Source organism: Carex rostrata, chromosome 17 (genome assembly GCF_964058835.1).
Source record: "Carex rostrata chromosome 17, lpCarRost1.2, whole genome shotgun sequence".
Taxonomy (NCBI): Eukaryota; Viridiplantae; Streptophyta; class Magnoliopsida; order Poales; family Cyperaceae; genus Carex; species Carex rostrata.
Window position 1 is genome coordinate 1,660,383 of NC_135934.1, and position 143,153 is coordinate 1,803,535.

General features: G+C 34.7%; 14 protein-coding genes and 1 long non-coding RNA gene across 18 annotated transcripts; 6 read left to right on the forward strand and 9 right to left on the reverse strand.

The window, feature by feature from the left end:
* Positions 1-8,513: 8,513 nt before the first annotated feature.
* On the forward strand, positions 8,514-11,949 carry LOC144568435 (histone-lysine N-methyltransferase ATX3-like). Its single transcript, XM_078318791.1, has 7 exons — positions 8,514-8,685; positions 10,407-10,462; positions 10,553-10,730; positions 10,866-10,964; positions 11,222-11,290; positions 11,529-11,591; positions 11,884-11,949. Exons 2-7 carry the CDS (start codon positions 10,431-10,433, stop codon positions 11,932-11,934), a joined length of 492 nt encoding a protein of 163 aa, XP_078174917.1. The 5' UTR covers positions 8,514-8,685; positions 10,407-10,430; the 3' UTR covers positions 11,935-11,949.
* Positions 11,950-12,849: 900 nt separating this feature from the next.
* On the reverse strand, positions 12,850-93,375 carry LOC144568651 (G2/mitotic-specific cyclin S13-7-like). The gene is made up of 6 exons (XM_078319023.1): positions 93,256-93,375; positions 92,870-92,944; positions 14,610-14,858; positions 14,004-14,162; positions 13,570-13,748; positions 12,850-13,090 (listed from the first exon to the last, which is right to left on the reverse strand). Exons 1-6 carry the CDS (start codon positions 93,373-93,375, stop codon positions 12,949-12,951), a joined length of 924 nt encoding a protein of 307 aa, XP_078175149.1. The 3' UTR covers positions 12,850-12,948.
* LOC144568389 (uncharacterized) lies at positions 16,975-20,914 on the forward strand. 3 transcript variants are annotated; one of them, XM_078318731.1, is made up of 5 exons: positions 16,975-17,196; positions 17,449-17,538; positions 18,595-18,789; positions 19,451-19,705; positions 20,550-20,914. In XM_078318731.1, exons 1-5 carry the CDS (start codon positions 17,141-17,143, stop codon positions 20,641-20,643), a joined length of 690 nt encoding a protein of 229 aa, XP_078174857.1. In that variant the 5' UTR covers positions 16,975-17,140; the 3' UTR covers positions 20,644-20,914. The 3 variants fall into 3 exon arrangements, with proteins under 3 accessions (XP_078174857.1, XP_078174858.1, XP_078174859.1); XM_078318732.1 differs by having other exon boundaries at positions 17,147-17,253; XM_078318733.1 differs by lacking the exon at positions 16,975-17,196 and adding an exon at positions 17,325-17,362.
* LOC144568776 (uncharacterized) lies at positions 23,211-26,936 on the forward strand. The gene is made up of 5 exons (XM_078319161.1): positions 23,211-24,305; positions 24,473-24,529; positions 25,516-25,552; positions 26,040-26,296; positions 26,457-26,936. Exons 1-5 carry the CDS (start codon positions 24,250-24,252, stop codon positions 26,530-26,532), a joined length of 483 nt encoding a protein of 160 aa, XP_078175287.1. The 5' UTR covers positions 23,211-24,249; the 3' UTR covers positions 26,533-26,936.
* Positions 29,720-34,085, reverse strand: LOC144568219 (uncharacterized). The gene is made up of 6 exons (XM_078318480.1): positions 34,072-34,085; positions 33,564-33,797; positions 33,222-33,311; positions 32,111-32,308; positions 31,186-31,440; positions 29,720-30,350 (listed from the first exon to the last, which is right to left on the reverse strand). The coding sequence occupies exons 1-6, from the start codon at positions 34,083-34,085 to the stop codon at positions 30,194-30,196; spliced, it is 948 nt and encodes a 315-aa protein (XP_078174606.1). The 3' UTR covers positions 29,720-30,193.
* On the forward strand, positions 34,545-37,521 carry LOC144568610 (G2/mitotic-specific cyclin S13-7-like). The gene is made up of 6 exons (XM_078318984.1): positions 34,545-34,664; positions 35,036-35,110; positions 35,505-35,753; positions 36,221-36,379; positions 36,556-36,734; positions 37,174-37,521. The coding sequence occupies exons 1-6, from the start codon at positions 34,545-34,547 to the stop codon at positions 37,313-37,315; spliced, it is 924 nt and encodes a 307-aa protein (XP_078175110.1). The 3' UTR covers positions 37,316-37,521.
* Positions 37,868-41,661, reverse strand: LOC144568054 (histone-lysine N-methyltransferase ATX4-like). The gene is made up of 8 exons (XM_078318285.1): positions 41,623-41,661; positions 39,166-39,252; positions 39,030-39,086; positions 38,850-38,939; positions 38,649-38,735; positions 38,481-38,555; positions 38,262-38,343; positions 37,868-38,163 (listed from the first exon to the last, which is right to left on the reverse strand). The coding sequence occupies exons 1-7, from the start codon at positions 41,644-41,646 to the stop codon at positions 38,263-38,265; spliced, it is 501 nt and encodes a 166-aa protein (XP_078174411.1). The 5' UTR covers positions 41,647-41,661; the 3' UTR covers positions 37,868-38,163; position 38,262.
* On the reverse strand, positions 46,647-55,334 carry LOC144568053 (histone-lysine N-methyltransferase ATX4-like). The gene is made up of 23 exons (XM_078318284.1): positions 54,467-55,334; positions 54,224-54,279; positions 53,956-54,133; positions 53,722-53,820; positions 53,396-53,464; positions 53,091-53,153; positions 52,755-52,849; positions 52,538-52,630; positions 52,022-52,157; positions 51,064-51,148; positions 50,803-50,902; positions 50,160-50,284; positions 49,862-50,007; positions 49,431-49,535; positions 49,141-49,205; positions 48,829-49,045; positions 47,983-48,069; positions 47,840-47,896; positions 47,661-47,750; positions 47,460-47,546; positions 47,292-47,366; positions 47,079-47,167; positions 46,647-46,979 (listed from the first exon to the last, which is right to left on the reverse strand). The coding sequence occupies exons 1-23, from the start codon at positions 55,058-55,060 to the stop codon at positions 46,889-46,891; spliced, it is 2,802 nt and encodes a 933-aa protein (XP_078174410.1). The 5' UTR covers positions 55,061-55,334; the 3' UTR covers positions 46,647-46,888.
* On the forward strand, positions 69,303-75,456 carry LOC144567954 (isocitrate dehydrogenase [NADP]-like). The gene is made up of 16 exons (XM_078318155.1): positions 69,303-69,458; positions 69,683-69,726; positions 69,880-69,989; positions 70,917-70,954; positions 71,399-71,476; positions 71,583-71,636; positions 71,845-71,946; positions 72,072-72,157; positions 72,738-72,841; positions 72,931-72,999; positions 73,426-73,541; positions 74,012-74,046; positions 74,210-74,352; positions 74,453-74,575; positions 75,054-75,192; positions 75,283-75,456. The coding sequence occupies exons 1-15, from the start codon at positions 69,410-69,412 to the stop codon at positions 75,145-75,147; spliced, it is 1,245 nt and encodes a 414-aa protein (XP_078174281.1). The 5' UTR covers positions 69,303-69,409; the 3' UTR covers positions 75,148-75,192; positions 75,283-75,456.
* LOC144568581 (uncharacterized) lies at positions 79,623-80,814 on the reverse strand. The gene is made up of 2 exons (XM_078318950.1): positions 80,419-80,814; positions 79,623-79,894 (listed from the first exon to the last, which is right to left on the reverse strand). Exons 1-2 carry the CDS (start codon positions 80,666-80,668, stop codon positions 79,623-79,625), a joined length of 522 nt encoding a protein of 173 aa, XP_078175076.1. The 5' UTR covers positions 80,669-80,814.
* Positions 93,376-96,139: 2,764 nt separating the features above from the next.
* On the forward strand, positions 96,140-96,996 carry LOC144568652 (uncharacterized). The gene is made up of 2 exons (XM_078319024.1): positions 96,140-96,268; positions 96,376-96,996. The coding sequence occupies exons 1-2, from the start codon at positions 96,140-96,142 to the stop codon at positions 96,994-96,996; spliced, it is 750 nt and encodes a 249-aa protein (XP_078175150.1).
* Positions 96,997-101,823: 4,827 nt separating this feature from the next.
* On the reverse strand, positions 101,824-102,979 carry LOC144567955 (uncharacterized). Its single transcript, XM_078318156.1, has 2 exons — positions 102,636-102,979; positions 101,824-102,098 (listed from the first exon to the last, which is right to left on the reverse strand). Exons 1-2 carry the CDS (start codon positions 102,883-102,885, stop codon positions 101,824-101,826), a joined length of 525 nt encoding a protein of 174 aa, XP_078174282.1. The 5' UTR covers positions 102,886-102,979.
* A 2,232-nt stretch (positions 102,980-105,211) lies between these two features.
* LOC144568653 (uncharacterized) lies at positions 105,212-109,291 on the reverse strand. Its single transcript, XM_078319026.1, has one exon. The coding sequence runs from the start codon at positions 109,289-109,291 to the stop codon at positions 105,212-105,214; it is 4,080 nt and encodes a 1,359-aa protein (XP_078175152.1).
* A 6,917-nt stretch (positions 109,292-116,208) lies between these two features.
* Positions 116,209-126,460, reverse strand: LOC144568538 (GDSL esterase/lipase At4g10955-like). 2 transcript variants are annotated; one of them, XM_078318901.1, is made up of 3 exons: positions 126,257-126,460; positions 117,798-117,919; positions 116,209-117,535 (listed from the first exon to the last, which is right to left on the reverse strand). In XM_078318901.1, the coding sequence occupies exons 2-3, from the start codon at positions 117,860-117,862 to the stop codon at positions 116,578-116,580; spliced, it is 1,023 nt and encodes a 340-aa protein (XP_078175027.1). In that variant the 5' UTR covers positions 117,863-117,919; positions 126,257-126,460; the 3' UTR covers positions 116,209-116,577. The 2 variants fall into 2 exon arrangements, with proteins under 2 accessions (XP_078175027.1, XP_078175026.1); XM_078318900.1 differs by having other exon boundaries at positions 117,798-118,788.
* Positions 126,461-141,258: 14,798 nt separating this feature from the next.
* LOC144568025 (uncharacterized) lies at positions 141,259-142,163 on the reverse strand. The gene is made up of 3 exons (XR_013515582.1): positions 142,026-142,163; positions 141,615-141,793; positions 141,259-141,303 (listed from the first exon to the last, which is right to left on the reverse strand). It is a non-coding gene; the product is annotated as an uncharacterized LOC144568025 (long non-coding RNA).
* Between the last annotated feature and the right edge of the window lie 990 nt (positions 142,164-143,153).

Sequence of the window (143,153 nt, forward strand, 5' to 3'; positions counted from 1 at the left end):
GGATCAGTGGTTTGGACTTTCAAAATAAAAATACGACGTGAAGTAGAAACGCGTTTTACTTCACAACTCACCGTAGCCCATGAGAGAGAGAGAGAGAGAGAGAGTAAGGTTACGGTGAGTTGCAAAGTAAAACACGTTTTTATTTCACGCAATATCTTCATTTTCAAAGTTCAAATAGCCGATCCAAACCGTTAGATGTTTAATCTATATTAAAATATGCTTGGAAACTAAATTTTATATTTGAAAATCTGAAAATATGGGTGAACAGTAAAAACTTATGGACCGCTGGATCGGCGATTTTCAAATTGGCTTAATAAATAGTAAACAAATTCCAAAAAAATGTAAAATTTGGTCTCCAAGCACATTTCAATATGGAGATCATGTTGAGCGGTTCGGATCGACATTTTGAACTTCAAAATCGTAAAATATGAGCGGGAAGTAAAATAGTCGCTTTACTTCGCAACTCACCGTAGCCCAACTCTATATATATATATATATATATAGAGTTAGGCTGGGGTGCTATGGATAGCATAGTGGCCTCTATGCTATGGCTCAATATTCGAGTTTTCAAAATCCAAACGGTCGATCCGAACCGTTCATCTTATTCTCCATATTAATATCTGCTTGGAGACCAAATTTTATAATTTTCTGAATTTTTTTACTATTTATTAAGCCACTTTGAAAATCGCTAATCCAACGGTTTTACTGTTTTGTGCAGCCACCGTTGGATCAACAATTTTGTAAAATACTTAATAAATAGTAAAAAAAATCAGAAAAATGTAAAATTTGGTCTCCAAGCAGATATTAATATGGAGAATAAGATGAACGGTTCGGATCGACCGTTTGGATTTTGAAAACTCGAATATTGAGCCGTAGCATAGAGGCCACTATGCTATCCATAGCACCCCAGCCTAACTCTATATATATATATATATATATAGAGGAGGGATCAAGTTACAACATTTTTTGAGTTACAACAAGTTACAACAAGCATTATTTACATTTTCAAAGTCCAAATCGTCGATCCAAACCGTTAGATGTGATCTCTACAATAAAATGTGCTTGGAGACCAAATTTTACATTTTTTGGAATTTTTTTACTATTTATTAAGATGGGTACAAAATTCAATGGTATGAATTTGACTAGTTTTTGTATCCACCTTAATAAATAGTAAAAAAATACCAAAAAATGTAAAATTTGGTCTCCAAGCACATTTTATTGTAGAGATCACATCTAACGGTTTGGATCGATGATTTAGAGTTTGAAAATGTAAACAATGCTTGTTGTAACTTGTTGTAACTCAAAAAATGTTGTAACTTGATCCCTCCTCATATATATATATATGAGGAGGGTTCCAATGCCTCATTTTTTTTATACCTCATATTTTATATCTTCATTTTCTTCATATTCAAAATCTAAATTGTCGATCCGAACCATTCAACATGATATCCATACTAAAATATGGTTAGCGATGAAATTTTATAATTTTTGAAATTTTTTTACTATTTTTTAAGATGGGTAGAAAATCACTGTTTTTGAACGGTTCAAAAACAGTGATTTTGCACCTATCTTAAAAAATAGCAAAAAAATTCCAAAAAATATAAAATTTCATCTCCATGCATATTTTAGTATAAATATTTTGTTGAACGGTTCGGATCGACAATTTGGACTATGAAAATGAAAATATAAAATATGAGGTATGATGAGGTATGAACAAAATGAGGCATTGGAACCCTCCTATATATATATATATATATGGACTTGGCTACGGTGCTATGGGTAGCTAAGAGGCCTCCCGTGCTATGGCTCAATATTCGACTTTTCAAAATCCTAACGGTCGATCCGAACCGTTCATCTTTTTCTCCATATTAATATGTGTTTGGAGACCAAATTTTAGATTTTTTGGAATTTTTTTACTATTTCTTTAGATTTATTGAAAATCCCTGTTTTCAGCAAATCTGGACCATAAAAAAACAGCGATTTTCAATAAATCTAAAGAAATAGTAAAAAAAATTCCAAAAAATCTAAAATTTGGTATGTTCGGATCGACAGTTAGGATTTTGAAAACTCGAAATCCGAGCCGTTGCACGGAGGGGCTCTATGCTATGCATAGCATGCTAGCATATTCCTATATATGAGCTAGGCTACGGTGAGTTGCGAAGTAAAGCAACTATTTTACTTCACGCTCATATTTTGTGATTTTAAAGTTCAAAATGTCGATCCGAACAGTTCATCTTGTTCTTCAGATTGAAATGTGCTTGGAGACCAAATTTTACATTTTTTTAGAATTTTTTTACTATTTATTAAGCAATTTTGAAAGTCGCTGATCTGATGGTCCAAAAAATTTTACTGTTTTTTACTGTTCACAGCAAAACAGCAATTTTAAAAAATGCTTAATAAATAGTAAAAAAATTCCAAAAAATGTAAAATTTGGTCTCCAAGCACATTTCAATATGGATTAAACATCTAACGGTGAGCTACGGTGAGTTGCGAAGTAAAACGCGTTTCTACTTCACGCCGTATTTTTATTTTGAAAGTCCAAACGACCGATCCGAACCGTTAGATGTTTAATCCATATTGAAATGTGCTTGGAGACCAAATTTTACATTTTTTGGAATTTTTTTACTATTTATTAAGCATTTTTTAAAATTGCTGTTTTGCTGTGAACAGTAAAAAACAGTAAAATTTTCTGGACAATCAGATCAGCGACTTTCAAAATTACTTAATAAATAGTAAAAAACTTCCAAAAAATGTAAAATTTGGTCTCTGATATCTCAATATTATATCTAAATTACAGCCCTGATTTACACTAAAACCTGTGTTTTAGAGCCTATAAAAGTGGACTTTGTACTTATATTTCGATGAAATGTGGTACTGCTATGCTTTGTTTGGTATTTTGCAGGAAAAAGGGCGAAAAACTAGATCTGATAATTTTTCATACGGCCCGTATGACATTCCCTACGGGCCGTACAAGATCTGCCCAACCACACAGAAGGTTTCCACAACAGAGGCACAAAGTCTCCAAGACAAAGCACAGGCATACGGCCCGTACGGATTCCCATACGGCCCGTAGGGCACTAATTCAGAAAATTCAGCTGGAATCTGAAATGAGCATAATTTAAGGAGGCCGAAAAGGAAGCCTCTTGAGGCGCGATCTGGGGCATTAAATAAGATATTTCCTCACCAAAAAAAGGGGATTCACCACTGGAACTTGGACAAGCTTGCTTGGAGCAAAAGACAAGAGGAGGAGAAGAGGAAGAGAAGTGAAAAACGCGAGTTTGCAACGGATCTTCGGATTTTCCACTGTTTTGTCATGAACTCTTTCATTTCTTGTTATTTGTGTTATCTTATGAACATGAGTAGCTAATTTACTTTGTTTCTAGGGTTAAGATGTAGTTTCTAGTTTGGTTTTGTTTGCATGCTACTTGGATTTTGTGTTGAATGCTTTGTTTTTACCTTGTTGAGTAGTATTTTGATTGTTTTATTTGTGTTTGCTTGAATTGATTAGTCATCCCGTTAGATGAATGCGCACATCTAAGTGTTAGGAGCCAAGTCTATGACATTTAATCCAACCGAATAAAGTATATGAAGTAGGGTGAAACCAAGGAGTACCCGAAAGGTGAAACTTTCCTTGAGGCGAAAGTCCTTGGATACTTTTAGTAAACCAACAAGTAACTTGGATAAATTAGGCCAAAATGCGAAAGTTGAGGTTTAACGCATCTAAGAGGGAAGTATTTGAGTCCGGTAATCGGGTACTAAGCCAAAATGCGAAAGTTGAGGTTAGGTATCTAGATCTGGTCGATAGAAACCCTAAACATTAGCATCAACGCAGAAAACAGTAGCTGCAGCATTAACTCGGGGTGCCCTACGGGCCGTATGCCTCGGGGCTGAACAGAAATGAAATCTGAACCCTGGAAACGCTTTTTTATCATTTGAAAACAACTTTAATTCTCTTTATTGTCTTTTAAACTTGTCATAAATCATTAGAATTGTTAGAACCGAACCAAACCAATTTCTATCACTTCTAGAATCTCAAGTAATTTTAAGACGAGTCCGGCCATTTTCTTCCGTCCCTGTGGATAGATACCTGAGCATACTCATCGATAGGATAGTACACTTGCTATCTGATTTGACAGAGTATAACAAAGGTTTAAAAGGTATAGCTTGCTATACTGAAACTTTGTAGCATATATTCTGTGCGAACAGTCTCCAAGCACATTTCAATATGGAGAACAAGATGAACGGTTCGGATCGACGTTTTGAACTTAAAAATCGCAAAATATGAGCGTGAAGTAAAATAGTCGCTTTACTTCGCAACTCACCGTAGCCCATCTATATATATATATTTACTTTTGTTTTGATTGGTATAAACTATAAAGAGTTCACAAAAATGATTGATCTAGATGTTGATTTTGACTTGTTGATTCATACATACATAAATAAAAAAGATAATTTTTATTCTTATGTAGTAAAAATTATTTAGATTAAATTAGCTAATTACGGTTTTTATTTGACATATAAATTTTTAGAATTTTCGCTGTTAGAAAATAAAAACTTAAAGGCACGCTGAAAAAAAAAAAATTTTAAACCTCTCTTCGACTATATTATTTTAATTGCTGTTGTGAATGAGCAATTAATTAATTTTAAAATTATTTTCAAATTGGATCTGAATTGACTATAACCTGGGATCTATTAAGCATCCCGGTATATAATTTTAAAATTATTTTCAATTTTTTTAAAATTATATATTTTCCTTTTTTACCTCTCTTTTTTTTCTTAAAGTATTTTGCCTTTTCTACCCCTTTTCTTTTGCCAAGGATACGAGAATAAAATAACGTATTCTTTAATCCGTGCCAGTAGGAATTTTAATGGTTTGCATAGCAAATTTAATAATAAAATAGAACATTAAAGAAATGGAACTGTAGTACAGTTAGTTAGAAAAAAAAATCTTTAAAATTGACTATTCAAAGATTGAGAGTAGGGCTGCTAACGAGCCGAGTTAGCTCGAGTTATGGACAACTCGAATTCAACTCGGAAGATAGTGAGTCGAGTTGACTCGAGTTGAGATTATTGAGCCGAGCTGGCTCGCTGACTCGAATTCAACTCGCGAGTAACTCGAGTTGGCTCGTGACTCGTGAGTCAACTCGTTTAAGGTGTTGAAATGTTGAACATTTGAACTTATGATTGTTGTTATGTAATAATATGAGAAGTAAATATTGAATTAACAAACAATTCACAACAAATGATTAAATGAAATGAATTGGGTCAACTTGAGTCAGTCACATCTAGTTGGGAAAATAAAATAAGTCAAAAATTACGAAGAAAATCATCAATCAAACGAGTCACGAGTTGTAACGAGCGAGTTCAGTCCAACTCAAACTCAACTCGTTTAACTCACGAGTTACTCAACTCGAGTCAGAATAACTCGAATTTTAAACGAACGAGTTGTTAGCGAGTTCGTTACCGAGCTGAGTTTGAGTAACTCACGAGTCGCGAGCTTTTTATACAGCCCTAATTGAGAGTCCGAGTCCCGCTCACGACTTCACAGCCTATGTGAAAATTTCCAAAAATAAAAGATAAGACATCCAATTAACAGCTGTCAAAGTTGGAATGCAGTGATTCTGTTATTTTCTTTCTTGGTGGTGGGAGATCACCATTTTAAGTTGTTGTTCCCCTTAATTCGTGGGAAATTCTTCATGTCACATCAAAGAAATTTGTACCTTTCTTTGGTCAGCAATTATATTTGTACGTGTTCTCATTTATCCTTAGAATAGCTTAATTGTTGCAACTTTTCCAACCTCGATCACTTCTCCGTTCTGCCAGATGGCAAAGACTGCCAACCTGTACACCCACTGGAATACCTAATTAGTGCCAGCTTGTCAACGGCTTTCTAGTTTCGGAAATAAAAGCTCATCAATGCCTGCAGTTAGAGTTTTGCTAATACCCTAAACGGGTTATCCGAACCCGGTCCGCCCGTACCCGTTACCCAAGGTATCCGTACTTGTGCCCGGTATAGGCGGGTACAGATTTGAGACGGACCGGACACCAATATTTGAGAAAAAAATCCGTCCAACCCGTACCCGCTTTACCCATACTCTAAACCTGCCTACCCGGATCCGTTGTATCCGTACCCGTACCCATTTACCCGAATACTTTACCCGTTCTACCCGCACCCTTTACCCGTTTATCCTTTACCCGTTTACTTTTAAAATTCAAATTTTGAAAAAATTTTGCCACCGGTTCACTATAAAAAAAAAAAAAAAGTAAAAAAAAATACCCGTACTCTACCCGAGGTACCCGTTACCCGAGACGGGCATGGGTATGAAACGGATAGAGTATAGTTTTTTAAAAAATTACCCCTACCTACCCGTACCCGTTCTACCCGACTACCCGTCCTACCCGTACCCGCCCTACTCGTTACCCGTACCCTACCCGAGAGCACAACACTACCTGCGGTGAGACCTTCAATTTTGACAGATGCTGGACTTCTATTTTTTCTTCTTTTTTTTTACCAAGTCTCCGAATGTTCGTATATTCGTATGGAAATATATTAGAAAATTTTATGGTATTACTTTTAATTTGTTGAATATAGTCAATATGAGCTTAAATTCCAAATTCAACATAGAGCAATTAATATTTAGTCTAAAGTTCACCGCATCTTTTCTTATTGAGATAATAGCGATAAATTAACAAAATATAATAAGCAAATTCTATCAAGGACATGAAAGATTTTGGACCGTACGTTCATCTCTGTTATTTTCTTAATATTTTAATGATCAAACGGTTCTGATATTTTTACAATTAAATTTGTCCGTTGAAAATGAACGGAATATTTTATCAGAAGGGTAAAATAGTCAATTCAATTAGTGAAAACGTCATGTTCTATTTCCTGCGTCTTTGAATCAGATCCTGATTGGAGAGGAGAGATAATTAATGTAACTAGTAATAATTATTGCTCTTGATAATTAAAGTTTGAAAATAATTAATGTAGGACCAAATGCGCGCATTACTTGAAATTTCTATCTTAATTTAGTTTTACGAAATTATATATGTTAAACTCGATAGTCTTTTCACATTGAGATAATAGAGGAAAAAATAAAATAAAATAAATCTAAAAATTTCATCTGAACTCCAGCAGTGTAAGGATTTGAAGAAACAATTGACAGTTCTCAGTTTACCAAGGTATATATAATGTCTCAAAATTACATTTAGATGGACTATGCAAGAAAGGTGAAATTGACAAGGCATTGGATTTTGTAAACAGACTCAACATTAGGTTTAGGCAAAGCATGCATGTACTCAAAAGAAAGCCCAAGTTCAAAGTTCCTCACAGCAAAATAAGAAAGCCCAAAATTAATGCCTGAAGAAAAATAAATAAACATAAGCCCAAATACCCAACTATCTCCTCGAATAATGTATACCTGAACAATACCAAAAGATTCATCTTTGGTACCGGGATGCCAGAAGGAATCTATCTCGTATTATCATTCGAGATCAAACAGTACTCAAAAGGACTACAGTGTAAATCATACATTTTATGTTTCCCAAATGAAGTGCAACAGTAACAAGGTCCAAGCAAGTTCTATGCACATGTACAAAAACTATAATATTTTAATATTATTTATGTAAATGGAGTAAAGCTAATATACTTATAAGTGTACCAAGTGTACCGTACACTTAACCTTAGGGCCATTAGATTTTTTTAAAAGTCGTACTACCATGACTTTTAAAGAAATCTGACGGTCATAAAGTTAAGTGTACGGTACACTTAAGTGTATATTAGCTTTACTTTATGTACATGACTACTTTTTACAATTTTAGTCACATTAGTTGCATAAATTTTTGGTTATCACATAACATCATCATCAAGTCCAGATGTATTAGTCACGTCATGTCACGTTATATTTTTCTTTCACTAATTAAATGGATAAAATAATAAATAATAATATAATAAAAAACTGTAAGCTTAATTAAATATAAAGGTTACAAATGCTAATCAAATGGATAAAATAATAAATGATAATATAATAAAAAAAATGTAAGCTTAATTAAATATAATGGTTACAAATGCGGAACACAGTGATATGATGATACTATATAGCACATATTAATCAATTTTATGGATTAATATTTTTATTTTGAAAGTTGATATAGTCGATCCGAACCATTCAACGTAATTTTTATATGAAAATATATTTATAGGTCAAATTTTATATTTTTAAATTTTTTTTTACTATTAGAAAATTGCTCGATCAATTGATATAAAGATTCTTTAGATTAATAATACAAATTTTTTATCTATCTAAAAGTCAGCAAAAAAATATAAATTTAGTTAATACTTAATACTGAATTGATAAATCTTGAAAACAAAAATATTAAAAATATTAATCCAATAGTACGAAGGAAGGTACGCTTGCTACTGTTCATCAGTTCATAGCCTTGTATTTCTTTCTAAATGCGAGAGAGCAAACAAAAGTTTCCGATAAAGCCTGCTACTTAATAAAATGGTGACGGAGATGCCATGGCCATGGTCATTGGCTCATTGCCTTTCTCCGACAAAAATCTCTACACTGCCACAGTGCCACCACTTCTGTCTCTTCAATATTTGTATCGCCATCTCCCATTAAACTGCAGTTCAACGAGCTGATTCAGATAGAGGGTGGAATTGAAGGGGAACTTTCTAAGGTTAATTCTCTTTTGATTTTGATACCTATACGCTATACCCACTAGTTTGGCATTACAAGTTAAAATGGTATGCTTTATCTTAAACCTATTTGCAAGATCTATGTTAATGCTCAAGGAAAATTTTATATGTTCCATGCTAAAATAGAAAAGGTGTAGGTTGGGATGCAGACAAGCTAAAGCAGGAAAACAATATTAGTATTTTTGGCACTCGTGTTTTAATTTTTAACTTGGAGATCGATGGATCCATTGCAAAATATGAGTCATTCTCTGTGGTCAAAGAAGGGAATAATGCAGATTTACTGCTTTCTAAGTAAGAACTTTCCCCAAATGTGAAAATTAATTTTTTATTGTGCAGTTACACATCCTTTTCCTTTAATTACCATTGGTATGTTTACTTTTGGAAATAAAATATTCGTAAGACGCTTAGATTAGGAAATAATTAATCCGAGCCATCCAAACTAGCTAGGGTTTTGCATAGGGTGTGTCCGCCAGTTGTTTAGAGTTGGCCATTGATTTGAGCCGTCGTCTCTTCTAGAATTTGAAAAAGGTACCTAAGTATTTGCTTGGAGCCGTTCTGATTATGCTTATTTGATCTGAACCGTCAAACTTAGGGTTTTAGATTACTCTCTTAGGCAGTCACATAAGTACTATATAAAACCCAAGGGAACCGGCGTCTTTTTGTTCATCCATTCCCAAATCAAACAAGTATGAAAAATATTAGAGAAGAGAAGGCTTCAAATTAAATCTCTCACTGCATTATATGAGTATTGCAAAAATAGATGTGGCCATTGCGGTACTGAAATCTGAGACTGAGGTAAGTTTTCGCCACTTTTATTTCTTTAAAAGGTAGTGGACTCGTTTGCGCAAAATTAAGTTGCGGTAAAATTGATCAAAGCAGTTGATTTTTGGTGCATGTTCAAAATTCCTATAATTTAACTTTTTATTTTGAATCTAATGCATTTTTTTGTGCAACATCCTGACTAGGGTTTTGGATAGGTTACCTATCTTAATTATTGGTGTGATATCTTGATCATGTTTTATTTGATATAAACCATCCGAGTTTGTGCATTGGGTTTGGTGCCTTATTGTTTTGTTTGGAGTGCTCCAGATTGGGGTATTCTCTTCATCTGAGCTTTATGGGTTGTAGGGTGTCTTTATGGGTTACAGGGTGCCTTTATGGGTTGTCCGGAGCCATCCACATAAGGAATTAGCCTGTTTGATTAGGCTAGATATTTTGAATCATCAAGATAGGGTTTCTGCTCAATGTTTTTAGCTACCACAAGCTTTAAAATGCTAACACATATAACAGAAGTATAATCATGCTAACAATTTGCTTAACTGAATAATAAATTTTGTTTAGCCGAGTAGGTGTCCAAGACGAAAGAAGTTTCACATTTGAGGGTTGGTTGAGCCTCAAAATTAGTTACTGGAAACTTAATTTTATGTTTCTTTAATTGAGGTTGATTGCATTTGGTATATATCCTTATGTACATTATCACTGATGATTGGTATCATATATAATATCAACTAAGCATATACTGATATACAGTCCAAATGATTATATCTGCAGTCTGCTTGACCTTAACTTTTAATTTGGATTGATTATTCTATGTCAGGGTCCTGTGCAGTTGCAGTAATGGTATAAAGCTAACCCCTATAACCCTGGTTTAATTATTTCTAGAGCTACACTTTTAAAGTTTTTGTATTTTATTTTTGCATAGGACTACGGATGGGTGGAAGCAGGAATGATATTTCCTTTTCTAGACAATGTAGACAGGTATGCAGCTAATTGTCACATCTTGTGGTAATATGTGTCAATTGATTATTCGAAGTAGAAAGTTTTCTATATTCCTGTTTCACTTTTCAGATTTCAAGGCCAGAGACCGGGTAAGCTCAGAGCCAGGTTTGTAGCTGCTATAGAGGAAGCATTTTTGGCTGAGCGTGGCTTTTTTGAGCTCGGATCTCGTTCTGCTCAGGGGCCAGCAGACAGTGATTCTGCTGATGTGGTCCCTGGATCAAGCCATGTCCAAGAAGGTTCTTCTAACGTAAGAAATACTTATGCTTCTGCTTTAATCTTTTAAATGGATGTGGAATTCATCTTTAATACTATAACTTATCTCAATGCATTTAATTTTGGGATGGGCTTTCTGAATTGGTAATTTTGTTTGTTCTGTCTTCAGGGTGGGAATGGAACATGCAAAGGCTGTGAAAGAACCATTTCTTTCACAAAGAATAAGAAGTCTGAGTCTGATCAGCAACTATGTATAGCATGTAGCAAGGTCTGTTGCACTTTTTACTGCTTTACCCTTAATGTGCTTCTAGAATAGAATCATCTTTATCATGAAGAAAAAAATATATTTGTCGAATTGACTCGAACATTTAAATGATACAAATTTGGCGCATGTAAAGTTGTAAACACAAACACAAGTTCATGCTCTATTTAGAACATGTATTTCTTTGACATACAAATATTGCATCGTCTTTTAACATAAGGTTTTTCTGTTTTGTTTATATATTTGGTTTGGTGGCTGTGCAGCTATACAAGGAAAGGCGCTATTGTGGTGTGTGTGAGAGAGTCTGGTACGATACAGATGGGGGGTCCTTTGTAAGTACCTTTAGCTTATAACAATTATTAGACAGGTTCACGGGTATGATCCTTGATTGGTACTCAATATATGTATGTGATCAGTACTTGACAAGAAAGTTGAACCTTGAAACATGTTCTCCATAAAACATGAAACAAACAAAACTTAAAACCCCAAAAGGACAAATTTATAATTCATTCTTAGCTTGTTTATGTTTTTTATTACTCATCTTTGTGGTTCTTGTGCAATTTTCATTAGACTCAATGTGACGGGTGTGAGATCTGGGTTCACACAGAGTGCATAAAAACATACACAGAAGAGGTTTGTCATTCTTATCTTCTTGCATTTATTATGTGAATTTTTAAGTATTTTGGGTACTTTCATTGAACCTGGTTGTGATAGGCATCAGTAGATGTGTGGACGTTAGAATTTGAGATGGGGTACTGTCTGAGTTAGTTGTGCCATCTAAATCATGATTTATATGATCAGACTGATGTCCATTGGACATGATGTATTTTTTTCATCTAATATGTGTTTGAACTTGATATCCAGTTCTCAATTATTTTAGTTATTGACACTGATAAAAACTTGTAATTATTGTTAATTTGTGCAGTGCCAGCCTAACTGCTATGCAAGGATTGTGACATTGCATGAGAAAAATTGAATTGTGTTCATAACCAAAGAGGACGTATGTATCACATGTGACGTAATTTTTTATTTTGCATAGCATCGAACTATTTCTCGATATTTTACTGACGTGCAAACCTTTTTTTGTGCTTGCAGATTTGATTACAATTTCACTGATGAAAGTGGAGTCAAGTGCCTCTGCCAAGCGCCGAACTGCCACGATACATGGTGTGACTCTTTTAACTACGTCCACAATATCTCTTCCTTTTGCTTAATGAGCTATTGTGGTTTCCTTGTTCCATTCTTTTTAAGCATTGAATCTATTCATGTGAATTCTAATTGAATAATAAATTGTATAGATGGCATAGAGTATAGACTTCATAGGTTGTTTGCTTAAGATTTCATCCTAATTGTTAGCACTTTGTCTGAAAAGTGAAAATTGATAGAACAAAAATATCATTCTTTCATTTCTTCTACTGTGTTGCAATATTACGTGTTGTGTGCTGAAGATGGAGGAACACAGATAATTCTGACTGAAATAGTACATCAGATCCAGATGTGTTTTAGCCTACTATCCTTGCTCCAGCAGAAGAACATTGATTTGATTATTAATTTACAATTGATGTGCACTAATCTGTCTCAGCAAAAATCCCTATTCAAATATATAAATATTAACTAAACAATTTTGCTACTGAAAATGTATAACATGATCTGACAAAACGGAAAGGACGACCCTGAGAGTTAGAATGGAAGGAAGAGCTTAACATAGTCTTACTTTACAAAAAAAAAATATTTCTAATCAGGTAATCATAATTTCTCAAAAGGAAAGATACAATTCATGTAAAAATAATCAAGTGAATAAGTTTATTACTCTCATACTTAATTATGTTCCTGAACACTAGTATATAATACAAGGAGTAACAATAAAGCAATTAACTACTTATCACACACTGACTTCCTTATCACATTTTGAGTTCGTAGTGTAATAGAGATGTAAAAGAAAAATAGAACAAGAAGTGAAGCGATGAACTTGTTTATCAAATTGGTAATATCAATTGTTCCAGGCTTCAACTTCTGCTGGAGCATACAACGCCACCTTTTGAAACCTTTCATGCGAGTACTTGTTATATACGGCATTCAATATGCTCTTGGGAGCCTGTGAATGTGCATACCTCAAAATCTGTGCGCATTCTCTGTTACAGTACCAGTACCAAATAGTATTAGATGATTTCATAGTCCAAGCAGTTAGAAACTTGTACCTATCATGTATGGGTCAGTTCTTAAAGGTACTGAAATTTTTGGAACGAAATTTATGTTGGTTCAACATAATTTGTTTTGTCAAAATTCTAAGAAATTATTTTCTATTTTTATGAAGATAAGAGTTCTTATGAATAATTTTATTGATGAAATTATAATATCCTTTAAATCACTTTTAGCAAACTACTAAAGACTAACTAAAAACAATTGCTAAAGGTTAAAAAAAATCATTGATTTGATATAATAAAATAAAACTTGTATATTCATTTTAGCCGGTCCAAACCTGCTTCTTTTCGGTTTCAACTAATCGCAACAGAAGAAGTAAAAATTACTACAGTAATTAACTAGAATTAAACTTTGATATAAAATAGATCTTGAACTACTAAATAATCAAAGGAAAGGAGAGAAGACGCACGTCAATTGTGGCTCAGAGTATCTGGTGCAGCGTTGGAGTTTCTTAGTCCAGAGGGGATTTTTCTTAAGGGTACATCTTGCTACATAAACAGAAGAAGCAGCAAGCAACGAAGGAAACATCTCAATGAGAAAGTGTTGTGTTAATGCCAACTCAGAGAAGAAGAATATCATGCATTCTGTCTACAAAATTACCAAGACAAAAAAAGAAAAATTAAATAGACTCTATATGAAAGACCACAGGAATAGCTCAACATATTATATTACCATACAAAAATGTTAATCTCTTCTCTAGCAATTTCTTCGAAAAAACGCTGGATAAAAATGAGCAAGAGAGGAGGCTAGGGAAAGAGTTCCCATGTCCAAAAAAGCTTTTAGAGTTACACTTGAAATCATTCAATAAACATAGAACTAAAATAAAAGAGAGAAAACATATACCTCTTTGTCCACCTTTTCGATGTTTATATATCTAACTAAAAACATATATGGGGTAGGCAAACTAAGACACCACTGAAGTCTATTCAAAATCCTTTTTTCCATTTTAAGGACATCACTTGTGTTATATCTCAGCATCCATATGTCGCTAAAATCTTCGAGCTATTAAATTATGAAAAAAAAATCACTTAGTTCTCTTTTGTACAATTTATCCAAAGTATGTTACCATTTTGCAAAAAGTGACCCTACATATTTCAGTATTTGCATTTTGCAACTAAACACAAATAAGTTGAGATGTAAATGAAGTGCAGCTCTTAAGTTGGTGTAATAAAAGAGATAAGATCAATTAATATATGGACCTGCAGTGAACCTCTGATATTCAGATTTAACTTGGAACTTCATCAGGCCAAGGTAGTCACCAATATGGATAAAGTGGTACAGAACAGTTTAGTTTGGTTGGCTGAAAAGGTCAAGCAATATATATATATATTTTTTTTTTCTGTAGTAATAACTGACTATGCTATTGGTGATCAGTATTTGCAAATGACCCAAAATAAAAGAAGAAAGGTTTCCAAATTAGAGAAATATGTGTTGTAACAAACGACGTACCAGCGGTTTATAAACCTCCTCGTATTTTGAAGCAATATGCATAGCGCACATGCCAACTAGCTTGGCCTCCACCCTCTCTACACTCTCTTGAGAGAGAAACCGATCAAATATGGAAACGGTGAGATAGAGGGTTTCAGGACTTAAATGAAGCTTCTGGTGCTCCTCTACAATCAAATTGACCAGAGAAGCTCGTACTCTTGGTGTGATTCTTGAATATGAACTAAAGTAATTGTGTGGTCGACTTTCTCCCTAAAAGTTGTATGACAGAAAAATTCAATTTTTAGATGAAATCATGTTAACCATTGTTAAAATTAGTACCTCTTCAGATAGAGCTAGGAATATGCTGTCAGATCGAGTATGCAACTTTTTTTTTTAATATAAATGCACTGGGTCAGACCCAACCTGACAACAGATCAAGAAATAAATATATGCTGACCTGATCATATCTGATCACCTGTTAACGTACCAGATGGGTTCTGGTAAACTATGAGTTTGTTGTTTTCAGACTGCACGGTTACATTCTGTTTTTTTTCTTAAATTTATGATACTTGTAAAATTATCCGGTGAAGGCTAAGCAATTAGCAACAATGTGCGATTATAGGGCTAATTAAGGCTTCAGTAAGAACACAACAAGAAGGAATCTTATCTACCTCAACTAGCTTGTGAAAACTATGTATATCTTCGGCGTATTCTTCAATTGGGTCCGTTTGCTTCTCAGGAGCAATCTTTTGGAAATATATAAAAAGAGGTACATAGTTAGTATAATGGAGTCTTAGATATGAATGAAAAATCATTAAGGAATAGAGATAGAGATAACATGTAAGTATAGTCCAGGTATGAGGCAGAGACAGATACTGCACAACAGAAGCATATACAATACCTTTGTGCTTTCAGTTTGCTTTAAATACAAACCAATGACTAATTGGTCCTTTTTGTTAAATAAAAAAAATGCAACTAATAAGAGAATATTTATGCCATGCGCTAGGACAGGTATATATAATATCTTGTTGCTATTTCAGGCCATGCCAGTAGATCATATTGGATTTAGTCAAGGAGGAGAAAAGAATGATTTAATTTACTCAGCTACAATTAATTAACCACAAGTCATCACAAAAGTGGGGAAGGAAAGAAACTTCACCTGCATTGCGAAAAGTTGATTGAATTTATATTTAGAACTGAAACTGAAGGTTAAGAAACTGAGAAGAGGGATGATGCTAAATCGCTTAAACCAGCGATGTAATAAATTGGATAAGACCTCCAGTAGCTGCCTCTTCTTTGACATTTTGTGTTTATTTCCTGTAGGAAATTTAATCAGTTACTCAAGGTTAGTCTTTAATTTGATAAAATATGCCTTGTTAGAAAAGCTATTATAAAGAAAGGTATTATTAACAAAGTTTATCTATTATATAAATTACTATAAAACTATGTGCTGTGTTGACTTATGAGGCATGTTAAACTCTTATCTTCTTAGCAAACATTCTGGTTCAAAATCCTAGTTTCAACATCCACCTTGTTCGTAGTTTAAATTGCATAATGGTTTGAATTTAAAGAATCAGAACAAGTACATGACATACCTCTCTCTCTCTCTCTCTGCTGCTGTTGTATCTGTTGCGCAACAAGAGGAGAGAATTAGAAGAAGAGGAGAGAAAGAGGAGATGAGAGAAAATGCCGTTTGTGTCTCGAGTCTCTCTGGTTGCTATTTAAAAGGAGTGGAGCGGATTTCCATTTTTAACATAATTAATAACCGTCATTAAAGTCCTATTTTGGCTAAAGAATTGAACAGACTAATTTTGTCTTCATGCTGTGCATTAATTATATTCAATGTCCTATTTTGATCTATAGTCTTTACGCTGTATGAAACCAAATCTGCTCTGTTAAAATATGTCCTATTTTGGCTAAAGAATCGAACAGAGTAATTTTGGCTTCATGCGACACATTAATTCTATTTAAAGTCCTATTTTGATCTATAGTATTTATGCTGTATGAAACCAAAACTGCTCTGTTAAAATCTTTACGCTGTGGCCCGTCATAGAAAATATATTAAGAAAATTTTGTCCCCAAGTAAATATGGAAACGGGAACTGCTCAGTTAAATTATGTTAAGATCAAATATGGAAATGGAAACGGAAACTTTGAGAAAATTCTGTTAAAATCAAATATGGAAAGTTGGAAACTACTCTGTTAAATTTTGTCCCCAAAAAAAATATAAAATTAGACATTTAGAAACGGAATTGAAGTACTTTTAGAGAGCAAATACATAATTTCCAAGTTTTCTATGGGTATATAAGAAATTTCCGGCCCATAGTTTCTTTATTCCCCCACCGCCTTTTCCATTCTCTTTGGCGCTCTTTCTTGATTTCTTCCGTAAAGAAATATTAAGCTACGGCCTGGCTTCTTTGCCAAACTCTTCAGCGCTCGCTTTCTCCTCCCTCTTCTCCAAACCCTCCTCCGTTTCTTTCCACCTCGCCTAATCAGAAGTAGCTCTTCTTTTCCTCTCCCTTCTCTCCTTGCAACACACCTTCGACAATTGAGATGGCCCGATCACCGGCGCAGTCACTTCAAGAAAAATCTGGTTCACCTATTGCAAGGTGCGCCATGGACCAGTTCCCCTCCAACATAGGTTGATCTAGTTTAGATCGGCCAAGGTACATGGTTTGGTTTGGTTGTTGTAGGAGGTTCGCTATAGAATTTAGATGGTACCAATTCATTTACCGGTTAGGTCCAGTATGGTACTGTACAAACAAGATGGCCGAGGTATTCTAATTTGTTCATTGTTCTTTTTATTGTTTGTTCTCTTTTGGAATTTTATAACCCTAGCTCTTAACCCTTGCTCTAATCAGGTCTGATCCAAAGCGTGGGGGCCATGAGTTGGCAAGTAATGAAATGGTTCTCAGCGACTGTTACACCAAGAAAGATCACGGACTTAAGAGGTAAAATACCTCACATGGCTATGTTTTAGCCAATGTGCTCTTTTTGTTTTCAACAACTATTTTTGGATTTTATGATATTATCTTTCTAGTTGCGAAAAGTTTGATTTTATGGATTTTATGATACTGGTACATCTAATAATTGGTTGGGGAAACTGGAAATTGATTTTTCATATGGTCAAAGGGCCTACATTTGAATAATGGCAATTTAGATGGTATTGTTAGGGATGAGGTTCAGTGTTTCTCACTTATCTTCATTGCTCTCTTCTGTACTGATACCTATGCTGCTGATATGTAGCAGCTTTTTCAGCTTTATAGATAAACTATTGTTTTTACCTTTAAATTTCCAACTATGTATGTTTTACCTTACCTTGCATTTGCAAGCTTATTGGAGATTAAATTACTTTAATTGTATTGGTGTTTGTTTATAGTGAAGTAGATAAAGTAGTGTTAAATAAAAAGGCTAAATTGTCCACATGCACTATGTAGAAAAAGTAATAAGGGTAAATGGTGTCAAAAGTTGAGCCTGTGGTGATTTAAGTTTAAAGAACCTGTTGAGCTGTTTTAACTAACTTTGATATAAAAGCATCTTAAAGCACTTCCTTTTGGCGCCATAAAGCACCTGAAAACTTGCCCAACACACTTTGTACTATCAGGGACGAGATTCAATGTCCATCATTTGTTGTCATTGCCTTTGTTTACCTATGATACCAGTCTGGTGCTCATATTTAGCATCTGTTCTGGCATTTTAGATTAACCTATAATCATATTTCTGACACTTTAAGTGAGCATTTCTTCCTTTAAAATTGTTTCAAGTCAACAGAAGGTCGTTGTCTGAACTTTTATCTTACCTTTTATGTATGGCCTGTATTTGGTGCTGGTAATTTCACTGATGTATCTTTCTCGTTCTTTTCTCTTAGACATTTATTTTACTTGTGTTCCCCTGACTCATGGTTAGCTATTTAGGTCCATGGCTTTAGTGGGCTCTCTGTGGATTGTGGTTGGAGTTGCATATTATTGACAAAACTAATTATTTGTTAACTACTTTTTCCTCCAAAGGGCAAGAGAAGACAATGAGCCGAGGGTATGGAAATATCGGCCTATGAGCCCGGATGACTGCCAGGAAGCCTACGACTATACTCCCACCGGCGCTGGTGCTACCACCCGGTACATTGCTAGGTATGGAGGTTTCGCCTTACGGACTTCTTTTCGATCTTTCACTGGGTGTCACTACCAAGAAAAAAAATTTAAGAGGTACATAGTCTCTGCCATCTCTTCTTTAGTACATTTTAAAAAACTGAACTTGTTAAGCTCTTTTTGGTGCCCTTTGAGCCTTGAGCTAAAAAATGGCAACTCTTTACCTTGCGTTTTGCAAGCTAAGTTGAGATTAAGTTACTTTAATGTATTGGTGTTTGGTTATAGTGAAGTAAATGAAGTAGTGGTAAATAACAATGCCAAATTGTCCGCATATACTATACAAGTCATATGGATAAATTGTGCCAAAAGTTGAGGTTGTGGTGATTTAAATTCAAAAAACCTGTTGGGCTGTATTTAACTTATTTTGCTTTAAGAACGCCTTAAAGCACTCCCTTTTGGCACCAAATGCAATTGGTACTATTAGGGATGAGATTCAATGTTCCTCATTTGTTGTCATTGCCCTCTGTTTACCTATGTGCAAGTCTGTTGCTTGTATGCTGCATCTATTCTGGTATTTTAGATAAACTTGTAATAATCATACTTCTAACACTTGAAGCTTGTATCTTTACCTTTAAACTTTTATAAGTCAACAGAAGGTCATTTTCTGAATCTTTATTGTACCTTTTATGTATGGCCTGGCGGAGTGAGGTCTCTGTGGGCTTGGAGTTGCATATTATTGACAAAACTAATTATTTGTTTACAACTTTTACTTTCAAAGGGCAAGACAGGACAGCCAGCAGAGGTTAGATGACAAAACAGTAGAGAATGAACTATATTCACCCTCTACGACCACTTGTACCGAGTACTGGCCCTACAGCTCAGAACTAAGCCCGTCGAGCCCCCTTTATGTTCCCAGCTGGTCCTACAGTCCCAGGAGCTCGGGTACCCCACCGTACGTTCCTGGGTGCTGGTCCTATAGTCCTACGAGCCCAAATCACTGCCAGGAGGCCCAGGGCACTGGTTCTACTATCAGGTATGATGTTACGGATGGAGGCTTTGCCTTAGGGACCTACCTTTAGGGCTTTCAATAGGTGTCAATACCAAGAAGAAAAGGAATTTAAGCAACAAATAGTCTCTGAAATCTCTTCTTTAGTATATTTTAAAAAAAGTTAAACTTGTTCAGCTCTTTCTTAGGCTGAACTATATATTGCAACTTTACCCTGTGTTTTGCAAACTAAATGGTGATTAAATTAACATAAATAATTGGTGTTTGGTTATAGTAAAGCAAATGAAGTAGTGTTACAAAAAAAAGGCCAAATTTGCTGCATATACTATGCAAGTAAATGTAATATGGGTAAAAATAGTCCCAGAAGTTAGAAGTTGTGGTTATTTAAGTTGAAAGCACCTGTTGATCTGCTTTAACTTACTTTGCTATAAAAGAACCTTAACCACTTCCTTTTGGCACACCTTGAAACACCTTAAAACTTGCCAAATGCAATTGGTACTAATTAGGTATAAGATTCAATGTCCCTCATTTGGTGTCATTGTCCTTGTATGATGCAATTCTGGTGCTCGTGTGAAGCATCTATGACAGCAATGTAGATAAACCTATGATCATTCTTCTAACACTTCAATTTTGTATCTTTTCCTTTAATAATGTTCCAAGTCATCAGAAGGTAATTGGCTGAACCTTTATCTTACCTTTTAAGTATGGCTTGGATTTTATGGTGGTAATTCCACTGATTTTTTTTTTTTTTTTTTTTCTTTTCTTGTGTGTTTCCCTCACTCATGACCGAGTGAGGTCACTTTGGTTTTAGTGGTTGGAGTTACATATTATTGACAAAACTAATTATTTGTGAACAACTTCTCTTTCAAAGGGACAGTGAGCAGACGATCGATGAAAAAGGAGCTGAGGGAGAACTAAAATCACCAGAGTACTCTCCTTCTTCATATGGGTTGCAGTCCCGGTAACTGGATGGAAAGCCCGATGACCCCACCGTACTTCCCAAATTGGTTGCCCAACTCTCCATGAATTGAGATTGAGATTGAGATTTATTTTTCAGATTATGTGTAATTAGACAGATTTTTATTACTTGGACTAATAATTATTCAGAAAGACCATGACAAATCAGGCGAGTGCATGTTCTTCATGCTGAATGTTTTATTATGCTTTTTGATATTAACAAATAAAGCAGCTGCAGCTGGACGTAATTAGTTATTTATCTACCAAACTAGGAGCAATTAATACTAATGTTAAATTGTTTCCTCTAACTATTCCTGGCTCTTCTACACTAATGAATAAACAGAAGCTCATGTAAAGTTCAATACCATTGGTGTTTTTAATATCTTTACCCCAATACGACAATTCTAAAAGACATGGAATGGTACATACCATTGGTCTGGAATTGGAATTGGAGTTAGTATGAAATTACTTAGCTTGCAGGAAATTTGTCTCGAATTTTCCGTTTCAACTGAAATTAGCTAGGTGACTTTGTTTTCTAAAACTTTTAGAAAATTATAATCCTTTCGTGTTTATAATGTGGATGATAATTCCTTGTTGAATCGAGTTTTTGCTGGTTCAATTGTGCTTCTCAGTAATTAACTTGTTTTGTGCTAGGAGAGAGGCGGGCTTAGATAGGCTACTGGCCTTTCTAATTTTATTAGCAGGCCTTTCAGGCAAATGAGCTGTAATAATTAGACTAAAATCTGAATACCGTTGGTAATCGGTACTGTAAATACTTTTTCTTATCAATATACCTTTTAGTGGTCGAACCACTAAACATAAAAAAAAAAACTTGTTTTGTGCTAGATATTAGGGGATAATGAGGGTTGTTTTTGTTTTGTTTTTTGTTCAAAATTGTTCCAGTATTCAAGTCTTACGAAACTACTTTGATCACAACATGTAGTCTTTTGTTTGGTTGAAAAGTACTTTTGTCACCATTCTTAATTAACTTGAAATTACATTTAGACAAACTATTAGTGCTCATCTAATGATATGAAAAGCATTGATAATAGAAACTCATTTTTTTCCTTTTATCAATGTGCTCTCGTACTGTTGCCAAGCTCTCTTTATTCAACTATCTTTGAATTACCCTCTATGCTATTTGCCATTTAGTATTCATGAAATGAAATTTTGAGTTGTAACAAATTCAAAGTGGGTTGTAAACATAGTTTGGGTTTTGCAAGTAGTGCATAAAACATAGTTTGGGTCTTCCGACTTCTGAGGTATGGTGTCCATTTTTTTTAGCAAAAATTCCTTGTTTGTTGTTCCTTCAATGTAACCATGTTTGCTTATTATCAAAATTCTTCAATGATATTTGGTTTGTGAAGTTCACTATAAAGTAATACTAACCAAGACCGAAATCTAGAGATTTTGAATTCTCCAATGGAGATTGGTAGTGATTGTTACGCCTCTTCAAGCTTTATGTTTATTTTTTTATTTTTTGTGGTGGCGAAATACCTCCCTTTTTATCTTCAATGCAACATTTTATAAGTTCCTAATAAAGATCAGCTAAATTCACAAATACATACTCATATCAAGGAAATAAGAATTAAGATAATAATATTACCGCACAAAAATAAAAGTGAAAGGTCAAAGGTGACAATTTTATTATAATTGAGGGAGTATTAATTTGACGTGTGGCTCAAAATAAGACAAAAATGTGACAATTTAATTAAAATAATAAGACGCAAGAAATCAAATTAAACAAAAAATAATAAATAATACAACATAACTAGAAAGAATTTGAAGTCTTCACATATTATATATCAATGGTCACAAAAAGAAACTACACAAAATCCGGCATATTAATGCGAACTGAACAAATTGAACTTTCGGATAAACCCTGCTGCTTCAATCAAAATGTATTTGAACGGTTGTGATTTTCCAAACCGTCACGCAAAATATGAGATATCTCAGAGGAAGCGAATTCGACGGTTGAGATATCTCAGAGATGAGAGATGTATGGCACCTTTAAAAATGAATTCAGTGCAATACCTGACCGTGTAGAATGAAATCTGAATTGTCTGTTTTTATCTGACACAAATCTCAAAGCACATTTGCGCAAATACGCACCAAATTACGTTTGCGCAAATCTGAATCGTCTGTTTTTATCTGACACAAATCTGAAAGCTGTGAGGGTTTCTCTTCACGAATCGGGGCTAAGTTAGGAAAAACTTTGGGGTTGGCCATCGCCATCGCTCTCCTCCGACAAAAATCTGGATACTTCCACCACCTCTTCTCTCTAGTCTCTTCAATTTTAGTATTGTCCATCTCCCATTGAACTCCAGTTCCCTAACTATACCAGAGGTCGCGCTAGAGATTGTATTATGGGTTTCATTTGGGAATTTGTGGAGTTGATTAAATGCATCTGGAAGTTCAATGGGCTGAGTCAGATAAAGTGGTTCAAGGATAATGTTTTAAGAAATTGATGTCTTTCTTGAGGTAAAAGTGGTGTTCGAGGGATTGAGTTTGGTGTTTGTGGAATTGAAGGAATGCTTACTAAGGTTAATTCTCTTTTAATTTTGATACCTATGCTACTAGCTTGGCATTACAATTAAAACGGTATTCTTTATCTTCAACCTTTTTGTACCCATAAAATGGAGGACATTTTAAGTTTGAAGGTTTGCTAGACTCACTACTTTTAGCAATCCTTTATTAGTTTTATTGTTCTATTAAATTTTTTTTACAACCAATTGTTTGCAAGGTTCATGAATTAGAGATATCTAGAAAATATATATTTGTGAATCTGATTTTGTATATGAAATTAACTCATTTACAGCAAAGAAGACACATTTGCACTTGTGCTTCTACTACTAATAATGTGGTGCTTGGGGAACCAAAAAAATTTGCGTTTTGTATCATTTAGCAAAAAAGACAGTTTACTGAAAGTTAAATAAATTCTTGAAGCTCAAGAAAACTAATTATTTTCTTCTTGAACTATTAGCAAGATCTACGTTCATGATTAAGGAAAATTTTATATGTTCATGGTAAAATAGGAAAGCTAAAGCTTGTAGGTTGGGATGCAGCCAAGCTAAAGCTGAAAAAAAGATAAATATTTTTGGTACTCTTAATTAATATTTACTTGGAGATTGATTGATCCATTTGAAAATATGAATTCTCTATGGTTAAAGAAGGGAATAATGCAGATTTAATACTTACCTAGTAAGAACTTTCCCCCAATGTGAAAATTAATTTGTTATTGTGACAGTTACACGTCCTTTTCCACAAATTACCATAAGTATGACACTTAAATTAGGGAATAATTAATCCGAGCCATCCAAACTACCTATGGTTTTGCATAGGTATGTCCGCCAGTTGTTTAGAATTGCCCATTGATTTGAGCCGCCCCTTCTAGAATTTTGAAAAGGTACCTAGGTTTTTGCTTGGAGCCGTTCTGATTTCATGCTTATTTGATCTGAACCGTCAAAATTAGGGTTTTAGATTTTAGGCAGTCATATAAGTACTATATAAGACCCATGGGAGCCGTCATCTTTTTGTTCATCCTTTCCCAAATCAAACAATTATGAAAAATATTATTGAAGGGAAGGCTTAAAATAAATCTCTCACCGCATTATATGAGTATTGTAAAAATAGATGTGGAGAGTGCAGTACTGAAATCTGAGACTATGAGGTAAGTTTTCTCCACTTTTATTTCTTTAGAAGGTAGTGTAATCGTTTGCGCAAAATTAAGTTGCGGTAAAATTGATCAAAATAGGTGATTTTTTGTGCATGTTCAAGATTCCTGTAATTTAAATTGTTTTGCTTTGAGTCTAATGTAATTTTTTTTTTGTTTCTCAGATGCCAAGGGGTAGTGCTTGTGCGAGATGCCGTGCTTGCCAAAAGACAAACAAAAAGGTACTCATTTGTTAATTTTTTGGCAGACTGCCTTGAGTTCTTTTCAAATGTTTGTGGTGAGCATGTGTTGTTTGACAATAAGTACTTACGAGCATTTTTGGAAGCCAAAAGTTGTTTCAGTTGACTGCAGATTATAAATGTTGGAAGCCAAAAAAATTTTCAATTTGAGTGGAGACGAGGATTTTGAGCAACATCCAGACTAGGGTTTTTGATTGGTTACCTATCTTAATTATTGGTGCAATACCCAGATCATGTTTAATTTGATCTGAACTATCCGGATTGGTGTTTGTGGTATGGTGCCTTATTGTTGTTGTTTGGAGTCCTCCAGATTGGAGTATTTTGTTCATCTGGAGTAGCCAAAATTAGGGTTGAACAGGCTGCCTTTGTGGTTTTTCCTGAGCCATCCATGTTAGGAGTTAGCCTATTAGATTACGGTAGATTGTTTGAATCATCAAAATAGAGTTTCTGCTCAAGTGATTTCAGCTACCACGAACTTTTGAAGCCCGATATTCTGGTAGAAGTTTGAAGCACAGCCAACTTATCCTTTTTACTGTCTTAAAGCAAATTAAATGAATTTAAAGATGACATCATGTTTAAATTAGTAACCTAGTTGCTTCAATAAACTAATCAATATTGGTAGAGAAATTTATACATATGCCCATCAGTACTTTATGATTTAGATATTTGTCCATCAAAACTGTTAAATTAGTTATTTCCACATCTTAACAATATTTTATTAATATTCCCATATCTTGATTTAATTAATAAAAAAATGCAGATAAATATTAATAAAAAAATAATGACAATTCTACCCTTACCTTCAAATAGTTATAAAACAATAAAGTCTTCATCGTCCTTAACTGCTTTCTTCCTCTTTCTCACCTTGCTAGCTTTAAACTGGACAATTTGTCACTGGCATGCAACTAGTGAAACATGATCAATCAGTTCTTGTCATCTCTTGTTTTTACCTTGGTACACTTTTGCAGGTACCCCACCTACCACGCTGATTATGCTTACCAACAGGTAATGGTCTCTTTCTTATCAAATAAAACTTTCCACAACTTTGTGCAGTGACTGTGAGGGGATAATTTTGTCTCGATGATAAGGTGGTAATTAGGCACCAGGTCGTAGCAGGCCAGCTCATGAAATATCGTGCCCCACTAGGTCACATGAACAGTAGATCCGTTATTTATAGGTATTTACTGGTGTAGGCCAGTTCAGGAAGTCAGACTAGATCCATTATTGCTAGGATATTTGTCATTGGCATTGGAAGTCTAATAATGATAAATTATATTTTAATCACCTATCAGGATTCAAAATCTTAATCTGTACCCATTGACAAACTGGAATGATCTGGTAAGAGAGAGTTATTACTTTCATTTCTTTTGCTCTGTATCAGTTTATTTGGTATTTATCCGGTTGAACTAGCACCGAAATTCAATCTTTGTCCAGCACCTCACATATTTTATGCTTTCTTGGATTTTAACTTGTGAACTTGTGCAAAAAGCAGGCTCTCTACAGTCAGATGAGTCCACAGTATTATCAGTATGGGCAAACCTCACCATCGCCTGGCTCAGCGCAGCCATACAATTACCCTCAGATTGGGTTCACAACAAATCCAAGAGCTGGTCGTCAAGCTCCACAATTGGGTGCGCTATCACCGTACATCCAACAGCCGACAGCTCTGATCGATTCATCTTTCATAACTCCTGTTCCTTCATCTTTGCATGCCTTCAGCTCCAACCACCCCCTAATCCAAGGGCACCAGTTAATTATTTAATCTTTTATTTAGTTATTTTAAAAATTAAGTTGACAAAGATGTCCTTTCATTTTAGATGGAGGTGTCCCCAGAAATACCCAAATCAGGCTCTGTTTCCTCTTTCATTACATCCTTGACTAGAAATTTAACTTTTCTCTTCCTTTGTAGGTGGTCCCCTTCTCTACCCTTATCCTCTTTTGACTGTCCCCTTGCTGTTTGCACCCACTCAGCCGACTCCTCTTAGGCACTGGAGATAATGCTGACCAGGTGCTGAAGCTTGTCATGGTTGATCAAGGTGGTGAGGAGGTAAGAGAACGTGCAAAGGCCATGAAAGGTGTTATGAAGATTGCATGGATGCGTTATTTACAAAGGCTATGTCGAGCAATTCTATTAATCTCCACAATACTTCAAATTGGCTTGGAGTTTTAGAGTTTAGGGTTTAGGGTTTGAGCAATTATTTAAAGAAAAGTAAAGTGTGGGGAATGATTTATGCAAATGCAAGAAGCTCAGGAATCTTGAGGTTGAATGTGGAATTATAATGATAATTTTATTTTGTATATTTAAAAATCTCATTTGTATAATGACTTGAGAGAATAGACAATACATGTTATTTGTGTTTAATCCTAATTGTATATACATTATATGAAAACTGATGGAATGAATTATTGTTTCGTTTCTTCACTTGAATTGCTGTTATATACTTTATTTATCTAATCTATCTCCCTCAAGGCCTTAAAAGAGTGGTAAGGTTTCGGTACGTCACTAAACATTCATTACGTTTGGAAATAAAATTTGAAGTTCCGGGTCGTGTCATATAGCCCGCGTAGCGAATATATGTTGGGCTTTTTATGGGCCTTCTATGCATTTTATGATTCTCTACCCAGATAATGGAGACCTCCGGTCGTTTTTACCGGGTCGGGTTGTATTCTAACAAAGAATTTGGTTAAAGCATTCTTTTATTACGTTATAACCCCGGAAAAAATAAGAAATGGTTGAAGACGACATCGCCCATCTCTTGATTTGAGTTAATAGTCCTGGAAAAACCTCATATTGCAAAATCTTGATCCTATTTCATTTTTTGGCAAAGGCTTCTATGGACATAAGGACCTATTTGTAAAATGAACATATTTTTATTTTCAAAGTTCAAACAGTCGATCCGAACCGTTCATCTTGTTCTCCATATTAATATGTGCTTGGAGACCAAAGTTTACATTTTTCTGAATTGTTTTACTATTTATTAAGATGGATACAAAATTCAATGGTCTGAATTTGATATTTTTTGTACCCATCTTAATAAATAGTAAAAAAATTCAGAAAAATGTAAACTTTGGTCTCCAAGCACATATTAATATGGAGAACAAGATGAACGGTTCGGATCGACTGTTTGAACTTTGAAAATAAAAATATGTTCATTTTACAAATAGGTCCTTATGTCCATAGAAGCATCACTCTCATTTTTTAATTATATTACTGTTTACTTTTACTATATCCAACCCTTCTATCACACTAAATGCACCTCAGTACTCTCTTTTTATTTTTCAAAAATTTATTATTCGATTAAAATTCATTATAAATAAAATCAATAGTGTAAGAGCAGACTGCAACACAAAATATTAAGAAAGAAAAAGATTCTTTTCCAAAATTTCAGTATAAACTAGTGACATTTTAAAACTTCAATTAGGAAATCTTACAAGCAGACCCAATACAACTATACAAGTGCTAGATACGGTGAACGGGTTGTCCTCAGTTGCGTGAATACAGACTTACAGTGAGCGTGTTCTCCTCATTCGTAATGAAGGGATAGTGTGCGAGATTGAGAGGGTGAGAGTTGTGTGCGAAATCGACAAAGAGTATGCGAGAGAGAGGAGAGAGCGGGAAGGAGGGTCGTGCGGGCACAACAAAGAAATTTTTTTTTTTTTCTGTCTTTTGCATAGGGAAGAGAGGGAGAACAGGAGACTTTAGTACTGGACAAACTTTTTTTTTGCGCTGAATTGTCAATTGTTCTTTTGACATGCACGGATTTTGATGGAAATCGAATGGTCCAAATTTCTAGAGCATTTGGGAGTAGGGATATTTGGGTGCAGTGGAACCCTCCTCATCATGATATAATCCCACGTTCAAACCTAACAAATGAATCAATTGTGCTTTTGATTTAACATTTAATGAAGGCAAGAAAGTAGGAGCAAATACGAATAACATTTTAATTGTACTTGACAAAGAAAAAAAAAACCTCAGCTGTACACACACCAAGACATTTCATCAATTCAGTCTACTTCATTTGCTGATTTCAAAATTAATGAAACAAATACCAACTCAAAGATATCTGAAAATACCTAATCTTACGCAAACATACGTAATAAACTTTCATACAAAAATGAAAGAACATTGGCCACATACATAATAAAAGAATGAATGAAAAAATACATTAGACAATGTGAGGAAGAGACGAACTGATGACCGAGCCTTAGTAATTTGTTTTCGAGCAGACTTGTCTGACCTGGCCTTGGTTTCCGGTAAGCACACCGAGCAAGCCCATCTTTACAATTGCCTTTCCAAAGAGGTCAAGGAAATAAGCATTGTTGTCAGCCAAGGCCTTAACATATGAAGCGGTAGCGGGGTCGAAAGCCAATGCATTATCAATTGGGAGGATGCCCTTGCCTTGGTGCAGCATCTGGTAATACGAGTTGTCAACTGTGTGTACACTGTTAGGTCTGTCTAAGAAGACAAACATGTTATCAGTCGAGGGATGCCTCAGGGAAGGGCATCTACCTTTAGGGCTTTGCAAATAATGTTGCTGAGGAAGAAAACATAGAAGGCATTCAAGCTCGGGTCAGGCTTTTTAGTGTCCTTAAAAAGTTGGAAGAAATAGTATCTTATCACCTGATGCTATGTATACGAAAATTTCTTCTTTGACTGATCTAGAAATTCACTGGAAGTGATAGGATATTAACCATTAACAAATTACAATCAAACAAGTAGGACTCAAGGACTGTAGGAGTAGCAGGTACCAACTAAAGGTAAAAATGGTGAAATTGTTAATCAAAATTCCTTTACCTACCTATGGTAAACATGGTATATAGCACAACTACAATACACACTTACGATTTAACATTTTAAAATCATAACATTCAGGTTAGATTTTTATACCAAATATGTACTGAACAAAAGACTACAAGTTTTGATCAAACTAGTTTCGTAAGACTTGAATACTGAAACAATTTTGAACAAAAAACAACCCTCATTATCCCCTAATATCTAGCAAAAAACCCTCTACTTATATAAGCACTTTAAGACACATTATAATGATATAACCAACAAACAAGTTAATTACTGAGAAGAACAATTGAACCAGCAAAAACTCGATTCAACAAGGAATTATCATCCACATTATAAACACGAAGGGGTTGTAATTTTCTGAAAGTTTTAGAAAACAAAGTCACCTGGCTAATTTCAGTTGAAAAGGAAAATTCGAGACAAATTTCCTGCAAGCCAAGTAATTTCATACTAACTCCAAATTCAATTCCAGACCAATGGTATGTGCCATTCCATGTCTTTTAGAATTGTAGTATTGGGGTAAAGACATTGCATGCATTCCCAACATCACAAAATTGCAAATAGCTTCTACATGAGGTTTACATGAGCTTCTGTTTACATTAGTGTAGCAGAGCCAGGTATGGTTGAGGAGACAATTTAACATTAGTATTGCTCCTAGTTTGGTAGATAAATAACTAATTACGTCCAGATGCAGCTGCCTTATTTGTTAATATCAAAAATCATAATAAAACATTCAGCATGAAGAACATGAAATCGCCTGATTTGTCATGGTCTTTCTGAATAATTATTAGTCCAAGTAATAAAGATCTGTCTAATTACACATAATCTGGAAAATAAATCTCAATCTCAATTCATGGAGAGTTGGGCAGCCAATTCGGGCAGAACGGTGGGGTCATTGGGCTTTCGGGCCAGTTCCCGGGACTCCACAGCCCATATGAAGTAGGAGAGTACTCTGGTGATTTTAGTTCTCCCTCATCTCCTTTTTCATCGATCGTCTGCTCACTGTCCCTTTGGAAGAGAAGTTGTTCACAAATAATTAGTTTTGTCAATAATATGTAACTCCAACCACTAAAACCAAAGTGACCTCACTCGGCCATGAGTGAGGGAAACACACAAGAAAAGAAAAAAAAAACATATCAGTGGAATTACCAGCATCAAATCCAAGCCATACTCAAAAGGTAAGATAAAGGTTCAGCCAATTACCTTCTGATGACTTGGAACATTTTTAAAGGAAAAGATACAAAATTGAAGTGTTAGAAGTATGATCATAGGTTTATCTACATTGCTGTCATAGATGCTTCACACGAGCACCAGAATTGCATCATATGAGGACAATGACACCAAATGAGGGACATTGAATCTTATCCCTAATTGGTACCAATTGCATTTGGCAAGTTTTAAGGTGTTTCAAGGTGTGCCAAAAGGAAGTGCTTAAGGTTCTTTATAGCAACGTAAGTTAAAGCAGATCAACAGGTGCTTTCAACTTAAATAACCACAACTTCTAACTTCTGGGACCATTTTTACCCATATTACTTTTACTTGCATAGTATATGCAGACAATTTGTTCTTTTTTTAAACACTACTTCATTTGCTTTACTATAACCAAACACCAATTATTTATGTTAATTTAATCACCACTTAGTTTGCAAAACACAGGGTAAAGTTGCAATATATAGTTCAGCCTAAGAAAGAGCTGAACAAGTTTAACTTTTTTTAAAATATACTAAAGAAGAGATTTCAGAGACTATTTGTTGCTTAAATTTCTTTTCTTCTTGGTATTGACACCTATTGAAAGCCCTAAAGGTAGGTCCCTAAGGCAAAGCCTCCATCCGTAACATCATACCTGATAGTAGAACCAGTGCCTTGGGCCTCCTGGCAGTGATTTGGGCTCGTAGGACTATAGGACCAGCACCCAGGAACGTACGGTGGGGTACCCAAGCTCCTGGGACTGTAGGACCAGCTGGGAACATAAGGGGGGCTCGACGGGCTTAGTTCTGAGCTGTAGGGCCAGTACTCGGTACAAGTGGTCGTAGAGGGTGAATATAGTTCATTCTCTACTGTTTTGTCATCTAACCTCTGCTGGCTGTCCTGTCTTGCCCTTTGAAAGTAAAAGTTGTAAACAAATAATTAGTTTTGTCAATAATATGCAACTCCAACCACTAAGCCCACAGAGACATCACTCCGCCAGGCCATACATAAAAGGTAAAATAAAGATTCAGAAAATGACCTTCTGTTGACTTATAAAAGTTTAAAGGTAAAGATACAAGCTTCAAGTGTTAGAAGTATGATTATTACAAGTTCATCTAAAATACCAGAATAGATGCAGCATACGAGCAACAGACTTGCACATAGGTAAATAGAGGGCAATGACAACAAATGAGGAACATTGAATCTCATCCCTAATAGTACCAATTGCATTTGGTGCCAAAAGGGAGTGTGCTTTAAGGCGTTCTTAAAGCAAAATAAGTTAAATACAGCCCAACAGGTTTTTTGAATTTAAATCACCAAAACCTCAACTTTTGGCACAATTTATCCATATGACTTGTATAGTATATGCGGACAATTTGGCATTGTTATTTACCACTACTTCATTTACTTCACTATAACCAAACACCAATACATTAAAGTAATTTAATCTCAACTTAGCTTGCAAAACGCAAGGTAAAGAGTTGCCATTTTTTGGCTCAAGGCTCAAAGGGCACCAAAAATAGCTTAACAATTTCAGTTTTTAAAAATGTACTAAAGTAGAGATGGCTGAGACTATGTACCTCTTAAATGTTTTTTCTTCTTGGTACTGACACCCAGTGAAAGATCTACAAGAAGTCCGTAAGGCGAAACCTTCATACCTAGCAACATACCGGGTGGTAGCACCAGTTCCCGTGGGAGTATAGTCGTGGGCCTCCTGGCAGTCATCAGGGCTCATAGGGTGATATTTCCATTCCCTCGGCTCACTGCCCTGTCTTGCCCTTTGGAGGAAAAAGTAGTTAGCAAATAATTAGTTTTGTCAATAATATGCAACTCCAACCACAATCCACAGAGAGCCCACTAAGGCCATGGACCTAAATTGCTAACCATGAGTCAGGGGAACACCCAAGTAAAAAAAAATGTCTAAAAGAAAAGAACAAAAAAGATAAATCAGTGAAATTACCAGCACCAAATACAGGCCATACATAAAAGGTACGATAAAAGTTCAGACAATGACCTTCTGTTGACTTCAAACAATTTTATAGGAAGAGATGCTCACTTAAAGTGTCAGAAATATGATTAAAGGTAAATCTAAAATGCCAGAACAGATGCTACATAGAAGCAGCAGACTTGCATCATAGTTAAACAAAGGCAATGACAATGAATCATGGAGATCTTGGCTACTTTAATAGTTTATATGGACACACTAGAAATTCTTCCTTTTATTTAACACTACTTCATCTACTTCACTATAACCAAACACCAATACTTTTAAAGTACTTTAATCTCCACTAAGCTTGCAAAAACACAAGGCAAGGTGACCCTTTGGTGATTAGGAACATTTTCAAAGAAAACATACATAGTTAGACAGTTGAAGGTAAGAATCATAATTTATCTAACATGCTGAAACAACTGCTACATAGGTATCAGTACAGAAAGAGAGCAATGAAGATAAGTTAGAAACACTCAACCCTATCAATACCATCTAAGTTGCAATTATACAAATGTAAGATCTTTGACCATATAAAAAATCAGTTACCAGTTTCCCCAACCAATTATTAGATGTACCAGTATCATAAAATCCATAAATTCAAACTTTCAGCAACTAGAAAGAGATTATCATAAAATCCAAAAATAGTTGTTGAAAACAAAAAGAGCACATTGGCTAAAACAGAGTTATGTGAGGTATTTTACCTCTTAAGTCCGTGATCTTTCTTGGTGTAATAGCCGCTGAGAACCATTTCATCACTCGCCAACTCAAGGTCCCCACGCTTTGGATCAGACCTGATTAGAGCAAGGGTTAAGAGTTAGGGTTATAAATTTCCAAAAGAGAACAAAAAATAAAAAGAACAATGAACAAATTAGAATACCTCACCCATCTTGTTTGTACAGTACCATACTGGACCTAACCGGTAAATGAATTGGTACCATCTAAATTCTATAGCGAACCTCCTACAACAACCCAACCCAACCATGTACCTTGGCCGATCTAAACTAGATCAGCCTATGCTGGAGGGGAACTGGTCCATGGCGCACCTTGCAATAGGTGAACCAGATTTTTCTTGAAGTGACTGCGCCGGTGATCGGGCCATCTCCAATTGTCGAAGGTGTGTTGCAAGGAGAGAAGGGAGAGGAAAAGAAGAGCTACTTCTGATTAGGCGAGGTGGAAAGAAACGGAGGAGGGTTTGGAGAAGAGGGAGGAGAAAGCGAGCGCTGAAGAGTTTGGCAAAGAAGCGCCAAAGAGAATTGTCAGGCCGTAGCTCAATCTTTCTTTACGGAAGAAATCAAGAAAGAGCGCCAAAGAGAATGGAAAAGGCGGTGGGAGAATAAAGAAAATAAGGGCCGGAAATTTCTTATATACCCATAGAAAACTTGGAAATTATCTATTTGCTCTCTAAATGTCTAATTTTATATTTTTTTTTGGGGGAACAAAATTTAACAGAGCAGTTTCCAACTTTCCATATTTGATTTTAACAGAATTTTCTCAAAGTTTCCGTTTTATTTATAAAACTTTCCATAATTAACTTCATTTATCTTTTATCACTTGATAACCGTCATTATTTCTGTTAAAAATAGAAATCCGCTCCGCTCCCTTTAAATAGCGACCAACGAGACTCTGAGACACAAACTGCTCTTTAGTCTTTCCTCCTCTTCCTCTTCTTCAAATTTCCAAAGAGACGAAAGTCTTGATCGAGATCGAGTGGCTAACTTGCTTCACGAGCTTTCTGAAATCCATTTGAAACTGGAAAAAGGAACAAGGTGAATTCACCGTACATTATTATATATATATATGTGCTTTTGTGCTAGGGTTTTGGACGAACAAGGGAGATATATAGATGTCTTTCTTATTCTTTTCATGTTTTACTACGAACAGGGTGGATGTAAAAACTAGGATTAAATTTGAACCAGAAAGTTTGCTAAGAATTGTCCATAACACATGCGGCACATAAACTTTTTATAAAATGAAAGACTAACTTTGAGTATCTGATTAAATTTGTTACAGGAAATAAAGATAAAATGTCAAAGAAGATACAACTAATGGAGGTCTTATGCAATTTACTATATCGCTTGTCAAAGCGACTGAGCTTTATCTTTCTCCACTGTTTTTTCGCCTTCACAAAATTGTTCACAAAGCAGGTGAACTTTCTTTCCTTCCCCACTTTTGTGATGACATGTGGTTAATTTATTGTAGCCAGTAAAAACATTATTTTCTCCTCCACCAAATCCAATAGATATATATATGTATACTTGTACTAGTGCATGCCTGCATTTTCTCTTACTTCTTTATTTTTTTTTTTTGTGTTAAAAAAAAAAAGGACCAATCAATCCCTGGTTTGTTTTTAAAGCAAATTGGAAGCATAAAAGTATTTTATATGCTTATGTTGTACAATTTCTGCCTCATATCTGTATTATACCTATTTATTATATCTATTCCTTGATGGTTTGGCATTCATATCTAAGAGACCATATACTAAAACATGTACTTCTTTATTTTTAATTTTCAAAAGGTTTCTTTTGAGAAGCGGACGGATCCATTTGAAGAGTATGCCGAAGATATACATAGTTTCTACAAGCTAGTTGAGGTAGGTATATATATAAGATTCCTTCTTGGTATGGTCTTTCTGAAGCCTTAATTAGTCCTATAATTGTCATATATCTTGCTGCTAATTACTAGCTGGCCTTTACTGAATAATTTCATTAGAATCAGATAAATAAAAAAAGAGCACTAAGGCAACCATCTATTCACATAATGACAAATTCATAGGTTCAAACAGACACTTGCTTCTACAGATCTTGATCTGTTGTCAGGTTGGGTATATGAACTGTGCATTTATATTGAAACAAAATTAAAAAATTGCCTTCTCGATATGACTGCATATTCCTAATTAACTCTATCTGAATATATAGGGATACATTTTAATAATGGTTAGCATGATTAGATATAAAAAGTTATTTTTTCTGTCATACAAATTTTAGGGAGAAAGTCGGACACACAATTACTTCGGTTCATATTCAAGAATCACACCGAGAGTACGAGCTTCTCTGATCAATTTGATTGTAGAGGTGCACCAAAAGCTTTGTTTAAGTCCCGAGACCCTCTATCTCACAGTTTTCATATTTGATCGGTTTCTCTCTCAAGAGTGTGTCGTAAGGGTGGAAGCCAAGCTAGTTGGCCTGTGTGCTATGCATATTGCTTCAAAGTATGAGGAGGTTTATAAACCGCTGGTACGTGACAACCCATTTTAATTTCTCTTATTTGGAAACTTTTTTTTCTTTTGCTTTCTTTGTAGTGTTTCAAATAATGTCTAATGTTTTGGGTTTATTTGCAAATTAATACTGATCACCAATAGCATGGTCAGTTATTAAGAAGGAAAAAATATATATTGCGTGACCTTTTCATCTGACCGAATTTAAGTACATGTTCTGTACCAGCTTATCCAAACCGCAGAATACCTGGACCTAATGAAGTTCCAAATTAAATCCGAACAAAAGGATCACCGTAGGTTCATATATTAACTGATCTTATCTCTTTTATCACACCAACTTAAGAGGACGTCTTCATCTACATCTCAACTTATTTGTGTTTAGTTGCAAATACTGAAATATGTTGGGCGCTTTTGTGAAATGGTAAAAATATTGTGGATAATTTGCACAAAAGAGAACTAATTGATTTTTTTTTCATAATTTAATAGCTCGAAGATTTTAGCGACATGTGGATGCTGAGATATGGCACAAGTGATGTCCTTAAAATGGAAAAAAGGATTTTGAATAGACTTGAGTGGTGTCTCAGTTTGCCAACCCCATACATGTTTTTAGTCAGATACATAAAGATTGAAAAGGTGGACAAAGAGGTACATATTTTCTCTCTTTTGTTTTAGTTCTATGTTTATTGAATGATTTCAGCTGTAACTCCTCTCCTCATTTATGTTTTCGAAGAAATTGTGAGGCGATGGGAGATGAATATTCTCTGGTATTCTTTCATAAAGAGTTTATTTAATTTTTCCTTTCTTGTCTTTGTAATTTGTAGACAGAATGCATGATATTCTTCTTTTCTGAGCTAGCGTTAATGCAGCACTTCCTAATTGAGTTGCGTCCTTCATTGCTTGCTGCTTCTTGTGTGTACGTAGCAAGGTGTACCCTTAAGAAAAATCCCCTCTGGACTAAGACACTCCAACACTGCACCAGATACTCTGAGCCTCAATTGATGTACGTCTTCTCTCCTTATTAAAGTTAAAAAAAATTTGAATTAATTACCAGAGTAATTTTTAATTTTTTTTTCTGTTGCCATTAGTGGAACCCAAAAGAAGTAGGTAGGGACTTAAAAAATGAATATCTGAATTTGATTTTTTTATATCAGATCAAAATTAAAAAGTTTTTTTAATTTGTTTTTAGTAGTTTGCTAAAAGTGATTTAAATGATAATATTATTTCACCATAAAAAATTCATAAAATATATTTATTAGGTTTTTGACAAAACAATTTATGTCGAACTAACATAAATTTCATCCAAAGGTTTGAGTGCCCTTAAGAACTGATCCATACCAAAGGAAACCTACTTGTCTGATAAGTCGATAACTCATAAATTAGGTACAAGTTTCCAACTCCATAGACTTTATTTCATCTAATATTATTTGGTACTGTAACAGAGAATGCGCACAGATCTTGAGGTATGCACATTCGCAGGCTCCCAAGAGCATAATGAATGCCGTATACAACAAGTACTCGCATGAAATGTTTCGTAAGGTGGCGTTGTATGCTCCAGCAGAAGTGGAGGCCTGGAACAATTGATATTACCAGTATGATAGACAAGTTGATCTCTTCACTTCTTGTTTTATTTTTGTTTTACAAATATATCACACTGCGATCTCAAAATGTGATAAAGAAGTCCGTGTTAGTGTGATTAGTTTCTGCTTGTTTCTTGAAGAGATGTGCATGTATGGATATCTTGTTAGTCTTTCTTGTATTATGTACTAGTGTTCAGGGACAGTATTAAGTGTGGGAGTAATTAAAATTTTCACTTGATTATTATTATGTGAATTGTATCTTTCCTAGAAATTATGGTTACGGTAAAGTAATATTGTAATAGACATGCAACCGATGCCATGTGAAAGTCATGTGATCATGTCATACATTTTCAGCTGTAAAATCTTTTACCTTATTATTTATTAAAGGATCAAACATACTTAATAACTGAGTTGGAACAAATTTTTACAGCCAATGTTTTGGAGATAGATTGTGTACATCAATTCTAATTTAATAATCAAATGGATGTTTGGTAGACCGAGGATACTAAATTAGTTCGTAATTATCTCTATTCTTCCATCTTCAGTACATAAAACATAACATAGCAAACCAGGAAGAAATAGAATTCCATTCTATTAGTTCCAGACAAAGTGCTTACAATTAGAATGAAACCTTACACAAAGAACCTATGAAGTCTATACTTCATGCCATCTATACAATTGATTATTCAATTAGAATTCACATGAATGGATTGAATGCTTAAAAAGAATGCAACAATGAAACCACAATGGCCCTTTAAACAAAAGAGAAGAAGATGAAGGGGATACTGCGCTTGGCAGAGGCACTTGACTCCACTTTCGTCAAATTCATCAGTGTTGAAATTGTAATCAAATCTGCATGCACAAAAAGGTTTACACATCAGTAAAATACCGAGATATAGTTTGATGATGTGCTAAAATAAATTATAGAATACGTCACAAGTGATACATACGTCAGGTTGACCGAATGTCCTCTTTGGCTACGAACACGATTTGATTCGTCTCCATAATCCTTGCATAGCAGTTAGGCTGACACTGTACCAAGTAACAATAATTACTAGTTTTTATCAGTGTCAAGAACTAAAATAATTAAGACCTGGATATCAAGTTCAAACGCATATTGTTCAAACGCATATTAGATTAAAAAAAAAAAAAAACGAGCATCAGTATACCGAGTGATTGAAAAGCTGCGCTATGTTTCCTTTCTGGGTAGCGTCCAGTACAAACTCCTCACTGATTCTAAAGAACTGCAGAAAAATTTAATAAAAATGCTATATCAACAAAACTTGGAGTTAAAAATAATAAAGAACCAAAAAAGAGCAAGAGAGTGCATAACTCACATAACAATCTTTCTTCTCCGCCCGATAACATGCCTCCCTAGCATCACTAACACTGCACCGAATTTGCTCACCGTGATACTCAATTATCTGCAATAAATAAACACAAAATGTTTATAAATTTTGGAACAAATGCACTTTCAGTGATCCATTTAGTATTAAATAGTGTTTGGTAAATACTTAAGCAAAAGAAGAGAAAATTACCATTTCTCCCCATTCAATGGGTCTGCGAGCAAAGAGTCCCCAGCCATGAATGCCTGATTGGCCCCAGCATACTCTGTGGTTTTCTTTTCTCTGTAATACATTATACCAACAGACCAGATCAAGAAAAAGAAACAGAACACATCAAAGAAGTGCAGAGAAATATTTTACTGGCAAAATAACCTTCAAGTGCTGCATACGCTCATCAAATGTGGCGAACTCAGTTGGGTCCAGCTCTTTCTGTCAATTTATAACAATTAAAGAGGTTAATGACAGTAGATAAATATGCGAAAGCAGACAGATATAATCAGATGATTACCGGAGGTACATTGAGGCTCTCAATTGCCTCCAGAGAGTGCTGGCGTGGCCCCATTGTGCGGTGAGGAACAGCCTCCTCTCTTTTCCTCTGAAAGGTGAAATATTACGGGTTACGTGAAAAACTAGGACTAGATTTTTTTCAGATTCCACTAGGAACTAAACTGTGGTCAACAACACCAAAATAAGAACTACACTAATAAATAAGGAAATACTAGCCTTCCAGTCTAAGATATCAGTGCAATACCAGAAAGTCTGGTAAAAGTATGTGACAATCCATTTCATGAAAATCAATATCACGAAGTTCATACAAGGTAAAAAGATTGTCGACTTGAACTTTCTGATGTTATTTATTTCCTTTCACATGTTAAGTTTATGGGAGAGAGAGAGGAAAGACTGCAGTAGATCAGACAGGAACCCAAATTTTGATAACTGCAAAAGGCCTATTCAAATTATAAAGGCACCCTATCCAACCCCCAATTTCAGCTAAGCTCAGATGAGAAAATCTGGTGGGCTCAAAGAAAATAAAATCTGGTCTGGTCCATTAGCATTGTAAATGATAAGCATGCCAAACATTACATCAGGAATCCAGGAGTTCGTGATGGACAATTAAAAGGTAATTTTAGCACTTTTGTGCACACTCAATATGCACTGAAAATAACCTATTTTCGTTGATTTCCTCGCTATCTATTTTTGCGGTAGTAACCCACATGCCACAATTTATTTTTACCCACAGATAATTCTGTTGGCTTTAAAGAAAGAAATATGTTCAGAACTCACCTCAGTCTAAGATTTCAATACCGCAAGACCAGATCTAGTTTGAGCATGTACAATTGCATCCATTTCCGGTGGTCATAGAACCCAGTAGGAAATTTTTATTCTTCTCTCAATTTGTTTCCAAACTTGTTTATATGGAGAGGAAGGGCCAAAAGACGGCTATAATTATGACCCTAATTTGAAACCCTAATTTTGGACGGCGGAAAGTAACATATCCTAAAAAATTGACAAAGCACCCTTAGAAGGACCTGAATGTATGCAAAACAGCTGGAGGATATACCCTATCCAAAACCCTAGTTTGGATGGTTCAGATTTAACTATTTCCAATATGTGGCTCAAAAAGAAAATGTATATTTCCAAAATAATAAAGACTTTCCATACTAATATTCAGAATCAGAGTATATAATTGTCCTGACAGAATGAACAACTCCTAAGTTGAAAATTCTTAGTTAGCAAGTGGTAATTTTTATCATCCCCCTTCTTTTGAGCACATTGAATTTGTAATTGCCAGCTAATTTGAAACAAATTTCCTATTAAGGATTGTAACAAGGCTCCAGAACATACTGATCTCTATTTCTTGCTTTGCTTTGGCAGCCTTCTTACACCTTTCATTTTCAATTTGCATGGACATGGAATTTGTTTCCATGCTCTCTTTGGTTTTTTGGGCTGGTCCATTCCAATTAATTCTACACTTTCACATAACCCAAACGATTTTTTAATGTTCAAACTATAAATTAAACTAAAAAAAAAAAAAAGAGGGCTCGCTTTACAATTATTTATTTTGACAATTTCTAAAAACAAAGATTAAATTTGAAATCCAACATTATGGCGTGATCTATATGATGCATATATTATGTCTAAATAAAATGATGAGATTTGGTGTATGATTTACTGTACATAAAGTGACTTAACATTTCACTGTTCGAAATTAACAGTCCATGAAACATCATCAAACGATACTCAAACTGCACGAAATTTTGTTGTTAGGCTATATATATGTCCAATAAAAGACCTATGAATTTGTTTTCTTAGTTTTAATTTGATTTCAATTTGAATGATCATTTTCAAGATTGTTAAGATAATCATTGTCAAGTGATCCCTCTCCATAAAAAAGAAAATATATTAAAGATGCAAAATAGGGGAAATATGGCTTTCTGGTGATTCATTGGCATCAAAAATTGACAAATTAGGAGGGTAAAATAGTCAAATAATTACAATAAGAATAAATGAGTTTTGTTTCACATAATTTTATTTAACTTGATAAGCTTTAGTTTACACTGAATGATACAAAAAGGAAAAAAAAAAAAAAATTACTCCAAGCATCTACTTTTAGTGAAGCACAAATTCACATGTATTCATTAGTTGTCTGACCAGATGCTGAAGTTCACTATATAAGTTAAATCTCATCAGCCAAATCAGAATTCAGAAACATCAAGCTGGGTACATATTTTCTAAATGCCTTGAGAATTTGCAATCTAGCTATCCACTTAAATCGATCATTTTGATTAAAAAGAAATCTAACCACAAAACGGTTGTCGTCATCAATGTTCCAAGTAATCTTCAAACTAATGCTATATACAAAATAGTTTCCAATGAGGTATAACCTTTGACTTATAATGCCAAGCCCTTTGGTGTAGATGTCCATATGAGTAGAGAAATAAATCCAAATGAGTGGAGAATTAACCTTAGTATGCTCCTCAAGTATCATTCTGACCTCCAGAAAGCATTATTTTCTAAAGACACCATCCCTAAATCCCTCCCTCCCATCTGGCGTTATCAGAACCATCCATGCCCAAATTGAAACCATACAACCTCTGAGGCATCAGTTCCAGTCTAATACCAATGTCACCTCTAGCGATTATAGGGGCTACAATTCTAACTGTTGGTACAATCAAAGATCACACCTGTATGTATCAGCAATGAAACCTCTAATTGGGTGTTGGGGGTGGAATATTGGAGCTATCGATAAGTAGAGATCAGTAGATAAGTTTGTTTCTTGTTATAAAGAGAGACAGGACAAGAGAGCGAGGAGGTGGCAGAGATTCCGAGATTTTCGTCGGAGAAAGGAAATGGCCATGGCTTCTCCGTTTCTCTCTCCGTGTGAATAAAAAGTCCAAAGCCAAATCCATAGATGAGACCGTAGGATTCGAAAAAGGAGGAAGCACCAACGGTTGGATTTGTTCTTCACGCCGTGATGTGTTTGAGATAATTATTTTCTCTGAGTTTGATGCGTTGGCGCCTGAAGGGGTGTTCATTGGTTCGGTTCCGTTGAAACCAAACTGAACTAGGCAAATGAACCGAACCGAATTGAAATTTTATTTCGGTTTGTTCGGTTCAAACCGAAATGTATTTTTTTTTTATTTAAAGCAATCGATTTATAATAAACCGAAGTATATTAAAAAATAAATCGGAATATTAAGAAATAAATTGAGATGTTAAAAATTAAACCGAAGTATTTACAACAATTGATTAAAAAATAAATTGGAGCAATCCGGATCAAATTCATAATATATAAAAGTTCAATCAGTTTGATTATATCAGTTTTGAAATTTTCCAAACCAAACCGAACCGAAGTTATATTGGTTTTAAAAAGTAAACCGAACCGAACCATAAAACCAAAAAAACCAAACCGTTTGATCTAGACTAATTCGGTTCGGTTCAAAACCAACTAAACTGAACCATGAACACTCCTAGCGCCTGTACAGTTGTATGATTAGTTTGGGCCTGTGGGCTGTGGGTTTAATTCTAAAGTCTGATTTATTAGTTCTTACCATCCTAATAAATCAGAATTAAATAAATATCACTCGTTTATTTTGAATTCAGATTTCACCGCAAACTCTGACTCAATCTGCAGACGAATCTCTAATCTGAACTCTGATTCAGTATGCGGACGGATCCGAACTCAGATTCAGTCTGCGCACTTTTATTTTTTCGTTTTTCAATTCGGATCCAGTCAAAGGCAAAAGGATGTGTACATCGTGTATCGTGCTTTGTGTCTATGGGATCAGATTCTTAGTCTCGTACTCTCGTTATTATAAACTTTTCTTTTGGAGAGACATTTTTAACTTTTCTTGTAGAAGATAAAGCTGTCAGACGGAGAGTTGGATTTTCTGTGACATGTCAGAACATATGTCACATTGGATGTATTGTTATATTCAGTGGGGGGAGCCACATTGAATCAGGCATTGATAATTGTGTATATCTAAATTTTTAAAACTAGAAATCGACTAATTCACCAGTTTCAATTCGTTAAGGAAATAACAAATCGACACAAGATATGGATTTAACCAGAAAAAAAATTCGGATCCGTCCGCCTACTGGGTCTGAGTTCGGATTCGTATGCGTATTGGGTCTGAGTTCAGATTGGGAATCCGTCCGCGGGTTGAGTCCGAGTTCGTGGTGAAATCTGAATTCGCAATAAACATACGATATTCATTTAATTATGATTTATTAAGGTGGTGAGAGAAAAAAATTCGGTTCTAAAGTAATATATTTCTATGCAGAAATACTTAAAGAATATGTGTTCTGTCTAATAGACAGGTAGTCTTAGTTTAATATATACGATCATTTGTAGCTAATTTAGTTAAGGGTTAAATTTAAAGCCTTGAGCAATAAAAATAAAATAAATGAGAAATGTATCCTTCGGAGATATATTAATTAGTAGAAATCAACATAATATGTATATATATAAATAAATAATATATTGATTTTACATATATAGTTCTTTTAAAATTGTTAGGTCAATATTAAACATCCAAGACCATTATTACTTTTGAAATCTAACAATATATACAGTTATTTGTTTTTTTTTTAAAACAATTATATTCAGAGGCGAATTTATGAAGAATGCGGTTAATTGATCTTCAATGTTTTCAAAAAAATTATATTTATGTATGATTTTTTTTATATAATTTAGAATAAAATATCACGATACTGTAAAATTAATCTCATTCTTTACAAGAAAATTTAATATAATTGATCTTTATAATTTAAAAGTTTGATTCTGCTCATGAATATACTCATCGCCTTTTCATGAATTATCTAACTACTACGAACGGAACGGGGCTAATGCATGAATAAAATATAATATTTTTTCAATTCACAATTGGTATAGAATTGTTAGCATTAAAAATAAAAAATCATAAATTGTAATATGAAAGATAACGAAAAAAATAAAAAAACACGAATAACTCGTTTCATTGCCATTCCAATCAATACAAAGAAATTGAAATACATCCTATATTTTCTTCTTTGAAATTTGCACATTTAATTTTTTTTTTTTTTTTTTTGAAACGGTCAATTCTACAAAAATCTCTGTTGTATATAATCTATTATCGTTTGAGGATTGAGACCTTGTTTGTTGTCTCTCCATTCCCCGGTTTTTTTTTTTTTTTACCATTTTTGAAAAAATAATAATAATAAACCAAACAATTTTTTTGAAAAAAAAAAAATTATCACATCCGCAGTCTAAACTTACCAAATCAGAAGAATAATTCCGCAAGTTTAGACCACGAAACCAAAGTGCATTAAATATAGCACAAAAATGTATTAACTTGGTTTTGCGGCATAAACCTATGATTTTGCACATTTTAACTGCCAATAAAATAAAATTAAAATTAAAAAATAGTTATTTGGTTTTTTATTTTTTTCAAAGATGATAAAAATAAAAATCTCGTTTGTTTTTTTTTCCATCTCACAATTTACAAACCCGATCTAAGGATTTCGCTCTTTCTCTTCTGTTTACTGATTGGTGGGTTCGGCCGAAATTTTTGTTATATAAACACGATTCGATTTGGTTATTTTATTTCGGTTTAAACACGATTCGATTATTTAAACACTCCTAGCTCCGATTTTTTTATTTATATCCAAAAATTAAATCAAATTACAAAAAATAACCGAAGTATCGTTGAAATTCAAAAATTACCCAATCCGGTTACCCAGTAACCGGATTTTCTTTTTTTTTTTCCGGTTACCCAATTCTCGGAATTGGAAAAAATGTCCGGTTATTGGATAACCGGAAATATGGTTTTGGTCCGGTTATCCAATAACCGGTTTTTTTTTTTTTTTTAAAAAAACTCATTTTTTTATAACCATATTTATATGTATGTATATGTGTATGTATATTTTTCTATAATTTTAAATTTCAGATTTGATTTAATTTTTAGATATAAATAAAAAAATCGGCTCCTAGCTACATTCTCCTCCTTTTTCTATTTTCTTTTATTCAGCTAAATTTTTTAGATTTTCTGTAATAAAAACATTGTAGTCTAGAGTATAACGGACTAGAATGTAGGAGACAACGGGTAAAATCTGGATTGCTTTCGCTAACTGTGTTTACTAGCCACAAAAAAACAAACAAAAAACACGTTAACGTTGGGTCTTCGTAGTCTCGATAAATACGCTGTAAATTGTAGCTGAATTGATATCAATAACAAAATATTATTTCCTAAATAAAAATAAATAGAGGACAATAATCAGACGCTATCTTAATTATTATCATAATCGTATTAGTTCAGAATACATTCAGATAATTAAACTGAATAACAAAGGTCATAAAGTGAACGATAATTATTGTAAAAATGAATAATAAAGAACCATTAAATTTTCTATATGTTTATCTCTTCATTAATATTTTTTCGATTTAGCACTGATCAAATCATATTCAAATTGAAGCCTACAAGCTGAACAATTTTTTTTTCTGAAAAGCTTCGCAGAAACCCGTCTCAGTAGAACTAGGGTGTTCTTAAGCTCACCAAAGTGTTTGGTAAGCTTGACTCCAAAATCCGTCAAATCGGTTTCAAATGACAAATCCGAACCATTGGAACCCACCTATTTTACGTGTGATGCGTCTACATGTGAAATTTTTAAACTTTCGAATTAGTTTAGTATAAAGTCAAGTGGTCAAAACATGTTCAAAAAATGAATGCACTAAAATTAATTTATTAACCTTCTAATTTTGACCAATTGACTTTATACTAAACTAATTCGAAAGTTAAAAAATTTCACATGTAGACGCATCACACGTAAAATAGACGGGTTCCAACGGTTCGGATTCGTCATTTGAAACCGATTTGACGGGTTTTGGAGTCAAGCTCACCAAACATTTTGGTGAGCTCAAGAACACCCTAGTTCTACTCCAATCTTTGAGCATCTAGCAAGGATCTGTATCCTCTCAGGTACCTGACTCAACGCAACTGCAATGGACAGCTCAGATTTATTATCAGTCGGTGCTTGCTCGTCAAACGTACACAATCCAGTAAAATCTGGTAACCTGAGGGGATGTGAATCATCTAGCAGTTCTAGGAAAAACAATTGCTCTACCGCTCCATTCTCAAATAGAATTCTAACCACTAGACTACAAATGAAACACTAAATGCTATAAATTGAACATGAAGAGTGATTGAAAATGTCTGTATATAAACTTCCATAAAGGAAAACCACATAGAATGATTGAATTTGTACCAAGTAAATGTAGGAACCACTTGTTCCCATTTAAGAATATCAAATTACTATAGTTAAAAAATAAACGATTGTCTACTTGAGGTTATATGCACATTGCCTAAAACAATTTCTTGCGTACATAAATTCTAAATTAATAATCCAATCGATATTCATCTGCTGGACGTAGTTTGACACCAATTGACTCAATGCACTAATTCAAACTCCAATTATCTACATTTCTCCATCTTCAGTACATAAAATGAGAAATAAAAGAAAATTTCTATTCTATCAGTTTCCAGACAATTAGGATGAAACCTTACACAGAGAACCTATGAAGCCTATACTCTATGCCATCTATACCATTGATTATTCAATTAGAATTCACATGAATGGATTGAATGCTTATAAAAAATGCAATAATGAAACCACAATGGCCCTTTAAACAAAAGAGAACATGAAGGGAGGGGGGGAGGGGGGGAGGGGGATATTGGGGGACACAGTTAAAAGAGTCACGCCATGTATCTCCGACAGTTCGGCGCTTGGCAGAGGCACTTGACTCCACTTTCATCAGACTCATCAGTGTTGAAATTGTAATCAAATCTGTAATCACAAAAAGGGTTTACACATCAGTAAAGTACCGAGAAATAGTTTGATGCTATGCTAAAATAAAATACAGAATACGTCACAAGTGATTCATACGTCAGCTCTTGACCAGCAGGAATGTCCTCTTTGGCTACGAACACGATTTGATTCGTCTCCATAATCCTTGCGTAGCAGTTAGGCTGACACTGCACCAAGTAACAATAATTACAAGTTTTTATCAGTGTCAAGAACTAAAATAATTAAGAACTGGATATCAAGTTCAAACGCATATTTAGATAAGAAAAGAAAAAGAAACAAGCATTAGTATACCGAGTGATTGAAAAGCCGCGCTATGTTTCCTTTCTGGGTAGCGTCCAGCACAAACTCCTCACTGATTCTAAAGAACTGCAGAAAAATTAAATAAAAATGCTATATCAACAAAAATTGGAGTTAAAAATAACAAAGAACCAAAATAGAGCAAGAGAGTGTATAACTCACATAACAATCTTTCTTCTCCGCCCGATAGCGCGCCTCTCTAGCATCACTTACACTGCACCGAATTCGCTCACCACGATACTCGATTATCTATAATAAATAAACACAAAATGTTTATAAAATTTGGACCAAATGTACTTTCAGTGATCCATTTAGTATTAAATAGTGTTTGGTAAATACTTGAGCAAAAGAAGAGAAAGTTACCATTTCTCCACATTCAATGGGTCTGCGAGCAAAGAGTCCCCAGCCATGAATGCCGGATTTGCCCCAGCAGACTCTGTGGTTTTCTTTTCTCTGTATTACATTATACCAACAGACCAAATCAAGAAAAAAAACAGAACATATCAAAGAGGTGCAGAGAAATATTTTACTGGCAAAATAACCTTCAAGTGCTGCATACGCTCATCAAATGTGGCGAACTCAGTTGGGTCCAGCTCCTTCTGTCAATTTATAACAATTAAGAGGTTAATGACAGTACACACATATGCAAAGGTAAATAGAAAAGCAGATATTATCAGATGATTACCGGAGGTACATTGAGGCTCTCAATTGCCTCCAGAGAGTGCTGACGTGGCCCCATTGTGCGGTGAGGAACAGCCTCCTCTCTTTTCCTCTGAAGGGTGAAATATTACGGGTTACGTGAAAAACTAGGACTAGATTTTTTTCATATTCCACTTGGAACTAAACTGTGGTCAACAACACCAAAATAAGAACTACACTAATAAATAAGGAAGAAACTACACTGTGGACAATAATGGCCTTCCAGTCTAAGATATCAGTGCAATACCAACAAAGTCTGGTAAAAGTATGTGACAATCCATTTCATGAAAATCAATATCATGAAGTTCATACAAGGTAAAAAGATTCTTCACTTGAACTTTCTACTGTCATTTATTTCCTTTCACATATTAAGTTTACCACAAAGAGAGAGTAACGACTGCAGTAGTTCCAACCTCTACCCGTATTTCCAACTAGAAAAGTTTATGGCAGCTGTAAACATTGGACAGGAACCCCAATTTTGATAACTGCAAAAAGGCCTATCCAAATTATAAAGGCACCCTATCCAAACCCCAATTTTAGCTAAAATCTCAGATGAAGAAAATCTGGTGGGCTCAAAGCAAATAAAAAAAAGACAATGTCCTAGAAACACCAATCTGATCATATAAATCATGATTTAGATGGCACAACTAATTCAGTAAGTACCCCACATCCAAGAGCCGAGTTTGATATTGCTCAAATCCTAACCTCTACACATCTCCAACAATTTTTGGATTCCAAAATGCCCATAACTACTTTGTTTATGGCAGAATAACACACACTCCCCGCAAGCATTAGAAAAGAGTTCCTAAAAGCTGGCCAAAAAAAAAGTTACCTTTCTGTGTGTCCTTTGGTAAACACGGCATCTGGCACAACCTTCCTCAGAACTTGTCGATGGTAAATCCATCTCAGGGAAACCTGTGCTTTCGTTCTCAGTCTCCCTCCTGACAAGCCTCGAGGAGCTCGGTCTTGCATTATTTTTCTGGGACCTCATGCTTGAGAAAACTGTTTCTTCTGTGCGCAGAACCAGTGCGTTGTTCTTATTAACATCTCTGCAGAAGAATAAACACATCAGCCCAAAAAGTGCTTGGCAAAATGTGATAATAAACCAATGAAAAGGGAAAAAAAATCAAAATATAAAAAATACCCATGATTCGGACAGTAAGAATCAAAGCGTGATATCTGCTTGCCATGGCTCACGTAGGTGTGTAACTGCAACCAAAATGTTAGCCATGGGATAAGGTGATTTGAACAAAGCAAGAACAAAAGGAGAACATCAATCATGTTCTTTTTGTCATGAACAATCCAAACATTTTGACAATCCAATGTACCATAAAGCATTGACAGCCCATATAAATCTCAAACAACTACTTGTACACTGGTTGACTTAAAATTAAAAAATAATTAGACAAATAAATAAACAAATTCTTATGATACCTCCATGCGATATCCAGCCCTTGATGCGCACATTGCATGATAGTAAACATTACACTTGCAACATTTTGTGCACGCGCCATGGACTTGCTCACATATCACACATTTCTACAAACAAGAGCCCAAGTACATTTCAGTATGTCACATAAAAAAACTATAAGAATAGATATTATATGGTACTGGTCACAATAGATTTATTGGGTATCTATTTTCTTGTCCCTCACAGTGCTCCATATCAGCTCAAACAATATTAAGAAGTTCCAAAATAATTGCTCAGATCTGGTATTGAGCTATATTTAGCAATAACCAGTATAACCAGCACAATATCAGGAATAATGACCCCTCTCTCCCAAAAGGAAATTAACAAAAATAAAATTAAAAAGGTGGAAAGTGATTAAAGAATGAATGCAGTAGTTAATTAAAAAAATAGTAACCTTCTTGAAAGAGTCTAAAGGAACGCTTAGTACCCCAACAGCAGGCTCCATGCCATTAGGATCACGGAATGTCATTTTGGGCTGAAACCATGTGCATGTCACATGCACCCAAAAATCACCCACATCGGTTCTCTTAAGCGCACCTCCTGTTATATTATTATATAAACTATTATGCAATCACATATTTCCTACCTAAGCTTGTAAATTAATGATTACAAAAAGTTGATAACATATGGACTTCAATCACTCAAGCTGCCTATTCTAACAAGCACATAAATTCTTTTTTTCTTTTAAGTACCTTTGATGGGGCATAGACAGCAGTGTCTCTTCACCTGAGGTTCCTCACAAGCTCTGCAAACCCAAGATGTAAGGTCTTTCACATCTCTTGCACCATAGCATTCCTGATGCACAGCCACTTGGCATCTGAAAATTACAGCAAAAATATTTTAAAATGTATGAAATTATTTTCATCATACCCTATTTTTGAAATGCCCTCAAAATATATAACATGTTCAGCAACACAAGCCTAAGAAATTTGCATTCACTCTGAAACTAATAGATGGCCAAGACTTATCTTCCAATTTCAGAATAACAGCTTAGCCAGCTTTTAGTATGATACAAAATTCAGCATGGCTTCAACCACATCAGGATCTGCTCACAAGTTTATCTAGTAACATGGGCTCCATATATTAGCAAATGCAGGTGTGAAACAGTGACCTCCTGGTTGTCAACCTAACACCTCACCACTTGGGACAGTAGACATTAATTGCTTGGTTTTAGAATGGACGGAATAATTTTATTAGTGAATGAATGACATAATCATGGTAGCACAGTGAGTAGTTTATAGGGAGATCAAACATTACTGCCGAAAAAATAAAAAGCAACTGAGTGGTACTATGAGGACAGAAGAATCTCAGCTCCTTGAAAAGCATAGAAGGTACCTGTTGCATATTATAATTTTATTGTAGTCCCAGTCTTCAATCCACCGGCAGACAGCACACATTTCAGTAGTCCACCTTACATGCACTGGCGAATATGGCTCTAAAAGAATAACAAACCAAGCCAAAAATGAGGTCAAGTGCTATAGTAAAAAGGAAATTTCAGGACCTCATTCAAGTATATAATACTGAGGTGTTTTGTATAAAAAAAGTTTTAACATACGCATAGCTAAATGGTGCATAAGAATTTTATATAATGTGTACCTTGAAGCAACTCCTCAACCTTCTGTTTCATTGTGATTGGAGCATTTCTTTGCATAGTCTTTGCAATGGGTTTCTTGCCATTCAACTATAAAAAACCATAGTTAATAAAACAAACAAACGTACAGGTTAGATATCTACAACGTAAGATCACAAATTGAGATTACCTGTTCAACTGTAGGCTTGAAAACTGTTCATCTAGGTAAGACAAATCAACCCAACTAACTTACCACTGACCACTAAGTGATTAGTATTGAAATACTCATGGAAAAAAAAACCAACATCACAAGTACCCAACGGTAACATTCAATGCAAGTATAAATGAGTTAGGCTGGGGTGCTATAGATAGCATAGCGGCCTCTATGCTACGGCTCAATATTCGAGTTTTCAAAATCCAAACGGTCGATCCGAACCGTTCATCTTATTCTCCATATTAATATCTGCTTGGAGACCAAATTTTACATTTTTCTGAATTTTTTTACTATTTATTAAGTATTTTACAAAATTGTTGATCCAACGGTGGCTGCACAAAACAGTAAAACCGTTGGATTATCGATTTTCAAAGTGGCTTAATAAATAGTAAAAAAATTCAGAAAATTATAAAATTTGGTCTCCAAGCAGATATTAATATGGAGAATAAGATGAACGGTTCGGATCAACCGTTTGGATTTTGAAAACTCGAATATTGAGCCGTAGCATAGAGGCCACTATGCTATCCATAGCACCCCAGCCTAACTCAGTATAAATAGTCTGGAGGAAAACCAGGCCATTATTATCATTTTGACCCGGCCCTACACTTTCAGATCCAATTCATAAGTTAACAGTTTGGACCGAATCTGCATTTTTCTGATGCACTGGCTGATAGGACTATTTATTTAAGAGGGGATATATTGACAAGGTATGTTAATTCTTCCAAGTGTGCTAAAAAAAAAATTTACATAAAATTTCAACAAATACATACCAGGTCATCTAACTTGACATCAGTGCCTTTGACCTTGACAATAAGCTTCCAGTTTTTCCTTCTGGAACCAGTATGACTCTCAAACCTAGCCGGTGTTAACTTTGTACCATTGCATTGACTGCAATTGCACAGGATCCTGACATAAAAAAATCGGTCCAACTCAAAAGTTAAGATCAAACAGATATAATCATTTGGATAGTATATGCAAAGTTGGTATTATACATGATGCCAGTCATCAGTGGTAATGTACATATGGGTAACTACCAAATGTAATCAAGCTCAATAAAAAAAAACATACAAGTAAGCTTCAAGTAACTAATTTTGAGGCTCAATCAATCCTCAAATGTGAAAAGTTTTTTTGGCCACCTACCCGGGCTAAACTAAATGTATTATTCAGTTAAGCAAATTGCTAGAAGGATTATACTTCTGTTTTATGTATTTATATTGTTAGTGTTTAAACAGTAAATATATGCAGGAGATATAAAAAATAACCGAGCACAAGTGCTAAAAACTCACATATGTTCTTTGCGCAAATAGAGCCCTTCATAGTCATCGATGTAAACAGGAGTTGTGTCATGTAATTCCACATTTAAATTTTCGTTCTCACTCCTGCTCTCAGAAAAAGTGAAAAAAAGGAGAATGACATGAAATAAATGCAAAAAATAACAAGTTCTATCAATCAAAATAAATAAGAATTTGTACTTAATAAAAAAAATCAGATAAAATAACCAACCTAGTTTCATCAATAGCACTGGGAATTACTGTAGTGGCCTTCATTTTGCCTTTTGCCATGCATGCAGGGCAGAAGTATTTAATGTTTTTCAGCTCCTTCAAAGAAGAAGAAAATTAATAGTAAATTACAGAGGGTTACACTATCAAATCAGTACCAAAGAACCAATGACCTTTTACATGCCCATCCATGACTTGTACATTTCATAAACGGATTAACCAGGCATGTATAATAATACCATTGTACCAGTGTCAATCATGCCAATCACCCTGGTACAATGAAGGTACCCAGAATACTTAAAATTCACATAATAAATGCAAGAAGAGAAGAATTGCATACCTCTTCTGTGTATGTTTTTATGCAGTCTGTGTGAACCCAGATCTCACATCCGTCACATTGAGTCTAATGAAAAATGCACAAGAACCACAAAGATGAGTAAAAAAAAAAAGACAGAGACAAGCTAAGAATGAATTACAAATTTGTCCTTTTAGGGTTTTAAGTTTTGTTTGTTTCATGTTTTCTGGAGAACATGTTTCAAGGTTCAACTTTCTTGTCAAGTACTGATCACATACATATATTGAGTACCAATCAAGGATCATACCCATGAACCTGTCTAATAATTGTTATAAGCTAAAGGTACTTACAAAGGATCCCCCATCTGTATCGTACCAGACTCTCTCACACACACCACAATAGCGCCTTTCCTTGTATAGCTGCACAGCCACCAAACCAAATATATAAACAAAACAGAAAAACCTTATGTTAAAAGACGATGCAATATTTGTATGTCAAAGAAACACATGTTCTAAATAGAGCATGAACATGTGTTTGTGTTTACAACTTTACATGCGCCAAATTTGTATCATTTAAATGTTCGAGTCAATTCGACAAATATATTTTTTTCTTCATGATAAAGATGATTCTATTCTAGAAGCACATTAAGGGTAAAGCAGTAAAAAGTGCAACAGACCTTGCTACATGCTATACATAGTTGCTGATCAGACTCAGACTTCTTATTCTTTGTGAAAGAAATGGTTCTTTCACAGCCTTTGCATGTTCCATTCCCACCCTGAAGACAGAACAAACAAAATTACCAATTCAGAAAGCCCATCCCAAAATTAAATGCATTGAGATAAGTTATAGTATTAAAGATGAATTCCACATCCATTTAAAAGATTAAAGTAGAAGCATAAGTATTTCTTACGTTAGAAGAACCTTCTTGGACATGGCTTGATCCAGGGACCACATCAGCAGAATCACTGTCTGCTGGCCCCTGAGCAGAATGAGATCCGAGCTCAAAAAAGCCACGCTCAGCCAAAAATGCTTCCTCTATAGCAGCTACAAACCTGGCTCTGAGCTTACCCGGTTTCTGGCCTTGAAATCTGAAAAGTGAAACAGGAATATAGAAAACTTTCTACTTCGAATAATCAATTGACACATATTACCACAAGATGTGACAATTAGCTGCATACCTGTCTACATTGTCTAGAAAAGGAAATATCATTCCTGCTTTCACCCATCCGTAATCCTATGCAAAAATAAAATATGAAAAACTTAAAAAGAGTAGCTCCAGAAATAATTAAATCAGATACTGGACCTCAATTGTTGTTTTCTTTTAATATTTTTGTTTTGGTAACCCGTTTGTTTTGCTTCAGAAATTAATAATCACATGTGGAAAAGAAAAAGAAAAAGAAAACATAGGAACTTTCACTTACCCTGTTTCCATTGGCTGAATGACCAAAGTACATCACACAGATTGCGCTTGGGACGCATGCATTGAGCACCACCTCTGGCGCATGCTCTCTTGGGTCTATGACAATGGCCGGCCAGGGTGGACTTGTCTTGCCGGACTTCGCCCATACCACCTCCCCCACCTCTAACTCCTCTAGCAAGCACGGATCATCTCTCTTTCTTGATTCCGTCACTCTCTCTTTCATGCGGGATTCTTCATTGACAGCATGGTTTTCCTGAGAAATCTCGTGTTTAGGCACAATAAACTTCAATTTGGACTTTTTAGAGACCAAAACAGTGTCGTTTGATGAGTTATCTTCTTTAACAGAAGAGTCCTTGAAGCGAGAAGGAACAGCCCTAGCTCGGGTCCTCGAGCTCCTCCCCCCGACCTCCACCTCATCTCCAGCACCAAATACTGACGTGGCGGGTGTTACTTGGACCGTATTTGGCCTCATTCTCTTTTTGTAGGGTTCATCACCGCCGGTGGGGCCGTCGCCGGAGGAGGAGGCGGGCCCTTCCGCCTTGCAACGCTTTAGACTCGTTATTTGTGTTCGCAATTCTCGCTTTATTAGCATCATAATTCATAGAAAACCCTAAATTAACAAAGCAGGCGCGACAACAAGAAAACCCCAGAATCGGAGAGATAATTTAGGCCGTAATTGGGACAAGCATTAGTGACGCGACTGGTGGGTTTTGAATTGGTTCGGTCGAGATTTGAAACTTGAGATTTCAGATTTCAGATTTGCGACCGTCGGAGATTGGAATTCGCGTCTAATTCGAGTTTGGCTCCAAATTTTGGGGTTGGGAGGTTCGCTCCAAAATATTTCGACTGGAAATAAAAGGAAGGAGTAGATCGAGGGGTCCAGGAACTCAGGATGGCGTTACATCCCAGAGATTTGTGAACTCAGATCTACCCCAGCGGTACCGGACTGTGTAGAATTAGATCTGAGTCGCCTGTTTTATTCTAGCACGAATCTAATTCAAATAGGTTACCCAGATTTTTGCTCCCCAGGAATTATTCTAAAAAGTCCGGTACCGCAGGAGTATACTTCCAGATATTCGTCTGTTTTATTTTTGGTTTATATGGAACTGGAGATAATCGTTGGTCCAGTTATTTTTGGTTCCAAGAGAAGAGGAGTCGAAATATAAAATTACTTGAAAATATATGGCCCATGGGCTTTACTGATAGAACAAAAGATTTCTTCAAGTATCTTATTGGGCCGGGGCCCGGGTGCATTCTACCATTCTACCCCACGCACAGTGCATGCTTTTGCGGCCTACTTGTTGCTGACGTGGGCTAGAACATTACATGGGTTTATTTTTTATAATAAAAAATATGGTTTTGGAAATAAATACCCGTATATCTAGGGGTGAAAACGGAGCGGATACGGAGCGGATAATGCTGATACCATATCCGCATCCGTCGGATAATGAGCGGATATGAATACGGATACGGATAGTAAACGGATATCAAAATTCAAAACCAAATCCGCCTTAAACGGATACGGATACGGATCGGATAATCTACGGATACGGATTCGAATATGAATACGAAACGAATAATTATCGGATAATTGAGTCACATAAATCTTATATACATATAATATGAGGAATACAAAAATAATATAAAGATACAAGATTTATTATATCAGATAATAATAATAGAAAGAAAATATAATGAAAATTAAAAACAAATCAGAAATAAATAAAAGATTTGAAATGAGAAGAACGAAATAAATTGAATGGAAGGGAAAAATAAAAGAATAACCTCTATTAAATGGTAAAGATATGCTTGAAAGACACAAAAGAGTGTGTAGTACAGTGGCTATGTGCTTTGGTTATCAAAGTAAATGGCTTGGGTTCGATTCGCGCCAACATAACTTTTGAATATCTTCAAATAACAGTAGCGCCAGACCTCTGCCAAGTGCCAACGGGTTCGTTCCGTTTACGGGTAGCAGAATTTATCCTAATCCGAATCCGGATATATCTTAGATATTAAGAAATTATTCGGATTCGGATTGGATAATCCGACTCCGTTTTCACCCCTACGTATATCCCTATTTTTTTAAATATAATATTCTCTAGTATGCTTAGTACGTAGAAATAAAAAAATTAATACCCGAGCTTCTGATGAATGTAGCCACAATTTGGTGGCCATAAGGATATATCTGAGCATAATCTTAGGTTATGTTTGGTTGCAATGAGAATAGGTTATTTTTTAGAACAAATTATTTAGAATAAGCTATTCGGTGTTTGGTTGGATTAAAATAGCTAGAATAGGGAATCAAACTTGTTTGTCTTATTAGAACTAGTTATTCTCACAAAAAGTTGGAACAAACTATTCTAATAAAACAAACATCAATTTTGTTATTCTAACTATTCGAATATTACAACCAAACATATGAATTTATTTCGGAAAACAAATTAAGATAGATAAATTTTAATGGTTGCTTGCATGAAGGAGCATCTATCAGCTTAATATGGGTCTGATAGTACAAAACTATAATAGGATGGTGCAATTTTAATACTTATACAGATAAAACTTGTGAATACTTCACAATAATATATCAATATAAATTCTTACCTTATACTCATAATAATTGTTTAATAATTAAATCGACATATATAAAAATTAAGTAATAGGTGGGGTTTCTGATCAAAGGTCTTTTGACAAATCCGCGTCCGAAGTCGGATCTAAACAGTCTAATTTGTATTAAAAAATCGTGTTGATGCCTAATGATTTAGACTTTTAAATTAATAAAGTTTTAAATATGTTCGTACAAATCTCAACACATATTAGATGGTCTGATTTTGAATAAAATTTGTCTAAATCTCTTTGGACAAAACCTTATTATCATAGAAAGGGATGGAATGTTACCAAAAGACCCGGTGAGAAATAATTAATAACACGTGCCATCCACAAAAAATTAGAGGCAAAATGAAGATCTCTAAAATAATATTTGCCTTCTTGAGCCCTATATGGTAAAACAACAGCAATGCAAGATTTTGGACAGACACAAGCATCTAAGGGAAATACATGCATGAAAAAATTTACAAATATGAACACCTCAAGTTACCATATCAAATTAAGATCAAGAGGAAAAAAAAAACCAATACAAAAACCTAACTATAAAATTTTGCAAATTTAAATAAAAGACATAATACTAAATCTTTAGCAGAAAATTCTTACAGATTGATTTCCTTTTTGGGTAGACAGACGACCTTTGCCCTTGCGAACCATAGTGATCGATGAAAGAAGTTCTTCAAATATCTCTACTTAGGAATTCTAAATCTCTATACGAACTCAGAAGAGTAATATCGCCGTGTTTGAGCAAAGAAGATGGTAGGAGTTTGATATAAGAATAGAGGAGCGGAAAAGTCGAGGAAATTAGGTTAGCAGAAGCACGAAGGCATGGAGTGCCAGTTGTCGGAAGCCACTGTTCGAATGACGTGTCAATAAAACTTAAAACTTACTACGCTATTGTGGAACGAGTATACGAAAAAGAATGCATTGTTGCTTCAATTGAAAATAGAAACAGCAAAAACACATTCAATGAATGCTAATCACGTGATAAACACGTCTTACAATTGTAATTAGGACTGAAAACCAACTAAAAGTTGTGCGACTTGAAAATTTCAAATCCCTACACAAACTACAAAGCTATACGTGCTTCTTATATGGTTGTTAATAATTGTGTGTTTTGTTAACAAAACTGACAAGTTATGTGTGCTACTTATCTCATTGTTTCGTAATAAGCATGTATCATAGGGTTATATTTGTAACTTTTAAATATATTTTTTTTCATTTTGGGGTCCTCGTGTGTAAGGTGACTAAAATAATTAGAAATTTAGAATTGATATTATTTCTTTGCACAATAAATTGTCCTCCCCTATCTTTTAATATGATAGATTTAGGTATAAAAATATAGAAAGAGGAAAGTATTGAATGTCAGTTGTTCAAAGCTAAAATTGAAGTAAAGATTATAACAGAGCAGTTTTGACTTCATGCATCACATGAATTATATATAGTAATATTTTGATTCTATAGTAATGTGTTGTATGAAGCCGAAATTGCTCTATTAAAAATTTTAATCCGAAAATTCAATGCACCGATAATATATTTGATAAAATTTGAGTTCTACCTTTTTGTTAGAAAATAAAACAATAGGTATATAGAAAAAATAACATCATTGATTTGTTATACGAAATATCACAAAACGTTCAACAATTGTTGACACGTGATAGATCCATTTTAATTATAATTGTGAAATAAAAGAGGATTCAAAAACCAAACAACTTACGTGGAAGAAGTCGACAAAAAAAAAAACTAAATTCTCAATTTTAAAAGGTTGAATGAGAAATTATTTTTGGTAATTATTAGGTTAAGATGCTATGCAAAGTACAGATTCACGGGTTCTTTACTTTCAATTTTTTCTTTATAATTTTTTTTAATAAACTTGTTCAATAAGTTTTATAATTTATTTTTTTGTTTGAAATCAAATTGCATAAAGAAAAAGAGCGGAAAAGTTGAGGAAATTAGGTTAACAAAAGCATGAAGACATGGAGTGCCAGTTGTCAGAAGCCACGGTTCGAATGATGTGTCGATAAAACTTAAAATTTACTATGTTGTTATGGGAAGCGTCTAATTGTCCACAGCTTTTTGTCCACCATTTGTCCACAGCTTTAACTTGTGCGAATACTGTAAAATTACTTCTACATGCTGTATAATTATACAATATATCACATAAAATATATTAGTTAATCACAAAATATCCAGCAACTATTTGAAGTGGTCCCATGATAGTTAGAAAAAGATTGCAACTTGCACAACAAGACAAAATAAATGTACTTTCAAACTGTACTTTCGAAAATTACAGTCATAGGAAGTTATTGGCAGTTAGAGTTAGTTATTAGCGGTTATTGGCAGTTAGAGTTAATTATTAGCGTCCGCACTGGGTTGAATCTTGTATACTGTAAAATTGAATCTTGTATACTGTAAAATTGAATCCTGTGTACAGTAAAATTTTCAATTGAATCTTGTATACTGTAAAATTGAATCTTCTACACAGTAAAATTTACAATTGAATCTTGTATACTGTAAAATTGAATCTTGTATACAGTAGAATTTTCAATTGAATCTTGTATACTGTAAAAATTAAATCTTGTATACAGTAGAATTTTCAATTGAATCTTGCATACTGTAAAATTGAATCTCGTATACTGTAAAATTTTCAAATAATACTGTAAATTTTCAATTGAATTTTGTATACTGTAAAAAGACAGTTAGATGGGAGTGGATAAGGTTGTGGACAAATGGTGGACAAAACCCAGTGGACAGAAACATTTTCTCTTCAATGAATATTGATCTTAACATAGCAGTAAAAACACATTCAACTGTTCGAAGCCGAAATCTGTATAAGATTTTAACATAGCAGTTTTGACTTCATACAACGTACAAACCATATATAGCATTGTTTTGATTATATAGTAATGTGCTGTATGAAGCTGAAATTGTTCTGTTAATATCTTTAACCAAAATTTCAATACGCGGATAATATGTTGACAAAATTTGAATTCTGCCATTTTGTTAGAAAGTGCATCGCTACATAAAAAAGAAAATATCATTGAATAAATTTGTTATACAAAATATCGCAAAAAGACGTTTAATGACTGCTAACAACGTGATAAATCCATTTTTATTTATAACTATAAAAAAAATTTTAAAAAAAATTCTCAATTTTACAAAGTCAAACGGGAATTTATTTTAGGTGATTATTAGCTAGGTTAAGATGCTTTGCAAAGTACATATTCACCGGTGCTTTACTTCCAACACAATTAGTTTTACAATTAAATAAAAAAAATAGTTTTACAATTTAAAATTTTGTTAAAATCAAATTGCATAAAAAAATTATATTCTTTTGAACATCAAGAAATCCATTCATTTTCAATAATCTTGAATTATCTAATAGCAAAGGATTTTTTATGTCCAAAAATAATAAAAATTACTTAAAACATAAAGTCTAGTTCCCTAAAATATCGATTTGATATGTATTTTTTTTAAATATTTTGTTAAAAAAAGAGATATGAATCAAACTCTCAAGTGTATAATTTTAATATGGAAAAATTATTCTTAAGTATTTATAATTTTTTACACCTCTTTTCTACAATCCAAAAGTATTTATAATTATATCTAGTATATATATAGAGTGTTAATTTATCACCTTTTTTTAATGATAATAAGAAAAGTCAAGTTAAAAATTTTCCATAAAAAAAATATAAATCCAGCTTTCAGAGTTCTTAAAACTAGTAAGGAAATATATAAATTGTTTTACCATCAAGTATAAATGTTTTTCAAGAGAGGTATAAATACTTTTCTACCATCAAGTGTAAATGTTTTTGTAAAATGCCTGGTTCATAGAAAACAATTTCTCTACATTAGAAAACAAATAATAAATTATTTATCTACATTATTTAATATATAATCTACATTAGAAAACAATTTATGAATTTGTTTTTATTGTATCGATATTATAAACTTTGGGCCTCGTAAAATTATTTTTGAATCACTGTTATTTTATATTAAAAAAACTCTAAATCTGTCTTTATAATCTTAATATTATAATTATTTAGTCTTATTGATTTTGTTTTCGATGAATTCACACTTGATGGACCGGTTATCTTTGTACTGGAGAGGATCTTATACATCAAACTTCTAGAACCCAATTAATGTAAAAATGAGAACCGTTACAATAGAGATATGGAAAATATTAATGTCTTTTGAATGAGCATATCTTTGTTAAATCTTTATTCATTGAATTTATATTAATATTAATATATAATTCAACGTATTTGTCGGAAAATTTGAAATTTTGCAACCGTAGAATCTTGTAATAAAACTGTACATTGAATAAAAAAAAATATAAATAAAAATAGTGAAAAATATATATCTGTTCATTCATCTATATAAGCTCCTTCATTCTCACCCTTAAGCCTGTGAAAAGAAAATTGAAAATAGATTTGAGTTTGATGTTTGAGGAGAGAAAATGGCATTGATGGAAATTTTTAGCTTGAGGGTTTACGGAAACTAATATTTTCTATTTAATTTGGCAATAATTTTATAGACTCAGTCTCTGTTAGTTTCCTAGACCACTCATGCTGATGATTTCCACCAACTGTTTTCTTTCCTTCATTCGTCATTTTCTTGTTCATATCTTAAACTTGTGAAAATAGAATAAAAATTATATTTGTTTTAGAAAAATATTGCTGGCTGGAGAAAGGAAGCAGTGACTAGCTATGAAAATTACGAGCATGATTATTTACGGAAATTTAACTTATTTTAATTGAAATGCAAGTTTTTTTTTTTAATTTCGCAATAGTTTTTTTCGACTCGACAGAATAGTTGTCAAAACTGTTCATGCTTTCTATCGTTTCCATTCTTTGTTTTGTCCATCAATAATTTGGATGTTCGCTTGATATACAATAATATTATGTTTATTAATAAAGTGTAATAGACAAAGGGAGTTGAAACAATAAAAATTGTGCATTCGATTCTCCTAAAAAAAAAAATTGTTCTTTATTTTTTATTTTCTTCATCTTTAGGGGCTTAAAAAGGTTAAAACCATTTTCAATATTTGTCGGAGTGGTACACTTCTGATCTGGTCTCCAATATTTGTTACTTAAAATATGGATTGATTTGATATTTTTAGGTCTCCTTCAAATTATTTGTGATAAATTACCAAGATACATATCTCATATATTTGTGGTAATTCTAAATTAAACTAAATTTACTGAAATACTATTACAACATGTTAAATGCGTCTATAGATAATATCATAAAACATGACATATAATATCTAAATATACCATTAACACAATATAAATTTTATCTGTCCCCAAATGTAAAGACATATACGTGTAATTTTAAAGATCACAACAACACCTCAAATTTCAGATTTTGTCTAATCTTGCGTTCAAAATCAAAACACTAATTTTCTGAGAATTAATACTCAATTATACTACTCGGTACAATTGTGCAATTGTAATTTGATTTACATAGAAAACTGAGTTATAAATATTAATTATTAACTATATAGATTTCTATCAAAAAGTAATTTATACTCGATGGTCGGGAAGCACGAATTCGTATCCCTAAGGTAACAAAATATTCCTGTTTGGATCTGGACCGTTCAATTAGAACCTGCACAATTATTAAAGCAACACTTTTTTTTCCACCACGGACCGTATTAGCTCGGATTGCGATCGGATGTCTGTGATCTAAACAGGAATATTAGTTTTTGTAGTTCCGTTTGGTATAGTTTTCTGCGCTACGATTTCTGTGTGATTTTTTGTGCGGCGAGCCATTTTCTGATATTTGACCTCAAATCATAGTAACAAAACAATATTTGTGTTTTATTCCTGAATAAAATATTTTTTTGATATTTTTGAACCGAAAGGAGAATTCTCCTTGGTTGACCGAATTATTTATGAAAAAACGTAAATTATGAATTATTTGCGAATAAAACACAATTTTTTTTTAAAATCTATCTTTTTATTTTATTTTTTTTGGTTTTTTTTTGTTGCTCCCTTGTGGGACTGAATTATTTCCGAATCACAAATATTTGATCTCGTTGATAGTTCATTTGTTAAATGACTTCGGTGCATCACAACTCAAACAAGACTTTTGTGCATAAGACCACGGAATCGAATCTCCTGCAACCGTAGGGGCAGGAAATTCCTGCCCCTAGAGTCACTGCCGGTGGGTTCGAGGTGGACCCCAAATCAAATATTTAAATTTTAAAAGTGATCTCAGCTCCACCCAGCTGTGACTCTAGGATCAAGAATCTGGAGGCAGGTGATCTCGTTCCTAAGACCACAGGAGAAAAATTTCCAGACTATAACAGACGTACACATGTCAAGGATTGGGAAATGGACCAAACAGAGGAATCCGTATAGTCTCAGGTATTTGAAAAGAGAATATTTTACAATCAGTGGATTCTGACCTTTTTTTAGGAGCCTGATAATTGTATCCCAGACAAAATCCTCGAGCGTGTTCCCCACTTCCATTTCCAGCGCTAATATCCAAACATTTAAAGCTTTGTTTATAACATTTTACAATGCTACTTACAAGCATTTAAACCTCTGTCTCCAAGCATTAAAATTTTGAATCTGTATAGTTTTTTCCTAACTACTTTTGTTTTCAAGCCAAAAACGAAAAGATTCATTTCACCCACTTTTTTTTTTTATTTTTTCTCTGATCATTCTCATCCATTTTCTCAACAATCTGTGATGAATTTTGCGAATCTAAAAATATTAACGTTTTTTATCCGATTTTCTCTTTCAAATGAGATCCATGAAGAATAATTTTCGAGTTATATTTGTGTCGTAATTTTTTTTTACCCCTTTAAATTTTTGTGACTTTCAGCTTTTTTTTTTTAAATTTTGCTTCAAAATAATTTAAACCTTTATTTACAAGCATATAAACCTCATTAATAACACTTTAAATGTCTAGAATAAAACATATAAACCTCATGTATAAAGAATTAAAACCTCAACAATAACATTTCAAAGCATATAAACCTCATGTATAAAGAATTAAAACCTCAACAATAACATTGCAACCGGAACTAACCACATCACAGATTTCCTTTAATACTGACAAGGATCTCATTGTCTGGAATCTAGAGGGGTCGGGTGTATACTCATCTGAATCAGCATATAGAGCTTTTATGGGCATAGGCAAGACTAAATGGGATTTTTTGTATGTTTGGAGATGCCCGGTACCACCTTCGGTCAAGGATTTTACGTACCTTGTATTGCATGACAGAATTTTATCAAGGGATGTGTTGAATATTAGAGGCTTGTTGATCGATCTAAGATGTGTAATGTGCAGTACATGTCAAAGAGAAACAACTCTGCATCTATTATTTCAGTGCAGGTATGCTGCCACGGTTTGGAGGAAAGTTTCACACATACTTCAAAAAATAATTTTGGTACCAGCTGATTCGATACAAGAGGTCTGGATCAGATCCTGGGAAGCTGTGGGTCTAGGTGGAGGGATGAAACGCAAGGTATGGGCTGCTAGTTTCATATGCACAATGTGGCATATCTGGAAACAAAGAAACAGAGTTATATTTGGGGATACAGGGCTAAGCTCATCAGTGGTAGCAGAGAGGTGTGCTAATGTGATAAAACTTTGGCTGTCTCATTGTTGAAAGCAATTAGGTGCTTTAATTTTTCGTTTTTTGCTTTCTTTTTGTTTTTTTGTTTTTTTTCGTATTTGTTTGTTTTCTTAAGATTTCTAATGTGTAAGAGGATCTTCTGTAACTTATGTGGAGGACTGTAAGCTGTAACAACTTTTAATTTTATATAACTTTGGAAGCCACTTTCAAGTTTTAAAAAATAAAAAAAAATTAAAACCTCAATAGTAACATTTCAAAGCATATAAACCTCAACAATAACACTTCATTTATAAAGCATATAAATCTCATGTACAAAGAATTAAAACTTCAACAATAACATTTCAAAGCATATAAACCTCAACAATAACACTTCATTTACAAAGAATATAAACCTTGTGTACAAAGCCTTGAAAATTTTAATGGTTGTAAACTGAGATTTAAAAACTTGAAAATTTAAAGTCTCATGAGTTTTACTTTAAAATTACAAAAAAATATTTCTTCATTGATCTTATTTGAAAGATAAAATCGAATAAAAAACGTTCGTATTTTTAGATTCGTAAAATTCATCATGGATCGTCGAAAAAATAAATTATAATGATCAGAGAAAAAAATAAAAAAGAGTGGGTGAAATGAATCTTTCTGTTTTTGGCTTGAAGACAAAAGTAGTTAGGAGTTAAAACTATGCAGATTTAGAATTTTAATGTTTTCAGACAGAGGTTTACATGCTTGCGGATAGCATTGTAAAATGTTATAAACATAGCTTTAAATGTTTTGATATTAGCACTGAAAATGGAAGTTAGACAACATTAGAAGTTTTTTCTGCTAAACTACTTGGGGAACACGCTCGGATATAATGGCTCGGGTACCAGAACATTTTTTTTTTTTTTTTTTAACTTGACACTAATGCCAATAATACTACCCTCTGTGCTAGTCCGACATTCGAGTAAATCTCAAAGCGTAAAGTGTGAAAAATCTTTTACGGTACATGTGAGGATACTTGTCCGAAATCAAGCCCGTTAGATCAATCGTACTGGACAACAGGACCACATCTCAGCCGTTTGATCTGTTTCCAGGTGAGCTGCATTTATTGATTTACGTAGGCGTTCAGCCAAAAGGAGTGCGTATCCTCTGAGATATCTCATATTTTGCGTGACCGACGTGTCCGGTGCCTACTCGGGGATAGCGCAAGGGGGCAGTATTATTTTATCTTTGAGATTCGTGCAGAACTATTTGAACGGTTGGGACTTGGGATTTTCCACAAAGTCACGCAAAATTTGAGATATCTCAGAGGATGTGATTTCAGCCAAAAGATTTAATTTTTTTTTTTGGTTTTCTGCTACGAAAACAGTGCATCTTCTCGTGTAGCAATTTTATACGAGCTTGTATTATGTGGGGAAACATGATATGGATTTGAAACGACCATAGAAAATCAAATAAAGCTGGAACTCATATCACCTAACGTACCTCATATTCTTTCTTATGAGAGAGAGAGTATATGTTACTATCTATATTACATATTGGTACATACTATAAATCAATATCTCTCTAAAGTTCAAAATTAATATGAACTGTTTAATATAATATTCATATAAAAATATATTTACAGACTAAATTTTATAATTTTTTTAAATAGATAGAAAATCAGTAATTTTGAATGATCTAATATCTTTAGATAAATACCTATTTAAAAAAACAGTAAAAAAATTGTGAAAACTAGCTGTATGAGATACTATTTGCAAATGTTATATTTGTCTTTCGATTCGTTCGTTCAAGAGAGCAGTTGGAAACTTGGAATGGTAAATTAGAAGATACCAATAAAAAAAAAATAGAATTTCATATTCGGATAGATGAAAATTATATAGGAATCAAACACAAGAGTCTTGAATTTTGAGAATACAGAATTAGCTAGCAATGGGATAGAAACGCCGAAGGTTTACCTGACAGCGCCCGCGCCCCATATATTTTCCAGTAGTAATATCATACGAGTAGAACTAGAGTGTTCTTAAGCTCTCCAAAATGTTTGGTGAGTTTAACTCTATAACTCATCAAATCGGTTACAAATGATGAATCTGAACTGTTGAAATCCGCCTATCTTACGTGTGATGCGTCTACATGTGAAATTTTTAAACATTCGAATTAGTTTAGTATAAAGTCAATCGGTCAAAATTAGAAGGTTAATAAATTAATTTTAGTGCATTCATTTTTTGAACGTTTTTTGACCGCTTGACTTTATACTAAATTAATTTGAATGTTTAAAATTTTCACATATAGACTCATCACTCGTAAGGTAGGCAGGTTTCAACGGTTCAGATTCGTCATTTGAAACAAATTTGATAGGTTTTGGAGTTAAGCTCACCAAACACTTTGGTGAGCTTAAGAACACCCTAGCTGTGTCGCTTAAGATAAAAGTCAGAGACGATTTTTATCGCCATGGCGATCATCACTCCTCAATTCTCCCTTCTCTCTTTCACTTCATCTATACTTTCTTCTTATCTATCTCCTCTATTTGAATCGGTGCTTCTGTCCGGTGGATCTTGTTACCGTTTTTTATGCTTCTGCCTAGTAGATCTGGCCACTGCTCATTTCTCCGTCGTCGTTCGAGTCGGTGCTTTCATCTAGCGGATTTGGCAATCATTTTTTGGTTCTTCCGCTTCGTGGATCTGGTCATTGCTCTTCACATCGTTCTTCTGGTGGTTTTAATCTCCAATACTAGCGGTTCGCTTTTTCTTATCTTCTTTTGAGCACTTCTTCTCCTATTTGACAATGGAAGAGTAGGAGGAACGAGTTGTAGATATAGTTACTTACTTTATATGTTGTTTTGTGTCGGATTTATTTTATGGGCTCTCTTTCTTCTACTCCTCTTCTCTCTCCCTTTTCTGCTTTCTTCACTGGTGACTCTTCACCGAGACCTCTGAGTGGTGACTATCCCTGTCTGGTTGATTCAATTTCTGGTCCGGTTTGATTCAGTGCCTCTCTTGGGACTTCTAAGTGGTGACTGTCCTGGCCCGGTCGATTCAGTTCCCGGTCTAGTTTGATTCAGTGCCTTTTACGACGAAATATGCCAGCAGAACAACTATGCGCACAGAGAAAACCATCACTAAACTCCTATCATTTCCATCAAATAAGAATGACTAAAATTGTATCCACATGATGCATATACCACTGTGTGCTTTTAGTTTGTTTACAACTGAGTATTTTCTAATAAGACATTTTCTATCTAATCTTATATAACAGATGATTTGTAACTCTTTAAATTAATAAATTACCTACGAATTTTACTGTTAAAAAGAAAAGAAAAAAGAAAACAAGCATCACGACACATCAATTTGAAAATTCAACATGTCATTAAAGTCTTTTGGCGTCACAAGTCGGAAAGAAATTAGGGAGAAGAGCTAATATCTTTCCTCGTGCAATTAATTAATTATGGTGTTTCTTTGATATTCGTGCAAATTCTGATCGAACAGTCTGGATTTAAACCGAAATATTCTGTTACGGAGGGCGATATGATTGATATGATTCAGCAGTGACGTTGCAAGCTTCACTCAAAAAGGAAAAAAAACAAAAAATAGTCATGCTGCCAGAGTGCCAGACTGCCAGTGAGTCAACACTCAACAATGACATTTCAGCCATCATTATCTTAATCTGTTCTCCAAACTATTTCTAATTTACTAATTTTGTATAGCAGAGCCGACGAGTGCGCATCCTCCGAGATATCTCAACTTTTGCGTGACCGACGTGTCCGGTGCTTATTCGGGGCTGATGTGGGGGATCAGTATTATGTGTGCTTTGAGATTAGCGCAGAACATATTTAAACGGTTGGGATTTTCCACAAAGTCACGCAAAGTTTGAGATATCTCAGAGGATACGAATTCAGAGCCGACGTCCAAAGTTACTAGATTTGGATCCTCTGTGGCACCATTTTCTTTTATAAACCATCATCAAGCAGATAAAAAAAACAAATTCGAAAACCAGACTGATAACTTAATGTTTTAGAAAAAATCATTAATACCAAATATCATTTCTGATATCCATTTTTGGATTTTAAATTTTGAAATTCAATTCCGGTATGACTTTTTTATCCAGTTAAAAGTTCTCCAACTTATTTATCTTGAAATATGTATGAATTAAAGGTCCTCTAACTTATTTTATGCGAAATACTGAATTTTGAACATATATGCTCTCTTACAATATGTTCTCATTCCAATTTATTTTAATATCATTTATGGATATTATTTAATAATTATTCTTTTCATTGATCTATTTTTTTTATTAAAATATATTATTTTCTATGATAATTTTTTTGTTCTATTGTAAATTTGTAATATGTTCCGTTACAACATATTGGCACTAGAGTATTTTTTTGAACAACATTATATATTTCTATAACTTAAATGACATTTTTTTTAACAATTACCATGTTAACAACGTCGCCACATCAGTATTAAGCTCCACATTTCATAACAATTTACACTAGAGTATTTTCAAAATATTGGCATATTTGTGATTAAAAAGACCATAATTCTCATGACAGTGAAACGCTACATGATATGATTCTTTAGTAACAGCCACACGGAATCTGATTAAGTTCATCCCGTTAGAGCCAAACAACGGCAATTCTGATAATTATGAGAAAACCACGGGCTTTGTCCTGCGCTGTTGCGCTGTTCCTGCTCGGCCTCTCCGTCCATTAAATTGACGCGCCGAGGCTCTCTTCTCGTCGTCTCTCCCTCCGTCTCTCTCCCCAAAGCGATGGAGTTCGAGAAGATCAAGGTGGTGAATCCGATCGTCGAGATGGACGGTGAGTGTACCTCCACGTGTCCTCTCGCTTCTCTTAGATTGATTGAATACCTACCTAAGCAATTTATCATTTAATTAGTACCTTTTACTCTGATAACCAGGGCATGTATCTCAATTAATGGAAAATAATGATGTTAAACTGTTAAAAAGCAAACTTCAGTTTTGCAATTTTAATTTAATTTTACATGTGTGTGTGTTTTTTTTTTTTCATGTTTATTCACACAGGGGATGAAATGACCCGTGTAATTTGGAAAGAGATTAAAGATAAAGTGAGGAATTTTCTTTAACTTTTACTCATCTAATTATTTATTGTTGAATTTTGATGTAATGTTATATATCCAAAGCAAAAGAAAGGGTCATATCATAACAAGCTTTTATATAATTTTTTTAAATAATTTTGTTATTTCTTGTGGGTATTTCAGCTTATATTTCCGTTCATAGACTTGGATATAAAATACTTTGATTTGAGTCTCCCAAACCGGGATGCTACTGATGATCGAGTTACAATAGAAAGTGCACATGCTACACTTAAGTAAGACATTAAATTTATTTCTATTTTTTGATTCTGTTGGTAAATTTTGCAATGTTGCATGTATCATTTTCAGCCATTGCAGATAACACCCTATATATGTCATACTTATTTGGATACCAACTTTTTTGATATATTTGCAAATAGTATTGAGCTAATATGATTGAAAAAGTATATTCTTAGATGCTGACAAATTTGCCCCTATTTCTAATAACTAAGTGCATGGTTGGAAATGAATACCAAAGTGGAATTGAGTGGAAAGGTACTGAACACATCCGGAATCAGGTGGATTAGAGAGCAATGATGACAGAATAGAAAAATAAGGAATAAAGCAGAAATATTGCAATTAGTCCCCCAATCTTACAATTTAACCCCGCTCTATTCCAATTGGATGGAATAAGATATTCCATGAGGTTGTGGTGGGGATGGTGTATCTTATTCTATAGTTGGAATAAAAGATATTCCACCGGATTTGGTATTAGGCCTATTCCACATTGCGTAACATGAACGGAATAAAGTGGAATAGCTCTCTATCACTATTCTCTTTCATTTTTGCCAAACGCTATCTGAGATTTCATATGTATTGTTCGGAGTTTGTATTTAATATTGAGAGCAACTTGTTGAAGTTAAGACGTAAAAGTCAGGAGAAAGCTAACTATTCTTTATTGCCTTAATTGTTGGGCGGTACTTATAAGTAATCCCAAATAAAGTTGATTGTTTTCTGCTTTCACGAGAAATGTTTTTCTTTCATTTTACTTTTCTTGTTTTTGAAAATACAACAAGGTCTTGGATGCGATTTGAAAAATGGAAGGATAGTAAACATGTACTCTTTTTATATTTGACTAATAATTTAGTAGTCTCTTTTCCGTATAAAAATATATTAGAAAAATTTTCTTTTGTGGAACTTGATTCCCTAATCTTGTTTTTCAGATATAATGTGGCAATCAAATGTGCAACAATTACCCCAGGTAAAATAATTTTATATTTTACAGTTAAACAATAAATTGAGTTACACAGCTGATCCCTGAAGCGCCTCTCTCGATTTTGGTCTCCGAAGTTGCCATTATGGTCACCAGACCTTTCAATTCATGTCAATTTTGCCCTTGCCGTAACTTTCCAGAGTAAAGGGAATAAATATGTTGGCAAAGAAAAATGAATGAAATCTTATCTATACTTGTACTAACATATCACTTGAGAACATATCTTTCAATAAAATGATGATGTATATAGTGTATGTGAGAAATCAATAGATTTGCTCCATGATTTCAGTGAAAATTGCTACATTGGTACAATCTCCAAAGTTTGGGTGACCGAAACATAAACTGCATAATATTTTAGGGACCTAGTAATTTAATCTAAATGTTAATCTCTTTTAACTGATTTGTAACTTCCCTATTGTTGTAAAAAAATAGATGAAGCTCGTGTTAAGGAGTTCAACTTGAAGTCCATGTGGAAGAGTCCAAATGGAACAATACGAAATATCTTAAATGGTTTGATGCCCTTATTTCATTTTGACTTGTTCGATCCTGTAAAATCAGAGTAATTATAAATGTAATGTTTTTTATTTTCTATTAAATTATTTTTATTTTGCTCCAGGAACTGTTTTCAGAGAACCCATTGTATGCAAGAATATTCCCCGGCTTGTCACAGGTACAAACAAACCATTTCATACTTTATAGTAGTTACCAATATATGATGCAGAATCATTTGCTTGGAGAATGTATTAAAACTTCAGGAAGCAATCAAACTCGTCATGTTGAACTGCTGATAAAATATATCAGCTGATATCTCCAGTAGAAACAATATACACCGCATTACATAAATTAATGACTTTATTATTTTTTTTGTCCAATTCTAGTTTGGAAAAAACCTATATGCATCGGAAGGCATGCATATGGTGATCAATACAGAGCAACTGATCTAGTTACTAAAGGACCCGGCAAGCTTAAGCTAGTATTTGGTTAGTTAATTTATATTTTTAGCATCTCTTTAATTACTCTTGATCTGTTAATTTGTTTTTCTTATTCAAGATTAAGGATGCTTTTCAGTGTCTTTTTTTTTTAATTTTAATTGTTATTTTTAAAGAGGGTAAGGAGGAGAGTGTGGAGCTGGAGGTGTTCAATTTCACAGGAGCTGGGGGAGTAGCTCTGGCTATGTACAACACTGATGAGGTATATTAAACTCTGATAGTTTCTTATACTTGCACTACAGAACTTCCTAATTATCTTGTTGCAAGTTGGACCCAACATTTACTGAATTTCCATTTTAATATTTGCATCCCAGTTTGTGCTTATGTTGTTTCATTTATTTAACACCCAGCATTTAAGAGAAGTTGGTAGGTCAACTAAGAACATAGCCAAATTGCATTTATTAATTTTCAATCAAACGGCCTTATACTGGAAAGAGAAATTTTCAGGATATCTAGTTGGTTCTAAAAAAAGAAGAACTATTTGTATTCAAAACACCATGTTGTGATGTTGAGTTATTCTGTAATTTGTCTCTTTAACATAATATCTACTTTCCTTTTAGATGGTATGATTATTGGGAGCGGAAAATTTGTCAAACAGTCAAAGTACAACATACGTTGTTGATCTCAATAAATTGACAGTTATATGTTTAGGTTTTTATTGTAACTATGTAATGTGTAGACAAGGATGCAAAAATTGAGAAATAGCACATGTTCTTAAAATTGAGCCAAGGCTTTCCATAATTTGAACCTAAATCTTTCTTTTGTCTTTTTTACGAATTCAGTCAATTCGTGCTTTTGCTCAAGCTTCAATGAACATGGCTTATCAGAAGAAATGGCCACTCTATCTTAGTACCAAAAATACTATTCTCAAGAAATATGATGGAAGGTGAGATAGATAAAAAAAAGTCAGATTAGTAAAGTGCCTGTTTTCCTCAATTATTGTTTAAGTTCTTCGATTATATATTGATTAAATAGGTTCAAAGACATTTTTCAAGAAGTCTATGAGAAGGAATGGAAGTCCAAGTATGAGTCAGCGGGAATATGGTATATCTATTTCTTATATAATTCTACGGTGGGCAATGGGTCAGGTCTGATCAGTATTATTTTGTGCAATTTTGTTAACTGGATGGGACCTGAATATGCAACCCAACCTTCATAATGAGATTTTTTTTTTTAACTTTTAAGCCCAGTTTTTGTTGTTTGTTTGTCCTGCAACTTAATGCCGGTTTGGGCTTGAAACTGAATAAATTTGTCAGTTTTTAATTGTTAGCCTGCAACTGTACCCCACCTCTGACCAACCCATGCTTGACCTAAATTGGTCATAGCATTCTGCATGAACATTCTTAAGAGGGTCGGATAAGGTTGGATCAATGTTTACGTTACCTAAATCACATAATTATCTATCGTCTAGGCTTTAAAATAGGCTGATTTATATTTCTTTTTAATTTTTCTCCTTTTTTTTGTTTTAAGGTATGAACATCGCCTTATAGATGATATGGTTGCTTATGCAATGAAAAGTGATGGTGGCTATGTGTGGGCTTGCAAGAATTATGATGGAGATGTACAGAGTGATTTCTTGGCGCAAGGTTCTAGATATGATTTAGAATTCATTTTGGTTTCTTTTGCAAATTACACTTGATGTTTTCTTGTATCTGCATATAGCACCCAATATTTCTTACATTTGCAACCGACACCCATCATTTTGGAGATGTTTGATAGCTTAGTGTTATGAATAAGTATAAGCCTCTACAAATTCACAAATTTGCCCATTAATTCTACTTACATTTTTGTTTTGCTGAGCACAAATTGAATGAAAATCGAGTCAATTGTGTTAGATTTTAGGTTCCTGTTTTGCATGTTTTTTATTAACATAGATTAAGATGGACCAGTTAGTTGCAAATACAAATAAATTTCTATGTTATTTTTCGAATAATTTTGGTATACCTTGCAATGGATTCCATTCTCTTAATCTCTAGATTCTCTACTGTAGTTACTTTGAACCAAGACAAAAAGATTAAAGAAAGAAGTTACTTATGAGTGTACTAACTTCTTACAGGTTTTGGATCTTTGGGACTAATGACATCAGTATTGGTACCTCTTCATTTCATTCTATTTTTTTATTGAAAGGTCATTTGAATCTGGTTAAATTGGTAATCTTTGTTAAATATGTTGAAGAACTACAGAAGTACTTGGGTACTGCAAATTTTTGGATGTACTTTTTTGAGTTTTCTGTTTTCCCTTTTGTCAATTACAGATTTGCCCTGATGGAAAAACAATTGAATCTGAAGCTGCACATGGTACTGTCACACGCCACTTTCGGGTACATCAGAAAGGTGGCCAAACCAGCACAAACAGCATTGCTTCTATTTTTGCATGGACCAGAGGACTCTCACATAGGTATTCTTTGTGCATATTTAATATCAAAGTAGACTGAAAGATCTGAGAGTAAAACTCTTAATGCAAAGTTGGATGGAGTTAAAATAATTTTTAAATACAGGGCAAAGCTAGATAACAACATGAGATTGCTTGGTTTCACTGAAGCTCTTGAGAGGGCCTGTGTTGGAGTGGTTGAATCAGGAAAAATGACCAAGGATCTTGCTATTCTCATCCATGGATCAAAGTAATGCCATATAATATATTTATTTTTCCATGTCACTTTAACTTTTTTGGTTACAGATAGCTCCGTCAGAAAAGAAAAATTATGGACTGTTCATTTTGATACCTTGAATCCTTTCTTATGTTCTTTTTATTGTTTTTTTAGCACATGTGCAGTTCAGTGCACGTAAAAACTGAAGCATTGGACAAATTTTCTGTTACATAATTATTTTTAAAAAAATTTCAAGGCTATTGCAGCAAGTGTCATAAACTTTTCACTCATAAAGGAAAGAAAAGAAATAGTTGTTTTGTTATTACAGTGGCTGGGTACATAATCTAATAACTAATTAGGTACATTCTCTAAGTATCTCTGGGAGGGGTGCTCAAAACGATTAAGCAAAAAATGATAAATGTGTATATGATGCCATTCATTCTTTTAGTATCTTTAACAACTGGTTTTCCATTTAGTACATTATGAATATCCTCTCTTGTATGATTTGCAGGGTTAATCAGAAAGAGTACCTAAACACCACAGAGTTTATTGATGCTGTTGCAGAGGAGTTAAAACTGAGACTCCTCAAGAGATCCAAGTTGTAAACCTTTTTTGTACCATAATGGGTCTGCTTTAGTCACTAGTATCAGGTAGAAGGGTCCCTTAAAACTATTGTTGCCTTCTTGTACACAGTTTAAGTTGCTTTAGTTTAATTGTCTTCTTTGTGTTGCAATTTTCAGGCCTGAATAAGCCACGGAGGTCGTACATAGGTTATGAAGGTTTCCTTATAGTTAATAATAAGCTTCATTTTCTGTCCTCTGTGATTTTTTTCTTTCTTTTTGTAATTAAAGAAAATAACCGTACAACAAGTTCAAGGCAAGGGCTTAATATAGTTTGTACTTGTTAGCTTCCAATAGTACTGCTTAGCAATTTTATTTTGTCAGTTTTTTCTTAGGCTAATCGCAGAACATGCTTTAGTATACCGGACTCTTAGATATGAATGCCAAACCATTAAGTAATAGAGATAACAAATATGTATGGTACAGGTATGAGGCAGAAACTGTACAACAAAAGCATATGTATACAATATTTACCTTCATGCTTTCAGTTTGCTTTAAATTCAAAGCAGGAATTGATTGGTCCTTTTTTAAAACAAAAAAAAATAATGAAAGCAGTAAGAAAAAAAATGCATGCCATGCACTAGTACATGGGGGTGCAAACGGATCGGATAATATCCGAAAATTAGATACGGATATGGTTTTAAATTTTAATTATCCGCCAAATAGTAGATATATACCATAGAATTTAATATATATTATGAAAATATTTATGTATAGGCTGTGGTTAATTTGCTGTCGGCAATGCTGCCGCGTTTTATTTATTTTGTGATGTCCAAATAACAAATCCAAACCGTTAGATATTTAATCTATACTATAATTTACTTGGAGACCAAATTTTAAATTTTTTGGAATTTTTTTACTATTTATTAAGCTGGTTTGAAAACCGCTGATTTCAATGCTGCAGAAATTTACTGAAAACAGCGGTTTTCAAACTAGCTTAATAAATAGTAAAAAAATTCCAAAAAATGTAAAATTTGGTCTCAAAGTAGATTATAATATAGATTAAACATCTAACGACTTGGATTTGTTGTTTGGACATCACAAAATAAAAAAAATCTGGCAGCACCTCCGGCTAAAATGCTGCCGGCAGCAAATTAGCTGGACCCTTATGTATGTATCTACGGATATCCAATATCCGATCCGTATCCATCAAATATTCGATACGTATCCGTATCTGAAAAATAAAAGCAGATACGGATATGGTTTTATCACTATTCGATCCGTTTGCACCCCTACTAGTACAGGTATACATATCTATTGGATTTGGTCTAGGAGGAGAAATAATGTTTTTAGTTTTTACTCGCTAAACTAATTAAACATAAGCGATTACAAAAGTGGGGGAAGGAAAGAAACAATTCACCTGCTTTGTGAACAATTGATATAATTTATACTTGGAACTGAAATCGAAGGTTAAAAAATTGTAGAGAGGGATGATGCTCAGTTTCTTTGATCAGCGATGTAGTAAATTGCATAAGACCTCCAGTGGTTGCCTTTTTTTTGACATTTTATCTTTATTTTCTATAAGAAGTTTAATCAGTTACTCAAGGTATTGTTTAAGAGAGTTTATCTATTATATGCATAATGGTAATGGTTTTGAATTTAAAAAGTGCATGTCCAAAACCCAAGTGCAAAAAACTCATATTATACGGTGAATATACCTTGTTTAACAAGAGTGGAATTAGGGTGTTCTCAAGTTTTGGTGAACTCAAGTCTTAAACTAATCAAACCGACTTCAAATGACAAATTTAAACCGTCGAAACTCGCCTATTTTGCGAGTGATGTATAAAATCGTCTCTTCGGAAATTAGAAGAAGAGGAAAGGAATTAAAGAAGAGAAAGAGCAAGAAGAGAGAAAGAGCCGTTTTTTTTAAAAGGAAAATATGCATTCCATATAATTTTATTAAATAAATTGATATACAGATTCAGATAAGAATGTAAAAGATAATTATAGTCAGAAACTAAACAAAGACAGAGTCACCATGCAATACTTGTGGCGTCCTAGCTACTTATTATAATTTAAAATGTTTCGATTGCTCTCCTTCCATGAATTTTATCGCATCACCATGCAATTCATATCCCACAATCTCGTCGGAAGAGAAGCTCTCACTCTTGATAGTTTTTTATTAAAGAAACTTGTTCGGATTACAAACCAGAATCAGTTGTGTTATAGTACCCACAACCTTCACAACACCATTTGCTGGACCAAATATATGAACATTAAGTAGTTCATCAGCACTTCCCCATCTCAAATAAACAACACAATCACATCAACACATATCAATTCAACTTAAATACCAAATTAAAACAAACAAACCAGCCCTAAATATTATGGCTGCTACTAGTACTCCATCAAGTGTGATATCTGACTTCTGAGGGGTATATTGAAACAGACAAATATTGTACTATCCTCATATAGATACTGGTACAGTGGTGAGGAAAAGATAAATAACCAATTATATATACAACAGAGCAGCACTCGGTGAATGAAAAAATAAATAAATTGAATAGCTAAGAACAAAATAAACAAAGAAAAAGAGAAGGCAATGACAATAAAAGCATGCAACATAAAATTAACTAATGTGTCTATGCATTATATAAGATAAACTTCAGAAGTTAAAATTTAACAAGGCATCTGATGGCTTAAGCCAACTTTTCAATCAAGTAATACCGCTCGCGCCTGACACCAGATGCAAAAACAACATTTTTACTGGACATGCACCACATCAAATTCACCAACGTAGTCTTCAATTTCTGCTTCAATTGGAGTGAGCTCAGTTAAGAATCATATCACTCGATACTACTGCTCCATTCTGTTTCTTGTCAGAGTTTGCAGATTTCTCCAGACAGACTTCAATGCTTAGCTTCTCTCCATTGTCCCCTTTGACTTCCATCTTGTCAGTGTTGGCACAAGCATCTGTTACTGTTAGCTCTTCTCCTAAATTTGCTGACGTCGCAGGTTTAAGTTCATCCGCTGTCTTCTCTTCAGATGGACTCATTTCTCGTATGGTAACAGAGTTATAAGCAACTTGAGTGGGATTCCATTCAGGGATTTCTGATCTCACGTCAAAAGGCCATTGCTGAAATATTGAACGAAATCCAGCTGGCCGGGGGAGCTGAAGAGGCCAGTGTGTGCTGATACAGGGTACTGGAGAAGGCCAAATCACGACATTGATTGTCTTACTCCACAAATCATTCTCATTATTGATATTTCTAATTAAATTAGGGTTGAAATTGTAGTTATTATTGATGTAGCTGTGCTCCCAGCCTCCACAATTGCAGAATGTACTATTTCCATCTTGATATCCCAGCCACTGAGAGCCCCAGTACTGAAAAGGAACATCCTCGTTTTTATTCCAGCTATTATTATTTAAGAGAGTGTGAGGCGCAGCAGGTCGGCTGGAACAAGTCAGGTTTTCCATCATATTATCCTTAGTTTCGGGGAACCACGGCTGGGAATATCTCAGAGTACTGAGAAGATCTCCTTCTCTCAGATTGTTGTTACTATCAAAGGGAAAGTATCAAACAATGTCAAGCATTCTAAGAATGTGCCTTTTGAAAGGCATGCACAATTTCTGGTAGGAACCATGGTACTGGTACGGATCTTTTCTGACTCGTATGGACCGCCGGCTGGTATGAGGGACTGCAGACTGGTAAAGAACAAATCCTACCATGCTGGTAAGGAAGGCTTGCTCATACAGGATTGATAGAGTTGCTCTGGAGATGTTTTGCATATTTTAAAGAAAACATGACAACGGTTGTGTATGTACCAAGAAATCCAACAGTATGTTTCACCCTTTGCATGAAAGGTGCACATAACTATTACTCCATTATGCAAACGACAAAAGAATTATTTGGTTATTTTCTCAAGAAACTTGGGAAGAGATGTACATGTGATATTTGAGGAGGGATACAGTGCCCATGGTCTTGGTACTCCATCATGACTTGACTGAGATTTTTCAGTAATAATTCAAAATCCAAATTCTTCTAAACATAAAAAATGTGAACCCCTGACATTGTTCTATCTTGAGAATAATGCATTCACGTCAAAAATTGTAGAACTGACCAAGTTTTATACCAGACCAAGAAGCCGTAAAATTAACGGGTTCATTATTATGATTAAATAGGATATGTGAATTTTCTATGCATTCATAATTCATAAATGTTTTCACATTAGTCTCAAGATAGGACATGATCAATAGTTTGCACATACCATTTGAATTTTGAATTTTCAGATTATTAATGAAAAAATAGGTCATGAATCATGATTTAATACTAAACATGGGCATTAGGTCCCTTATGAAAATAGCTACCTTTAGGCAGGGAATTTGAGATTTCATATTTACGAGGGATTCAAAGTAACTTAGACCAGTTAACAAGTATTCATTGAAAGGGGCATGCGTGACCCATGTTTTTCTCAAAAAAAAAAATGTATTCATTGAAAGGAGCAAAGAAATAATACTGCTAAGCTAGAAAAAAAATCAAATTTGAATACCTGATTTGCCCTAATATAGACTCAGAATTTGACACCCTTTTGTGGAAGTTATCACTTGACAGGTACTCGACTTTTCTATGACCATGTCTTGGCACATGCTTATCCAACTCCCCGCGCATCACTTTTGAAGTGCCCTTCAAATCAGCAGAATTCCCAATATCAGCATACATCCTTTTTTCTCCTCTACAATCTTCACCTCCGCAGATTGAGAGTCCTCTGCTTCTATTGACTGGCTCTCTAACTGCAGATTATAAGATAATAGACAATAGGTTATGTTCTATTTTCCGTAATTATATTTTAAGATCGGTAGGTAGAACAACCAACTTCTATTTAAATCTGTACCAAACTTAAATTTGCTTGGTCCATGTCAACTCATTCAGTTGTTTGTTTCGCAAATCATATTTACATGGATAAGATAACACAAAGTAATATCTTTTATTTACTATTTCAATTTGATGTCTGAAACATAGAACAAGAAGACTATTATAAGATTATAACTGCCTAACCACATTGAATTCAGATGAAATCCTATAAACAGCAAAAGTTATGTAGGAAATGCAAAATTAAGACAAGCCTGACCTTGTATATTCCATGAGGCCTGATGAGATATTACATGCTAATAAGTAATAACCCTTTTCCAGATTGACAAAATGGTAATAAATGAAATCAAAACCCTAAAGCGGCTAAATTAAAAATCTTTTTGAGAAACTGACAGAGAAATTGAAAATCTTAATGACAAAATTATTGATCCATGCTAATACATACCTCTTTCATCCTTGTACCTTTTGCTGACCCTCTCTTTTCCCTCCTTGTACCGCTGGCCACCAGAAATTCCATGCCTCAAATTCATTCCCTTGTTTAAATCAACCACACGACCATGTCTTGGATCATCCCTTCTATCTTTTTTCTTACGTTCCATCGCTGACCCAATCCGATCCTTGTCATAAACCCTAATCCTTTTCCTGGCTCTCTCCTCATCCAAATCAGATGAAGCATTTGATCTTTGTCGCCCCATAACAGCAGTGTGGCACTGATTCTTTGGGTTCTTGAAAGTTCTCCTAATATAGTAATATCGATCCTGACAATTTCCCCAAATTTTCTTCCGGGCGCGTGAACTTACCCCAAATTTGGAAATGTTCGGAGAATTTGATTAGAGGAAAAGAACCGGGATATATATAGCAGCTGAAAGGGGAGGGACGGAAATAGAAATTGGTGTCGGTCTTCTATAATTGCATGGTTTCCCTTGAATAGCCCAAGAAGATCTGTACCATTGATACCAAATAGACAGTCCAGATTAACTGCATCCTATATGTCCGATATACCCCTGAGGCATTAATCTTATATCTGAACCGTGCAGTTTTCAATGAACAGTCTAGATTTGGTTGGACTCCTCCAGTGATATTCTAATGATTGGAGAGGACCATAATTTCTATATTTGGAAAGTAAGAAGAAATCCCTAAGAAAAAAGTTAACCAGGTTCAAAGATTCCTTTTTCGGATAAAAGGTTCCTAGATTCTCCACCGGGCCCCGGCTCAATAAATATGAGGCCCATTAGGCCTATTATCCCATAGAATCTTTAGTATTTTAGGAGGAAGTGACTGAATTCACATCCCCTCATGTTACCGGAATGAGTACTATTGAATCAGACGGTCCAAAATTGTTCTATTTAACTTGGCACGACTCTCAAAGGACAAATAATCCTGCCCCTCTGTCATTCCGAATCCCGACTAGCTGAGAGTAAATCTGAGCCGTCCGTTTCAATTGTGTTGAGTCAGGTACCGATCCGAAGTTATTTGTGTCCAAAATATGCTGGATATAAACTTATTTTATCGAGTTATTTTTTTAGGGGGAATTACATATATACCACTCAAAAACATTGAAATTACATATTTACCATTCTAAATTCAAAGAACTCACATATTTATCCAATATAATTTTAACATATATCAAATATATCCAAAACTTAGATTAATTATGTTTAAAATTCTAAAAACTATAATTAATCAAGAAAATCAGGTAAATACTAGTATAGCTTTTAGGTTGTATTTTCATATGATACACTCATCGAAACCAGTGTAACAAAATGCGGTCTATGCGGTCGCATATGCGTATGCGGTTCCGAACCGCATAGAAAATTAATATGCGGTTCCGCATATGCGGCCGCATAATTTTTGACCGCATACCGCATATGAACCGCATATGATCTGCATATGAACCGCATATACCGCATATGAGTTCGTATGATCCGCATATGAACCGCATTTGATCCACATATGAACCGCATATACCGCATATGAGTTCGTATGATCCTCATATGAACCGCATATGAACCATATGTGATCCGTATATGATCTTGTTATTGTGTATTCTTATATATGTATGTTGCTTTTATATTGGAGAATAATGGATATAAAATAGTTCTACAAACATGTGTATTCTTATTTTTGTTGTGAGATTATGCTTCCAAATATATATGAATTTTTATTTTAAAATCCGCATATATAAATCCGCATAAAAATCCGCATATGCGGCCGTATATCGTATATGCGGTATGCGGTGACCTTCTGCATACCGCATAGAAACTGCATTTTATAACATTGGTCGAAACACATGCATGCAAGATAAGATGTATTCTTAGCAGCCTCCATATTTGAAAATTATCTTGTATTGATTCTATTAATTAATTATCCAATTACTATGATTCCCACCATACTGGTACATATCTCACTCTTTTTTTTTTTGAGAAGCAACCTTAGGCATATATTACAAACCAGAACCAATACACTGCGCATCTCTAGAGATGAAAGAACAACACAGTAAAAACAACACACATTTAACTATAGAGAAATAAGCAACTATTTCATTAACCAAATTAAACATTGTTTGAAGGTTCCAAACGAAATTCAACGGAATCCGACAAGCATATATAACTATCATGTTTAACAAAATATAGTTACTGTGAATAACATCACCAAAAGAATATGATCAATCATTGACAAAAAAACATGTCAGACCACAAATATTAGACAATCAAGCATTATCTTGCATTTGAGGTTGATATTGCATGGCATTGTACGATTTTGACTTCTTGCTCTGATGTGCTTTTGAATTCTTTCTTCGTCCCCTAATTTAAAAAAAAAATACAACATTAATGTCAGCATTATATATGTTAGTATATACTTTTCTTTGCATTTTTTTAAGATGATAAGCTTTCTAAGGGATTCGATAAATAAGTTCAAATACCTTTTACTAGTGGATGCTTGAGATGCATTTGAGGAGTGTCGAATTAAGAAGTTGTAGAGGATTGAGATGCCGTCACACCATATGCTGAATTCTTACAAGTTTTTTGATGGTGCCCGTACATACCACAGCGTTGACACTTGTGTCTTCTCTTTGACTCGCCTGGTGGCACTATTCTGTTCTTTTTAGGACGTCTAGGTGGATGCTTGATGATAGGTGGATATATCTTCTCTTCTGTTCCTACATGCACCCATTGATCCTTTCCCGGCATTGGAGCAATATTTGTAGCATAAGTAGCTTTGAAATTTTCAATTGTAAAGTACGGATCAACATACTTCTCCCAATTAGCATCTCTTGTGAAAGCAATAAAGGTCGCTGCATGCGCACACGGAAGACCTTTAACTTGCCAAACCCGACATGAGCATTATTAACTTGTACCTTTGCTGACTTTCATTTCTATAGATATCTTTTTTAGCCGTCACATAGATAGTTACTTCTTTCTCCTCCTCATACATGCTTAACATCATTCCAAAGTTGTCATCAGAATCTAGATCAATGAATGTTTGTTCCGAAGCATACTTGTCCAGAAATCGCATAGAGAAAATCAGGTCACTCTTCGATTGATAGTGGTTCATCACCTCTTCCATTAATTGACTCAAGTTATATGAGCACATATTTGTGTAGATGCATTTTTGGAAGCCAAAACAATACCGTTTCCTACAAGAATTCCTCACTTGTCGAAAGAAGCCTCCATATTTTAATCTAATCCAGTAATTAGACGGACCTCGTCTAATATAGAAAAAATATTGATAAATTATGAAAAGTACAAAAGAAAGATCTTGAGATGTCATTACTTATAAGATTAAAAACAGTTTGGTCCATTATTCTGTTGGTATGATTGAAATTAAAGTACTAATTTTTTATTTTGTAAAAAAATGAATTACTAATTTCTGATCCCAAATTATCACGAGATCACAATTCTGTGACCAGTTATTGCTATAATCTAAAGAATAACTCAAAATTAGAAATGAAATTCTCAATTTTGTGAGTCTTTTGAACCAACATATACAACATCAAATAATTAGATTGAACGAATTCACCAACTAACAAGTATGCTAGGGAGATGCATTCAATTGAATTGAACGAATTCACCAAATTAACCCAGTATTGTGTTCAATTCACCAAATTCACCAAATTGACTCAGCTACGGAGATGCGTCCAGAAATCGCATAATATTCATTGAATCCGAACTGTTTGATGAGGACTAATCTGGTCAATTTGGTGAATTCGTTCAATTCAATGAATATTATGCGAGATGCGTTGATTGAAAACCATAAGGCGATATCGCGCACGGTAACTTTGATATCAATTCGGAATTTAATTAGTATCTAGAAATCCTCCTTTTCTCATGAACAACGTCGTTACTTGAGATTGAAAAAACGAGACTCGTGAGTAATAGCGATATTAAGATTAAAGTGCTTACTCGATTGTGAGTGATTCTACTCTGATCTCCCATCTTGGTCTCTCTTCCTCTTCCTCGTATATCATCTCTCAGACGGACAAATTATTAGAATGGTGTTGGGAAAAAAAGGAGAGATGGAGTTTTTAGTGTGGAGGAAGATAGAGTCACAATTTTGGCGGTAAAATAAATGCGGGAAAGTCATACGCTAAAGGGGAAAGAAGAAGGAAAATCATTAAGTCGTTAATTATATTTTATATAATATTAAATATAATTAGTCTCAGTTTTGGATTAATCGGATAAATATGTGAGTTCTTTGAATTTAGATTGGTAAATATGTAATTATAGAATTTATAGTGGTAAATATGTAATTTCAATGTTTTTGAGTGGTATATACGTAATTCCCCCTTTTTTTTAAAAAAAGACGAAACCGACTTTTTTTTAATAAATAAGGAGTCCGATGCTACGAGTTTTAGTCCAATAAAGTTTTCAAGACATCTCTTTTATTTTATAGTATTTAAATTCGGACATTAGACCTTCAATCTTAGTTACTGATGATTTTGATTGTTTGACAGCATGAATTCAAAAGATTTATAAGTTTCATAATTGTTTTGTCATTTTTTTTAGTTTCAATTAATAAACTACAATTTTTTAGAATACACGGACATAAGCTTTTTGATAAAATAAATATCAGAAATCAGATGAAATTAAATTCAACAAAAAAATTAGTCATCAAATACACACATGCTGAAAAATAATTATATTGTTTACAATGCGTCTGATCATTTTTTACATTTATAAACTTAATTTTCTGAAGCTAAATTTTTGTAAACTTCGCTGCCTCTTTTAGTACAATATTTGCCGCTTTTTAAAAAAAGAAAAGAAAAAAGAACAAAGAAAAAAGAAAAAAAGTTTTGCAAGCCGTAGTCAATATGTGCAGCACTTATTAGCAACTCCTCCCCGGTACAACACTCACCAAGTAGCAATTAATTAAGAAGAAAAAAAATTGCAAAAGAAAGAAACAAAAGTTGTTAATTTGTTTTTTTAGAAACAAGCAGAGGCTGCCAGTTTTATTAACAAAAATGTTGTTAATTTGTACTTGTGCACATGAAACATTGGGATTTATGTTCCATTAAGTGTACTAATTAAATAACAAAAGAGAAAAAGCCAAAGCCAAAGCCAAAAAATGAGAAACAAAAACATAAATGGGATGTTTAGATCCAAGTTCTAGGGAAATATAATAAAAGAAAGAGTAACAATATTAATATATATCCATACATATAACATATCTCTTCAAGAAACAAGCAAAAACTAATCAATAAACAATAAAACAATTAACTTATCTACCACACTGACTTCTTTGTCACATTTTGAGATTGCAATGTAATAGAGATGTAAAAGGAAAATAGAACAAGAAGTAAAGTGACCATCAAGCTAGTAATTAATATCAATTGTTCCTGCTTCCACCTTTGCTAGAGCATACAATGCCACCTTTTGAAACCTTTCATTCGAGTACTTGTCGTACACGGCATTCATTATGCTCTTGGGAGTCTACGAATGTGCATATCTCAAGATTTGTGCGCATTCTCTATTACATTACCAGTACCAAATAGCATTAGATGATTTCAAGTTTAAGCAGTTGGAAAGTTGTACATAATTTGTAGGCTGGTTATTGTACAAGTAGGTTTTACAATTCGATATGGGGCAGTTCTTAAAAGCACTGAAAATTTTGAAACGGAATTTATGTTGGTTCAACATAATTTGTTTTGTCAAAAACCTAGTAGTCCAAACTTGCAAGTTTTTGCGAGAGCAAAACGCATTTATAACGGGACTCTGTCGCGAAAAGTACCGTCGCAAATAGAAAAAGCACGTTTATGACGGTACTCTGTCGCGAAAAGTCACTTTTTATCCTCACGAAAAGTGCCTGTTTTTTGCCTCTTTTGGGTTCAACTAAAGGAAATAGATAATAGAAAAATTGCATTGGTCGTTGATTAGAATTATGCTTTGATGAAAAATAGAATTAAATGAAATCATGGAAAGGAGTAGAGATGTACATCAATTGTGGCTCAGAGTATCTGGTGCAGCACTAGAGTGTCTTAGTCTAGAGGAGATTTTTCTTAAGGGTACACCTTGCTGCGTAAACACAAGAAGCAGCAAGCAATGAAGGACGCACGTCAATTAGGGAGTGCTGCATTAATGCTAACTCAGAAAAGAAGAATATCATGCATTCCGTCTACAAATTGCAAAGACAAATAAAAAAAAAAATAAATAAACTCTTTATGAAAGAATACTAGAGAATATTAATCTTCCCTCCCCTCTCAATTTCTTCGAAAACACAAATGAGCAAGAGAGCAGGTTAGGAAAAAAGTTAATGTGTCGTTTTGTAAGATATAAGTATGTGATTTAAAGTGTTTAGAGTTAGACTTGAAATCATTCAATAAACATAGAACTAAAACAAAAGAGAGAAAATAAATACCTCTTTGTCTGCCTTCTGGATGTTTATATATAACTAAAAACATATATGGGGTAGACAAACTGAGACACAACTGAAGTCTATTCAAAATCCTCTTTTCCATTTTAAGGACATCACTTGTGCCATATCTTAGCATCCATATGTCACTTAAATCTTCAAGCTATTAAATTATGAAAAAAAAAATCAGTCTCTTTTGTGCAAATTATCCACAATATTTTTACCATTTCACAAAAGCGCCCAACATATATATTTCAGTATTTGCAACTAAAAACAAATAAGTTGAGATGTAGATGAAGACGTCTTTTTAAGTTGGTGTGACAAAAGAGATAAGATCAGTTAATATATGAACCTGTAGTGATTCTTTTGTTCGGATTTAATTTGAAACTTCATCAAGTCCAGGTATTATGTGGTTTAGATAACCTGGTACCGAACAATTACTTAAGTAGTCCGGTCAGGTGAAACGATCATGCCATCTATTTTTTTTCCTTCTTAATAACTGACGTTATTGGAAATCAGTACTAATTTGCAAATAAACCCAAAACATTAGACATTATTTGAAACACTATAGAGAAAGCAAAAGAAAAAAAGTTTACAAATTAGAGAAATTAAAATGGGTTGTCACTTACCAGCAGTTTATAAACCTCCTCATACTTTGAAGCAATATGCATAGCACACATGCTAACTAGCTTGACTTCCACCCTTACGACACACTCTTGAGAGAGAAACCGATCAAATATGGAAACCGTGAGATAGAGGGTTTTAGGACTTAAACACAGCTTCTGGTGCACCTCTACAACCAAATTGACCAGCGAAGCTCGTACTCTTGATGTGATTCTTGAATATGAACTGAAGTAATTGTGTGGTCGACTTTCCCCCTAAAATTTGTATATGACAGAAAAAATTAACTTTATATATCTAATCATGTTAACCATTATTAATTAAAATGTATCCCTGTTCAGATAGAGTTAATTAGGAATAAAGGCAAAATTTTAATTTTGTTTTAATATAAATGCACAATTCATATACCCAACCTGACAACAGATCAAGAAATGCTGATCTAATTAGATCTCATCTGTTGAATTATAAACTTAATTATTAGAAGTCTTCAAAGAAGAAGAAAGTCAAAAAAGGAGGGTGCCACATAAGAGTTCAAATCCAAATTGTCTTCTACAGTTAAAGTTCAAATTGTCTTGTAATATTGTAATATGTAGTAGCCTCTAGAAATATAGAATGTTGTAAGAAAAATGGATAAGGATTTGTATGAGGTGTAATAAGACTAGAATATTCTTAGGAGTAATATAAATAGAGGTATGAGTCTTTTGTAGGAATGTATGCATGTATGAAATATATACAAGCCTTGTAATAGAAAAAAATAGCCTATTGTACTCTTGCTTTGTTATAAAAAATATAGTTTGAAATTTGTATTCTCTCCGCCTAAATTAAAATTTCTTTCTAACAAAGTGGTATCAGAGCTATGGCAAGCTCCGCCGTGACATCGCTTGGACAAGTTCCATTATCGCGCCTTACAAAGACAAACTATGAGAATTGGAGTATACAAATGAAGGCTTTACTCGGTGCGCAAGATGCGTGGGAAGTAGTTGAAGTCGGCTATGATGAATCAGGTACGACAGCCCAAATGCCGGCAAATCAATTGAAACTTCTCAAAGAAACCAAAATGAGAGATAAAACGGCACTCTATCTTCTTTTTCAAGCGGTTGATGAATCTGGTTTTGAGAAGATCGCCGGTGTGACCAAAATCAAAGGAAGCGTGGGGAATTTTAGAGAAGGCATACAAAGGTGCCGACCGAGTTAGAGGCGATGAAAATGAAAGTTTGAGGGTGTATCCGAATATATAACTAGAGTACAAAGTATTGTTAATCAACTGAAACGAAATGGTGAGACTCTAACCGATGCAAGAGTGGTGGAGAAAATATTACGGACTTTGACTGATGACTTTGAAAATGTGGTGTGTGCGATTGAGGAGTCGAAAAACTTAGAACAAATGACCATCGATGACCTCTCCAGTTCGTTGGTGGCTCACGAGCAAAGGAAAAATAAAAAGAAGCAAGAATTGCTAGAAGCGTTGCAAGCAAAAGCAACACTAAAAGAAGATAAACTGGGCAGCAGTGAACAAGGTCAAGGTTGAGGTCGTGGCAGCCGTGGAGGTCGCGGTCGAGGTCATGGTGAAAACGAAGAAAAAGAAGAGAGGTACTTCAACTACTCACGTGGAGGAGGACGCGGTCGTGGTAGAGGCGGCCGGTCAAGTAAGGCACAGATCCAATGCTATAATTGCAAGAAGTATGGTCATTATGCATCGAAGTGCTATCACAGTGAGAAAAAGGTGGAGGAAAAATGCAAATTTGGCTACCAAAGAAGAAGCCAATGATAGTGTTATTGGTGAATAAGGAAGATAGTCCCGACAATGAAAACGCGTGGTATCTCGACACGGGTGCAAGCAACCACATGTGCGGTTACAAACATATGTTTAACAAAGTTGAGGAGATATTAAATGGTCATGTCTCATTTGGAGATGCTTCTAAGGTTTGAGTAGAAGGTCAAGGCAATATTTTAATTCAATTGAAGGATGGAACTCAAAAATTTATCTCAAATGTTTATTATGTCCAAGAAATGAAAACTAATATTTTGAGTTTGGGGGCAATTAATGGAATTGGGTTATTCAATTTACATGAAAGGAAATACTCTTTGTTTGAGAGATCAAAATAATCGGTTGTTAGCACAAGTTGAGATGACCAAAAATAGGATGTACAAGTTGAATTTGATTAATACACGAGCAAAGTGTTTGAAAGCATGTGTAGAAGATAAAACATGGCTATGGCATTTGAGGTTTGGGCATGTGAACTTTGGAGGTTTGAAAGAAATGACAAGCAAGAATATGGTGTTTGGATTACCATCAATCAATATTCCCGACAAGATGTGTGAGGGGTGTATACTCGGGAAACATGCAAGAAGTAGTTTTCCAAAAAAGGTGGACTATCGAGCAAAGATGCCTCTTGAGTTGGTGCATACCGACATATGTGGTCCGATCAACCCAAGCTCCCTTGGTGGAAACCGGTATTTCATAACTTTTATTGATGATTTTTCTAGAAAAACATGGGTTTATTTTATGAAAGAGAAGTCAGAGGCTTTAGCTGTTTTTAAGAAATTTGCATTTTTATTCAAAAGCAAAGTGGCTATTTTATTAAAGCTTTGAGATCGGATTGAGGCGGCGAATTTACTTCAGCCGCATTTAACTCTTTTTGTGAGTCACACGGTATTTGACGTTTCTTGACGGCGCCATACACACCCCAACAAAATGGAGTCGCAGAGCGTAAGAATCGGACTATTCTCGACATGGTCCGAAGCATGCTCAAGAGTAAGAACATGCCAAAAGAATTTTGGGTGGAGGCGGTGAATTGTGCCGTTTATTTGCTAAATCGGTGCAAGACAACAAGCTTGGAGAATATAACATCGCAAGAGGCATGGAGTGGTTTAAAATCGACGGCAGCACATCTAAAAGTATTCGGTAGCATTGCATATGCTCATGTACCAGATCAAAAGCGTGTGAAATTGGATGACAAAAGTTTGAAGTTGATTTTTGTTGGGTATGATGAGAGGTCTAAAGCATATAAACTTTATGATCCAACTAACAAAAAGATGTGTATTAGCCGTGATGTGTAGGTAAACGAAGAATCCATGTGGGATTGGAATTCAATGGTGGAAGTTTCTCATGAGATGACGAAAGATGAGAAACAAATGTTGAAACACATGCCACTTACAACAACAATATTAGATGCATCCTCATCGGATGACGAGATGAGAACCTCGAAAACAAGAAGCATAAGAGACTTATACGAGACAACAAGTGAGTTGCATTTGGTGTATCTCTTAGCTCAAGGTGACAATATCTCTTTTGAAGAGGCGATTGTAGATACCAAGTGGCAAGCTGTTATGGATGACGAGATGCATGTAATTGAGAAAAATGACACGTGAGAGCTAAGTTCACTTCCTAAAGGTCACAAGCCAATTGGTGTGAAATGGGTGTACAAGAAGAAAATGAACCCGCAAGGTGAAATAGAGAAATATAAAGCAAGATTGGTGGCAAAAAGCTACAAACAAAAAGCCAATATCGACTATGAAGAAGTGTTTGCGCCGGTAAGCTCGAATGAAGATGATTCGACTATTAATTTCAATTGCCGCACAATCTAAATGGCCTATTTTTCAAATGGATGTCAAGTCGGCATTTCTCAGTGGCATTATAGAAGAGGAGGTATATGTTGAGCAACCCCCTGGTATATTAAAGAAGGGCATGAAGGTAAGGTTTTAAAATTAAAGAATGCGCTATATGGTTTGAAACAAGCTCCTAGAGCTTGGAATCCCCGAATTGATCAATATTTTAAATCACACGGTTTTGTGCAATGCCCATATGAACATGCACTTTATGTGAAGGTTGAAAATGGAGATATGTTGATTATAGCTTTGCATGTTGATGATTTAATTTTTATGGGCAATAATGGAAAAATGACTGATGAGTTTAAAAAGGCCAAGATGCGGGATTTCGAAATGACTGATTTGGGATTTATGTCCTATTTTCTCGGTCTTGAAATAAAACAAGGAAATGAAGGTATTTTTGTTTCACAAGAGACTTATGCAAAAGAAGTTTTGAAAAGGTTTAAAATGGAAGATTGTAAGCCAGTAAGCACACTGGTTGATTGTGGTGTGAAGTTGTCTCGGCATGACAAAGGAAAAGTGATTGATATAACCTTATACAAGAGCCTTGTTGGTAGTTTGAGATATTTGACATGTACAAGGCCGGACATTTTATATGTTGTTGGGCTTGTAAGCCAGTATATAGAGGAGTCGAGATCAACACATTGGAAAGCCATCAAACAAATTCTCCATTACATTCAAGGTACTCTATCTCTTGGTTTATTTTATCACTCATCCACTAATAATTTTGGAGTTTTTGGTTATTCAGATAGTGATTGGGGTGGAGACACGGATGATAGAAAGAGCACCTCGGGATTTGCATTTTACATGGGAGATACGACATTCACGTGGCTTTCAAAAAAGCAACCAATTGTAACACTTTCGACGTGTGAGGCAGAATATGTGGCAGCAATGACGTGCGTGTGTCATGCAGTTTGGTTAAGGAGATTACTCAAAGAGATTAATTTTTCTCAAGATGAGGCTACACCAATTTATTTGGATAGCAAGTCGGCAATTGAATTGGCGAAAAATCCGGTTCACCATGAAAGAAGCAAACATATCGATGTGAAATTTCATTTTATCCAGGAGCATGTGAAGGAGAAGAATATCGAATTGATAAATGTGAACAGTGAAGATCAAGTTGCCGATGTTTTTACGAAACCATTGCCAATCAAGTTGTTTGAGAAATTGAGGAATCTTTTTGGCATGAAAGATGGAAAAGAAATTAAGTTTAAGAGGGGGTGTTGAATTATAAACTTAATTATTAGAAGTCTTCAAAGAAGAAGAAAGTCAAAAAAGGAGTGTGCCACATAAGAGTTCAAATCCAAATTGTCTTCTAAAGTTAAAGTTCAAATTGTCTTGTAATATTGTAATGTTTAGTAGCCTCTAGAAATATAGAATGTTGTAAGAAAAATGGATAAGGATTTGTATGAGGTGTAATAAGACAAGAATATTCTTAGGAGTAATATAAATAGAGGTATGAGTCTTTTGTAGGAATGTATGCATGTATGAAATATATACAAGCTTTGTAATAGAAGAAAATAACCTCTTGTACTGTTGCTTTGTTATAAGAAATATAGTTTGAAGTTTGTGTTCTCTCCACCTAAATTAAAACTTCTTTCTAACATAATCACCTGTTAACGTAGAAGCTCGTGTCTGGTTGAACCTATGAATTTGTCATTTTGTGAATACATTGTTGCTCATTTTTTATTTATCTGATTCTTATGGAATTATTCAGTAGAGGATAGCTAGTAATTAGTAGCAAGGTATATGACAATTAGGGCTAATTAAGGCTTCAGAAAGACCATACCAAGAAGGAATCTTATATATATATATACCTCAACTAGCTTGTAGAAACTATGTATATCTTCGGTATACTCTTCAAATGGATCCGTCTGCTTCTCATAAGAAACCTTTTGGAAATGTTCAAAAAGAAGTACATGTGTAGATTAGTATATGAGCTCTTAGATATGAATGTCAAACCATCAAGGAATAGAGATAATAAATATGTATAGTACAGGTATGAGGTAGAAACTATACAACATAAGCATATAAAATACCTTCATGCTTTAAGTTTGCTTTAAAAACAAACCTGAGATTAAAGAATCAAAGAAGTAAGAGAAAATGCACGCCATGCACTAGTACAGGTATACATATCTATTGGATTTGGTATGGGAGGAGAAAAACAAGTCATCACAAAAGTGGGGAAGGAAAAAAAGTTCACCTGCTTTGCGAACAGTTGTTTGAAGGTGAAAAAACAGTGGAGAAGGATGAAGATCAGTCGCTTTGACCAGCGATGTAATAAATTGCATAAGACCTCCAACAGTTGCTTCTTCTTTGACATTTTATCTTTATTTCCTGTAACAAATTTAATCAATTACTCAAAATTAGTCTTTCATTTTGTAAAATTAACATTGCCTTGTTTAGAAAACTATTACAAACTAAGAAAGGTATTGTTTAACAAAGTTGATCTATTATATGCTATATATGTGCTGTGTTATGGACGCTTAGCAAACTTTCGTAGTAAATTGCATAATTAGTGGTAATGGTTTTGAATTTAAAAAGTGCATGGCCAAAACCCAAGCGCAAAAACCACATATTATACGGTGAATATACCTTAAGGTGTTCCTTTTCCGCTTTCAAATGGAATTCAGGAAACTCGTCTCTCAATTCGAAAATTAAATTAAAAGAAGAGGAAAGGAATTAAAGAAGAAGAGAGAAAGAGCCGTTTGTGCGGCCATTTTTATTAATATTCTTAAAAAAATAGAAAATTTTAAAAATGCCCCTCTCTCTAATTTTTTTTCATACATGCCCTGACCGCCTGGGCCTGGGGCGGCCCAAAACAGCTAGTGAGGCGCCCCAGGGCCCGGCGGCCCATACCTTAAGTGAGGCGCCACCCCCTGGGGCGCCCCACTAGTCCTGTGATTTAAACGCATTTTTTGCCTCTGTCACTTCCCGATCTCAGACCTTCTCTGGAGGCGATAACTGGGGAAAATAGGTATGTTTTTTTAATTATAATAATTAGTAATTATAATTATAATAATTAGTAATTACTGTTCCAAATTTACTGTTGCACTTACTGTAGCGTACTGTACATTACTGTTGACATTTACTGTAGCGTACTGTACATTTACTGTTGACCTGTACTGTACATTATTGTTGGTATTTACTGCAGCGTACTGTACAATTACTGTAGCAATTGCTGTACACCTACTGTAGAAAAATTGTAATTTTTTTTAATTTTGTTTATTTATTTTTCAATTAGTCATTTATTAATGTACCCATTATTATGTCATGTAATACTTGTAAATTTTTTTTTTAAAATGTAGTTTGTTAAAGAAGAGATGTTAGTTGCACTGTATGTCGGCGGCAAGCTAGAAAGGGATGAAGATGGCGTGCATTACACGAAAGAAGTCGCATTTGGCTTCGAGATTAATGAAAATACCACATTTGAGGAACTGAAGCAGCTAATATACGAAAAGACATCTGTAAACCCCAACAGGTATGAAATAGAGTTGGCTACACGGATTGACAACTCACGTGGGGGGGGGGGTAGACCTTACTTTGTTAAGTTTCCAATAACAGATGCCAATTTGTGGAGAGTTGTGTATACTCAATTTGTAGCTTGTGGGGTCCCGGTAATGGACATATATTCGAAGAGGGTTCCCCGCACGAGGGCTGGACCTTCAAGTTCGGCTGGGGCTGGACCTTCAGGTTATGAAAACCAGGGGTACCATCAGCACTCCCCTTATGACCACCAGGAGTACCACCAGCAATCCCCTTATGACAACCAGGGGTACCACCAGGAGTATCACAGCCCCGGTAATGACAACCAGGGGTACCACAACTCCCCAGAAAATACTGAAGAGTTACCACTACCACCCAGACAGACACCCATAATCCCTAGATTTCCAACTATGCCAGAGTCAGGACCGGTACCCGTTAATCGAAATGATGTTGATGTTGATGCTATTGATGCCGTACCAGAAAGAGAAATGGAAACGGGGGATGAATACCAAGGGGTTTGGGAAGATGATGACTTATCAGATGGTGATGCAAATGTAGCAGGGTTGTCCAGGGCAGAAAAATTCCCGATTAGAGGTCGGGGGAATAAGCATCCGGTTGCCACATTCAACGACACCACAGCTTTCGAAGAGGCAGACATTAGTTTCTTTGGTCCTCGTGTTGTATACAACAAAGAACTTGCCGCAGGGCAAGTTTATACCAGCGTAGACGAGCTTGTAAAGAAAATATATGAGACTCATGTTCACGGCAACTGGGAATGTATAATACACAAAAGGGACCGAACAAGGTTAGTTGTGCTTTGTTCAACTCACCCGCACTGCGAGTTCCGCCTTTTTGCAACCCCTGCGGGTTCAGGGGAAGCATGGATGATTAAGAAGTGCGAACCACCTCATACATGCAAGTCTGCGTCCACAAGGACAGACCATTCAAATCTGACAGCATCACTAATTACCGATGCAATTGAGGAGGACATTAAGTTGGATCCATCGATGAGCTTCAAGGCGGTGGCTATGACCGTCAGACACAAATACAAATATGTAATCCCAAAATACAACAGGCTATGGAGAGGTCGTGAACTTGCGATTTGCAGGATATTTGGTAGTTGGAAGGACTCATATGGCTATCTGGCACCATTGCTCCAGGCCATGGCAAGTACAAATGTCGGCACCGTATATGAGCGATGGCATGGCCCTTTTTTTGATAAAGACGGTGTACTAATAGAGGGAGCTAAACAATTCAAGGGCATAGCATGGGCTTTTGGTCCTTGTATCCAGGCTGTGCCATACATCAGACCTGTTATCAGCATTGATGTATGCTTCATGTCTGGCCGTTACGAGGGGAGACTACTCATAGCATGCGCATATGATGCTGAGAACCAGCTGTTGCCTTTGGCGTTTGCAATTGTTCGTAAAGAGGACGGCGAGAACTGGGGATTCTTTATGCAGTTTTTAAGAAGACGGGTGATTGGGGAAGGGAAGTTTTTCTGTGTGATATCAGACCAGCACAAAGGAATAAAATATGTTTTTGATCGTGAAGATTACGGTTAGTCAACACGTACTGGCCAGTGTGTGCACAGGTTGTGTATGCAACACGTTGCGGAGAACCTTTCCAAGGCAACCGGAGGCGACACGTGGGTTACTGATACATTTAGATGGAATTGCAGAAAGAAAAAGCCGAGAAGGGTGGTAGAGATGACTAGCAGTTTTGCAAGGGTACATGCATTTCAATTGTTTACATATATTATTGTACTTTAAGAAAACAATTTTTTTTTACTACAATTGTTTACTTACATTATTCTATTTCCTTATTTTCTATGTAGTACATGCCAAAGGCAAATCTCTACTTAATGAAGGTGGGGAAAAATAATCCCCGAGATGTCAACGAAGATCCAGCATACGAGAAAATATATCAATCCCGGGATGGAGGTTGGCGTTGGGGAATTATGACCACCAACGGATCCGAGTCGCTGAATGCAGTATTCAAGCAGAGCCGGATGTTGCCTGTGGCTGCAGTTGTAGAGGACACATTCTACAAGTTAAATGCCTGGTTTCAGGAACGGCGTGCTAAGGCCGCAGAATTAATAAGGATGAACCAGTCATTTTCAACAAGGGTGGAGGAGAAACTAAGACGACACAGAGACAAAGGTGCAACCATGACCGTGATCCCGATGGGTAACGATGGAACAGAATTCGAAGTGCAAAATCCAAATGAGTACGTTCCTACCACCCGTAAACCAGACGGCACTATGGCGTTTGTCAAGAGGGCTTGCAAGTACGTGGTTAAATTCGGAGATGCCAGGGCGGTAACCTGTACATGCCAAGGACCCCAGCTAAGTCACATACCCTGCAGTCACGTGATGGCGGTATGCCGAGTGAGGAACTACTGTGAGGATCACTATGTTGCTGACATGTACCGTACCGATTACCTTGCTTCCACTTGAGGTGGATCTTTCCATTCTTATCCTGATCAGCATGAGTGACCTACATATGTCGGAGATAGAATATTACCTTCAGAAGGATGGATAAGAAAGGGAAGGAGGAGACACAAGCGTATTGTAATGACCATGGACGAGATGGGTGGTAGGCGACCGTCGGGAAATCGGGCTCGCCGTTCTGTTTCCGATAGGCGCAGGGCAGGTACGTAGAATTGTACAAAATTTATTTATGCTTTAATTATATTACTAACTGAATTGCATTGTTACATTTAGATGCAATAAACGAACACAACGAAAGAGAAAATGCCAGAGTTGTTGCTGAAGCAACCGGTAGAACACAACCCCCTCCTCCTGTAAGCCAATCATCTAGTAGCCAAGCCTCTACAAGTAATGCCGCACCTGCCACTGGTACCAGAAGAACTAGTCGTTTGTTAGGTTTATTCAGACGTGGTGGCAGATAAACTTGCTATTTTGCTTATGCGAATTGATTTATTTGGTATATGTGTATGTGTATGTGTGTGTGTGTGTGTGTATGTGTATGTGTATGTGTATGTGTATGTGTATATGTATATGTGAGTTTTTTTGTATGTGTATGTGTATATATGTATGTGTATATGTGTATGTGTATGTGTATGTGCATGTGCATGTGTGTATGTGTATGTGTGTATATTATACATATAGTTCACCAAAGAAATAAAAATAAAAATTAAAGTTATAAAAATTTACGACATCACTTCGTAAATATATCAAATATTATATTTTTTGGCATACACATACACATATACATAATATTTTATTTTTTGACATACACATATACATAAACCCAACACTTTTTTCAACAAAATTATTCAAATCAAAATACTAAGATTTCTCAAAAAAAAAAAAAAAAAAAACCAAATTACTAATGGGGCGCCCCAGGGGGTGGCGCCTCACTTGGGGTATGGGCCGCCGGGCCCTGGGGCGCCTCACTTGGTGTTTTGGGCCGCCCCTGGTCCAGGCGGTCAGGGCATATTTAAAAAAAAAATGAGGAACAGGGTTATTTTTAAAATTTTCTTTTTTTTCAGGGATATTAATAAAAATGGCCGGCCGTTTGTGTCTCTCGCTGGATCGCTATTTAAAGGAAGTTGAGCGGATTTCTATTTTTAACAGAATTAATGACCGTTATCTATCAAGTAAATAAGTAAATTATGGAAAGTTAATTTCTATTTTTAACATAATTATGGAAAGTTTCTTAAAAAAATAAAGTTAATTATGGAAACCAAAAAGTACATGTATATATGTGGCTCGTCACACGATCAGGTCACAGAAAGGGGGGGAATATTGTCCCAAAAAATGGGAAAATCGTAACATTAGACATTTTTAAACGGAATTGTAAGAAATTTAAACGCGAAATAGTTTCAATAAACAACTTTTTTTTTTCTCAAATTGCATGCATGGATAAACATGCTTGTTAAATCAACAGAAGTTGTTTGGTAGAAAATACAGCCTCACCCTCCCTCTCTCCTGAGTTTCATCATTTATAATCTATTTATTTGTAGATGAGGGTTCCAATGCCTTATCTTCATCATACCTCATATTTTATATCTTCATTTTCGAAATTCAAATTGTCGATCCGAACAGTTCAATATAATATTTATACTAAAATATACATGGCGATGGAATTTTATATTTTTTGAAATTTTTTTTACTATTTTTTAAGATAGGTACAAAATCATTGTTTTTGAACCGTTCAAAAAACAGTGATTTTCTATCCATCTTAAAAAATAGTAAATTTTTTTTCAAAAATTATAAAATTTCATCCCTAACCATATTTTAGTATATATATCATGTGGAATGGTTCGGATTGACAATTTGAACTTCGAAAATGAAGATATAAAATATGAGGTATGATGAAGATGAGGCATTGGAACCCTTCTCTTATTTGTAATACATTATCTAGCTAGACTAAAAATATACAAATTTCATTTTCGATATGTCAATTATTTAATCCTTAAATAATAAGAATAAGATACCTTAATTTATATATCAGTCCATGCTCGTTTTTTTTTTCTTTTTTAAGAAAAGTATGCATTCCATATAATTTTATTAAATAAATTGATATATAGATTTAGATAAGAATGTAAAAGATAACATTATAGTAAAAAACTAAACAAAGACACAGACTTAGTCACCATCCAATCCTTGTGGCGTCCTACTTATTAGAATTTAAAATGTTTCGATTGCGCTCCTTCCATGAATTTAATGGTTTCTGAAATGGTTTCCCATTTCCCTTGCTCTATCTCCTTTTTTTGGATAAAAGATTTCACTACTAGAACTTAATTTGTGGCACTTACAATTGTGATGTGGCCTCAATGGAAAAATAACGTTTCATTTTATGGCTTCAATTTCTTTTTTGATAAAAGGTTATTGATCGTTTCATTAAAGAAACTTGTTCGGATTACAAACCAAAATCAGTTGTGTTATAGTACCCACAAGGCCACAACCTTCACAACACCATTTGCTGGACCAAATATATCAACATTAAGCAGTTCATCAGCACTACCATAAACTAAACAACACAAACACACCAACACATATCAATTCAACTTCAGTACCTAATTAGAACAAACAAATATCCCTAAATATTATGTTCTGATATCTGCTGTGGTTGTCAAGCATATTGCAATTTAACAAGGAAAGTTCTTCAACTTCATTAATACACAATCATAGTTTGACACCATTAAAAAAATAAAAGTACTATCACATATAAAATAGTGTACCCTATGATCTTTCTAATATTGTACTATCCTCATATAGATACCGGTACAGTGATGAGGAAAAGATTAATACACAATTATATATACAAATGAGCAGAACTCGGTGAATGAACAATAAATTGAATAGTTAAGAATAAAATAAACAAAGAAAAAGAGAAGGCAATGACAATAAAAGCATGCTACAAAAAATTAACTAATGTGTCTACGCATTATATAAGATAAATTTCAGAAGTTAAAATTTAACAAGGCATCTGATGGCTTAAGCCAATTTTTCAATCAAGTAATACCTCTCGGCGCCTGACACCAGATGCAAAAACAACACTTTTACTGGACACCACATCAAATTCACCAACATAGTCTTCGATTGGAGTGAGCTCAGTTAAGAATCATATCACTCGATACTACTGCTCCATTCTGTTTCTTGTCAGAGTTTGCAGATTTCTCCAGACAGACTTCAATGCTTAGCTTCTCTCCATTGTCCCCTTTGACTTCCATCTTGTCAGTGTTGGCACAAGCATCTGTTACTGTTTGCTCTTCTCCTAAATTTGCTGACGTCACAGGTTTAAGTTCATCCGCTGTCTTCTCTTCAGATGGACTCATTTCTCGTATGGTAACAGAGTTATAAGCAACTTGAGTGGGATTCCATTCAGGGATTTCTGATCTCACGTCAAAAGGCCATTGCTGAAATATTGAACGAAATCCAGCTGGCCGGGGGAGTTGAAGAGGCCAGTATGTGCTGATACAGGGTAATGGAGAAGGCCAAAGCACGACGTTGATCGTCTTACTCCACAAATCATTCTCATTATTGATATTTCTAATAAAATTAGGGTTGAAATTGTAGTTATTATTGATGTAGCTGTGCTCCCAGCCTCCATAATTGCAGAATGTACTATTTCCATCTTGATATCCCAGCCACTGAGAGCCCCAGTACTGAAAAGGAACATCCTCGTTTTTATTCCAGCTATTATTATTTAAGAGAGTGTGAGGCGCAGCAGGTCGGCTGGAACAAGTCAGGTTTTCCATCATATTATCCTTAGTTTCGGGGAACCACGGCTGGGAATATCTCAGAGTACTGAGAAGATCTTCTTCTCTCAGATTGTTGTTACTATCAAAGGGAAAGTATCAAACAATGTCAAGCATTCTAAGAATGTGCATTTTGAAAGGCATGCAAACTTCTGGTAGGAACCATGGTACTGGTACTGATCTTTTCTGACTCGTATGGACCGCCGGCTGGTATGAGGGACTGCAGACTGGTAAAGAACAAATCCTACCATGCTGGTAAGGAAGGCTTGCTCATACAGGATTGATAGAGTTGCTCTGGAGATGTTTTGCATATTTTAAAGAAAACATAACAACTGTTGTGTATTTACCAAGAAATCCAACAGTATGTTTCACCCTTTGCATGAAAGGTGCACATAACTATTACTCCATTATGCAAACGACAAAATAATTATTTGGTTATTTTCTCAAGAAACTTGGGAAGTGATGTACATGTGATATTTGAGGAGGGATACAGTGCCCATGGTCTTGGTACTCCATCATGACTTGACTGAGATTTTTCAGTAATAATTCAAAATCCAAATTCTTCTAAACATAAAAAATGTGAACCCCTGACATTGTTCTATCTTGAGAATAATGCATTCATGTCAAAAATTGTAGAACTGACCAAGTTTTATACCAGACCAAGAAGCCGTAAAATTAACGGGTTCATTATTATGATTAAATAGGTTATGTGAATTTTCTATATATTCATAAATGTTTTCACATTACTCTCAAGATAGGACATGATCAATGGTTCGCACATACCATTTGAATTTTGAATTTTCGGATTATTAATGAAAAAATAGGTCATGAATCATGATATAATACTAAAAACATGGGCATTAGGTCCCTTATGAAAATATAGCTACCTTTAGGCAGGGAATTTGAGATTTGATATTTACGACGGGTTCAAAGTAACTTATACCAGTTAACAAGTATTCATTGAAAGGGGCGTGTGTGACCCTTGGTTTTTCTCAAAAAAAAAAAAAAAAAAAAAAAAAAAGTATTCATTGAAAGGAGCACAGAAATATTACTGCTAAGCTAGAAAAAAAAAAATCAAATTTGAATACCTGATTTGCCCTAATATAGACTCAGAATTTGACACCCTTTTGTGGAAGTTATCACTTGACAGGTACTCGACTTTTCTATGACCATGTCTTGGCACATGCTTATCCAACTCCCTGCGCATCACTTTTGAAGTGCCCTTCAAATCAGCAGAATTCCCAATATCAGCATACAGCCTTTTTTCTCCTCTACAATCTTCACCTCCGCAGATTGAGAGTCCTCTGCTTCTATTGACTGGCTCTCTAACTGCAGATTATAAGATAATAGACAATAGGTTATGTTGTATTTTCCGTAATTATATTTTAAGATCGGTAGGTAGAACAACCAACTTCTATTTAAATCTGTACCAAACTTAAATTTGCTTGGTCCATGTCAACTCATTCAGTTGTTTGTTTCGCAAATCACATTTACATGGATAAGATAACACAAAGTAATATCTTTTATTTACTATTTCAATTTGATGTCTGAAACGTAGAACAAGAAGACTATTATAAGATTATAACTGCCTAATTAACCACATTGAATTCAGATGAAATCCTATAAACAGTAAAAGTTATGTAGGAAATTCAAAATCAAGACAATCCTGACCTTGTATATTCCATGAGGCCTGATGATATACTAGGAATATTACATACTAACAAGTAATAACCCTTTTCCAGATTGACAAAATGGTACTAAATGAAATTAAAACCCTAAAGCGGCTAAATTGAAAATCTTTTTGAGAAACTGACAGAGAAATTGAAAATCTTGATGACAAAATTATTGATCCATGCTAATACATACCTCTTTCATCCTTGTACCTTTTGCTGACCCTCTCTTTTCCTTCCTTGTATCGCTGGCCACCAAAAATTCCATGCCTCAAATTCATTCCCTTGTTTAAATCAACCACACGACCATGTCTTGGATCATCCCTTCTATCTTTTTTCTTACGTTCCATCGCTGACCCAATCCGATCCTTGTCATAAACCCTAATCCTTTTCCTGGCTCTCTCCTCATTCAAATCAGATGAAGCATTTGATCTTTGTCGCTCCATAACAGCAGTGTGGCACTGAATCTTTGGGTTCTTGAAAGTTCTCCTAATATAGTAATATCGATCCTGACAATTTCCCCAAATTTGGAAATGTTCGGAGAATTTGATTAGAGGAAAAGAACCGGGATATATATAGCAGCGGAAAGGGAAGGGACGGAAATAGAAATTGGTGTCGGTCTTCTATAATTGTATGGTTTCCCTTGAATAGCCCAAGAAGATCTGTACCGTTGATACCAAATAGACAGTCCAGATTAACTGCATCCTATATGTCCGATATACCCCTGAGGCATTAATCTTATATCTGAACCGTGCAGTTTTCAATGAACAGTCTAGATATGCTTGGACTCCTCCAGTGATATTCTAATGATTGGAGAGGACCATAATTTCTATATTTGGAAAGTAAGAAGAAGTCCGAAACAAAAAAGTTAACCAGGTTCGAAGTTCCCTTTTTGGGAAAAAAAGTTTCCAAGATTCTCCACCGGGCCCCGGCTTAATCGAATTCGTATCCTCTTCATATTAACTCAAAAGAGAATTTTTGAGTTAATGAATTCTGACCATCCAATCTGATTTAAAATTCTTTGAGTGGCAAGCTTCTCCCTAAGGTGCGAGTATTCATTAATAGCTATTTTCCCATATATAAGGAGTGTTATCAATTCATCCATTCTTTTACAACCCACTGCTAAGGATGGTGCAAGGATTAATGCAAGAATAGTAATTTTTGGATTAGTGATTGAGAATAGTGCTAACTCAAGGGATTCAAGAATAACACTAGCTTTGACTATTCCAGATTAGTAGAAATGTTGTTTGGATTGTATGTTAGAAATAACACTAATTTTTAATTGATATCGCTAACCCCATTTCTTCTATTTTCCGCTAACCCATAGTTTTGACGGAATAGCAGAATAGAGCTTTTCCTCCGCTATTCTTATTTCCTATATGTCATTTGGATGGCATGGTTATAGGAATAGCTCTGCTATTCTGAGAATAGCTCTATTCTCACCGCAACCAAACGCACCCTTAATATTAAAGGCCCGGACCGGATTGGTGCCGTTTAAAATGAGACGGTTGAGATTCATTAACTCAAAAGATTAATTTTTGAGTTAATGCAGATGATACGCATTCAGTTCAATGAATATGAGAGCCCCTTAGGGTGCGTATCCTCTGAGGTATCTCAACTTTTGCGTGACCGACGTGTCCGCTACCTATTTGAGGTGATCTAGAGATCAGAATTATGTGTGCTTTGAGATTCGTGCAAAACGTATTTAAACATTTGGGATTTATTATAAAGTCATGCAAAGTTTGAGTTATCTCAGAGGATACGAATTCGGGCCCATTAGGCCTATTATCCCATAGAATCTTTAGTATTTTAGGAGGAAGCTATGTTACCCTGACACTCCTAGGAAGCCATCGTATCCATGTCCGATACGTATCCGACACCGACACGCCTCCGACACACGTACGATACGTATCAGACACGCCAGCTGGCGTGTCCCTACCCTCCTGATACGGTCTCCGACACCTGGTTGACTCGTCCGAATACAGTTCTGACACATCAGATATGGTCGGGACACGCCATCAGCGCTTGTGAACCGCGCCTGCATGAATACATGGTTGCCTTAGTGCTCTTTTTTTAATTTATATAATTCTTATGAAATTATTCAGTAGAGGCCAGCTAGTAATTAAGGCTTCAGAAAGACCATACCATGAAGGAATCTTATATATATACACACACCTCAACTAGCTTGTAGAAACTATATATGTATATCTTTGGCATACTCTTCAATTGGATCCGTGGGCTTCTCATAAGCAACCTTTTGGAAATGTTCAAAAAGAAGTACATGTATAAATTGTACTTGTACATGTTTCAAGTATATGGGCTCTTAGATATGAATGCCAAACCATCAAGCAATAGAGATAATAAATATGTATAGTACAGGTATGAGGTAGAAACTATACAACATAACCATATAAAATACCTTCATGCTTTCAGTTTGCTTTAAAAACAAACCAGGGATTAAAGAATGAAAGAAGTAAGAGAAAATGCACACCATGCACTAGTACAGTTATACATATCTATTGGATTTGGTGTAGGAGGAGAAAATAATTAATGTTTTTACTCGCTACAATTTTTTTTTTTTGATTAATTCATGCCCTTAGGCTTTCTATTACCACAAAAAAGTGTTACATTCAAGCTAGTTCTCTTTAAGCACAGAAAAACATAAAACATCACACTAAAAGATTACTAAAAGTCAAATATCAGCAGGTAGGATTCAAAAACATCCCTTTTTGCTATCTATCTATCACAACTAAAGACAAACAAGCATTCTATCTATTCTTGGTCAGCTGATGAACCCGGCCAAGGTGGAAACATTGGATAAGTAAAACCCAAAAAAGAGTCTCCCATTCTCCTTCCTCTCTTTGCCAAGCTATCTGCAATACCATTGTTTTCTCTGCTTTCATGCAGGACTGTGAACCCCCTATTAGATCTCATCTTTTTCCATACATCAAAAATTTCCCTATGTGCCCTCCAATCCACCTCCAAGGGGGGATTAAGATCAGAACAAGCTATTGCTAAGGTGCTGTTGTCGATGATGAAAGAGCAATCTGACAAGCCAATTGAGATAGCATACTCTACCCCCTGCAAGAGTGCGATTGCCTCTGCTTGAAGAGGGCAACAGGCTGTTACTCTCTCCATTTTATATGCCCTCAACATGTTGCCTTGCGCCAGAATGAAGCCAATCCCCCCAACCCATCCAAATGCCCAGGATCCATCAACCCGACAGGAGAAGACGGTTGGCAGGGGTGCAGCTGTGGTAACTTGAAGGTTCTGGTTTTGCCTATGCCCCGTATTCTTAACCCGAGCAAAAGAATTCTCAACCTCAATTTGCAAAACATAGGAACGATAGGTCTCAAAAGAAGGATGTTTACCTTGAAAGGCTAGAGCATTTCTCGTTCGCCATATTGCCCAGAGTGTCATGCACGCCTCGTGCCACGACTCTATAGGAACTAATTCCATGAGTTGTACTAGAGCCCTTTTGATAGAGGAGTGGAAGCAGTCGGATTTGATTGCCAAATTGCCCGCTAACCAACAGGATCTCGCGAAAGGGCAGAGGAAGGCTAAATGAAGAGCATCTTCCTCCCTTTGACCACAAACTAAACAGGTCGGGTCCCCTCTCTTAAGTCTGTTTGCCATTGTTTGCCCCAGCGGCAAAGCTCCATGAGCCAATTTCCAGATGAACACTCGCAATCTGGGAGGCATGCTGCCCCCGTGCCAAATTCGTTTCCACAAAGCCACTAACTGTGTTTCACTAACCCCTTGGACGCTAGTACCTGATGAGGGAGTTTGAGATGCCAGTAGAGCCGCATACGCCTTTTTAACTGAAAAATCACCATTTGAAGATAGGGAGAAGATGAGCTTGTCAGGACCTCGACCTGGTGATGGAGGCCTTAGGTTGGAAACAATCCAAAGAGCTGCTGCATACCCAAATCTACCCGAAATTTGATTAACATCCCAATTGCCGGTTACCTCATCCACCAGTTCATTAACCGTCTCAGATCTGTCCACTCTAGTCTGTGAATCGTTTAGTAGTGCTTGGGGAAACCACGGTTGTGCAAAGGTGGTACACACCGATCCATCCCCCAGTTTCCAAGAGACCATGGGTTGAAGGTTATCGCGAAGCGCCAAGATTCCTCTCCAGAAGCTTGTGCATTTAGAGGTCCTTTTACTAAGCCAAAGCTTGCTTCTTGGCAGATATTTGGCTTGTAGCTGCTTAACCCATAGTGACTCAGATCCTGCTGCCATTCTCCACAACATTTTCAATAGCATAGCCTTGTTCATGAGTTGCAAATCCCTCAAACCCAGTCCCCCCATGCTAATCGGAGCCGATACCTTCTCCCATGCCAGTAGAGCCATGTAGTGTTGCTTATCCACCTTTCCCCAAAAGAATTTCCTTATCAAGCCATTCAATTTTTTGATTATCTTGACAGGAATAACGGCGGTGGCCATGAAATAGATTGGGAGGGCTTGTAAGACTGATTTAATTAGCACAATTCTTCCCGCTTGCGAAAGCATTCTGCTCTTCCATGAGTTCAACTTTGATGACACTGCCTCTACCAAAAAATCAAACCCTTGTGCATTTGTGATAATCGGAGCTCCCAGATAGGAAGATGAGACCACCTCTCTGTTGACCCCAAAAATCCCAGAGATATTGATTCTCTCCTGCTGGCCTGTCGGATGACTAAACCAGATAGAACTTTTAGCGGGCCCAATTTGTTGCCCTGAAACAGCAGAGAAGGCATCCAAGACTTGCAGAATTTGCAACGCCTCTTGTGGTTGTGCTCGGCCCAGAAGAAGGAGGTCATTTGCGTATAAGATATCTGTGATTGGGTCGCTCGAAGGCTCCAGTTTCACTCCATGTAACCATTTCCCTTGAACCAGATGAGCAAGGCTACGTGATAGCAGATCCATCCCTAGAATGAATAGGTAAGGAGATAACGAACACCCTTGACGCAAGCCGCAGGTTGGTTTGAGAGAGCCTCCCCCTCCTCCTCCACCATTCAGAACAATTGAGAATTCTGATGACCTTACATAGCTCATGATCCAAACACTCATTCTTGGTGGCAAACCATAAAGTTTCAGAATCGCTTCCAAATAGTCCCAATCCATCCTGTCGAAGGCTTTGGAGAGATCTACCTTCAAGGAAAAATCAGAGCTTGAGTATGATGGGGATTTGAAAGAGTGTAAAACCTCTCGAAGAAGAATCACATTTTCTGAGATTTCGCGGCCCGGCACAAAGGCGGACTGAGAGGCGGATATGCAACCCGCAATGTAAGGTTTCAGCCGAGAAGTGAGGATTTTGGAGATAACTTTGTATAGAACATTGCAAACAGAGATTGGACGGTAGTCCGCGACTTGGCACGGGTCCTTTACTTTAGGAATTAGGATCAGGTTTGACTTTGCAATTTCTGGTTTCATGATGCCTGTGAGGAAGAATTCCTTGACTTCTGTAATGATGGTTGGACCGAATAGATCCCATTGCTGTTGCAAAATAAATGCATTGAAGCCATCTGGCCCAGCAGCCTTGTGCGGGCCCAATTGCATCAAGGCCTTGTGAATTTCCAGGTCAGTGGGAATGGAGTCTAAGCTGGGCCCAATAAAAGCAGGAATTTTTGGCAAATTCAGCAGAAGTGTCGGCCCATAAACAGAATGCACATCTGTTCTTTGCCCCTTGGAATAGATGGCTTTAAAGTGATCCACGAAAGCCCTTTTTATCTCAGTCTCTTCTGTTACCCAGACCGTACCCGATACCAAAAGGGATCCGATGGCGTTTCTTCTTCTTCTAGTGATTGTGGATGCGTGAAAGAAGGCAGAATTTCTATCTCCTAGCGCAGCCCACTTTATTCTGGATCTCTGGTGCCAATACATCTCTCTCATCAGTAAACATCTCGCATGCTCTTCATTTACCCTTGCCTCTTCACCTCTATCCACTAGGTCCGGTTGGGTTGCATTTAATTGAAGCATTTCAGTCTCAATCTCCTTAAGCATCAGATTTGGAGATTTGTTCTTCTTTACCCAAGTGAGCGCCTCAGATTTGAACCTTCTTTGGACACTTAACCAGGAGGTTTGTTGATGGACTGCTTTTTCACAAACTGATTGAAAATCTGGTTTGACTGACCACCAATTCTCGCAACGGAAGGGGGCTTTTGGTGTCTTTCTTACCGGGTTGGGTCTGAGAAGAATGGGTAGATGATCACTGTTGAAACGAGGGATATGATATACAGCGGAATTTGGATATTGTAAGGTCCATTCGAGGTTGCTCAAGGCCCTATCCAGCCTTTCACTAATATTGAGATATCCAGATTTCTTGTTTGTCCAGGTATATGCAGGTCCCTTGTGCCCTAAATCGATGAGTCCCGATTCATTCACCCAGTTTCGAAACGCCATGTTACCCGACTTAAACACATCCGACCCACCCCACTTTTCATCCATAGAGGAGATTGCATTGAAGTCCCCTATGCAGAGCACTGGTAATTCCTCATCCTTGATTAGATTATCAATCTGTTCCCAAATAAACGGGTTGAGATATCTTGACGGGTCTCCATATATGCAAATTAGAATCCAATCGGAATGAGGCCCCTTCCCCTTGACCCGAGCAGCTATTAGATTAATGTTTTTGGAGATTAAGCTAACCGCTTGAGAGTCATCCCAGATCAGCCACAACCCCCCAGATTTCCCATTAGATGAGACCACTATGGAGTTGTTGAGAGACAGCCCCTTAATTCTTTGATTCGCCCTTTGAAGACCACATCTTGTCTCCGAAATAAAAGCCAATTTTGCGTCCGTACATTGGAGGTAGTGATTGAGAGTTGGAACCGTCGAGCCTCCACTTCCTCGACAGTTCCATGCCATGATACTCATAATCCTTGTGGCAGCGGTACGGGCCCCGCTGACCTTGGCTTTTTGGGTTTCTCTTGAGGAGATGATGATGTAGCCAACACTGTTTCCCCCTCCAAAACAGTGTCTAAGCCATTTAAATGCTCAGATGGGCCTGTGGAAAGGAGGCCGAGGCCTTGGATTGGTTGCGGCCCTGTAGGTTTAGTTTGAGAGAAATGTCTCTTGAGTTTGGATCTGGGTTTGAGGTCAGCCTGCTGGGTTCTTGGAAGGAGAGTGGCATTTGAAATCCAAAGCCCTTTTGTCGGTTTGAGGAGCTGTTGGCCCGGGAAGCGCTTGGCCTTTTCAGGGTTTTGCATCACAGTAGATAATCTGGAGTGGTCAGCACACGAACCAATCTCATGGCCTAAAAAACCGCAGAAAACGCATATGCGATTCACCTTCTCATACACACAGTGCACTGTGACCTCCCCCAATAGTGGATGAGTTACACGCACCTTATCTTTCAAAGGCTGCAGCAGATCTATGAGGACCTTGATTTTGTAAAAACGCTTACCACCCACATATCCTTCAATCGGCTTTGAGATTGGGGGCCCCACTTCCTTGCCCAGTAGAAGTAACCCCTCCTCCGAGAAGGCGTTGAGCGGGACGTTAAATAATTGCACCCAAAGCGCGGCTTGGTTGAAATTTGATGATTTGAGATCGGCATGTGATGTGACTGCCTTGAAAACCACCAGATCTCCTTTGAAGGTCCAGGGACCCTGGTGCAGAGCAATTTGCAGATCGTTCGGGTCGGGAAACTCGAGAAGGAAAACATTCCTTTCAACAGCATGAAACATTGTTTGGGGGTCTGCATCCCATGCCTTCAGCATAGCGACTTGGAACTGAGATTCAATGGTCACTCTATCAGAAATGATCCGTGCCAAGAGACATTTGGACCAGTCAGTATTGGAAGTAGCACTAGATGGAACTTTGATGGGAGGCCCCTGACTGTCACTTGTGTGCAATCCAATAAACCTTTGAATCAATGCTTCATCAGCCTCTATGATACTGGTCATTATGAAAATTGGGGTGGAGAGGTATGGAGCGGAAGTGTGCTTATGAGAGGGAGAGAGTGGCTGGTTAGAATAGGAAGTAAGGATATGTTTTGAGGGAGGGGGAGAGTTTAGGGATATGAAAGGGAGCAGAGTGCAGCGGATTAGGACTTGGTGAGAGAGATAGGGTTTTGGATTGGGGGAGTGTAGTGGAATTGGTGATTCTGTTGTGTGTTGAGAGCACTTGGGGACGCTTTTACTTACCAAATTGGGATGCCATATAGTCCAAGCGTTTTCCTGTTTTGTCAAGACATGGGGGAGATTATGATGGGGTATTAGTGAGCTGTATGTTGGGGATTGGCTTTTCTTTGAGGGGCATGATAGGGAATAAGCCTTTTTGTTCTGAATCCCTTCAGAGAGCGTGGAGGGACACATGGCAGCCTTCAGTATGCTAGGGGTATAATTGGAAGGGAGGCTCCATTTGGAGTATTCGTTTTTTGGCGTGGGGCACTGTGATTTCGCTGACAGAGGCAGCTGTATGGACCCCATTACCGTTGCCCACAGCATGAGGTTATTGCATGGACCTGGGGTATGTTGCGAAACCGTGGACCGGTATTCCGGGGGTTGGCAATTTGCCGCAGGAGCACCTTGACGGGACTGGTCATGTTGAGGTATACAGATTCGTAGCACTCTCCGCCTCCACGGCGGGACGTAGTTTGGGCCCATTGCCTCTGACGGATGCTGTAATGGTGGATCGTCCCCTTCATCCATATCCGGCCAGTGAGGTGGCGGTTGAGGGAATACTTGAGGAGCAGTAAGCCTTCCATCCATGAGGACCTGGCAAGCTGTCCAGCAGCCCTGGTGACCCACCACTAGTTGAAAGGGGATAAGACTAGTGTCCGGTGTATCTAACCAAAGTCGGATAGCCGTAGAGTCATCCCCATTCAAACATTCCCTTTGGATGCCTCTGATGAAACCCATGGAGGCCATAGCATGGTGAAAATAGTACGAATGCCAGTGGTCGATTGGGAAGTCTAGAATAGTTAGGTGGACTCTTTGCAGTGGAGGTAGGGGGTCTGACCCAATTATGGCTTGCCATGGTTGAGGGATGAGGTTGTGTCTCTCCCAGAAGGAAGAGTCAAGCTGGAGTTCATCGTTGTAGAGCCACTGTGGAAGGTAAATTAAATACCCCCTTTGTACATTTCTGATTCGCCAACTCCTAGGAGAACCTCTGTATCTGACAATTAGAGCTCGAAGCACCTGAGCTCTGGACAGTTGCAAGACCGGGGAGGTAGAGTAAAGGAGCACCGCTTGGTCTAAATCTTGTGTAATCAGCTCATGGCCCTCTAATGGCGGGAGGAAACAGAACTGGGTGAGGGTTTGATTTGGGTTTGGAAATTCAGCCTCCATTTGGGAGGGGGGGCAATAAAGGAGGGATGTAGGGATTTAGCAAGGTGACGTAGACATTAAGGGGAAGAGAGGGTTGTGATTGGTGGGGGGGGGGGATAGGGTAGCCTGCCGGAGCTTGGTGATTAGGAGAAGAGAAAGGGCGGCGGTCTCGAAGGAAGGGCTCAAAGAAAGGGCTCAAAGAAAGGGCTCATAAAAGAAGGTAATTAACCACATGTAAGTCATCACAAAAGTGGGGAAGGAAATAAAGTTCACCTTTTACTCAAAAAAAAAAAGAAAGTTCACCGGCTTTGTGAACAGTTGTTTTACTTTATACTTAGAACTGAAATTGAATGTGAAAAAACTGTAGAGAGGGATGAAGCTCAGTAACCAGCGATGTAGTAAATTGCATAAGACCTGCAGTAGTTGCTTCTTCTTTGACATTTTTATCTTTATTTCCTGTAACAAATTTAATGAGTTACTCAAGGTTAGTCTTTATATTAATTTTATCAAAAAAGTTATGTGCTGCATGTGTTATGTTCGTAGTAAAACATGAAAAGAATAAGAAAGACATCTCCCTTATTCGTCCAAAACCCTAGCACAAAAGCACATATATAATAAAGTACGGTGAATCCACCTTATATACTATGTGCTATGTTATATATAGACACTTGGCAATTAAACTTTCGTAGTAAATTGCATAATGGTAATGGTTTTGAATTTAGAAAGTGCATGTCCAAAAGACCCAAGCGCAAAAAACACATATTATACGGTGAATATACCTTAAGGTGTTCCTTTTCCGCTTTCCAATGGAATTCAGGAAATTCGTCTTTTCGGGAATTAATTAGAAGAAGAGGAGCTGCAGAAGAGAAAGAGCCGTTTGTGTCTCTCGCTGGATCGCTATAATTTAAAGGAAGCTTAGCGGATTTCTATTTTTAACCGAATTAATGACCGTTATCAAGTAATAATTCAACTTAATTATGGAAAGTTTATTAAAAAATAAAGTTAATTATGGAACTATTGCGAGCATAGCATATAAAGGGACCTGAATTTTTTTTATATTTTTATTTATTCTAAACCAACACAGTCCTATAAAAAAAAATGTCTGAATTAATGTATCTTTTCATATTATCTAACTATTATAAACTTTATTTGTATCATTTATGTGTGGTTGCATACTTCCATAGGTTGAAGGGATCAATGTGAGAGCTTAGTTTAATTAAATAAGAGCAACTTGCTAGCAAGAAACTAAGAAGAAGTATCATAGCAACATGACAAAGTGTGTAGTATTTTAATTTATTTCATTCTGTTCTAGTTAGTATTTTAATGGCATTGAATAATTGTTTTTATTGTTGTAACTTGTAAGATACTTTCTAGTGAGCTTAATTTCGACAACTGAATATTTGCCTCGTTCACGTTTTAAAACTAATAACCACCAGACATGATAAATTGTTAACAACATATTGTTGCTATTTCAAGCTATAACTACCAGTCAATTTTCTTTTTAACATAATACAAATTCCCAGAAATTTTTTTTGTAAATAATTAATTACTAATTTGGAGAGAGTTGACTTCTCTTCAATCGGGAGCCAATTAAATGCAGCGGATATAAGCGTTGACATATGGAGTTTTCTTTTTTGGGTCAAATTGGCTGACATATGGAGATGTTACTTTGATTAGACCCAATTCTCTGTCTTGACCCGTTCTGATTATAATCGTGACATTTTTTTTTCCAAAAAATATATCTATTTTAAATTGGGAATTCATGCTGTTGTGGCACTAATATTTCACCAAATTTTTATTTTTTTGAAACGTACTACATATTTTTTCATGAACCACAAATATGTATTTTTTTTCTATCCTATAGAAGAAACTATATAAGTTATATGGTACGTAACTTTAAGAGTTATACAACAAGTAATACAACTTATTTTGATGATCTTTATTTTTTTCTTGTTTTTTGTTAAGCAACATAACAAAAAAATGGTATATACTAGCTAGTAAAATGAAAGCTCACAAGTATATTATTAAAGAATGAGTTTTATATTTGTTTGAGAATATATTGGTCTACTTTTGTTTGTTAAATAATAATTATTTTCATTATTGGTATTTATTTTATATGAAAATATATCATTTTGTATGAAATTTTTTGTTATCTCTTATAATAAGTCTCCGTTGCAACTAGCCAAATAGAGTGGAAAAAACATGCCATGTCGTTACTAACACACCGTGACTTTGGTCATGTACCGTGATTAAAATATCAAGGGGTGATCACGGTATGCGAATGGTCATACCACGTGAGTCATGTCGTGTCTAAACATACCATGACTAAACGTGCCTCGCGTGACTGTTTAATCATAATTTAAGTTAGTTTATTCAAGATTCACCATTTAATCAAAATATAATGTTCCTAATTACACGTGACTCGTATAACTATGTGTCGTGCCATGCATGACTAGATCTTTCGCGTGACGTGCCGTGCTGTCCAAAGTTTCAAAAGATGGTCACAACACAGAACACGCGAGTCACAGCACCTATCTGACACGTGTATCATACCATTCTGTGACGGAGCTGGCTCGATCTGCCATGCCATTTAATTTTCCCACTCTAGTTGCAACACACCGACACGATACTATTTAATGTTAAAAAACAAAGAGAGCGGGAGGGACGGATCGATTTATTGTGGTTGTTGCTGGTGTAACTGTGTTAAAAACTAACAAACTGCATATCTATTATGCAGGTCCTTAGCACAGGCTTAAATTAAGGAACCGCATTATTTACACTGTTCTTTCTATGACATCATAAAAAAAATCATATTTTTTTATTTAGAAAATAATTAATACCTTTATAAAAATAATCAAATTCGGGATATTTCCTCTCCGGGGCAAATCTTATTCAAATTTGATACTATAATGAATATATATAATTAGGGGTGTCAATGGTACCTTTTTAGCTGTTTACCCGACCCGTATCGTATTCGATAAGGCGGGTATGGATAAGGTTTTTATTTCGTTAGCTTATTGGGTATGGGTATGGATAAGAATTTTTTTTCGTTAACCAAATGGATAAGGGTATGGGTAATGACTATTTCATATCCGTTATCCTATAGGGTAATTATAAAATCTAAATATATATTCAATTCAATTTCCAACCCACCTAAATATATATTTGTGATTTTTTCTTCCTTTATAAAAAATAATTTAGTTGGAATTAATTGCACATTTACTTTTATTTTTTTATTAGAAATATAATTACATATGTGTGAAATAAATGAGTTTTTGATGTTTAATTTGTAAAATATAATAAAACTAATTATTATAATAGTATTATCCGTTATTCACCCGCTACCGTTTTGTTACCCGATAATATTAACGGATAAGGGTAGGGTAGAGTAAAGTCAATTTTTAATGGGTATGGATAGAGTATGAATAAAGTCAATTTTAATGGGTATGGATATGAAAATGCCTTCACCCGATCCGTACCGTACCCATTGACACCCCTATATATAATATGGAGTGATATCGATTCTCCAGTACATTAAAAAATCATTGAACGGCCTGCAATAATTTGATCTGAAGGCTCAAATTGAATTAAAAGTTGACCGTTAAACGCAGCTAGAATATAAGAGCATTTTTATACAGGTTACGCATGTATGAAGAAAAAAAAAAAAAAATGCGAAATTAACAGAGAAAATGAAGGCTTGGCTGGCCCATGCTCAACTTCGCATATCCAGAACCAAAATTTTCACTTGAAGTTCAACCGGCGATGGAGGCTTGGATGGCCCATGCTCATTTTCATTTCAATATTTTTGCTCAACTGAAAAGTGTTATGCTGGAGCTATAATAAAGGATTTTAGAAAGAGAGAAATTGAATTGTATTTCTTGTATTGCAACATGTCCAGTGACCTCTTTATATGGAGGAGTAATCCATCCTTCTATCTCTGATTACAATCTGTTTATCTAACAGTATTTTTCTAACCGATTACAATCTGTCTAACAGTATTTATCTATTGTCTAACTAACTCGTATGAAACTAATCTTCAGTTATCTGGTTGTTGTGTTGAGTCTTGTTGATTGTGATCTCCATTACTTCAGAACTGGAGCTATCTATGATCCTCCTATTATATTCTCTATAACATGATATTAATTTATCTATTTGATCCAATTGCTAATTGTGCAGTTATATATACCTCATGCATTTTAGTCCAGACGAGCAATTCAATCCATCCAATGTGACAAGGAGGAAAAGAGGGCTATCAAACGACACAAAATGAAACTTATGTTAATTTATGATAAAAATGATGCATAACTGTAATAATTAAAGTTCATCGATCCCTAACAAACCTAAGAAATTATAGCAATAGATACTCATTAATCAGATCGCTTACTAGATTTTTCATGTCAATAACACACAGACGCGTGCACACAAACATGTGCATGCACACATACACAGACATGTATTACATATACATACATAGAAAAAATGATCTCTTTTTTTTGTTCATTTTTTTTTAGGAAAAATAGGGGCTTTGCCCATATTTGATTGATATCAGTAGCAGTTACAATTAGGGGAAGTACAAACCTAATGAATAACAAAGATGGTTCATACATGTGAGCCAAAAAACAAGAAAAAGAAAAAGAAAAGGTAAACTAATAGAAAATACAACATTATTAAAAAAGAAGAAACATATAGCTAAATCTGAGTATTGAATGTGTTTCTATATGTTTGTGACATGTTCCACTGTAGAAGGACCTGCTGCAGTAGTTCAGCTTGTTGTTGCACGTCTTTTCTAACAATTCCTGCGCATCTCTCCTTCCATGCATGTAATTAAAAATGATATGTTGATTTCGAGTAATCGCTTAAAAAATTGTGAAATAAAAGATATCAACATTTTTTAGGCTGATAATGATGATCATCAAATTTCAAAGATAAATTTTGCTGCCACCATTGATGAATCCCATGGGACTCTTTCAAGTTATATATATGACACTTTTTGAGGTTCACTGCTAATTTAGCTGATGGAAGCAGGTGTGGCATCTCTGACCCCTGACCAAGAACATCACCACAAATTCCCCTGAAAGAGGTATGAGTTGCCAGTTGCTCGAGACATCCTATTATCGTACCTTCTGCTTTCTTCCGTCCTTCGAAATACTGTATATATGATGTTGAGATCAGGTCCTGTGGGTTTACAAATAGGTTCGGAGTCCATGTGGCCAACTTTAAAAATTCCTCGTGTGATTTCTTGTGTTGGTTTTGCATAAGACTTGAAACTCCCCCCTTTAAAATGGTCTTAGAAACGTGCAGACCCAATTTTAAGTTATCGTAGACACCTGGGAACAAATCGAGAGAGATCGAGGGGAAAGGCGGGTTGAAGAGGAATGTCTGGAGGTAAATATCTTCGGTCGTTGCGTAGTGTTTCCCAATAACAGTCGCGATTGAAGCGCCTAGAGAGTGACCAGCGAGCCAAATGTCTGTGGGTTTATAAATCAATAGTAGTTCTTTGACAACATCTAGAACAGTCTTGCAACGTGTGCTCTTGTTGATGCCGCCAAAGATCACACGTAAGTCCTGCACTAAATCTCGAATACCATGTATTACATCCGGAATTGTGCCTCTCAAAGCGACAATGAATCTTGGTGCAGAGGGGTGTCGAGAAAAAGGTGGCTTGAACTCATAAATGCAACCAATAATGACTGAGTCATCAAAGTCATCACGGATCACTCTTATGCAATCAAAATGGAAATGCTGCCACCAAGCTGGCGCGAGCACTCCGTCCTTCGCTACGATGTATGACGCTTTCACCAGAGATGCGACAACTACTCTCTGATCATGTGGACAGCTCCTGTTTAGTTTATCAGTGAGTTAAGATTGTGTGTTAGAGAATTAAATTAAGTGAAACATGTAACTATTAATGCAGAAAAATGAACATATTTGTTTCATGTTTGAAAGGTTAAATTGGTTGAATCAGGAACATTTGCCGGAAACAAGTCAAGCTTAAATTTCAAAATCCCTCCAAATAATTTATGGATGAAAGGAGTGCATGCATCTGAAATAATGAAAAATGTCTGCATTCTAAATAATATATGGATGAAATAACAACTCACCAATTAACAGACGTAAGATATGTAGGCCCAGACACCTCGAATAAATCCTGTTGATGAGACGTCATTTTTGTAACGATCTCTTCTTTCTATGTACTTCTCTGAGTGGTTTCTCGATCCCAGATCTAGAAATATTGAAGGCCAAGAAAGTTAATATTTAGAGCAGAAACTCAATTATGATGCCCAAAATAAAAGTACCAATACATCTGATGAATATAAATGACCACAGGAAATTGCAATGTACATAGGACGTACAAGGACCGAACTAGTTTCTCAAAATAAATAAATGTAAATTACAGAAAAAACGGTACAAACAATCTCTTAGATCGAATTGATTTAGGTTAGCTGCCAGGTATGAGATGAAAAGATTAAAAAAAAGAAAACACTTACCACTTAATTAGCTTGCGATTTCTACTGAACCGGTTTGAACTTCCCCTCTAAACCTCAAATGGAACAATTTTAACCAGTGAAGTTTCGATAGGTACACTAAAGATATATATATGTACTGAACTAGACACAGAGAGAAGATGAATTAAGACTGAGGAAATTAATGAGTTCAATTATATTTTTCGTTGCTTGATTCCTTTGTACAAGTACACCCTATTTATATGCTTGATTAACAGCAATACATTTGACTTGGTCAATTGTTGATCACTCTTATTTGACCTTCCCCACTGATACAGGAGGTGCGCAAATGGTCGCTAAAAGTAGGGGGCAAATGGATCGGATACGGATACGGATACGGATATTAGATGGATATAGATACCTATATCTGTTAATTATAACAGTGAATAACATAATTTTTTTCATATTATATATTAAACTATTCGGATATAAATAATTAAAAATTAAACTATATATATATATGTATCCGTATCCACATGAATATTCGGATATCGAATATCCGTATCTAATTTCGGATACTAATCCAGATACGGAATGGATAATATCCTATCCGTTTGCACCCTAGCAAGTTCCCCAAGATTTTATGGACCTGGTTGAAAAAAGAAAAAGAAATTAAAGCAAGTCGAAGAAATTCAGGAAACGAAATTTATGTTTATAAATAATTTTTGTTTTGGTCGCAAGAATTTTTTCCAGGTCAAATTTGCTCTATTTAAGTTTGCTGTGGCCGCAATAATTTTCTAGCGGGCCGTAAGAAGTTTCTATTTTATCTATCTAAACAGTTATTTATATTAATTTTGTTATTCTGAACAAACACAGCTCTAAAAAAAATGTGAATATATATTTTTATATTATCTAAGTATTTAAAAAAAAAAGTTTTTTCTTTTATGTGTTGTTGCATAGCTAGGTTGAATGGATCAATTAATTATAATGTGAGAGCTTATTTTAAATAAGACCCACTAGCTTGCAAGAAACTAGGCAGAAGTATAGCAACATGTGACAAAATGTGTAGTTTTTCATTTCATTTTGTCCTTGTATAGTTATATAGCCATGAACTTTCGACAACTGAGGGGTTGCCTCTTTCACGTTTAGACTTCAGAATGGCACATCTTTTATTATTGTTAACAATATATATATAGAAATATGCTAGCATGCTATGCATAGCATATAGTCCCTCCATGCAACGCTTTGGATTTCGACTTTTCAAAATCCTAACGGTCGATCCGAACCGTTCATCTTGTTCTCCATATTAATATGTGTTTGGGGACCAAATTTTATATTTTTTGAAATTTTTTTACTATTTCTTTAGATTTATTGAAAATCGCTGTTTTCAGCAAATCTGGACCATAAAAAACAGCAATTTTCAATAAATATAAAGAAATAGTAAAAAAATTCCAAAATAATGTAAAATTTGGTCCCCAAACACATATTAATATGGAGAACAAGATGAACAGTTCGGATCGACCGTTAGGATTTTGAAAAGTCAAAATCCAAGGCGTTGCATAAAGGGGCTCTATGCTATGCATAGCATCCTAGCATATTCCTATATATATATATAGAGAGAGAGAGAGAGATGATACCATGTTTTGGGAAGTAAAGTGATGTAGATCATATCTAATTTTTTTATTTTGACTTTTAAGTTTTAAATTTTAAGTTATTAAAGTTTTTGAAAATGAAGGTATGATGGAGGCACAAAAAATGAAAGTATTTGAACACTCCATATATGTGTGTGTACACATATATACACACACACATATATGTGTGTGTATATATATGTATACACACACACACACACATAGAGAGAGAGTGACTAATGTGCATTCGTATGCATATGGCCCGATATGCATACGGTCCAAATTTGAAATTTCAAAATCCAAAACATCAATCTGAACCGTTCATCTTGTTTTCCATATTAATATGTACTTGGAGACCAAATTTTACATTTTTCTGAATTTTTTTACTATTTATTAAGTCACATTGAAAATTGCTGATCCAACGGTGGCTGCTGATTTTACTGTTTTGTTAAGCCACCTTTGGATCAACAATTTTCAAAGTGGCTTAATAAATAGTAAAACAAATCAGAAAAATGTAAAATTTGGTCTCCAAGCACATATGGAGAACAAGATGAACGGTTCAGATCGACGTTTTGGATTTTGAAATTTCAATTTTGGATCATATGCATATCGGGCCATATGTATACGAATGCACATTAGTCACTCTCTCTCTCTCATATATATATATATATAGAGAGAGAGAGAGAGGTTGGCTCAGATCAAAGTGGTAGTTCCTAAGTTTTGGTGCTACCAATTCGTTTTTCAATTTTCAAAGTTCAAAACGTCGATCCGAACCGTTCAAGTCAATCTCTATATTAAAATATGCCTGGAGACCAAATTTTATATTTTTCTGAATTTTTTTACTATTTATTAAGCCACTTTGAAAATCGCTGATCTAACGGTGGCTTAACAAAATAATAAAATCAGAAACCACCGTTGGATCAACAATTTTCAAAGTGGCTTAATAAATATTAAAAAAATTCAGAAAAATATAAAATTTGGTCTTCAAGCATATTTTAATATAGAGATTGACTTGAACGGTTCAGATCGACGTTTTGAACTTTTGATCTTAGCCAACCTATATATATATGAGATGGGCTACGGTGAGTTGCAAAGTAAAACGGGTTTCTACTTCACGCCGTATTTTTATTTTGAAAGTCCAAACGACCGATCTGAACCGTTAGATGTTTAATCCATATTGAAATGTGCTTGGAGACCAAATTTTACATTTTTTGGATTTTTTTTACTATTTATTAAGCATTTTTTAAAATTGCTGTTTTGCTGTGAACAGTAAAATTTTCTGGACCATCAGATCAGCGACTTTCAAAATTGCTTAATAAATAGTAAAAAAATTCCGAAAAATATAAAATTTGGTCTCCAAGCACATTTCAATATGGAGAACAAGATGAACGGTTCGGATCGACATTTTGAACTTTAAAATCGCAAAATATGAGCGTGAAGTAAAATAGTCGCTTTACTTCGCAACTCACCGTAGCCTAGCTCTATATATATATATATATATATATATATATATTTATATATAGAGAGAGAGAGAGAGAGAGATAGGCTAATATGCTTTCGGTAGCACTTCGGCCGAAGTGCTACCGGTCCAATTTTCAATTTTTAAAATTCAAACGGTCGATCCAAACCGTTCATCTTATTCTCCATATTAATATCTGCTTGGAGACCAAATTTTACATTTTTATGAATTTTTTTACTATTTATTAAGTATTTTACAAAATTGTTGATCCAACGGTGGCACAAAACAGTAAAACCGTTGGATTAGCGATTTTCAAAGTGGCTTAATAAATAGTAAAAAAATTCAGAAAAATGTAAAATTTGGTCTCCAAACAGATATTAATATGGAGAATAAGATGAACGGTTTGGATCGACCGTTTGAATTTTAAAAATCGAAAATTGGACCGGTAGCACTTCGACCAAAGTGCTACCGAAAGCATATTAGCCTATCTATATATATATATATATATATATATATATATATATATATATATATATATATATATATATATATAGAGTACGGCTAACGCGCTTCCTCTAGGATATGGGCCGAAATGCTTCCGGTGAAAAGTTGAAATTTCAAAATCCAAAAAGTCGATCTGAACCGTTCATCTTCTTCTCCATATTAATATCTGCTTGGAGACCAAATTTTACATTTTTCTGAAATTTTTTACTATTTATTAAGCCATTTTGAAAATCGCTGATCCAACGGTAGCTTCTGATTTTTACTGTTTGGTAAGCCACCGTTGGATCAGCAATTTTCAAAGTGGTTTAATAAATAGTAAAAAATTTCAGAAAAATGTAAAATTTGGTCTCCAAGCAGATATTAATATGGAGAAGAAGATGAACGGTTCAGATCAACTTTTTGGATTTTGAAATTTCAACTTTCCACCAGAAGCATTTCGGCCCATATGCTAGAGGAAGTGCGTTAGCCGTACTCTATATATATATATATATATATATATAGAGTTAGGCTAGGGTGCTATGGATAACATAGTGGCCTCTATGCTACGGCTCAATATTCGAGTTTTCAAAATCCAAACGGTCGATCCGAACCGTTCATCTTATTCTCCATATTAATATCTGCTTGGAGACCAAATTTTACATTTTTCTGAATTTTTTTACTATTTATTAAGTATTTTACAAAATTGTTGATCCAACGGTGGCTGCACAAAACAGTAAAACCGTTGGATTAGCGATTTTCAAAGTGGCTTAATAAATAGTAAAAAAATTCAGAAAATTATAAAATTTGGTCTCCAAGCAAATATTAATATGGAGAATAAGATGAACGGTTCGGATCGACCGTTTGGATTTTGAAAACTCGAATATTGAGCCGTAGCATAGAGGCCTCTATGCTATCCATAGCACCCCATCCTAACTCTATATATATATATATATATATATATATATATATATTGTGTGTGTGTGTACACAGTGTTTTAAAATGTGGCCGCATATGCTTATGCAGTCGACAGCCGTGTTCAGAATGTCATGTAGTCCCTTCCATGCAGTTTTGAGCATGCAGCCGCATATGTGGATTAAAAACGTAATATGTAGCACATGTAATTAAAAATTCATATGCATTATGCAGAGTTTTACTATCCCATCCCAAATTATTGTATTTTTTATATACAATAAGACACACTTCATGTTGGTTATGTGAAAGTAAATTACATGCGCATTGGCTATGGTGTATTGCAATGCATAGGCTATGGTGTGCATTGGACCATACATCACCGATTCAAAGTCCAAATGACCGATCCAAGCCGTTCATCTTGTTCTCCATATTAATATGTGCTTGGATTACAAATTTTACATTTTTTGGAATTTTTTACTATTTTTTTAGATTTATTGAAAATCTGGGTGAACAATAAAAACAGTAAAAAATTTTGGACCACCAGATCAGCGATTTTCAAAGTGGCTTAATAAATAGTAAACAAATTTCAAAAAATGTAAAATTTGGTCTCCAAGCACATATTAATATGGAGAACAAGATGAACGGTTTGGATCGGTCATTTGGACTTTGAATTGGTGATTTATGGTCCAATGCACACCATAGCCCATCTCTCTCTCTCTCTCTCTCTCTCTCTATATATATATAGGAGAGATCAAGTTACAACAACTATTTTCTACATTTTAAAGTCCAAATCGTTGATCCAAACTGTTAGACGTGATCTCTACAATAAAATGTGCTTAGAGACCAAATTTTACATTTTTTGGAATATTTTTACTATTTATTAAGATGGGTAAAATAACTAGTCAAATTCAGACCATTGAATTTTGTACCCATCTTAATAAATAGTAAAAAAATTTCCAAAAAATGTAAAATTTGATCTGGAAGCACATTTTATTGTGAAGATCACATCTAACATTTTGGATCGATGATTTGGACTTTGAAAATGTAGAAAATGGTTGTTGTAACTTGTTGTAACTCAAAAATTATTGTAACTTGATCCCTCCTCATATATATATATATATATATATACACGTGAATTTTTATTTTAAAATCCATATTAAAATCCGTATATGCATCCGCATATTGCTTATGCGATATGCAATAGCCTTCCGCATGCATGAAAAAAGCCGCTTTTTAAAACACTGTATGTACATATATATATATACAGAGTGTGACTAATATGCTTTTGGTAGCACTTCGACCGAAGTGCTACCAGTCCAAATTCCAAAAAATTACATTCGAAACTTCGAACTAAATAGCTCAGTAAATTGGTTATATATTGAACTCGTATAAGGGTAAGGCTAAGGTGCTATGGGTTGCATAGAGGGCTATGGTGCTACGGCTCAATATTCGATTTTTCAAAATTCAAACGGTCGATTCGAACCGTTCATCTTGTTCTTCATATTAATATGTGTTTGGAGACCAAATTTTATATTTTTTGAAATTTTTTTACTATTTTTTTAGATAGGTAAAAAATTAAATATCTGAATGGTGCATAAGTTTTTAGATCAACTGATTTTCTACCTATCTAAAAAAATAGTAAATTTTTTTCCAAAAAATATAAAATTTGGTCTCCAAACACATATTAATATGGAGAACAAGATGAACGGTTCGGATCGACCGTTTGGATTTTGAAAACTCAAATATTGAGCTGTAGCACCGTAGCCCTCTATGCAACCCATAGCACCTTAGACTTACCTCTCGTATAATACCAATTTTTACTATTTTTGAAATTTTTTTACTATTTTTTATGATTTATGAAAGATGGCAAAAAATAGCCTAAAAATAAAAGAAAATTGTCACTATTTTAGGTCATTTTTTGTCATCTTTCATATATCATTAAATATAATAAAAAAAATCCAAAAATAGTAAAAATTGGTATTCTACGAGTTCAATATATAACCAATTTATTGAGCTATTTAATTAGTTCGAAGTTTCGAATGCAAGCATATTAGTCACACTCTATATATACATACATACATACATATATATATCTATATATGTGTGTGTGTATGTGTGTATATATGTGTGTGTGTGTCTATGATAAATTAGGGGCGTGATAACAGCTCCATTATCAATTTTCTGTCAAGTTTCTCAACTAACTATTTTTAATTGGGGTCGCTATGTTTTTAAGTTTTAATATTTAAGTTTTTCAAGTCTTAATATACAAAGGTATTTAAACCATTATACCAAATTTTGGAAAGTCTACATAGTACTTAAATTGAATTATACAGAAAAATGCAGTTGCAAAATGTTGATTCAAATCAAAAGTCATCCTATAATCCTGATTTTTTACCATAACAAAAAATGTAGTTGCAAAACCATGGAATAAATATTTTCTTTGAACATGTATTTATATTGCAAGTAACAAATGCTATTAGTAAAAGTGTAAGTCATAATATATGTCACAAGTCTATAGATGACAATTGTTTTAACAGTATTCAATATGCTTCATGAGACCGTCATTTTTATTTTTAACCATTTTCTAATATATTTTATTAAAAATAACCAGGTTTTTGATTTTTTTTTAAATACCCAAGTGAATTTCCTATGACTTGGGTATTTTTATTTATTTATTGCTTTTTTAAAAACCTCAAATAGACTATATTCGAGTCTTGTTTGAATTTGTTGTTGCCTATTCATCTTGTTTAAATTTTGATTGTTTAATCTGATAGGTCTGTGAGTTCTAGAATGTCAAATATTTGATTAGGATGCGGGCTTGCAAATCATCCAAAATTTTATTTCTTGTCTTTTCTTTCTTGGGTGGGCTGGGTTTAATGATAAAATCAGATCTCTCAGATGCCAAATACAAAATAAACATCATCAAGTGGATACAATTGTAAATTACCACTACGATTTCAACTTTGCATTTTGAATAACAGTGAAGTACAATGATATATTTAATCAAGCTCTTCTGAAGATAAACGATGCACTAGTCTATGTGCAATTCGAGCTGAGAGCATGTAAAAATTAGTAATATTTGATTTTTCTTCTCATTAAATTAATTATTAACCAGCCACATCACATGGAAATATATCAATTACAAATTACAGGACAACTTCATACAAAAATTATCTAGTAATTAATAAACTCCAGCTTGACTGTCTGTTTAAAACTTTAAATTGTTTCAATTCTAATTTAGATGCATCATGTACTTAATTTAAAATTTTGAAATCAATCTAAAATTAACATGTAGTGTTATACTGGGCATAATGCATTCAAAATCCCATTTTCTGCTTCATAATACCATTTTTTTCTAAATTTTTTAGCTATCAGAAAAAAAAAAATTGTTAAAAGATCACCTATCCCTATACAGTAACACTCCCAAAATATATTTCCAATAGGGTACTATTTATATTTATGACCAATTTTGTAGATCGTAATTGTAATAAAATTCAAAGTGAAACAAAGACCCATACATGGTATTGCATAGACCATATAATTCAAAGCGATCGATACTGATTCCGTCTATTAAAATGTTTCACATCTAGTTTAGATGAATAATGGAATTATATAAACCTAGAGACACTTACGTAGAATCAGAGGAGACGGAGAGGGTCGCGGCACCCGCTTCAATCTCTTAGAACTGGAAGAGGCGGAGAATGTTAGAGGGGCACATGCACTTCAGCGTTGAACTAGAGGAGACGAAAACTGTAGATGGGCACAGGCGAACCAGATAGGCGGAGAGGTGGCACAACCCTTATTCTTCTTAGCGTAGAAATTAATAACAAGAGAAAGAAGGGATAATAAGTTCTCGATCGGGAGGCCAAGAGAGATAAAGAAAAAGGGTGGGAGTAAATAGAGGGAACGAAATTTTTTTACATTGGTGGGTTCTAGAGGGTTATTTTGTCAAATAATTTGAAGAGAGGGTATTTTGACCGATTTTTTTCAGAAGTAGGTTATTTTGTAAAATTTTCCTTTTAATTTCCATATCATTTTCAAAATCGAAATAACCGAATCGGACAAACATACCCATAGGGAACAGTTATGATTAGGGGTGCAAACGGATCGGATAATATCCGACCATATCCGGGTCCGTATCCGAAAATTTGATACGGATATCCGATATCTGAATATCTGTGCAGATACGGATAAGGATATGGTTTTGATTTTTAATTATCCGTAATATATACTATATAATTTAAGAGGAGGGTTCAAATGCCTCAATTTTTTGTGCCTCCATCATGCCTCTATTTTTTAAAACTTTAATAACTTAAAAGTCAAAATAAAACTGTTAGATGTGATCTATGTTATTTTCTCTATGTTCTCATCAAAAAATATCACATTTCAATTTTGTTTTTATATGAATCAAAAAGTTAAAACATCAACGTCTAAAAATCATCCAAATTAGTGTGTTTTTTACAAGCTGATGGCAATCAAAATAAAATTGAAATGTCATAATTTTTTACATGTGCATAGATAAAATTATGTAGATCATATCCAACGGTTTTATTTTGACTTTTAAGTTTTAAATTTTAAATTATGAAAGTATTTAAAAATGGAGGCATGTTGGAGGCACAAAAAATGGAGGCATTTGAACCCTTCTCATAATTTAATATATATTATGAAAATATTTATGTATATATCTACGGATATCTGATATCTGATCAGTATCCGTATCTGAAAAATAAAAGTGGATACGGATGTGGTTTTACCACTATCCGATCCGTATCCGATCCGTTTGCACCCCTAGTTATGATGCTATATATACTAGTTGCTCTCATGCCGTAGAAGCACCGGATTTTGAGATTGGAGCTTCATCATGAATTAATCTTGAAGTGAATGGACGTTTCTGATGTTGAATTATATATAACATGATGCTATGCAATGGATTGGAAGTGAAGCACCTATTAGAGCTGCTGTCAATGAATACTACCTGGATATCATATGATCAGAATTTGAATTAATTAAGCATTTAAGTAATCCACATAGGATTTAATGGATTATAGGCTAATATATGATTCATTTTATAGGCTAGGATTTAATGGATTCATTTTAGCAAAATTAAATGAATACCAAATTTAATGGATTATAGACTAGGATATGCTAAGGGGCTGGAGTTCCAATGTCAGAAAATAAAACAGTCATTTTAAAACTGACTTAATAAATAATAAAAAAGTTCCAACAAATATAAAATTTAGTTTCGAAGTATATTTTAATATATATTGAATGTTGAACGGTTTTTGATCGACAATTTCAACATTGAAAATATAAAAACCGAAGCATTTGTTCACGGTCTAGGAACAAATATATTGATATTAGCCAACCTCTCTCTCTCTCTCTGTATATATATATATATAGAGAGAGAGAGAGGAGGGATCCAATTACATCTTTTTTGGTGACACTGAATTATACTTTCGATTTTCAAAGTTTTCAAAGTTCAAATAGTCGATCCAAACCGTTCAACAAAATATATATATATATATTAAAATGTGCTTGCAGATCAAATTTTATATTTGTTGGAAATTTTTTTACTATTTATTAAGTATTTAACAAAATCGTTATATTTAGACCATTGATTTTTTGTACCCATCTTAATAAATAGTAAAAAAATTCAAAAAAAAATGTAAAATTTGATTTGCAAGTACATTTTAACATATCTATCATGTTAAACGGTTTGAATCGACTGTACGTTTAGACTTTCAAAATATAGAGTGTAATTCGATGTCACCAAAAAAAGGTGTAATTAGATCCCTCCTCATATATATATGTGTGTGTGTGTGTGTGAGGAGGGATCCAATTACACCATCTTATAGTGACACATCTTGACACCATATTTTTAAAAGTTATTTTTGTAATTTTAAAATCCAAACAGACAATGCGAACCGTTTAACATGATCTCCATATTAAAATGTCCTTGGAGACCAAATTTTACATTTTTTTTGAAATTTTTTAGTATTTATTAAGATGTATACAAAAATGTTGTTTTCAAGTAATTTTGGACCATTGAAAAACAACAATTTAAATTTTTTTTAAATAAATAGTAATAAATTTCCAAAAAAATATAAAATTTGGTCTCCAAGCACATTTTAATATGGACATCACGTTGAATGGTTCGAATCGACTATTTGAATTTTGAAATCGCAAAAATGACTTATAAAAATATGGTGTCAAGATGTGTCATCTCTCTCTCTCTATATATATATATATAGAGAGAGAGAGAGATGAGCTACGGTGAGCCATGGAGTAAAACACATTTGTACTCCACGCCGTATTTTTATTTTGAAAGTCCAAACGACCGATCCAAACCGTTAGATGTGATCTCCATATTGAAATGTGCTTGGAGACCAAATTTTACATTTTTTGGAATTTTTTTACTATTTATTAAGCAATTTTGAAAATTGCTGTTTTGATGTGAACAGTAAAACAATAAAAATTTCTGGACCATCGGATCAGCGATTTTCAAAATTGCGTAATAAATAGTAAAAAAATTCCAAAAAATGTAAAATTTGGTCTCCAAGCACATTTCAATATGGAGATCATGTTGAGCGGTTCGGATCGGTCGTTTGGATTTTCAAAATAAAAATATAGTGCCATGGAACATCAACTCATTTTACTCCATGGCTCACCGTAGCCCATCTCTCTCTCTCTCTCTCTCTCTCTCTATATATATATATATAGAGGTGGGCTACGGTGAGTTGCGAAGTAAAGCGACTATTTTACTTCACGCTCATATTTTGCAGTTTTAAAGTTCAAAACGTCGATCCGAATCGTTCATCTTGTTCTCCATATTGAAATGTTCTTGGAGACCAAATTTTACATTTTTTGGAATTTTTTTACTATTTATTAAGCAATTTTGAAAGTCGCTGATCTGATGGTCCATAAAATTTTACTGTTTTTTACTGTTCACGGCAAAACAGCAATTTTGAAAAATGCTTAATAAATAGTAAAAAAATTCCAAAAAATATAAAATTTGGTTTCCAAGCACATTTCAATATGGATTAAACATCTAACGGTTCGGATCGGTCGTTTAGACTTTCAAAATAAAAATACGGCGTGAAGTAGAAAAACATTTTACCTCGCAACTCACCGTAGCCCATCTATATATATATATATATATATATATATATAGGAATATGCTAGCATGCTATGCATAGCATAGAGCCCCTCCATGCAACGCCTTAGATTTTGACTTTTCAAAATCCTAATGGTTGATCCGAACCGTTCATCTTGTTTTCCATATTAATATGTGTTTGGGGACCAAATTTTACATTTTTTGGAATTTTTTTAATATTTCTTTAGATTTATTGAAAATCTCTGTTTTCAGCAAATCTGGACCATAAAAAACAGCGATTTTCAATAAATCTAAAGAAATAGTAAAAAAATGTAAAATTTGGTCTCCAAATACATATTAATATGGAGAACAAGATGAACGGTTCGGATCGACCGTTAGGATTTTGAAAAGTCAAAATCCAAGGCGTTGCATGGAGGGGCTCTATGCTATGCATAGCATGCTAGCATATTCCTATATATATATATATATATAGAGAATGGCTAAGCTCAAATCGTTTCTTCCTGGGCTCAGGAACAAACGATTGGGTTCTCTAATTTCCGAAGCTCAAACGGCCGATCCAAACCGATAGATGTTTAATCTATATTAAAATGTGCTTGGAGACAAAATTTCATATTTTTTGGAATTTTTTTACTATTTATTAAGAGGGTTTGAAAGTTGCTGTTTTTATTAAAATTCTGCACCATAAAAAAACAGCGACTTTCAAACCCTCTTAATAAATAGTAAAAAAATTCCAAAAAATATAAAATTTTGTCTCCAAGCACATTTTAATATAGATTAAACATCTAATGGTTTGGATCGGCAGTTTGAACTTCGGAAATTGGAGAACCCAATCGTTTGTTCCTGAGTCTAGGAACAAACGATTTGAGCTTAGCCACTCTCTCTCTCTATATATATATATATATATAGAGATAGGCTAATGTGCTTTCGGTAGCATATGGACCGAAATACACACGGTCCAAATTTGAAATTTCAAAATCCAAACGGTCGATCCGAACCGTTCATCTTCTTCTCCATATTAATATCTGCTTGGAGACCAAATTTTACAATTTTCTGAATTTTTTTACTATTTATTAAGCCACTTTGAAAATCGCTAATCCAACGGTTTTACTGTTTTGTGTAGCCACCATTGGATCAACAATTTTGTAAAATACTTAATAAATAGTAAAAAAATTCAGAAAAATGTAAAATTTGGTCTCCAAGCAGATATTAATATGGAGAAGAAGATGAACGGTTCGGATCGACCGTTTGGATTTTGAAATTTCAAATTTGGACCGTGTGTATTTCGGCCCATATGCTACCGAAAGCATATTAGCCTATCTCATATATATATATATATAGTGTGACTAATATGCATTCGGTAGCACTTCGGCCGAAGTGCTACCGATTCATTTTTCAATTTTTAAAGTCCAAATGATCGATCCAAATCGTTAGATGGCATCTCCATATTAAAATGTGCTTGGAGACCAAATTTTACATTTTTTGGAATTTTTTTACTATTTATTAAACCAATTTGAAAATCGCTGATCCAACGGTGGCTTACCAAACAGTAAAAATCAGAAGCTACCGTTGGATCAGCAATTTTCAAAGTGGCTTAATAAATAGTAAAAAAATTTCAAAAAATGTAAAATTTGGTCTCCAAGCACATTTTAATATGGAGATGACATCTAACGGTTTGGATCAATCATTTGGACTTTAAAAATCAGAAAATGAATCGGTAGCACTTCGGCCGAAGTGCTACCGAATGCATATTAGTCACACTTTATATATATATATATATATATATATAGAGGTTGGCTAAGATCAAAGTGGTAGTTCCTGAGTTTTGGTGCTACCAATTCGTTTTTTAATTTTTAAAATTCAAAACGTCGATCCGAACCATTCAAGTTGTTCTCCATATTAAATTGTGCTTGGAGACCAAATTTTACATTTTTCTGAATTTTTTTACTATTTATTAAGCCACTTTGAAAACAGCTGATCCAACGGTGGCTTCTGATTTTACTGTTTTGTTAAGCCACCGTTGGATCAGCGATTTTCAAAGTGGTTTAATAAATAGTAAAAAAATTCAGAAAAATGTAAAATTTGGTCTCCAAGCACAATTTAATATGGATAACAACTTGAATGGTTCGGATCGATGTTTTGAACTTTGAAAATTGAAAAACAAATTGGTAACACCAAAGCTCAGGAACTACCACTTTGATCTTAGCCAACCTCTATATATATATATATATATATATATATATATGAGTTAGGCTGGGGTGCTATGGATAGCATAGTGGCCTCTATGCTACGGCTCAATATTCGAGTTTTCAAAATCCAAACGGTCGATCCGAACCGTTCATCTTATTCTCCATATTAATATCTGCTTGGAGACCAAATTTTACATTTTTCTGAATTTTTTTACTATTTATTAAGTATTTTACAAAATTGTTGATCCAACGGTGGCTGCACAAAACAGTAAAACCGTTGGATCAGCGATTTTCAAAGTGGCTTAATAAATAGTAAAAAAATTCAGAAAATTATAAAATTTGGTCTCCAAGCAGATATTAATATGGAGAATAAGATGAACGGTTCGGATCAACCGTTTGAGTTTTGAAAACTCGAATATTGAGCCGTAGCATAGAGGCCACTATGCTATCCATAGCACCCCAGCTTAACTCTATATATATATATATATATATTATGTATGTATGTATGTACACAAACTCTTGTCCATTTTATCGAATATGTTACGAATCGAGTAAATGAATGCCAAACAAACCATTTAATTATGAAAATGACAGTATGTTGAAACATTCAATGCTGAGTCGTTGGGAATCTCCTTGATCTCCAAGTATACTGTTCAAGTCTTCCACATGTTTTTTTTATTTTTATTTATTTAAACCTTGATAGTAGCTATCAAGTAAGTCTTCCACATTTGTCAATTTGCCGAAAAGGACATTAATTTGTTAATTTGAGCTCAAGTTTTTATCATAGTAAAATTATTTTCAATCAGTTTGAAACATTCAATGTTGTATATGGTTTTGTTTAGTTTTGAATTAATTTGACGAATTTAGATTTCAATTGTGTGGGTTTTACAGTGACAAGTGGAGGTAAAATGAAAAGATAAAAGTAGGAGCTAAACACGTACTATATATGTACAACAAAGTGTTTCTTTAGTTTGAAATTCAGATAGAGAAAATTATTTGTTGTAATAACATGGCTATTAAATAGTGAGATGACTTGACCTCTAAACTCTACTAAAAAACCAAGTGTTTCTTTATATATAAATTCACAAAACAAGCACAACGGGATGAGTTTTTAGAGATTACCCAGGAGCATTTTGGTCCTAACAGCCTCCTAAGTTCAACGTCTGTCGCCGTCTTTTGTTTCATTGTTTTACGTAGATTTTGTATAGGAGTGTTTGATGTCTTTAGCTTGAACAATTACCATGTTTTGTATGCTTATATACTGCTGGCCATGTTTAGCAACCTTTATTCAGTACTAGGACTTGGTTATGACTGATTTCTGATTTCTAATAGAAATCGATAAATCGATATATATTCCACTATATATTTAAAAAAAAAAAACTATAAAACTTTTGCACCTACGATTGACTCAGAGTAAGCTCCTCTTGGTCTTCGCCGAGGAATGCCGTAGTACTTATTTGAATTTTCAATGAAAATCAAGTAGGACAAATCAAGAACAGTAAATGAAAATATTGTTTTTGTCCTTATAAGAAATCATTCTTCCTTGAAATTACCACTCAAATGCATGTATTCAATAGTCCAAGATTCTTAATTACCTACTAGAATTCTTCGTGTTCATATTATATACAGATTGTTAGAATGAAGAATTGTCAAATTATTCTAGCTTGTAGAAAACTCACGGTATCTTCCATAATTTAAGAGCGCACAACAAATTAATAGCTACTCGAGAAGTAATTTTTCTCTGACCATTTAACATTAATTTTTCCCAATAAACTGAAAAAAAAAAAAAACGCTTCCAAAATGTACAACTTCTAGTGCAGTGCCTTCATTAGTACTTAATTTTCTTTTTGAGGAATTAAACAGGCTTAAGACTAAAAATTTTCATTAATAGCCGAAAAAAATATTTACATCATAACTTAAGTGCAATTCTGAATTTACGACAAGGACAATTAAAAGAGAAAGAAACTAAATTACTACTTTATTTTCAGTTTCGGAACATTTGGAAGTAACTTTTTTCTTTCTCTTACTTGATTATAATTAATTAGTTGATTGTGTTGATAATTTATTCTTCTTTCGTTCGTGGTGCTAATTTTGACCCTTTCTTTTTTACCCTCGAAATTGGCAGATAATTTCGATCTGAATTACGTCCTCTATACGCCCATGACATTTTTGTAGGTAAATCAAACAAATTAATTAAAAGTGGTTTAATCAATCGCTATTACGTACCAACAAGCTTTAATCAATTTAGGCCACAATTATTATAATTTATAAAAATTTACATATATTCTTTACTTGTGCATAATTTTATTCAAGGTCAATCAAACATTTACATCAAATATTATTTCGATAACTATATATGTTAAAATATAGTTATATTATATAAATATATGTGTGTCTATTGATGTTTTTAATCAAGTTAATTAGACAGCCCTTGTGATTTTAAGAAAGTTATAATTTCGTTTCATCCAACTTAAGAATGTTCTTTCTTAATAAGTTAAAATAAATATTTAGTAAAATCCCAAAAATATGCCACAGATCGGGATTCAAATCTCCTGCTATCCTCTTTTGGTGAACAGTAATTCTGTTATCTCTACTTTTCCGAATCCATCTGTTTAATTCTTTTCGAGAAGAAATCTCAAAGCAACTTTTTTCAGAACTGTTCTATGTACGCATCTCAAAACAATTCGATGACTAAATATTACTTCATGCACGAAAATAACAGTAGATTTAGATCTATCAGATCGAGCCCAACGGTGCCACAGATTGAGAATCTTAAAAGCTCATCGACCGTAAGCCCTGTTGTGTCAGAAGTGGGACCCACTATGATATAACATAAATACATAATATACCATTTTCTAGTATTAATGTATTATTTGAATTTTGAACTTAAAATCTCTTATACAAAAACATTATTTTTACTGGATTACCAAATACTAATTCTCTATCAGAAGAAGAATTAAAAGACAAAGAAACTAAATTAGTACTTTATTTTCGATTTTGGAAAATATATAAATTTTGCCCCATTGTTTTTAGAATCCGCATCACCCCAGATACCTGAGGTGCAAGTGCTGAATCTGGACCATTCATTTCACTTGGCACAAATCTCAAAGCAGGCCCCCTATAGCCTCAAGCCCTCAACAGCTACCGAATTGAGTTTAGCCTAAATGAAATTAATCTGGTCCATCCATTTTTATAAATTGCACGTACCTGGGCGGATACGGACCCTTCTTTTTACCCTCAATACAGTTTTCAGACGGACAATTAACTTAACATTTTAAATTAGTTTTGCTTATTTTTCATATAACATGTTTTTTTTATATATATATATATTCCAATAAAATTATTGCAAGATACATATCTGCACAACATGTTAAAAAACATATACAGCTAGCGATCACATGCTACAAAATAAATTTTCAATTATATAATACAACCATATTTTAAAATTTATTGCACGTTTTATATTGCTATCAGCACTGGATGTCAATGATGATTTTTATATTGAAATTTTTTTACTATTTTTATTATTTTTTTCAAAATCAGTTCACTGATTTTAAAAATTCTAAAATAATAGTAAAATTTTTTTTCAAAAAATATAAAATTTGGTCTCCAAGCACATTTTAATTAAAAAAAAAATATGTTTAGAAGTTCGGATTAACTATTTGAACTTTGAAACGAAAGATATGAGCACAAATTAAAACACACACTTTAATTTGCAAAGTATGGTAGCCTCTCTCTATATATACATATATATAGATATATATATAGAGGAGGGATCCACTTTCACCCTTTTTTGGTGACACCAAATTACACTCTATATTTTTAAAGTTTTTAAAGTCTAAACAGTCGATCCAAAACGTTCAACATGATGGATATATTAAAATGTGTTTGCATATCAAATTTTACATTTTTTTGAATTTTTTTACTATGTACCAAGTATTTTACAAAATCGTTGTTTTCATACCATTGAATTTTTGTACACATCTTAATAAATAGTAAAATAATTCAAAAACAAATGTAAAATTTGATTTTCAACCACATTTTAATATATCCATCATGTTGAACCGTTTGGACATATATGTACGTATATTTATAGAGTAGAACTAGGGTGTTCTTAAGTTCACTAAGCCTTTTGATGAACTCAAGTCTAAAACCTGTTAAATCGGCTTCAAATGTCTAATCCGAATCGTTGAAATCCGTCTACCTTACGAGTGATGCGTCTACATGTGAAAATTTTAAACATTTGAATTAATTTAATGTAAAGTCAAGATGTCAAAATTAAAAGGTTAATAAATTAATTTTAATACATTCAGTTTTTGAACGTTTTTTTGACCGCTTGACTTTATAGAGTACTACTGAACAAATTAGTGTGGCAATTAGGCACATCACCAGACAGACTATGGGTGCAAGTAGCAAGAGAAAAATACTACCTGGGTCAATCATTATGGGATGCCAAAGTTGGAAGAAACACTAGCCCATTGTGGAAAGCGACACAACAGTGCAAGGGGGAGGTAGCTCAGCGGGTTGCATGGGATATTGGGGATGGAGAAAATATACATGCTAGGGGGCAGCCGTGGTTTCAATAAGGATGGGAGGAGCAAAGAGTGAGGGGGATTCAAACTGGTACGATAACGGTGGCAGAGCTATATGATTTTCAGAATGAGCAGTGGTGCCAAGAAAGAATAGAAGCTCTCCTCGGTACACAAGCACTACAATACATAGTGCAAAATGTTCGACATCCGGTGCAAAATCATATTGTGGGGGATAGGTTAATTTGGATGCCCAGCAAGAAAGGGACCTATACAGTCAAGGAAGGGTACTGAGTACTGGTACAAGCGGGGCAAAACACACCATGGTATGACCAACAAAAACTGAAAGCACCACGGGCTGTTTGGGAATGGAAAGATGAAGATGTATTACCACGTGTTAAAACATTCGTATAGAGAGCTCTGCATAATGGGTTAATGTTGATTTTTGTAATGATATGCAAATGTGAGGAGACAAAAGCTTTATTTTTTATCTTTTCTGTTGTATATTTTACAAGAGAGAAGGTTGACCTCTTTTATACATTCCCATTTCCTACTGTACCGTTGGTACATAACGGTAACTTCATTTAACTCTCCTAATTTACACTTTTATTCTATTTTTCTATTTTACATTTTTACCCTTTTATTATTCAATTATTCTCAACACTCCCCCTCAAGCTAGGATTATAGATGTCGAGTAATCCTAGCTTGCTTGTGATTTCTTCAAATTGTTTTGAATCCAATCCTTTAGTAAAAACATCCGCTAGTTGATTCTCACTTCGAACAAACAGTGTTTCTATTTCCTTGGCTTGAACCTTTTCTCAAATAAAATGGCAATCGACTTCTATGTGTTTTGTCCGCTCATGAAACACGGGATTTGATGCAATGTGACGTGTCGAATTGTTATCACAATACATTTTCATGGGTTGATCAGAGTCGATTCCCATGTCTTTAAGCAATTGTTTGAGCCATATCAATTCGCTTGCGGTTGATGCCATAGCTCGATACTCCGCTTCCGCGCTTGATCGTGCCATGACATTTTGTTTCTTGCTTTTCCATGTGACTAAATTTTCACCTAGAAATGTGCAAAAGATGGTGGTGGATTTTCTATCAAAGCTACATGCCCAATCTACATCAGAATAGCCACATATTGCATTAGAACTATTATTCTTCATCCATATTCCCTTTTCGGGATTTCCTTTTAAATACCTCAAAATTCTGTTTATGGCCTCTAAATATGGTGTTCTTGGTGAATGCATAAATTTGCTAACTTGACTTACGAAAAATGAAATATCCGAACGGGTTACCGTGAGATAAATTAATTTTCCTACAAGTCTTTGATATTGGTTTATATCTTCCAAAGGTTCACCATCTTTGGTATTTAGTTTATACTATCTATTGGTGTAGAGGCCGGTTTACAACCTAATTTACTAGTTTCTTTTAATAAGTCTAAAGTATATTTTCTTTGTGAAATTAATAGGCCTTTGATGGAAAAAACTATCTCTATTCCTAGGAAATATTTTAAATATCCTAAATCTTTAATGTCAAAATTTTCTTTTAATTGGAATTTGATTTTTCTAATTTCTTCTAAATTATTTCCGGTAATTATTAAGTCATCTACATATACTAGCACAAGAGTTGTATTATTTTCTTCATTTTTTGCAAATAATGAATGGTCGGCATTGCTAATTTTAAAATTGCAAAAAATTAAATATGAGCTAAGTTTGTCATACCATGCTCATGGAGATTGCTTCAATCCATATATTGATTTGTTTAATCTACAAACAAGATTAGCATTTTTTTTCTTGTACATGACCCGGTGGTAGAGTCATATAAACCTCTTCCTCAAGTGTATCTTGAAGGAATGTATTTTTCACGTCCATTTGGTATATGTTCCATCCATTGTTTACAGCAATGGAAAATAAGACCCTAACGGTATTCATTTTTGCAACCGGTGCAAACGTTTCATTGTAATCTATATCATAGGTTTGTGTAAATCCTTTGGCCACTAACCTTGCCTTGTACAGTTCTATGGTACCATCACAATTATATTTAATCTTGTAAACCCATTTGCAACCTACGGATTTTTTATTTTTTGGTAATGGAACAATTACCCATGTTTTATTTTTTTCTAGAGCTTTTAGCTCTTCTTTCATGGCTTTATCCCAAGTTGGATTTTGAATGGCTTCTTGATAATTTTTTGGTTTTATTTCTCTTTCTATGGTTGTGCAAAATGCTTGGTATGAAGGCGAAATTTTATTGTATGAAACAAAATTTTGTATGAGATATTGAACGGTATAGGTCACATAATCTCTAAGTCTAGTAGACAGTTGGGATATTCTAGTTGTTCGTCTAGGTCTCGAATATTTTTCTACTTCGATTTCATTTATGTTATTACTATTTTCATCTATTTCTTCTTCATGATCACTTGTATCATTTTCATTTTGAACAAAGGAACCGAATCGTCTGCCCCCAGAGTCACTGCAGAGTGAGCCCCCATTTAACCCTAAACCCAAAATCATTTTAACCCTAAACCCTTTAACAGTAACCGGGCCCACCCCGCAGTGACTCTGGGGGCAGGAATTTCCTGCACCCCAGGGGGCAGGAAATCTGATTCCTTGAACAAAGTCTTGGTTTTCAAAGAAGGGAATTATGGAGTTAATTTTTTCATTTTGACAAGACACTTGAATTTCTCCCCCTTTTTTGAAATATGGCTCATTTTCAAAGAATACCACATTTCTAGAAATAAATGATTTTTTATTAATAGGGTCATAACATTTGTACCCTTTTTTAAATGGTGAATATCCTAAGAAAATAGTTTTTTTTGATACATAATATAATTTATCTTTTCTTTTAATATGTACAAAACTTGTACATCCAAATATTTTTAAATGGTCAAAAGTGATTTTTTGTTGGTAAAGAATTTCTAGTGGAATTTTATTTTCTAGCTTTGAACTTGGTAATCTATTAATCAAATGTGTAGCACAAAGTATGTCATCCGACCAATTTATTTTAGGAACATTACTTTGAAACATCAATGTTCTTGTCATTTCTAGCAAATGTCTATTTTTTCGTTCCGCCACTCCGTTTTGCTCGGGTGTATTAATGCAAGTGGTTTGGTGTATAATTCCTTTTTCCTTAAAAAATGTGTCAAAATTTTTGTTTACAAATTCCGTTCCGTTATCCGACCTAAATATTTTTAACTTAGCATTAAATTGGTTTTCTATGAAATAAAATTTTTTCTTGAAGTTGTTAAAAACTTCCTCTTTTGATTTGAGTAAATATAACCAAGTGGTTCTTGAAAAATCGTCGATAAAAGTAACAAAATATTTAAATCCGTTATATGATTCAATTGAGGCTGGTCCTCATACATCCGAATGAATCAAATCAAACATAGCTTTACTTTTACTAATAGAACTAGAAAAAGGAAGTTTTGTTTGTTGCAAACCTCACAATTAGTACAATATAAATTTTTACAATCCAAAATATAGTTTAAAACCTTGTCGGAGGGATGCCCAAATCTTCTATGCCAAAGATCAACATTAATAGATTTAGCGGAAGCACAAAGATTTATTTTTTGTAAATCCAAAATATAGTGTCCATGTTCAAGAAAACCTTCACAAATTTTCTTTCCGGTTTTCCGGTCTTGAAATTCAACATTTTTATACGAAAAAATTACATTACAATTAAAATCTTGTGTTAATTGTTTTACGAAAAGTAGATTTATAGGAAAGGTTTTTAAAAATAAAACTTTGTTAATTTTCTTATTGAAAAAGTTAATTTCACTGACACAATCAATTTTTTCTTTCATACCATTTGCCGAATTTTTTAAAAATACCCAGACATTAAATAAAATTAATAAAAATAACCACGTTATCACCAAAATTTTAAAAATACCCACCCCACGGATATTATCTGCGCTCCGTAATTAAAATTCCCCCCCGCGGATAATATCCGCGCTCCGAGTCTTTTATTTATTTTTTTTTTTGGCACAATTTTTTGTTATAAATATGAAAGATCAGAGAGAAGTCAGAGAGAGAAGGAGAAGGAGAAGGAGAAAGAGAGGAAGGAGAAAGAGAGGAAGGAGAAGAAGAGAGGGAGAGAAGGAAAAGAAGGAGACGTATTTGTTCAGCTGGTAAATCAGGTATGCACTATTCATATACATATACGTATTTGCTATTTATGTGTATGTATTTTCTTTTCATGCACTGGTCATATACATGTACGTATACGTATTTACTGTTCACGTACTATTCACACCTACTGTTTGTTCACTGTTCACGTACTATTCATATGTGCTGTTCAATTACTGTTGAAGTACTGTTCTTATACTGTTCATATATATTGTTCAATCACTGTTTAAATACTGTCCAAACTGACGGAGCACCCGGTCCGTATAGTGGAACTGCACTATCCAGAAGCACACCAGTGGACCCCTATATAGCCACACCGCCGAATCATCTGCTACAGTCTGCGGCAGCCTCCCCTCACTGTATAGCTCCTGGTATGGAGTCCAGGTCACCTGCGTGTCACCCAGGCTCTGAATCTGTCCTCGAACCAGCCTGATACCTACTGGTTTTCCGTGAGGCTGGTTTCCTGTACAGGTGATGTCCATAAAATTTCTTGCCAAATGCATGACAGTCTTGATTCGTGGGAACTCCCCATTCTGGCGATTCATTCAGCACAGGTACCCCTACCGGTAGCCGTGACCATGCCCAGTGCTGCAGCAGAATTACTGGCCCGTACATAACCTTGTGTTTCCTCTGTAATTTGAAGAATATTAGCTATCACAAAGAATCTAACACATATTGGGAGCTTGCGAATGTGCATACCTCAATATCTGTGCGCATTCTCTATTACAGTACCGGTACCAAATAGTATTAGATGATTTCAAGTCCAAAGTTGGAAAAGTTGTACCTAATTTGTGAGCTAGTTATTGTACAAGTAGGTTTTACAATTCGGTATGGGTCAGTTCTTTAAGGCATTGAAATTTTTGGAACGAAATTTAAGTTGGTTTGACATAATTTGTTTTGTTAAAAACCTGCCTCTTTTGAGTTCAACTAAAGGAAACAAAAAATAGAAAAATTGCACTGGTAATTAATTAGAATTATGCTTTGATGAAAAATAGAATTAAATTAAATCATGGAAAGGAGTAGAGACGTACATCAATTGAGGCTCAGAGTATCTGGTGCAGTGCTGGAGTGTCTTAGTCCATAGGAAATTTTTCTTAAGGGTACACCTTGCTGCGTACACACAAGAAGCAGCAAGCAATGAAGGGCACACCTCAATTAGGAAGTGTCGCGTTAATGCTAGCTCATAAAAGAATAATATCATGCATTCCATCTACAAATTACAAAGACAGAGAAAAGGAAAAATTAAATAAACTCTCTATGAAAGAATACCAGAGAATATTGTTCTCCCATCCCCTCACAATTTTTTCGAAAACAGAAATGAGCTAGGGGAAAAGTTCACGTGTCCTTTTGTAAGGTATAAGTATGTGATTTAAAGTTTTTAGAGTTACACCTGAAATCATTCAATAAACATAGAACTAAAACAAAAGAGAGAAAATAAATACCTCTTTGTCCGCCTTTTCGATGTTTATATATCTGACTAAAAACATATATGGGGTAGGCAAACTGAGACACCACTAAAGTCTATTCAAAATCCTCTTTTCCATTCTAAGGACATCACTTGTGCCATATCTCAACATCCATATGTCGCTAAAATCTTCGAGCTATTAAATTATGAAAGACAAAATCTATTATTAGTTCTCTTTTGTGCAAATTATCCACATTATTTTTATCATTTCACAAAAGCGCCCAACATATTTTAGTATTTGCAACTAAACACAAATAAGTTGAGATGTAGATGAAGACTTCTTAAGTTGGTGTGATAAAAGAGATAAGATCAGTTAATATATGAACCTGCAGTGATCCTTTTGTTCGGATTTAATTTGGAACTTTATCAAGTCCAGGTTTTGTGTGGTTCAGATAAGCTGGTACCAAACAGTTACTTAAGTCCGGTCGGATGAAACAGTCATGCAATCTATTTTTTTTCCTTCTTAATAACTGACCATGCTATTGGAAATCAGTATTAATTTGCAAATAAACCCAAAACATTAGACATTATTTGAAACACTATATAGAGAAAGCAAAAGAAAAAAAGTTTCTAAATAAGAGAAATTAAAATGGGTTGTCACGTACCAGCGGTTTATAAACCGGGAGAGGGGGGCGTTGGTGGCGTCCAACGCCCATCGGACAACTTTTGTGTTCGATGGGTTCTCTTCACCATCGGATCTGTTTTAGGATTCGCGCCCGTAATTTTGCGTATGCTTTAAAATCCGTACACACGAATCCTAAAGCAGATCTGACGGTGAGAGAACCCATCGAACACAAAAGTGGTTCGATGGCCATCGGACAGCCCCCTCTTCCTTATAAACCTCCTCATACTTTGAAGCAATATGAATAGCACACATGCCAACTAGCTTGGCTTCCACCCTTACCACACACTCTTGAGAGAGTATATGTCACATTCCGAAATTTTAAAACATGATTAAATTTCTAAATCGAATATTTGGCTTAAATAAAAAGTTTAATTAAATTAACGATCGTTCAGAAAATTTCTGAACGACTAAAACGAAACTAAAATTTCGTAATATAAATAATGTATGAAATTATGTATAATAAAATTTAGAGATTTAGAA

Bases quoted from the DNA above. Each gene is read 5' to 3' on its own strand.
- LOC144568389 (XM_078318731.1), top strand. From the start codon at position 17,141: ATGGCCCGATCACCGGCGCAGTCACTTCAAGAAAAATCTGGTTCACCT. The intron at 17,539-18,594 runs GTAAAATACCTC...TTTCCTCCAAAG, and splicing joins AAAGATCACGGACTTAAGAG to GGCAAGAGAAGACAATGAGC. The intron at 19,706-20,549 runs GTATGATGTTAC...TCTCTTTCAAAG, and splicing joins GGCACTGGTTCTACTATCAG to GGACAGTGAGCAGACGATCG.
- LOC144568053 (XM_078318284.1), bottom strand. From the start codon at position 55,060: ATGATGCTAATAAAGCGAGAATTGCGAACACAAATAACGAGTCTAAAG. The intron at 53,154-53,395 runs GTAAGTACCTTT...ATTTTTCATTAG, and splicing joins ATACAGATGGGGGATCCTTT to ACTCAATGTGACGGATGTGA. The intron at 47,168-47,291 runs GTATACTAATGC...TACTTGGTGCAG, and splicing joins CGCGGCTTTTCAATCACTCG to TGTCAGCCTAACTGCTACGC.
- LOC144568538 (XM_078318901.1), bottom strand. From the start codon at position 117,862: ATGACGTCTCATCAACAGGATTTATTCGAGGTGTCTGGGCCTACATAT. The intron at 117,536-117,797 runs GTGAGTTGTTAT...TAAACTAAACAG, and splicing joins TATCTTACGTCTGTTAATTG to GAGCTGTCCACATGATCAGA.
- LOC144568219 (XM_078318480.1), bottom strand. The intron at 33,312-33,563 runs GTGCGCCATGGA...TGCTCTAATCAG, and splicing joins TCTGGTTCACCTATTGCAAG to GTCTGATCCAAAGCGTGGGG. The intron at 31,441-32,110 runs GTACATAGTCTC...TTACTTTCAAAG, and splicing joins GAAGAAAAAACATTTAAGAG to GGCAAGACAGGACAGCCAGC.
- LOC144568652 (XM_078319024.1), top strand. From the start codon at position 96,140: ATGCAACACGTTGCGGAGAACCTTTCCAAGGCAACCGGAGGCGACACG. The intron at 96,269-96,375 runs GTACATGCATTT...TTTTCTATGTAG, and splicing joins TGACTAGCAGTTTTGCAAGG to TACATGCCAAAGGCAAATCT.
- LOC144568054 (XM_078318285.1), bottom strand. From the start codon at position 41,646: ATGATACTTGAGGAGCATACTAAG. The intron at 38,556-38,648 runs GTGAGTTATGCA...ATTTTTCTGCAG, and splicing joins CGGAGAAGAAAGATTGTTAT to TTCTTTAGAATCAGTGAGGA. The intron at 38,344-38,480 runs GTATACTGATGC...TACTTGGTACAG, and splicing joins CGCAGCTTTTCAATCACTCG to TGTCAGCCTAACTGCTATGC.
- LOC144567955 (XM_078318156.1), bottom strand. From the start codon at position 102,885: ATGGAGCGACAAAGATCAAATGCTTCATCTGATTTGAATGAGGAGAGA. The intron at 102,099-102,635 runs GTATGTATTAGC...TATAATCTGCAG, and splicing joins AAGGTACAAGGATGAAAGAG to TTAGAGAGCCAGTCAATAGA.
- LOC144568435 (XM_078318791.1), top strand. From the start codon at position 10,431: ATGATATTTCCTTTTCTAGACAATGTAGACAG. The intron at 10,463-10,552 runs GTATGCAGCTAA...TTCACTTTTCAG, and splicing joins TTTCTAGACAATGTAGACAG to ATTTCAAGGCCAGAGACCGG. The intron at 10,731-10,865 runs GTAAGAAATACT...TTCTGTCTTCAG, and splicing joins TCCAAGAAGGTTCTTCTAAC to GGTGGGAATGGAACATGCAA.
- LOC144568610 (XM_078318984.1), top strand. From the start codon at position 34,545: ATGTCAAAGAAGATACAACTAATGGAGGTCTTATGCAATTTACTATAT. The intron at 34,665-35,035 runs GTGAACTTTCTT...AATTTTCAAAAG, and splicing joins CAAAATTGTTCACAAAGCAG to GTTTCTTTTGAGAAGCGGAC. The intron at 36,380-36,555 runs GTACATATTTTC...TGTAATTTGTAG, and splicing joins TTGAAAAGGTGGACAAAGAG to ACAGAATGCATGATATTCTT.
- LOC144568651 (XM_078319023.1), bottom strand. From the start codon at position 93,375: ATGTCAAAGAAGAAGCAACTGTTGGAGGTCTTATGCAATTTATTACAT. The intron at 14,859-92,869 runs GTATATATATAT...TACAACTTTTAG, and splicing joins GTTTCTACAAGCTAGTTGAG to GGAGAAAGTCGACCACACAA. The intron at 14,163-14,609 runs GTACGTCGTTTG...ATAATTTAATAG, and splicing joins AGGAGGTTTATAAACCGCTG to CTCGAAGATTTTAGCGACAT.
- LOC144568581 (XM_078318950.1), bottom strand. From the start codon at position 80,668: ATGGGGCGACAAAGATCAAATGCTTCATCTGATTTGGATGAGGAGAGA. The intron at 79,895-80,418 runs GTATGTATTAGC...TATAATCTGCAG, and splicing joins AAGGTACAAGGATGAAAGAG to TTAGAGAGCCAGTCAATAGA.
- LOC144567954 (XM_078318155.1), top strand. From the start codon at position 69,410: ATGGAGTTCGAGAAGATCAAGGTGGTGAATCCGATCGTCGAGATGGAC. The intron at 69,990-70,916 runs GTAAGACATTAA...CTTGTTTTTCAG, and splicing joins AGTGCACATGCTACACTTAA to ATATAATGTGGCAATCAAAT. The intron at 73,000-73,425 runs GTATATCTATTT...TTTTGTTTTAAG, and splicing joins TATGAGTCAGCGGGAATATG to GTATGAACATCGCCTTATAG.
- LOC144568776 (XM_078319161.1), top strand. From the start codon at position 24,250: ATGAGTATTGTAAAAATAGATGTGGAGAGTGCAGTACTGAAATCTGAG. The intron at 24,530-25,515 runs GTACTCATTTGT...ACACTTTTGCAG, and splicing joins GCCAAAAGACAAACAAAAAG to GTACCCCACCTACCACGCTG. The intron at 25,553-26,039 runs GTAATGGTCTCT...TGCAAAAAGCAG, and splicing joins CTGATTATGCTTACCAACAG to GCTCTCTACAGTCAGATGAG.
- LOC144568653 (XM_078319026.1), bottom strand. From the start codon at position 109,291: ATGGCATGGAACTGTCGAGGAAGTGGAGGCTCGACGGTTCCAACTCTC.